The sequence below is a fragment of the Balaenoptera borealis genome (genome assembly GCF_965194805.1).
Source record: "Balaenoptera borealis genome assembly, chromosome: 13".
NCBI classification, from domain to species: domain Eukaryota; kingdom Metazoa; phylum Chordata; class Mammalia; order Artiodactyla; family Balaenopteridae; genus Balaenoptera; species Balaenoptera borealis.
Window position 1 is genome coordinate 84,999,268 of NC_138870.1, and position 144,179 is coordinate 85,143,446.

The window sequence follows — 144,179 nt, forward strand, 5'->3', positions numbered from 1 at the left end:
TTTTCACTTACCCCTTAAATGTCAGAAATCCATAATTTGGTATTCTCAGAATACCAAATTTAAGTTTATATTTATTTTTGCATGGATTAAAGACCCATATTTGAAAAGCAAAACTTCAAAATTATTGGAATAAGATATTAAAGAATATTTTTATGATTTCAGACAGGAAAGGATTTCTTAATCAGAAGACAAAAGCACAATTCATAGAGAAAAACAATTGACATTAAGATGTTTAAATTCTGTGTATCAAAATTAAAAGGTAGCCCATAAACTGGGAGAAGATATTTCCAATGCATATAACGAGAAAGGTTTAAGATCCCAAATATATAAAGAATAGCTACAAATCAGCAAAAAATCGAGACAACCAGTGCTAAAATGGGCAAAGAATATAAAGAGACAAGTTACAGAACTGGAAAGCTGAATGGCAAATAAACCTAACCAGTAATCAGAGAAATGCAAAAAAATGAGTTACCATTGCACACTCATCATATTGGCAAAAAGTAAAAAACATCTGACTATATCATATACTAGTGAAGATACAGGGGAATAAGTATAAATTGATAGAGTAAGTTTGTAGAGCAACTCAGCAGTCTATTAAAGTTGAAACACTGCAACACTACAATTTTATTTCTAGGTACCTATCCTAGAAAACATTTGAACCTGTGTACTTGGAGTTAGATATAAGAATGCTCATTGCAGCACTGATTGAAATAGTGAAAAATTTAAAGCACCCTTCATGTCTATCTATGGGAGAATGAAGACACTGCAGAATAATTATAAGATAGAATTAAAACAAATGAGTTAGAGCCTAGTGTTGAATGAAAAAGCAAGTTGCAGAATGATGTGCATAAAATTTATTTCAAGTCTGAAAGCACACAGAAGAGTACTGTGTACCATTTGTGATTTGGTATATTATAAAAATGTAAAAATATGCATAGGAATGATAACACACAAAGCTCATTATAGTGGCAAACTTTAGAGAAGAAGGAAGGAGAATGGGATTGGGGGTTGACAGGGCCTTCAACTACATGTAAGGTTTTATTTCTTTCAAATAAAAAAATGAACCAAATATGACAAAATCTAAAGATCTCTTGACTTTGATTGATTAGTGATTCCTAGGGGTTTTAAAAAAGATATTCTGTTTTTCTGTATGGTTGAAGACTTCATACTAAAAACATTTATAAAAGATAAAAATCTAAAAGAAATTAAAGTTGTAAACTTATGAAATTTAAACAGAAAACTTTAATTTAAATGTAAACTAAATTTATATTCAGAAGCATTCATTGGAAATGGTTGGAAAAAATCTTACCCCATATAAAATGCTAAAATTTTTATTTATAACCCAAAACAATAGAGATCCATCAACTTGATAAGAGTCTGCAGAATGATTCTACATGAAAAAGGAAAACAAAAAAGCAATAGAAAGGAAATGAGCAGGGCTTACTCTAATGGATAATCTGATTAGAATGCCTGTCACAGTGTTTATTGATGCTGCTGATGTTTGCCAATATCTGTGTAAAGAGGAGTATTAGGATACTGATACTAGTGGCTGACACAAAGAACCAAAATAAAAGTAGCTTAAACAAGGGAAAAGTCTGTTTCTCTCTCATATATAGTCTGGGTGTAAGTAGTTCAGGACCGAAACAGTAGCACGACAGTGTCAGGGACTTGGACCCCTTCTATCTTGTTGCTCTGTCATTCTCAACACACAGCCTCCTCTTATGGTCCAAGATGGATGCTCCAACTTTCACCATCATGCCCACAGTTCTCCAATAGGAAGAAGGTACAAAGAAAGTGGAGGGCATGCTCCTTCCTTGTAAGGACGTGACTAATAAGTTACTCCATCAGTTCTGCTCTTATTCCATGGCTACACCTGGCAGCAAGGGAGGCTGAGAAAGATAGTCTTTTTCTGGGTGTCGTGTACACAGCTAAAAGTCAGGAGTTCTCATTCGTAGCACATAAAGGGAGAATGGATAGTAGTAAATAATTAGGAATCTCAGATCAAGTGGCAAAAATCATTCCTTAACAGCTGGTACAAAATTCTTCTTAGGGTGGGAAATGCCTTGTTTAGGGAAATATCTTTGAGTTGTTTGGGTGTGAAAATATACGCAGGGCAGAGACTAGAAAGAGAAGATAGAATAAAAGGAGCTTGGCTGTTTCTCTGCATAGGTAAATTTGGATTTTTTTCCTACAGAGAGAAGAGAGGGAGGGGTACCAAGTTACTTGACAGAAGTCTGGACTTCCCAGACTTTTATCAAGTCTGCCACTTAAAGAAAGGCTCTGTGAAGTTGGGTTTTATATATGGGTATGTGTGGACATCCAGGAAGGAGCTGAGTTTCTGTATGAGCAAATATCGTGCATGACAGGGAGACCACTTGAGAAAGTAAACAGTTCACGAACAGAAGTATTCGGAATCACCCCTCAGCTTTCCATTGACTTGTTGTCCTTGAACCCAATTTTGGAAGAGTTATTTCCCAAGAGCCTTCTAGGTTTTCATAGTGAATGAAGCCCTGGCAGTTCTCTTTCATGTCTCCAGATATGCCCGAGTTCTAGGAAGAGCACAGCACAGGCTCCAGCTGCAGGCTTTGCTAATCTCAGTCTGATCCTGGAGGAGTCCATTCACCCCCTGCCCAAACTTCTCCTGTCACTGGGAGACAACATGCAACATCAAGACTCTACATCAGGGCTTCCCTGGTGGTGCACTGGTTGAGAATCCGCCTGCCAATGCAGGGGACACGGGTTTGAGCCCTGGTCTGGGAAGACACCACATGTCGCAGAGCAACTAGGCCCGTGAGCCACAACTACTGAGCCTGCGCGTCTGGAGCTTGTGCTCCGCAACAAGAGAGGCCGCGACAGTGAGAGACCCGCGCACCGCGATGAAGAGTGGCCCCCGCTTGCCGCAACTAGAGAAAGCCCTCGCACAGAAACGAAGACCCAACACAGCCATAAATAAATAAATAAGCTTTCATTTAAAAAAAAAAAAAAAAGACTCTATATCAGAACTCTGTATGAACTCATTAAGAATTTTTTTTTTTTACTTTCAACATATCCCCATTATTATTATTATTTTTTTAAATTTATTTATTTATTTATGGCTGTGTTGGGTCTTCGTTTCTGTGCGAGGGCGTTCCCCAGTTGCGGCAAGTGGGGGCCACTCTTCATCGCGGTGCGCGGGTCTCTCACTGTCGCGGCCTCTCTTGTTGCGGAGCACAGGCTCCAGACGTGCAGGCTCAGTAATTGTGGCTCACGGACCCAGTCGCTCCGCGGCATGTGGAATCTTCCCAGACCAGGGCTCGAACCCGTGTCCCCTGCATTGGCAGGCAGACTGTCAACCACTGCGCCACCAGGGAAGCCCTATTATTATTTTTTAACATCTTTATTCGAGTATAATTGCTTTACAATTGTGTGTTAGTTTCTGCTTTATAACAAAGTGAATCAGCTATATATATACATATATCACCATATCTCCTCCCTCTTGTGTCTCCCTCCCACCCTCACTATCCCACCCCTCTAGGTGGTCACAAAGCACCAAGCTGATCTCCCTGTGCTATGCGGCTGCTTCCCACTAGCTATCTATTTTACATTTTGAACTCATTAAGTTTTGTTTGCGCATTTTGGTGAACATAGTCACAAAGAAGTCCAAACTCTTAAGTGCTGGCCGTGACTTTGAAAGTTCTCTAAAAATTGACTCTGGTATTTTAAAAAGTCAATATTTTGTGGTATAAAGTTAAAACTTGTATTTAAATTGTTATTATTTAAAAAGTTATTTGTATTCTAAGACTCAGCTAAACGATATTCATTCATTCATTCACGGTGACAGGTGTTGTGGAAGATAACACAATGTATTAAATATGGTCCTTGCCCTCATGTAGCCTTTCATGAATTGATTGATTCATCAAATATTTATGGAGCATCTGCTATATGCCTGCCACTGGGTAAAAAGTCCAACGGGGAATGAGATATACGGCCAGTCCTCAAAGAGTTTCCTATGAGTGAGGCAGACAAGGAAGTAAATAATTACATGATAGTAGGATGTATGCTATCAAAGAGGAAAGCTTAAGGTGCTGTGCTTGTCAATAGCAAATATACAACTTTTAAAGCTAGTAATTTGTGGGATCTTTAAGATGAAAAAAGCCTGCAGACTGGGAGAGCCTTCCCAGTTTTCAAAGCATCTGTGATTTCTCTGATATTGTTTACAGAACATAGCCTGAGAAAATCTTTCCTGCTAACAAGCCAGAATTTAGTTTATAATTAGACAAGAGGGCTCAACAACCAGGGGTGATGGAACATTGCCGAGAATCTTGGAGAGGACCAAGGGAAACAGCTTAAAATTATTTTAAATTTTGATGTTTCAAAAATGTCCATTTATTTTCCATGGAAACCAAGGTGAACCCACCTCAGAGTGGAATTATTAAGGGTGGAATTATTTGTTGTGTCATCTACCTGCTTTAATCACAAGTAGTGATTATTAAACACTTACTATGTGCCAGGCAGTGCTGGATGCTTTATATACATTATCTTATTTTTTTTCTAAGGAGGATAGAGGGAAAGAGGATGCAAGTGTGGGATTCAAGATTTTGCCTGAATCAGTCTCTGAGTAACCATCTCATCAAAAGGATTTGTGGTAACTTAAATGTATTGATTCGTAGCCCCACTGAGAAATAGCACTAACTGGCATCATTTCCCTTATGTAGTTAAGAATGCATTTGAACCAAACCTTCTTGCTGACCATCTATCTATGTAGAATGGAAACAACAGATAACTGGGGGAGAGAAATTGGCTCTATAGGTATTTTTAAATCTAATCTGGGCTTTGTGAACTGTAGTCAAACAATTCATTAAAGAAACTGTTTTACCTTGCTGTTCTTTCTTGTCAATCAAAAAATGGGAAAAAAGGTAGAAAAAATAGAAAGTAGCTTCTGGACTTAGAAGGGGATAAGAAAAAATATTTGTAGCTTTATTAAGGCTGTTGGAGCTATTTCCTCTGCCACATTGTGTATTTTTTTGTAAATTCCCTCATCTTGCTCTCTTAGCTCATGAGACACAGTTATACTGCTGTCCTTGAGTCAACATTTCCTGAGGAAATCCTTCTTTTATTTATTTTTAATTTCAGTTTATTTCAACTAAAACCAAAAAAAAAAAAAAAAACCAAACTACAATTCACCCTTTTCTCCTACTCCCCACCCTCTGCCTCTGGCAAATACCAATATGTTCTATGTGTCTATGAACTTGTGACCCACCCCCCAAGGTATATATATATATATATATATATATATATATATATATATATATATTTAATTTTTTATTGACTTATGTTTGATTTACAATATTTACAATATTATATTGGTTTCACAACATAGTGATTCAAAAATTTTGTAGATTATACTCCTCTGAATGTTACTATAAAATATTTGCTATATCCCCTGTGCTATACAATATATCCTTGTATCTTATTTATTTTACAGACAGTGGTTTGTACCTCCTAATGACCTACTCCTATCTTGTCCCTCCCCACTTCCCTCTCCCCATTGGTAACCACTAGTATGTTCTCCATCTCTGTCTGTTTCATTTTTGTTACAGTCACTAGTTTGTTTTATTTTTAGATTCCACATATAAGTGATAACATATATTGTCTTTCTCTTTCTGACTTACTACCCTTAGCCTAACACCCTCCATCCATGTTGTCACAAATGGCAAAATTTCATTCTTTTTTATGGCAGAGTAATATTCCATTGTATATGTATACCACATATTCTTAATCCATTCATCCATTGATAAACACTTAGGTTGCCTCCATATCTTGGCTGTTGTAAAAAAAAATGCTGCTATGAACATTGGGGTGCATATATCTTTTTGAATTAGTATTTTCGTTTTCTTCAGACATATACCTATGAGTGGAAGTGCTGGATCATATAATAGTTCTATTTTTAGTTTTTTTGAGGAACCTCCATACTATTTTCCACAGTGGTTGGACCCATTTACGTTCCCACCAACAGTGTGTGAGTGTTCCCTTTTCTCCACATCCTTGCCAACACTTGTTATTTCTAGTCTTTTTGATAATAGCTATTCTAACACATGTAAGGTAATATCTCATTGTGGTTTTCATTTGCCTTTCCCTGATGATTAATGATGTAGAACATTTTTTTATGTACCGGTTGGTCATCTGTATGTCTTCTTTGGAAAAATATCTATTCAGATCTCCTATTTATTTTTTAATCAAATTATAGTTGATATAGTTGCACTTATTTATTTTTGCTTTTATTGCTTTTGTGTTTCATGTCAGATTCAAAAAAATCATTGCCAAGACCTATGTCAAGGAGCTTACCACCTATGTTTTCTTCTAGGACTTTTATAGTTTCAGGTTTTACACTCAAGTCTTTAATCCATTTTGAGTTAATTTTTGTGTGTGCTTTAAGAAAGTAGTCCAGTTTTGTTCTTTTGAATGTGGCTGTCCAATTTTCCCAACACCATTTATTGAAGAGACTGTCCTTTCCCCATTGTGTATTCTTGGCTCCTTTGTCAATATATTATTTGACCATATATGCATGGGTTTATTTCTGGGCTCTTTTTTCTGTTTCATTGATGTATGTGTCTGTTTTAATGCTGACATCACACTATTTTAATTACTATAGCTTTGTAATATGGTTTGAAGTCAGGGAGTGTAATGCCTCGAGTTTTGTTCTTCTTTCTCAAGATTGTTTTGGCTGTTCAGGATGTTTTATGGTTTCATACAAATTTTAGGACTGTTTGTTCTATTTCTGTGAAAAATTCCATTGGAATTTTGATACGGATTTCATTGAATTTGTATATTGCTTTGGGTAAATGTACATTTTAACAATATTAATCTTCTAATCCATTAGCATAGAATATCCTTCCATTTATTTGTGTCTTCTTCAATTTCTTTCATTAACATCTTGTAGTTTTCAATATACAGGTCTTTTACCTCCTTGGTTAAATCTATTCCTAGGTATTTTATTCTTTTTGATGCAATTATAAGTGATATTGTTTTCTTAGCTTCTCTTTCTGATAGTTCATTATTAGTGTATAGAAACATAACAGATTTTTGTATATTGATTTTGTATCCTGCAACTTTACTGAATTCATTTATTAGTTCTAACAATTTCCTGATGGATTTTTGGGGTTTTCTATGTATAATATCATGTCATCTGCAAATAATGACAGTTTTACCTCTTCCTTTCCTATTTTGATGCCTTTTATTTATTTTTTTTCTTGCCTAATTGCTCCGGTTAGGACTTCCAATACTATGTTAAATAAAAGTGGCAAGAGTGGACATCCTTGTCTTGTTTCTGATCAAGCTTTCAGCTTTCCATTGATGAGTATTATGTTAGCTTTATGTTTGTCATATATGGCCTTTGCTATGTTGGATATGTTCTCACTATACTCACTCTGTTGAGAGTTTTCTTAGATTATAAATGAATATCGAGTTTTGTCAAATGCTTTTTCTGCATGTATTGAGATGATCATATGATTTTTATCCTTCATTTTGTTAAAGTGGTGTATCTTATTTAATATTTATGAACATATTGTGTGGGAATTCTTAGGTCCTATTTTACAAATGGATAATCTGAGGCTCAAAGTATAAATTGTCTCCATTTACACTGTGAGTGGGTAAAGCTGAGATTTAAACCCAGCATCTGTGATATTCCAAGCCCTGTTCTCTTAGTCCCTAAGCTGCAGTGTGTCCCAGATGCTATCAGTTTTTACAATAAAACATTTTCGTTGTCTCTCATTTATAGTTTATACTCTCCTACTTTTGAAAAACATAAAATAAAAAATATAACAATAAACATATAATAGAAAAGCAGTTACAATAAACATAAAAAAGAAATCAAAAGCCCTTTGAGGCAGGGACAATATTACACTAAAATAATCACACTAAAGTAATCATTTTCCATAAATGTTTGTTGAATAAGCAAATAAATGAATTGAACTAAAATCAGAGATTTTAAGCTTAGAAATTCCTAGAAGCTAGAGCACGAGGAGAAACATGATGAGTTATATGTCTAATATAAGAAAGCATATAACTTTAGTGAAACAAGTTATTGTGTGGACATTAATAACAGGGTGACATAAATGATGATATTGTTTACTGCAGTATTTCAGAAGAAACAGAAATGATCTATATATTAAAGTTATTTTTCTAATGGTCGTTAAAAAAACAGATGATTAATCCTTACGAAGCATTTCTATGAGGAGCTAAGCTAATATACTCTAGATAGGTCTCCTTCTGTTAGCTAATGGGATGATTCTGATTCTTAGTTGGAAGGAAAAGCCCTCTTCCCAGAGATGTTCCAGTACATAGAAAGAGTGTGGTGCTGGAAGGCTGATTAGTCTTGGTTCAAACCCCACTGCTTGAACTTTCTAGCCTTTGGCCTTAGGCAAGCCTCTTAACCAGCTTCAGCTTCCTCAGCTGTAAAAAGGAGAACAGGATCTACTTTGGAAAGTTTTTGTAAACATATTAGAGTAATTATATGCAAAATGGCAGGTCACAATATAACAAGAATGATGATGATTATCTAATTTTCTTTGATTCCTCTCTTTGCAGTCATGGAGGTCTAAATTAAGATTTACTTCAATTCTCTTCAGTTGCTTTTTACTTTTGTACATTTTTTTCCCATTTTGTCTCATTTATGTGAGGTAGATTTGGAGTTTACTACATAATATGCTTCATAAAGATAGGAAATGCATCAATCTTGCACACTGTTGTTCACCCAGTAACTGGCCCAGAGCAGGGGCTCAATAAATATGCATTAAGTGAAAGATTGAATGAATGAATGAATTAGGGTAAAGTGGGAGGGCTGTTGCTTATAACTACACTCTCCCTCATCATACCATGTACCAAATATTAGAAATATTTGGAAATATTAGGAGTACATTGTACCCAAGGATACAATGTCATATTACATTGTAATATATTCTTCTAATATTATATTGCATCTGATTATGAGGTCTTCTATTTTTGAAGAGGCCGAGGGGTCTGGACCCTCCCCACACCCTCACTGGTCTGATTGATATTCACAGGCTCTGTTTTCTGCAACTGCTGAAAATCTGTTTGATTTTCAGAATCTCCTTCTCCAGCTTACTTTCTTTTATATTTCAGGGGAAGAAGATAAACTCCAGATATGATTATAACTTTACACTTTATATGTTGTTGCTATAGACACATTTTGCTCATTTTACCACATAGATAGTAGCTTTGCTTTTTCAGTATAGTTCACTCAGCAGTTAAGCCCAGAGAAGCCCACATTTGCAGATAGATGGTTTAATATTATGCTAAAGAGCAATATTTTAACAAACTATCCATTAATGGATAAGCCCACAGTTAGGTGTATTTAATCATTGGTGATGGATTCACAGAGACAATACTACCAAAGTGATTCATAGAGACTGGTGTTTAGAACTTCATTTTTTTAATCAATTGAGAAAAAATGTTAACAAAACAGGTATTCAGTACTCATAGACAGGGAATAATAAAATCACAAAGAATGGGAGAAATTTCCAAAATTTTTCTTCAGAGGAAGAGAATGGAAGGAGGTGGCATTGATGAAATTAAGCCCAGTAGTTAAAACCTAATGAGTAGGGAGTCAAGATGGCATACTAGGAGGCTGGAGAATTTATGTCTCCTCACAACTAGGGTACCCACCAGGTACCGGTGGGGGACCACAGACACCTAAGGGGATGGGAGGAACCCCAAGTGACTGGGTAGGACATGGGACATGGGGGGAGTGAAGGGGGAGGAGAAGTGGAGGTGGGATGGGACTGGCGCCCCTGAGGGGTGGCTGGGGGAGGGGAAGGGATCCCATGCCTGAAGGGGGAAATTGGGGAACCACTGGGAGGACAGAGGATCAAAAGGGAGCGTGGCCAGGTTTCCCCTGCCCACTTGGACCCCCAGGAACCTGCTGAGATCCTGGGCCTGATCCTCTGCCCACCTAGGCCTCCTCCAGCCACGTGGGTCCTGAGGGAGAGGGAGGGAGGGAAGGGGGAGCAAAAGTAAAGGCCCGACCTATGGGACCGGCACCCTTGAGGGGTGGCTTTGGGAGGAGAGGAGTTCCTACACCCAGGGGGACCCACCCATGGTTAGGGGTCCAGCGTCATCGGGGGAGACCCTGGGGGAGATGGTGGGGGAAGAGCATGAAGGAATGGAAGGGAACGGAGCCAGTGCTTTCCCTGTCCACTTAGGCACCGGGAAGCCTGTTGGGTGCCCGGGCCTAATCCTCTGCCCTTGGAGCCTCCCTCCTGCCATGCAGAACCCAAGCCCCACCCTTACACCCCCACCCAGGGCCCCACCTCTACACTCGGAGACCCCCTCCAATGCGCTGGGCCTAAACCGCACCCGCACACCCTCACTCAGGGCCTTACCTCCGAACTCCAGAACTCCACACTCCAGAGGCCCTCCTTTCATGTGCTGCCTCTCCCCTACCATGCAGGTCCTAAGCAGAGGCCTCGCCCCATGCTTGAACGTTGCCCCGCCTAGGTCCTGCCCTACCCTAAACCCCACCCCTGCCTAAGTTTCACCCCGCCTAAACTCCGCACCCATAGCCAAGACTTTTTTCCTTTTATTATTTTCTTTTCTTTTTTCCTCTTTTAGATTGGGGTTCTGTTCTAACTTGTTGATTCTTTATATTTTTATTTTTCTTATTCTTTTATTTTTCTAATTTTTTTTATTCTTTATACTTTGCTAGTGATTTCTCCTTTTGCCTTGTTGCCTCCCCACCCCCCACCTTTTTTTTTCTTTTTTTCTGCTGTGGTTTTTTTTTTTTTTTAACATCTTTATTGGAGTATAATTGCTTTACAATGTTAGTTTCTGCATTATAACAAAGTGAATCAGTTATACATATATGTATATCCCCATATCTCTTCCCTCTTGCATCTCCCTCCCTCCCACCCTCCCTATCCCACCCCTCTAGGTGGTCCCAAAGCACCAAGCTGATCTCCCTGTGCTAAGCGGCTGCTTCCCACTAGCTATTGATTTTACATTTGGTAGTGTATATATGTCCATGCCACTCTCTCATTTTGTCCCAGCTTACCCTTCCCCCTCCTCATATCCTCAAGTCCATTCTCTAGTAGGTCTGTGTCTTTATTCCTGTCCTGCCCCTAGGTTCTTCATGACCATTTTTTTGTTTGTTTTTTAGATTCCATATGTATGTGTTAGCATATGGTATTTGTTTTTCTCTTTCTGACTTACTTCACTCTGTATGACAGACTCTAGGTCCATCCACCTCACTACAAATAACTCAATTTCGTTTCTTTTTATGGCTGAGTAATATTCCATTGTATATATGTGCCACATCTTCTTTATCCATTCATCTGTTGATGGACACTTAGGTTGTTTCCATGTCCTGGCTATTGTAAATAGAGCTGCAATGAACATTTTGGTACATGACTCTTTTTGAATTATGGTTTTCTCAGGGTATATGCCCAGTAGTGGGATTGCTGGGTCGTATGGTAGTTCTATTTTTAGTTTTTTAAGGAACCTCCATACTGTTCTCCATAGTGGCTGTATCAATTTACATTCCCACCAACAGTGGAAGGGAGTTCCCTTTTCTCCACACCCTCTCCAGGATTTATTGTTTGTAGATTTTTTGATGATGGCCATTCTGACCGGTGTGAGATGATATCTCATTGTAGTTTTGATTTGCATTTCTCTAATGATTAATGATGTTGAGCATTCTTTCATGTGTTTGTTGGCAATCTGTATATCTTCTTTGGAGAAATGTCTATTTAGGTCTTCTGCCCATTTATGGATTGGGTTGTTTGTTTTTTTGATATTGAGCTGCATGAGCTGCTTGTAAATTTTGGAGATTAATCCTTCGTCAGTTGTTTCATTTTACCTTGTTGCAATTGTTTCAATTATAGTTTTATTTTTCATAATATATTTTTTATGTTTCTAATTTTATTTTGTTTTTTATTCTTTGATACTGTACTGCTCCTTTTTTTCTTTCTTTCTTCCTTTTTTTTTCTTCTTACCATGACACAAAGCTTGCGGGATCTTGGTTCCCAGGCCAGAGGTTGGGCCTGAGGTCCTGTGGTGGGAGTTCTGAATCCAAACTGCTGGACTAACAGAGAACCTCAGTCCCCAGGGAATATCAATTGGAGTGAGGCCTCCCAGAGGTCCTCGTCTCAGCACAAAGACACAGCTCTATCTAACTGCCTGCAAACTCCAGTGCTGGATGTCTCAGGCCAAACAACCAGTAAGACAGGAATACAGCACCACCCATCAAAAAAAAGAAATGACAAAAAAAATGTTACAGATGAAGGAACAAGGTAAAAACCTACAAGACCAAACAAATGAAGATGAAATAGGCAACCTACCTGAAAAAGAATTCAGAGTAATGATAGTAAAAAAATCTTGGAAACAGAATGGAGAAAATACAAGAAACATTTAACAAGGATCTAGAAGAACTAAAGTGCAAACAAACAGTGATGAACAACACAATTACTGAAATTAAAAATACTCTAGAAGGAATCAATAACAGAATAACTGAGGCAGAAGAATGGATAAATGAGCTGGAAGATAAAATGGTGGAAATAACTTTCAGGGAGCAGAATAAAGAAAAAAGAATGAAAAGAATTGAGGACAGTCTCAGAGACCTCTGGGACAACATTAGATGCACCAACATTCAAATTATAGGGGTCCCATAAGAAGAAGAGAAAAAGAAAGGGTCTGAGAAAATATTTGAAGAGATTGTAGTAAAAAACTTCCCTAACATGGGAAAGGAAATAATCAGTCAAGTCCAGGAGGCACAGAGAGTACAATACAGGATAAACCCAAAGACAAACATGCTGACACACATATTAATCAAACTATCAAAAATTAAATACAAAGAAAAAATATTAAAAGCAGCAAGGGAAAAGCAACAAATAACATAAAAGGGAATCCACATAAGGTTAACAGCTGATCTTTCAGCAGAAACTCTGCAAGCCAGAAGGGAGTGGCAGGACATACTTAAAGTGATGAAAGGCAAAAACCTACAAACAAGATTACTCTACCCGACAAGGATCTCATTCAGATTTGATGGAGAAATTAAAACCTTTACAGACAAGCAAAAGTTAAGAGAATTCAGCACCACCAAACCAGCTTTACAACTAAAGCTAAAGGAACTTCTCTAGGCAGGAAACACAAGAGCAGGAAAACACCTACAATAACCAACCTAAAACAGTTAAGAAAATGGTAATAGGAACATATATATCGATAATTACCTTAAATGTAAATGGATTAAATGCTCCAACCAAAAGACATAGACTGGTTGAATGGATCCAAAAACAAGACTCATATATACGCTGTCTACAAGAGACCCACTTCAGACCTAGGGACACATACAGACGGAAAGTGAGGGGATGGAAAAAGATATTCCATGCAAATGGAAATCAAAGTTGGAGTAGCAATTCTCATATCAGACAAAATAGACTTTAAAATAAAGACTATTACAAGAGACAAAGAAGGACACTACATAATGATCAAGGGATATAACAATTGTAAATATTTATGCACCCAACATAGGAGCACCTCAATACATAAGGCAAATGCTAACAGCCATAAAAGGGGAAATTGACAGTAACACAATCTTAGTAGGGGACTTTAACACCCCACTTTCACCAATGGACACATCTTCCAAAATGAAAATATATAAGGAAACACAAGCTTTAAATGATACATTAAACAAGATGGACTTAATTGATATTTATAGGGCATTCCATCCAAAAACAAAAGAATACACTTTCTTCTCAAGTGCTCGTAGAACATTCTCCAGAATGGATCATATCTTGGGTCACAAATCAAGCCTTGGTAAAGTTAAGAAAACTGATAGGGGCTTCCCTGGTGGCACAGTGGTTGAGAGTCTGCCTGCCAATGCAGGGGATACGGGTTCGAGCCCTGGTCTGGGAAGATCCCACATGCCGCGGAGCAACTGGGTCCGTGAGCCACAATTACTGAGCCTGCACGTCTGGAGCCTGTGCTTCACAACAAGAGAGGCCGCGATAGTGAGAGGCCCGCGCACCACGATGAAGAGTGGCCCCCACTTGCCACAGCTAGAGAAAGCCCTCGCACAGAAACGAAGACCCAATACAGCCATAAATAAATAAATAAATAAATTTGATACTTGCTACTCTAACTAGCTCCTCTGACATCTCTCTGTATTCACTATTAAAAAAAAAAAAAAGTTAAGAAAACTGAAATTTTATCAAGTGTCTTTTCCGACCACAACGCTATGAGACTAGATATCAATTACAGGAAAAATTCTGTAAAAAATACAAACACATGGAGGCTAAACAATACACTACTAAATAACCAAGAGATCACTGAAGAATCCAAAGAGGAAATCAAAAAATACCTAGAAACAAACGACAATGAAAACACGACCCAAAACCTATGGGATGCAGCAAAAGCAATTCTAAGAGGGAAGTTTATAGCAATAGAATCCTACCTCAAGAAACAAGAAACATCTCAAATAAACAACCTAACCTTACACCTAAAGCAATTAGAGAAAGAAGAACAAAAAAACCCCAAAGTTAGCAGGAGGAAAGAAATCATAAAGTTCAGATCAGAAATAAATGAAAAAGAAATGAAGGAAACGATAGCAAAGATCAATAAGCCTAAAGCTGGTTCTTTGAGAAGATAAACAAAATTGATAAACCATTACCCAGACTCATCAAGAAAAAAGGAAGAAGACTCAAATCAACAGAATTAGAATGAAAAAGGAGAAGTAACAACTGACACTGCAGAAATACAAAGGATCATGAGAGATTACTACAAGCAACTATATGCCAATAAAATGGACAACCTGGAAGAAATGGACAAATTCTTACAAAAGCACAACCTTTTGTTGTGAAGAAATAGAAAATATAAACAGACCAATCACAAGCACTGAAATTGAAACTGTGATTAAAAATCTTTCAACAAACAAAAGCCCAGGACCAGATGGCTTCACAGGCAAATTCTATCAAACATTTAGAGAAGAGCTAACACCTATCCTTCTCAAACTCTTCCAACATATAACGGAGGGAGGAACACTCCCAAACTCATCCTATGAGGCCACCATCACCCTGATACCAAAACCAGACAAAGATGTCACAAAAAAAGAAAACTACAGGCCAATATCTCTGATGAACATAGATGCAAAAACCCTCAACAAAATACTAGCAAACAGAATCCAACAGCATGTTAAAAGGATCATACACCATGATCAAGTAGGGTTTATCCCAGGAATGCAAGGCTTCTTCAATATATGCAAATCAATCAACATGATACACCATGTTAACAAATTGAAGGAGAAAAACCATATGATCATCTCAATAGATGCAGAAAAAGCTTTTGACAAAATTCAACACCCATTTATGATAAAAACCCTCAGAAAGTAGGCATAGAGGAACCTACCTCAACATAATAAAGGCCATATATGACAAACCCACAGCCAACATCGTTCTCAATGGTGAAAAACTGAAACCATTTCCTCTAAGATCAGGAACAAGACAAGGTTGCCCACTCTCACCACTATTATTCAACATAGTTTTGGAAGTTTTAGCCACAGCAATCAGAGAAGAAAAATAAATAAAAGGAATCCAAATCAGAAAAGAAGAAGTAAAACTGTCACTGTTTGCAGATGACATGATACCTTACACAGAGAATCCTAAAGATGCTACCAGAAATCTACGAGAGCTAATCAATGAATTTGGTAAAGTAGCATGATACAAAGTTAATGCACAGAAATCCCTGCCATTCCTATACACTAATGTTGAAAAATCTGAAAGAAAAATTAAGGAAACACTCCCATTTACCACTGCAACAAAAAGAATAAAATATCTAGGAATAAACCTACCTAAGGAGACAAAAGACCTGTATGCAGAAAACTATAAGACACTGATGAAAGAAATTAAAGGTGATACAAACAGATGGAGAGATATACCATGTTCTTGGATTGGAAGAATCAACATTGTGAAAATGACTATACTACCCAAAGCAATCTACAGATTCAATGCAATCCCTCTCAAACTACCACTGGCATTTTTCACAGAACTAGAACAAAAAATTCCACAATTTGTATGGAAACACAAAAGACCCCGAAGAGCCACAGCAATCTTGAGAAAGAAAAACAGAGCTGGAGGAATCAGGCTCCTGGACTTCAGACTATGCTACAAAGCTACAGTAATCAAGACAGTATGGTACTGGTCCAAAAATAGAAATATAGATCAATGGAACAGGATAGAAAGCCCAGAGACAAAGCCACGCAATGTGGTCAACTAATCTATGACAAAGGAGGCAAGAATATACAATGGAGAAAAGACAGCCTCTTCAATAAGTGGTGCTGGGAAAACTGGACAGCACATGTAAAAGAATGAAATTAGAACACTTCCTAACACCATACACAAAAATAAACTCAAAATGGATTAAAGACCTAAATGTAAGGCCAAAGAGTATAAAACTCTTAGAGGAAAACATAGGCAGAACACTCCATGACATAAATCACAGCAAGATCCTTTTTGACCCACCTCCTAGAGAAATGGAAATAAAAAGAAAAACAAACAAATGGGACCTAATGAAACTTAAAAGGTTTTGCACAACAAAGGAAACCATAAACAAGATGAAAAGGCAATCTTCAGAATAGGAGAAAATATTTGCAAACGAAGCAACTGACAAAGGATTAATCTCCAAAATATACAAGCAGCTCATGCAGCTCAATATCAAAAAAACAAACAACTCAATCCATAAACAGGCAGAAGACCTAAATGGACATTTCTCCAAAGAAGATCTACAGATTGCCAACCAACATATGAAAAGATGCTCAACGTCACTAATCATTAGAGAAGTGCAAGTCAAAACTACAGTGAGGTATCACCTCACACCAGTCAGAACGGCCTTCATCAAAAATATCTACAGACTATAAATGCTGGAGAGTGTGTGGAGAAAAGGGAACCCTCTTGCGCTGTTGGTGAGAATGTAAATTAATACAGACACTATGGAGAACAGTATGGAGGTTCCTTAAAAAACTAAAACTAGAAGTACCATATGACCCAGCAATCCCACTACTGGGCATATACCCTGAGTAAACCATAATTCAAAAAGTGTCATGTACCACAATGTTCATTGCAGCTCTATTTACAATAGCCAGGACATACAAGCAACCTAAGTATCCATCAACAGATGAATGGATAAAGAAGATGTGGCACATATATACAATGGAATATTACTCAGCCATAAAAAGAAACGAAATTGGACTATTTGTAGTGAGGTGGATAGACATAGAGTCTGTCATACAGAGTGAAACTAGTTAGAAAGAGAAAAAGAAAGGTTCTTACGAACCTAGGGGCAGGACTGAATAAAGACACAGACGTAGAGAATGGACTTGAGGACATGGGGAGGGGGAAGGGTAAGCTGGGACGAAGTGAGAGAGTAGCACTGACATACATACACTACCAAATGTAAAATAGATAGCTAGTGGGAAGCAGCTGCATGGCACAGGGAGAGCAGCTCAGTGCTTTGTGACCACCTAGCGGGGTGGGTTAAGGAGGGTGGGAGAGAGACGCAAGGAGGAGATATGGGGATATATGTATGCATATAGCTGATTCACTTTGTTATACAGCAGAAACTAACACAACACTGTAAAGCAATTGTACTCCGATAAAGATGTTAAAAAAAAAAAAAAAACCTAGTGAATAATGATCTAGCTTTCTCTTTAAAATAATACTGGACCTTGTTCTGATGATAATCTGGTCTCTTTGATTAGCATAGGAGCAGAAAGGGATAACGCTTTGAAAATGGGCTTTGTTGAATAACAAAGCATTCACTGTTTTCAGCTTCATCTGTGATACCTGATCCCCAAATCTGATACAGACACACTCCCTTTGCCTGGAGACAGGAAAGAGGGGGCTGGGCTGACAACATCTTAAGTCTAAAGTAATTCATCATTCTGCAGTGAGATGCGTCTCCTCAGAGTGTCACCTTGTCTTACATCCTCCCAATATAATAGATGATGATGAATCATTGTAGTAGGAGTATGAGTTTATTTGTGAAACGTAAACTCCAGAGATCAGTATAGCGAGTTAGCTCATCTTTTGCATATTGCCCCAGTCTTGCTTTTAAGACACCAACCTGAGGGCTTATATCCAAGGGGTAGAGTCTGATTAGTTGGGCTGGACCAGGGGAGAAATTTGCCAGACATGTTAAAAGCAACGCTCTCAAAAGCTATAGGCTGCATGGTCCAGGAAGGAAGATTTCAGCCACACCTGCAGACATACCGTGGAGGTTTCATATCCAGAAATGCGCAGGGTTAAATCTCAGGCCAGAAACTCAAGTGTGTGAAAAATAGTTCTGTTTTCCATTCTGCCCAATTGCCAAGAAGTTAAGTTTTGGTCATTATTGGGACTCTACCCCGGTGTTGTGTCAAGATCTCACACACAGTCCAAGCTTCACCCACCACGGAACATCACCCGCAGTGTTCACCGTTGCGCTGCCCTTTGCTCCAGCCTGCAGGGAGCCTACAGCTCAGTCGCTTCTGTGCCATATTCAGGGTACCTGAATCTCTGGCAAGGTTTGCACTGCTGGGCCCAGAGCCCAAACTTTCTAGAAACCCCTTGAAGCTATTACCTCAGAAGTCCTCCCCGCTACCCAAGACCAAGTGGGGTGTGAGTTCTCACTAATCTTCTCCCACTTTCCAGTCTCGGGAATAGCTTCCCTTGCAAGCACTAAGCACTAGAAGAACCCACAGGCGGGACAGCAGTCAACCAGGGCACTAGCAGTGCAGGGGTGCACATGTGCACACCCCTCCACACACACACACACGCACACACACAGAAACCTTGAAAACAATTGATATTATTAAAAATCATTAATCAAAAGGAAAAATCCAAATTTAATTGGATTTCTTTGTTTTTGATGTTATGGATCAGTATTATTTCTATTTTGAATTATTTTCAGAGGATGGTGGTATTGGCACCATATTCCTCTCACTGCGGGTCTCTAAAAGTCTTAATCTTATCTAGAAGGCACTTCTCTTCTTTCTCCATTCTCAGATTACCTTTATTTATTTATTTATTTATTTATTTATTTTTGGCTGTGTTGGGTGTTCGTTTCTGTGCGAGGGCTTTCTCTAGTTGCGGCGAGCGGGGGCTACTCTTCATCGCAGTGCGCGGGCCTCTCACTATCGCGGCCTCTTTTGTTGCAGAGCACAGGCTCCAGACGCGCAGGCTCAGTAGTTGTGGCTCACGGGCCCAGTTGCTCCGCGGCATGTGGGATCCTCCCAGACCAGGGCTCGAACCCGTGTCCCCTGCATTGGCAGGTGGATTCTCAACCACTGCGCCACCAGGGAAGCCCCAGATTACCTTTAAAATCCCCTTGAAGAGGGCTATCCTCCAGCAGCTTCTGCTTTCTTCTCAGTTGGATGACGTGTGTGCGGCAAAGAAAGGAAACACACAAGATCTACCTGATGCTTAGAGTGGTGGCCTTTTTGGAGGGAAACTGGAGAGCAGGGGGACGACACATGCAAATCATCATTCCATTAATATCCTGTTGCCTTGGTCGTGATTAGAAGTGATAAACATGATAGAAGTCAAATTTGAAAACCATTTGTACTTAGTTCGTTCGGGACCAAGGGAAGGAATTATAACTGCCAGGTTAAAGGGGGCCTGTGGGATACATGTTTATGGGTGAAATGCCCAACTATTTTTTCTGCCAGTTTATTTCAAACAACAGTGATATTTCTTTCGTTTGCCTTAATTATATAAAGAGCTCTGTCACATTAACTTTTCAACAGCTAAGATGTATTCCTTTAAGAAACAAAATATTTAGTTAATTTTTGTATTTTTGCCACTTGGACCAGGTTTTTTTTTTTCCTATAGATATATTCTGTTCTACCCTGCCTTTTAAATGGAGACTGCAAGACATAATTTACCTCTCTTTGCAGCTCTTGAACACAATTTCTTACCTGGGCTGTAATACTAATGCACTTTTCTCGTATTTTAAGGAGTGCTTTGGTCTCGTGCATTGATGCTGCCTTTTACTTTGCTCTTACGTTCTTTTCTGGTTTGCTGGTGAGCAGATGCTCTTAGTGGGAAAACCAAGTGACCACAACTGGTGAGGATACCTACCTAATAATAGCGAATAAAGCTCTGGCCTGGGACCTGTGCCCAGCTTTAGTGCAGGGGCTTTGTGGCAGCCATTTTAATGACATAATCAACTTTTACTGAGGACGAGCTATTAAATAAATCCCAGGCACAATGTACTTGTCCTAACTAAAACTTCTTGAGACACTAAGAGATAGATACTCTAATCCCGTTTTTCTTGATGAACAAGTAGACCCCAGAGTAGTTAAGAAAGTTGCCCAGTGATGCCCAATGTAGTCAGGAGTCACAGATCTAAGACTTTACACAAGCTTTACAAACTATGGGTCACAATCCACTGGTGGGTCATGAAATCAATCTAGTGGATCAAAACCAGTATTTTTAAAAATTAGAGCAAAATAAGATAGAAGATATCAAAATAGATGACACATAGAAAGCCTAAGAATTTTCCCACAAACTTCATTTCAGCTACACATCGAGAGTGTGTGTGTGAGTACTGTGCTGTGATACGAAATGTATTTACTACTGTGGGTCACAGTCCAAAAGATCTGAAAAACTCTGTTCTGTACAGCCCCCCTCCAGAGGAGAGGCTGTTAGAAATGTGATTTTGGGGAACATGGCTGACAGTAGAACTCTTCACAGTCGAAGCAGATAGGATGAATAGTCTAATATTTATTCCAGAAAAGTTAGAATTTCATTATAAAACTGTGTACATAAAACTACCGATGAAGCATCTGGGATGTTTGCTTGAATCAAAGAGACCTTCAGGGACCATCCCAAGTAACCATCTAAATCACTTAAGACCCTCATGTTTAATAAACACCGTTTTACCGTAAAGGACAAGAGCTGCAATTTATTCAGAATTTACCATATGTTAGGCCCTGTTCTAACTTTTTTTATACACAGGATCCCTTTTAATCTTTATAACAACTTTGTGAGGTTGGTATTATTACCCACAGCTTAAGATGAAGACACTGGGATGCAGAAAACATGACTGATTTGAACCCAAGTTGATTTCTGCAGCGTCAAGTCTAATTTAGAGGGAGGGCTAGCGATACCCTATCTTCCCTCAGAATCTTTTAACAACTTAATTTTTTCCTGATGGAAGTTTTTCTCTGAATCTAATTTAAATTGCTCATGCTGCAGTTGAAGCCCTTTTTCTCTTTGTCTCCTTTGTGGCTGCAGAGAACAGCTGGTCACCATCCCACTGACAACGATGCGTCGTCAAGGAGGGGACAGTAATTGTCCTCCTTCAGAACTGACAATCTCAGCTCCTTGAACTGTTTTCCCTTGGCCCTATTTTCCCCCAACCCTTCAATTACATCTTTGTTTCTTGCCCGTCCTTTGTGGACGGCTCCACAGCTTAACTCCTTACCCGCACTAGATGTGTGACAGGGCGAGGTTCAGGCACTTTGAGTTTATGTTCCTCAAATTTCCTTAAAATGAGCACCACTGGGCTGACTTCTAATCTGCAGTCAGCCTCAGGGGCCCCTTACAGCCCCTCCCAGGTCCCTCCACACCCAAATCTTAGCTTCCTCCCAACTGCAGCCATGCGTCTGCTCCCAACTGCAGAGGGCCCAGAGACCTCCAGTGAAACTTCCCCTCATTTTGTGTTGTCAAAGTCTCAGTCACAGTCTCCATATCTCTGCCTCTCCCCTTGGAATGCCCTTCCCCTACTCTCCAAATATCATCACAACTTCCCCATCTTCAGAGGCTCTGCTCAGAGGCTCAGCACTCCCTGATGACCAGGAGGATGGATTCTCTCCCACCTCCAGCCAGCTGCAGACCTTCTCTATTTCTCTCTAAGCTCTTTTGACTTTCTGCCTCAGAATCTTTGTGTACATATCGTTCATTTAAAAAATTAATTTGCAGTTTAATTTCTAAAATAGGCAGTATGTACACATAGTATTCAATCCAGAAGGTACAAAAAGCACACATAGCAAACATTTTTCCTAATACCTTGTCCCCCTAGAGACTGGCAACCAATGTTATCAGTCTCATATGTATAATTCCAGACATAGCCTGTGTATCCAATTTGTGATTTTATATATATATATATGTATACATTTAACAACTACACACATCTTTCTGTACTTTCTTTTCAATTAGTAATATAGCTTGGATACTATTCCATTGTGAGCTCATAAAGAGCTTCCTCAACTTCATGGCTGTATAATATTCCATTCCATGCCTATACCCTAATTGATTTCACCAATCCCTGCTAAAGGACATTTTGTTTTAAGAGGAGAGGCCTTAGAATCAGATTACCTTGATAGAATTCCTCTCATCACTTATTAGCTATATGACCTTGGGCAAATTACTTAACTTCTTGGTGCCTCTATTTTTGCATCTGTAAAATGGGAATTACAATAGTACCTCCTTCCTAGGGTTGTTGTGAGGATTAAATATGTTAATCAATGTAAAGTACTTAGAGTAATGTATGGCACATAGTAAGCTTTTAATAAATGTTAGTTTTTGCTCGGGTTGTTTCCCAAGTTTTGCTATTGCATTCTATGCTACAGTGCATAACCTTGAACACAGGAGTGATATCCAAATATTTAAGAACACTAACAGCACAAGAACCCACCAATCAGAATTAGGCTGGCCATAGTGCTGAGTATGATCTTGGGGCCCCTGCAATATCATGCATTACCTCTTGAGTTGCCAGGTTGCAACAAGGTCTGGGGATTTTGGGGTAGGGGCTGGATGACAGGGCACCAGTAGGATGCCAGGTGGACTCAGGTCAGCAGTATTTACCAATGAGCAAGTAACAATTTCAATATTTTAACAATCGGTGCAGCAGTTCTGGAGCATACAGGTGAATTTAGCTGTGTTCACACATCATTTCACACATCTGTGCACATATCTTTTCAGTGTGCTTTTAATTTGCATTTCTTTTATTATGATTGAGTTTGAACGTCTTTTTAGATGTTTATTGGTCATTTGTATTTCCTTTTTTGTGTTTCATCTTTTTGTGTGCTTTACCCATTTTTCTTTGTGTTGTTGATCCTTTTCTTATTGATTTGTAGGAGCTCTTCATATATCATATGACATTCATTCTTTTACTTGACTATAGAGATTCATTGGTCACCTACAGCAGGCTTGGTGCTGTGCTAGGACTAGGGATACAGAGATTAAAAACAATCACAGAACTTACCTTCAAAGAGCTTACAGACTAGTGAAGGAAACAGATAAGGAAATAAACCATTGCAATAAAGAATAAAAAGTGTTTTGAGAGGGGTGAGCCTCGGATGCTTTGAGAGTACAGAGGAGAGAGAACATTTATGTTGACCATGTCTGATTAGGAATTGCAAAGGATGTACAAAGCCTCTGAGTAACAAATGCTTAAATGCTTGTCCTATGTGTAAACACTGATGTTTTAAATACCTGGTTGACTCCTCTGTTTCAGACCCATTTCTAAGAAAACCAGCATTATGATTTCATCGTATCTGATTCTACTTCATGGTCATGACCTATATCCAGCCCCTGAAACACAAAAGGAATAGTGTAGCTACATCCCCACTGTAGAGCTCTAAAAACATACTTTCCTGATGGTAAGTAGCTTTGTCTCCATTGAAGACAGACAGCTTACCATAGAACTATCATCTAAATATCCTAAACAGGTAGAGGCATTTCCAAATATAAAATGGGCCATGTCCCCAAATGTGGTTCTTTGTTCTATCTATTAATAATCTTTTTAGCAACCTTTGGGTTTTAAATGCAAGTTGGACATAATATAGCACTCAGGCCCAGCACTGACCTTCATCTTTCTATTACATCTTTTATTTCCTTTATTGTGAACCTGCTGCGAATGTTTCACATCTAATTAACCCGTATAACAGCACATGGCATTAAATGGGTCATCCTATTTTAAGACCTTTTTTTTTTTTAATGAGTTGAATGCAGTTTGGGCAATCTACTCCAGCTGGGGCTGGAACAATGGAACGCAAGCCTTGGGCATAACAAAAGTTCTAAACAGCTTCTCTTATGTGTTGTTCTAGTGCAGAGCAGAATTTTGAGATGCCGTGTGTCATAAACCCTCTAAGCAGCTTGTCCTTCATCCACTGAGGTGGAGAGTCACTGTTTCAGCTCTCAGCAGTGCCAAAGAAAAGAATTCCACTGTCTTATCAGGAGGACTTCATGTTTTCTGAATTAATACACTGGACCAACTATATATTGTGTGGGACTCAGTGGAAGATGAAACTATGGGGACCTTTGTTGAAAAATTAAGAATTTCAAAAGAATGACAGCAGGGTGTTAAATCAAACATAGGGTCTTCTAAGTGAGGGACCCTGTGTGACTGAACAGGTCACTTGCTCATGAAGCAGCCCCGTGAATGGGATGCAGGAAACTACAATGGACCAGCATAGCACAGCTGATCCCTGCATCAGACCCTTGGCACCACAGATGGAAGGAACCTTGGCTATCATCTGGTTGAATAACCTCATCTTCCAGGTAGGGAAAGTGAGGCATAGAGTGATTGGGTTGATAAGTTCCAAACACAGCTGGGCAGAGGCAGAGTCAGAGCTATAACCATAGACATAATGTGACTAAAATATATGGAGAAGAGAGCTCCAGACTACCTGTCACATCCTGAAATTGATCATTTCTCCTATTATATAACCATGACTTAGGTTATGTGTACCTTTGAGAGTTTTATCACATTTCTATCAACATTTTTCTACCGGAGAAAGTAAATGGGATTTGTGCCCTTTCTCTTTGCCCTTGGCTTCCTTCTCCACATAATTATGTCCAGAATCCAAGTCCATGGGCACTGATTCAATGATCTTTTGACTGATCCCATGCTTTTCAAACTTTGTAAACTTTGACCTTACAACTGTGTTATACTGAAATCTAGGTCGCATCAACACACACATATATAAGCGAAACAGCTCCATTAAGCAGTACTTACCTTTCTACTTGCAAAGGAAATATTTGCTATGCTATTTAAAAATACTATTTCATTGAAAACAAACAAATGCTGGTCATGACCCCCTAAATTGATTTCGGGAACAACAATGGGTTATATCACACAGTTCAAAAACCCTGCTTGAATGTCCATGTTGATTCTCTACTGGGAGGGGTAGGTGAGGACTGGAGGCATCTCACAAGAAAGCTCTTCTGGAAAAAAGAATCACCAAGGCCCCCACGTGCTGGCAAAGGGGCAAGAAATAGACACATTTGGATCCTACGGGGGGGATATAAATTGGCACCACCTTTCTAAAGGCAGTTTACTATAGCATCTTAGAAACGTGTTCACTCTGACCAAGTAATTCTACCTCTAGAAAACAAGGCCAAGGTCATGATCACCGACGTAGCCAAAGATTTAGCTACAAAGGATGACCAATGCAATATCATTTATAATAGAGGGAAATTAGAAACAATTCGAAGCTTCAACAGTAGGGAATTGGTCAAATGAGGGCATATCCCTATGAATTCAATAGTATACCTCCATTAAATTATTTTGTATATGTAGTGAAATATTTAGTAATATCAAAATATTTATGATACATTAAATGAGAAAAGCAGATTCAGAGCCGTATATACCATATGATCCTATTTTCTTATGAAAAGAGAAAACTTGGGTGTATCTATTTTTCATTAAAAGTCTGGAAGAAAATATATCACAGTTTTGATAGTGTATTCTATGAATATGTGGGTTGTAGGAATATAGGTGAATTTTATTTTAAGGTTATCTATATTTTCTAATTTTTCTACATGACCATAACCACTTGTGTAATTAACAACACAACAACAACAAAGGACTCCTCCAAAAAATAGAGGGGCAGGGAAGATACAGAAAGCAAAGTGCATTTGATCTAGGATGAGTGGAGAAACTCATTTGAATCTTCCTAAGTAAAATATAGTAATGTTTTCTCTTATGGGTTACATATTCCACAAAACAGGTTGTAAATATTTTCTTTTTAAAAAGTTTGAGCATTAGGACTGGCCATCCAGGTTCAGATGAAGGTTCAGCTGCATTCTTCAACATTTACAGGAGGGTTCTCTCTCCAGTGTAGACCCAGTGATTTCAATGAGTCACTTAGAAGTTTTTTTTTTTTTTTCTGATGTGCCATGTGGCATGTGGGATCTTAGTTCCCCAACCAGGGATCAAACCCATTCCCCCTGCAGTGGAAGCACGGAATCCTAACCACTGGACTGCCAGGGAATCCCCCAGTGAGTCACTTAGAATAGCTGAATACAGAAGTGAGTGGAGTCCCTATAGGGCTTCCAGTTTCTGGAAAATTTCACGTCTAATGGGGCCTGCCAGATGCTTCCCTTTGATTTTTGTACCACATATTTTCATGTGACATTTCATGTTGATCTTCACAATAACCCTATGAGATAGGCTTTCTTTTCTTGTTATTATTAGGGGTGGGGGAGAAAATTAATACCCAGAGACTGACTTGCTCAAGGTCATACGGCAAGACCAGTCAAGGTCATATGGCAGGACCAGTCAGGACTCAAACCCAGGCCCCTGACACTAACACCCATGCTTTCGGCACTGCCCCTACCTCGTTGCCCTACGTCTTGAAAACGTTTTCTGTTTCTGAAAGCACAGCTTCTTGAAGGTTGTGGTGCCTTACCAGGGAAAAGCCGTTACTCAAAGCTATAGTGTAAGGACCACTGCAGACACACGGATAGATTCAGTGTGGCGCAGAGATTTATGCTCACAGCCAGGTCTGAGCCAGTAGGAAAAGAGGCCAGCTTGATAATCCAAGCTCTCCCTCCTTTCCTTCCTCTGTGCATTTCAGTGTCCCCCTGTGGTCACCACCCTGTGAAGCTGAGTGGCCTGGCTCTGTTCTCTGTCTCTGGTGATTACTCAGACTTCCTAGGCGGGGTTGCACCCTTGCTACACCAATATCCAAAGTTCACCCATTCTACTTCCCTTTCGCTTCAGGACCTTTTACAGTCCCTGATCTGGGGTGAACTCATTCATTAAGGTTGGGGGGAGAAATTTTCGAAAAAAGGAGGGATCCTGGAGAAGATAAGGAAGCCAACATATTAACCAAGAAATAACATCTATGAACAGAGATCTTTTTTTTTGGCAGAATGACTTTTCTACTATATACTCAATACCATTCCAGAGTTGGTCACTAACAATATGTTAATGACTTCCTTCACCTGTATTCTATTAAGCAATTAATTAAAATAAGCCAGTATTGAGAAGCATTTCATAGAATAAATATTTTGATCTCACTTTGCCTAGGTTGATAGTGGAAGAAAATATAGAAGAAAATTTAGCAGCTTTGGAGAAAACAAACTTAAATTTAAAGCCCAGCTTTCTTGCTTTGATGAGTCGTTGAATGTCTGAGTCTTACTTTCCTCATTTGAAAAATGGAGATAATACTTCGTAGCTCCTCACTTGTAAGGACAACACATAAGAAACCCTCATTCCCCCAATGGTGTGCTGAGTCAGCTTGCCCTGGCTCAGAGAGCCAATGGTTAATATAAATTTTCAGGTTTTTCTGAACTGGTTGTTAAACATAGTCAATATTAAAGGTTAAATTACATAAACTTATAATTAAATACATTTTAAATCAAAGGTAATAAATACTTAAAACTCATCACATTCTAATTATTTTACTGTATTTCACAACTGTCTATGCTCTCATAGCTATTCACATCTATTGTATCTGAACAGTGGAAATCCTAAGTAACAGTGTGCCTCTGTACATCTCTTCCCAAGTCTGTTCAGTGACATCACACTAATAGTTTGAAATTGGCCACAATGAGAATATTTACACGATGGATATGAGCAAATTCCACAAGTCAGTACTCCATTTACTGCTTTGGTGAACGTCTAACACAGTGTTTCTCAACCTCAGCACTATCGACATTTGGGGCACAATAATTCCTTGCTCTAGAGGGATGTGCTGTACGTTGTAGGATGTTTAGCAGCAGCTGTGGTCTCTACCTACGAGTTGCCACTAGCATTCCCTCCAAGTTGTGACAATCACAAGTGTCTCCAGGTATTGCTAAATATCCCCTGGTGGGCAAGATTGCCCCCTCTTTTCCCCATTGAGAGCCACTGGTCTAAAGGGTTGGCAACCTAAGGCCGGTGGACAAAATTTGGCCTGTGGATGTTTTTGTACAGTCTGTAGGCTGTACAAAAGAGGTTTTACATTTTTAAAAGGTTGAAAAATATGACAGAGACCAGATGAGGCCACAAAGCCTATAATATTTACTTTTGGCCCTTTAGAGAAAAAGTTTGCTGACCTCTGGTCTAAGTTGTGGAGATGTTAATAATACAGATTATTTACGTTGTGAAGAGCACACACAAAAAACTGAAGAAATGTTCTTCCAGTATTTGAAAACTGTTATTTAATTCAGCAAAGAAGCTGTTTATGTTTCTGATAAATGAGTGAATTTCCAACCTATGTAGTATTGGAGCTGAAAGAGGGTCCGGTTTAATGAATGTAATTTGTGTAAGACTAAGAGTTTAACAGTACATCACATGTGTGATTTCAGAAAAATAAGTGTTTTGGGAAGGAATTAGTGGAATGGAATGCAGTTCCATTTGTCAAATCATGCTTGAACTGCAGCCAAAAATTGGCTACCGATACAAGAGTTCAGCAAAACTCAATGAAAGCATTCTGTGAGAATCAGTTAGCCACCTGGAATTTATAATTCACAAAACTGTATATTTTACTATTATTTGTAAAACGTGTTATACATCTGTTATATCAGAAAATTTTAAAATAAGTGAGTGTATATATATATATGTGAGTGTGTGTGTGTGTGTGTGTGTGTGTGTGTGTATCCCCAACTCTGAGAGCTCGTTGTTAAACACTTCCCAACACATCACTGCCCCTACCTATCCTACCCCTATTTCTTCAAGGCTCCTCCACACTCTTAGTTGAGAAACATTGGCCTTCTCTTTGCTTCATGGGATCCTCTAAGCTACCTCCTGCCTCAGACCCTTTCCTTAGCCTGAAATGCTCCCTTTTCTCCTCCTCAATACCTTTCACTCTAGATCTTTCAGATCTAGTCCAATCATGCAAATATAATTGTGTGAAATGCTCAGAGAAAACAATAACAATTAATGCTTATATAGCATTTCTGTGTATCAGATACTCTATATGTACCAGCACTTTGCATATATTCATTCATTTAATACTTACAGTAACACCACGAAATGGGTAGTATTTATATTACCATTTCACAGATGAGAAAATTGAGAGATGGAAATGCTAAGTAAAAGGTCTAAGGTCACAGAGCTCATAAGTGACAGAGCTGGGATTTGAACCCAGGTGGTAGGCTCCAGAGTCCATGTCCTCAACCCTCACCTTCCACTGCAGATGAAGAGAATGAGATCATAACACAGGCTCTCGCCATCCAAGAAGAATTTATCTGGGAGTCTTGCAGGAGCCTCTCGGGCAGCCCAGAGCTGCAGAGCCCAGTGAATGTCATGGCAAAGACTCTTCAAATGGGCAAGGGAGAGTTTACAAGGGCTGGGTTCCCCCTCTTCCTTGTGAGAAAGGGTGTGGGTGGTGTGTTCAGTATAGAGGGAGCCCACGGGGGTAGGGAGTCTGAGCCTGCAGGACCTATACATGCTATTTAATAAGAGAAGGAAAAAACAGCTTTCCTAACAAATTTGACTGTAGGCCTTCCACTAACCTTACAATGGGGAACATTGGCGCACACACACACACACCCCATGTGTGTGCACAGGCTCACTACTTTGGAAAGTTATCATTTTCTCAGCTCACTCATTGATTCAATTAAAAAATAGTTATACAATACTTTGTCCACGAGAAGCACTGTGCGAAGACCAGGGATTGATACAGAGGCAAGTCTGCTACTGTGCTTGTCCTCCAGAAATTTTGTTCTTGTCAAAGAGCTAAGTAGGTAACTATAATGTACAAAGCCAGAGGAATTCAGGAACAATGAGAGAATTATAAATAAAGGATGAGGGGCGTTTGGTGGGCACCATAGGGACAGATGAGAAACAGGGTTGGCTTCAGGGGGGACTCAGCATTTGAGATGGGTCTGTGGATATGAAAGGAAGGCTATTCAGGTAAAGGGAAGAGCATATGCAAAGGCTTGGAGGGAGGAGAGCTTGGCACAGGTGGGCAAGAGGTTGGGGGGGTCTCTGAAGAGACAGGATGTGAGAAAATGCTAGATAGATAGACTAGGGCTATCGGGGTGGAGGGGGCTCTATACGCCAGGCCATAGCATTTAGAGTATATTTTTTAGACCACAGGAATCCATTGGAGATTTTTGATTAGGAGACCGTCTACCAAGGTGCTGTGTACCTAGTGTGCAGATAACCAGTATTTGTTCAATTGATAAACAATAGTGCCTAAAATTTATTGGGCGCTCGCTGTATGCCAGGCACTTTTCTAAACATGTTATGTATTTTAAACTATGCATGTAACTTTCACCACGGCATGTAAGATACTTACACTATTCCCATCTTATAGACAAAGAAACCAAGACTCAGGGAGGCTGAGTGTCTTTCCCGAGGTTGCAACAAATGGGTAGGTATCTGACCAGAGCCCTATGCTTTACACTGCTGTGTAGTTTGGAAAACAGAAAAAGAAAAGGAGAGATGAGTTACGGGGCCAACCAACAGTGTTCTTTAGAAGGGAAGCTGCAGTAGGCCCAAATTAGCAGAGGAACACAGTGGGTTGGAAATAAGAGACAGTCCAAAGATAGAATCCACACGAATCTGTTACTACTTTTTATAGAAAGCCCGGGAGAGGGAAGGGTCAAGAAGGCTCAGAGTTGCTAACTTCAGTCCCTGGGAGGTGGTAGAGCTATTAAAAGCAATTGGAGAGAGGGAGGGAAGATGATGACAATTCAGTTTTAGATGATGTGTGCAGAAATCTGGGTACTCAGGACCCTGAAAAGCAGCCTACGGAGAAGTGTTTTAAAAGGCGAGCTTCAGGGCTCCCCTGCTCTGTCACAATCCCTACCCAGGGGCTCTGGGAGTTCATCCTGGGAATCTCGAGGCTGTCCCAAGGTTCCTTTCTATGTTTATATCATTTAGCAGGGGAAGGATTGTTAATGACTAATCTCTGTCCATGAGGAACAGAGCCAAGGCAGAGATGCGGCTGCTGGGTGGGAAGGCCGCCTGTGATCGGCCACAGCTCCTGCTGGAACTCCCTCCTCCTCACCCCACTGTCTCCTGGACGCGCCCCAATGCAAAATCAGATTCTGAGCATTTGTAGCGAAATCAGTGGGTTTTGGAGAGGAAGACTGGACTCAGAATCCTCCCAGGGCTTTGAAGGTTCATCGCCAACCTAAGACAATCCGAGTGAGTATCTAATTCCTCTGGGAGCGTGGTATCCATCTCAAGGCAGCAGAGGAGAAGTTGTCATTGGAAGTTTCTCTTTAGCATCAGGAAGTTTGGTCGATGAATGAATTCTAAGTTGGTAGAGTTTGATGCAAATCCTGATAATTTTTTTAAAAGCAAAAGAAACTCTTAAAAACAAAGAAGCAGAAGTTAATGGGTCAAAATTAATTGAAAAATAAGTTGGTTTCCTTATTGAAAAATTACTTAGGAATATCTTTTTAACACTGTGGTTGCCCAGGAGAATCACTGGAGACCGTAAATTTCGGAAATGTCTCTGTTCTGATTCCATAGGCAATTTCACCTGTATAGCGTGCTGTGATTTATCAAATCCTGATGTGAGTTGGGAAATATTACTAATGTCAGATGACTTCAGATCTAGGACTAGGATGACATTTAAGCTATGCTTGATTGAAATGAAATTTTTTCCTAGGAGAAGAGTAGGTTTAAAAAGCTGTCTCTTTTGACTTCTACTGTAAATGTTTCTATTGTTTTCCATTTCTCATATTAATATCAGATGGAAATATTAAAATAAGATGGAAAATGTTAGGAAGAACTTTATTATTAAAATTGTCCACGGTCGGAATGTCAGATTCAGATAAGGCATCCCTTTGTCTGCTTACTGCCAAGGAAGTAGACAACTCTTAGGGAAGCCTGGGTCATTTCTCTTAACTGAGTTTTATTTAGAAGGGAGGGGCTGGGAAAGGGGATGCAAATGACTCATGCTGGATTTTTTGTCTGAGAAACTCACCTGAGCTTTAAAGAAATCTGATGATACCACTGATGCTGCCTTAGAACCACCTCAGCGGTATCGACAAGAGAGATAGAGAAAGCCAACGCTGGGTTTTTAGCTGTGATTTTATAAAATGATAGACATCTTTATCTCTGAGTCACCCCCCCCACCCTCCAAATAGTGGACCTCTGCCATTTGCACCGTGAACTTATCTGTTTTGCTGAGAATGTTGCAATATGGCTGATGCAACTCCGAGTTAGCTGATAAAGTACTGGCCAGACTCTCTTGTCCTGAGACCCTTCGTCAGGATTTGCAGCATTGTTTTCCACCACACACCTCTGCCCTCTCGCCCAAGCTGGGGAAGGAAAGTAATGTAATCCCTGTCCTTCCTCTTATTTCCACACCTCCAAAATCTGGCCACATGTTCATGGAATACTCAATAGTTGTGCTTGGAAGGAAAAGAAGAGAACTGTGTATGTGCAAGAGTGTGTACCAACATGTCACAGGCTTTGCCCAAATTGCCTGTTTCCTTCTCACAATAACCCTGAATGGAAGTTCTTATACTCATTTTACAGATGAGGAAACTGAGGCTCAAAGAGAACAAGTAACCTGTCTGCGGTCACACAGTTAGGAAGTAGCAGGACCTGAATATGAGGGCAGGTCTTTCTGACTCCAAAGTCTTCTCCTTGCTACCCCAATATTGTTGGAGGCTAGGAGAACTTGAAATCTAGAATGATGGGAGAGCAGGTGAACCAGTCCACAAATGTCTCAGCTTGACAGGGGCGATATGTTAAGACCCAGCACAATTGTGAAGATTCCTAAAAGCTCTTAGGGTATTGTCTAATAACTATACCGGGAGAGAGGGAGTGGAAAGTTTTCAGCACTAACCCAAAGGTCAGTCTAGGAGACCTGATTGGAGACTTCAGTTATCAGCATCCTAAAGACTTGGTGAACCCTCCCTGGTTGTTGTGATCGGCTGCTTGTATTTCCCTTTTGGTGAATTTCCTCTTTATATCCTTTGCCAGTTTCTCCCTTGGATCGTTTATCTTTTCTGCTTTTATTTATAGGAGTTATTTATATATTGTTTGTACTAATTTTTGGCTGTTATTTATGTTGTAAACAGTTTCTCCCAGTTTGTTTCATATATTTAGTTTTGTTTATGGTGTCTTGATTTCTGTCTTCTTGATTTTAGTGTAGTCAAATTGATTCTTTTCCTATTTGTTTCTTGTTTAGTGAGTCTTTCTCAATCTCTAAATTCATAGAGATCATAAAGGTGTTTTCCTATATTTTCTCCCAATAATTTTTATCATTTTAAAAATCTTTAATCCACTTGAGACTTATTTTTCAAGAATGATACAAGATAGGACCCTTTAATGTTTTTCCCCCAAAGGAATAGTCATTTTTCTTGACATTGTTTCTTGAATAGGCCATCCTTCCTCCACTGATTTGAGCTGAATCCACTCACTACAGCACAGAGGACAATGTATGGCCGCTCAGAACACAGCATATTATTTTCCTCCTATAACCGTCCCCACTGCATGCATTTTGCTTAGTCTAATGCCTACTCCTTTGAGATTAAATTCAAGAACCAGCCCTCCACCCTCAGGAAGACTTCCCTTATTCTCCTAGTCACATCCATGTTTAACACCCACCAGTGATTCCCACTGAGAACACACCAGAACTCCTTGCCATAGTTGACAGGCCCTAGAGAGCCGCTTACTCTCATACCTCATCTCCTACGCTGCCTCTTTGCTCGCTCAGCTCCAGCCTCATTGGAGTTTGGCTGTACCTCCCGTGCCCCAAGGCCAGGCCCTTAGCACTTGCTGACCACTCTGCCTGGACTTATTTCCCCCTTGTATGGCTCACTCCTCCTTCTCCTCCACATCTCCGGTCAAATGTCCACTCTTTGGAGAGGTCTTCTAGGATCACCCTCTCTGAAATGTCCAGCCACATCACTTTATCCCTTATCTCCTTCATTTTCTTATTAGCACCACTGGAAGTCGTATTACTTGTTTACTTGCAAATTATCCATCTCATTAGAATGTAATCCTCATGAAGACAAGATCTTTTTTTTTTCTGCCTCATCCATCACTCTATTTCCAAGACCTAGATCAAAGCCTGATACATAGTGAAGAATTAATGCGTGTTCAATGAATGAATGCCCTCGCTCGTGCTCCTGAAGGGACTTGTGCTTACCTCTATCATAGCAATCCCCATACCATTTTTTTTGGAGTATAATTGCTTTACATTATTGTGTTAGTTCTGCCAGTGTGAATCAGCTATATGTATAATTATATCCCCATATCCCCTCCCTCTTGCATCTCCCTCCCACCCTCCCTATCCCACCCCTCTAGGTGGTCACAAAGCACCGAGCTGATCTCCCTGTGCTATGTGGCTGCTTCCCACTAGCTACCTATTTTACATTTGGTAGTGTATATATGTCCATGACACTCTCTCACCCCGTCACATCTCACCCCTCCCCCTCCCCATATCCTCAAGTCCATTCTCTAGTAGGTCTGTGTCTTTATTCCCGTCTTGCCACTAGGTTCTTCATGGCCTTTTTTTTTTTTTCCCCCTAAATGTGTTATTTTAATAAATATCTCATGAATGAGTTTGAAGTTTCAAAAAAAAAAAAAAATGCTGCCCTGAGACTGTCATTGTAGCGTGACAGTCTCAGGGCAGCATTCCTAGACTGAGAGAACAGAAGCTGCAAGGCCTCTTAAGGCCTAGCTCAGAAGTCTCACAACATCACTTCCACCATTCTATTGGTCAAGGAAGTCACCAGACCAGTTCAAGGACTGGGGAAATAGCCTTCACCTATCAATGGGTAGTGGCAAACTCTCATTGCAAAAGGGCACGTGGAATGGAAGAAGTTGTGGTGGCCGCTTTTGCAGATAACAAATAATTTATGTAAATAATAGTCATAAAATTTCAGAAGATCTAATGAATTATTTGACAAAAGATAACAGGTCAGTCATGGAGAAAGTATAACTTTTTCCAAATTCTTGACCATTTTGACTACAGCAGATAATGGGGAAAAACTTTCCTGACTACAAAGAGTGAATGTTAAGAAGATAAAAAAACTATTCCAGGTAGTTCTCAAGGAAGAGAAATTAACAAAAGGAGATTTGGGAGGATTATTAAAACTATTTTCTGGGTGGTCAATTCACATATAAAATGTGCAGGGCTCACTGCTTAAGAGATTTCCAACAAGAATAAATTCAGTTCACTAATTAGGGCTACATTGTGGGGAAGCAGCCTTAGTTGTCAGGTTTTTTGTATGATTAAAAAAAATAATAAGTCCTACTTCAGCTCTTATGTGTGCTGTCCTTCTACATCTCTATTTACTATTGATCCTATGGCTAAACAAGACTGATTCTAAAAATGGGTATCTAGTAAGGTATGTTATCCATTCCTTCATTCATTTATGTATTTAGTTATTCATTCATCCATTTGTTCATTCAATCAATAAGTATTAACTCTGTATCTAATATGTACTTGGCAGTGGGCTAGGAACTGGAGATCCAGAGTGAGCTCTCCTGGAGCTGATGGTCCAATGGGGAGATAGACAGCCAAATCACCAAAAAACAAAGGTAGAATTACAACCGGACACACACTCAAAGAGGTGCCCAGTGCTATGAAAGTCTTGCTGGAGTCTTGACCGCTAGTGCTAGTCAAGAAGGCTGAGAAGCTAGGGGACTTGAGTGAGACAAATGAGTTGCCTAGTGTACGAAATGTAAGGAGCCCTTACTCTCAGGTTCACGGCCCTGGGGGCCTCTACTGCAAGTGCTTCTTTTACATCTAGTTAAAAATAAAGGTCAGCCACTCTTTGTGCCCCATTGTGTAACCTCCAGAACACAGAAGCTCAAAAAGCTGTAGAGGTCTGTTGGGTTAAAAGCATTTTTATTGTACATCACCTGAAGGAAGTATACCTTTAAATGGAGACTTCAGAAACAGCAAAAGAAGTTTGAAAAGAAACAAAATAATATAACAGGAAAACCCTGGAGAGTCTTACTTAATTTTGCATGCGATCAGCTGATGTTGAAATGCTTTAGGCAGATGTGACCTTGCAGAAATGCCAATTCACCCTCACTAGGCATTGGTGAGCAGTCAGTGACAGTCTCAGTGGGAGCATTGTGTGAGAAAGCATGAATTTAGAGTTAGATGGTGGGTTTACATCCCTACTCTGCTTCTTACTAGTGGCGTGACCTTGGAAAAGTTGCTTAATCTCTTTGAGCCTCAGTTTTCTCATTTATAATGTGTGTATATTAATACCTGCTTAGTTTATTATAGATTAAATGAGATAACATAGCATGAAAGCTGCCACATAGTAAGCACTCATAAAATGGTAGATATTATTTTAATCTATCTCCACAAAAAATGTAAAGTTTACTATGTTTTTTTTTTAATAAATTTATTTTATTTATTGTTTATTTTTGGCTGCTTTGGGTCTTCGTTGCTGTGCGCAGGCTTTCTCTAGTTGCAGTGAGCGGGGGCTACTCTTCGTTGCGGTGTGCGGGCTTCTCATTGCGGTGGCTTCTCCTGTTGCAGAGCTCGGGCTCTAGGCTCACAGGCTTCGGTAGTTGTGGCGTATGGGCTTCAGTAGTTGTGGTGTGCGGGCTTCAGTAGTTGTGGCACAAAGGGTTGGTAGTTGTGGCTCACAGGCTCTAGAGCACAGGCTCAGGCACACAGCACAGTTGTGGCACACAGGCTTAGTTGTTCCACGGCATGTGGGATCTTCCCGGACCAGGGCTCGAACCCGTGTCCCCTGCATTGGCAGGCGGATTCTTAACCACTGCGCCACCAGGGAAGCCCTAAAGTTTACTATGATAGCAGTAAAGGCCATCTAGTTCCTATAGGGCACCCCCCTCAGAATAATGTGATCACAATGACCATATTGTTTGGAGGACATCATGTCTGACATGTGGTCACTACTGGCCACACGTTGTCCCTTAAATCTCTCTGCACTTCGGAAAGGATCTATTTTCTTAAATCTGTATTTTTGCCCTGTAAAGAATTATTGGGTTGGCCAAAAATTTCATAACATCGTACAGAAAACCCGAGTGAACTTTTTGGCCAGCCTGATACTTCAGTTTGATTGCTTCTGGGAAGACCAAATCCCTGGAAAGAGAAAACCTTTTTTTCTAGAGCTCCTTTCTCTTTTCCCTTAGGAACATTCTTCCAGCCTTGGGCTGGATCCAGGGCTTCCCCTGGGCATGAAATTATGATGGCTAGAAAAAGTTTACTTCTTTCCTTCCCTTTATGAATGGACTACATAGATATCCAACAAAATGTATGCTTTGTCACCAACAACTGGGTTCATCTGAGAAAAATGTCACCAAGAATGGTGACTTTGGGCGTGGAGAGTTCATAGGGTACCAGCGCAAGTAACTGGTTTTTATCTTCGTCTTCTGAGAGCTGAGATTCTTCAAAATCAGAGTCAAGGCTATTTAATTGGAGCAGGGTCTTTCCAAGGTCTCTTGCAAATGGTTTGTGCTAAATCAGAGGAACTCTATACACCGTGAACTCCCTGTGACACACAGTATCTAAACAAGTACAAATTGATAACCAGAGAGTAGGACTCCAAGCTACCAGTCACTCTGTGTCTTATCACATTAAAAACAAACAGTGCTTACCACTTCTGAAATTAATCCTGGGTCTTAAGTTAAGGCTTACATTACACCATAGTACAAATAAACATAAAGTAAAATAAACATTTTGTCCCTGCTTCCACCCATACTCAAGGTTTAAACTTCGTATCATCAGTCTGCTTTCTCTCCTTCCTCCTCCTCTCTGTATACTGTACTCAGGTCTCTTCCTTTCCATCTCTACAGAAACCACCCTGCTATGCACCTAATCATCTCACCTCCTGAATGAGAATTTCCTGAATCTTCCTCCTCTTTCACTGCTTGCCCTCCTCATCCTGCCTTCTCGTAAGAGTAATCTTCTTGAACATCGATTTCATTGTGCCACTCAAAATCTCCAACAGCACCTCACTGGCCACAGTCTGAGTCCCCAGACATTTTATGGGAAGGAATTACTTCCTCTTCAAAGCCTCAAGAGTGTGTGTGTGTGTGTGTGTTTGTGTGTGTGTGTAAGGGTATGGAAGAAACAGAGGATCCCTGTAGGAGTTTGCGTATCTTTATAGATGGGGAACATTTTCACATATAGAATTTCATTCAATCTTTTTTATTATGAAATATTTCCAACACGCAAAACTGAGTCATATCATCAGCTTCGTTGTAATTACCCCCTAGTTTAAGGAGAGCATTACAGAGGCTATGGAAATTCCCTGTGTACCTGCCCAGTCATTCTGGACCACTGTTCTGAATGTGGGTTCAACACTTCCATGCATGTCTCTATAGGTTACACAGGGATCACAAGCTTTTTTTTTTTTTTTTAAATTATTATTTATTTATTTATTTAATTTATCTTGGGCTGTGTCGGGATTTAGTTGCTGCACGCGGGATCTAGGTTGAGGCATGCGGTATCTCTCGTTTCGGTGCACGGGCTTCTCTCTAGTTGTGGCCCGTAGGTTTTCTCTAGTTGTGGTGCACAGGCTCCAGGGCGTGTGTGTTCTGTAGCTGTGGTGCGCGGGCTTAGGTGCCCCACGGCATGTGGGATCTTAGTTCCCTGGCCAGGGACCGAACCCCCGTCCTCTGCATTGGAAGGCAGATCCTTTACCACTGGACCACCAGGGAAGTCCCACAAGCTTTTTCTATAACGGCCAGAGAGTGAACATCTTAGGCTTTGCAGACCACGTGGACTGTGTTGCAGCTACCTAACTCTGCCATTGTTGTGTGAAAACAGCCATAGTCAATATGTAAACAAAAGGGCAAATTTGGTCCTGGGTGGGCTGGATTTGGCCTGTGGATCATAGTTTGCTGACCCTTGCATTAGGGTATCAGTAGTAATATGTAGCATTGTTTTGCTTATCTTTAAATTTATATACATTTTATCAAACTGTCTGTATTATTCTGCAACCTGATTCTTTTGCTCAATATGAAGTTTCTCAGTTTATCCATGTGAATACTTAGTTCATTCATTTTAAGTGCTGTATAGCACTTACGAATATAGTATACTTACAGCATAATGCATATATTATTTCTTTATTGTACCCAACCTCTTGTTGATTGACATTTATGATGTTTCCAGCTTTTTACTATTGGAAACAATGCAGTAAAAATTTTGTACATGTCACCCTATATATATGAACACTTATGAAGTGTTACCTTTTGATCTTTACAGCAGTCCTATTATTTAGATTTTTAAACATGCAGCTGAGGCTCAGGGTGTTAAGTGAATAGTTGCAGGTCATACGTGAAACTATGAAAGGTCAGCACTGGTTCTCCATTCTAATGTTCCTTTTTTTTAAAAAATTTTATTGAAGTATAGTTGATTTACAATGTTGTGTTAATTTCTTCTGTACAGCAAAGTGACTCAATTACACACACACACACACATATTCTTTTTCATATTCTTTCCCTTTATGGTTTGTCACAGGATATTGAATATAGTTCCCTGTGCTGTACAGTAGGACCTTGTTGTTAATCCATTCTATATAAATAGTTTGCCTCTGCTAATCTCAAATTCCCATTCCTTCCCTCTCCTTTCTAATCTTCTCATGCTTCATTGCCCCCCTGCCCCGAATTTTTTTTTGGCTGCCCCATGTGACATGTGGGATCTTACTTCCCCGATCAGGGATTGAACCTGCACCTCCTGCATTGGAAACGCAGAGTCTTAACCACTGGACCACCAGGGAAGTCCCATGCTTCATCCCCCTTGACATCTGTACTAGATCACAGCTATTATTTCTGTGTATGCATAACACTGTTAGCTGTGGTGGGGGGTACAAAAGTAATGTAAGCTATGATTCCTGCCTTCTAGGAGTTTACAATATAGTGGAGAAGACAACAGATGAAGTTAAATCATTAAGGACCACATGAGGAGGGGGAAGATAAATGACAGGGGATGCATCCATGGAGAAGTTGGGACATAAATGGAAAAAAATCTACAAAATTGAGAGTTATAAAAATACATTTGAATAAATGGAGACATACCTTGCCCCTGAAAGGCAAAACTGAATGTTATAAAGATATAAATCTTCCTACCTAAATATATAGGGGTTTGGTACCATATCAAACTCCCAAAGAAACTTGTTTTTTTTTAAATGTGATACAAGATGTGATAGTTTATCACAGAGAATGAGAAGGTGAGAATACCTTAGAAAATGTTGAAAAAGAATGAACAATAACAGGAAAACATGATGTTGGAACAGATGTAACTGTATGATCAATGGAAAACTAAATTCAGTCTCAATAAAAGAAAAATTATAAATCAATGGGAAAGGGGAAAAGTATTCAACAAGCAATTCTGACAAAATTTACCCTGTACTAAAAACAAAAAATAAAAAGCAATAAAAGTAAGCTTTAAAAAAATCTAATATATTTAACTACATACAATGCAAATCTTTTCAAGTAAAGATAATTAAAAGACAAATGAAAATGTTTGTAGTAAATATACCAGAATGCTAATACATTCAATATACAAAGAACTCCTCTAAGTCAATTAAAAAAAAGAACACTTCCATAGAAAAATGGCAAAGGACATAAAAAATGGAAAGAAACTATCACATATAGACAATATAAAATTTTTTTTTCAATTTCACGCATATTCGAGGAGATGCAATTTAATACAGCGAGATAAGATTTGTCACTGGCAAATTAGAAAAGATTGTTGAAAGTGGGAGTAGGTAATGCCAATGAAGTTGTGGTGAGGCAGGCACTCTTATCCACTGCTGGTGGGAGTGTAAATTGGAACAAAATTACAGAATGCCACCTGGCATTTTGTAAATGCTTTTCTGTATTGTCTGAATTTTCTGCAATGACCCTTTTATTTTAAAAATACTTTCACTTGGACAATAAATTTTAACAAATTTTCAGGAAAACAGTGCATGAAGTTAGAGAAGGTATTTTTCTTTATCTGCTCTGATTCCAAACTAATACTTTGTGTGTTAACACATACATGAATTCACCTGAATAGAAATGATGGCTTCCTGCTAGCTGGGCTTTTATTACTAACTCCAGAGAATTCTTAGGCTCTCTGTCTGCAGTTGCTCAAAGTTCGTTATTTAATCAGAACCTTTACCTGTATTTCTAAGAAGGTGTTCTTCCCCTAGTGCATGTGCTCTGCCAGTAGTGGCTAGGGCTGTTGCCCAACAATCCTGTCTCCTGTCTGCACGCTCTTTCCTCCATATCAAACTGCTTTCTCCACTCGTGCTGTGGCATGGGAGAGAGTGAACCACCCTATTTGTAGAGAAAGTCTAATAAGCATTAATAATAATAGTTAGTAATAAACTTAATCCAGAAAAGTTTTTATCTAAATACTTAAAATCTTAAAGTCATTGGAAATTTTTAAAATCCAAATTTATATACAAAATTTAGTCATAGAAAAGTGTGATAGAATGATCAATAATAGACATTCAACCATTAAAATGTGCTACATTAGGGTAAAATTCTGCAGTGAAGTAGAATGAAATGAGAACTCAAAAAAAGACAGGAATGGTTAAAAATTTTTCCAAATTTTAAAGAACATTTTCTTGTACTTTTTAAAAGGATGAAGAAGGATATTAAGTTGCTGTGGTATTTAGATTTAATTGAGTAGATCTGAGTAATGTAATGACACGTAAAAATGCCAATTTTTGCAATATGTCAGAAATTACATTTTTTGCAACTATTTTATTTTTCAGTGAAAAACTCTAGATGTCAACTCAAAAATGTGTTGAGGGAGCATAGTGTTTTTTAAAACTTCGTTTAGGGGGGAAACAAAAAATATTCAAAGGCCACTAGACTAGAGAATACCCATTGCTTATTCTGAACCTATAAAATGACTCCTTATATGAAAGGGAGGATTCAAAGGGGGAAAAAAAGACTCCAGAGCTAAGATCTTCCTTAGAACTTGCAGGGAGTTATTCTCCTATTGCATTTCTTCCCCTAACAAGAGGGTGAAGAGTATTAGAGAAAGGACACAGAAGTAACCCTCATGAAAGAAAGAACATAAGTGGAAACACTTGCCAAATGCTTGGGACATAGTAGGTGCTCATTTAAATCACTTAAGGCAATTAAGGCTAAAGCTGCCAAACCCAGGAAGGAGCTGTTAAGAGGTAAAGAAGACCCTACTATCATGGGATGTATATAATTAAGTTGATTTACATCTCCAAGGTACTCATTACAGTTATTCATAGTTTACCTATGATGCTGCTTTGATTTTTTTTTTTTTTAATTTCTTCTGTTATTTGTTTAAGGCAGGAATTAAACTTTTTCTGCAAATGGCTAGATGGTAAATCTTGACTTTGTGGGTCATACAGTGTGCGTTGCAAATACTCAACTCTGCCATTGAGAAAGAAGCCATAGATAGTCCAGAAACAAATGGATGTGGCTGTGGGCCAATAAAACTTTATTTATAAACACTTAAATGTGAATTTCATGTAATTTTCACATGTCATGAAATATTTTTCTTCTGATTTTTTCCCAACTATTTGAAAACGTAAAACCATTCTTAGCTCACAGGCGTTACAAAACCAGGTGGCAGGCCAGCTTTGGCCTGCGGGCAATAGTGTGCCAGACACCAGTTTAAGGTATGGGGCCCTTTATGCTAAGAGAGGGCATAGTATCAGAAGGATACACAAGAAACCAGCCATGGCGGTTGGTAAGGGAAATGCATGACAGAGCTAAAAAGAAGACTTATTTTTCAGTTTACTGTTTGAATTGCTTACCATGTGCTTGTGTTACCATTTCAAAAATGAAAGAGTTTCCTTTCTATTAAACCCCTTCAGGAATCATAAACCAACAGACCTGATTTGAGCAGACTTGGTCAACTGTCTGGATTCTGGAGGGTTTTTTGTTATTGGCTAAGCAGGGGCACCCACGTAGTGGATCTCCAGCCAGGGGTAATAACCCAAATGATGCAGAATTAGGAGAATTGGACTTTCTTTCAGGCGAGAAACTAGTAAATTTTGTCCCTTTTGCCAATAAGAGAATGAAATCCTAGTCTTGTGCCATTTCTCCAGGAAGAGCATGCCGAGTGTCAGAGAGTTTGGCAGAACTAAGCAGTAGAAACAATTAATACAGATCATTTGATTGAGCCAGTATTTCTTAGGGGCCTATTGTGTGCCAGGTACTTGAATTAAAGATGCCAAGTTTATATGAATATATAGAGGAAAATATAAGAATCCAGAATGAAAATGAGCATACGTGGAAAATATTAGAGAGTTGTAATGTGCTGTGGAAGTATGGAGGAGCTTGGTGACCAGGATGGAAAGTTAAAAAAGACAAATGTGAGAAAAAGCACGGAGGGAAACCCAAAGCTAAGAGTCACAGAGCTGAAATCTCCTATTGTTTTTTAAAGACCAGAGCAAATGGGTCTTAAATGACAGAGGGTAACTTTGGATTCAATATTAGGAAAAATTCCTGACTTTGCTCATTTGTGGATTCCTGGAAATTATTATTATGGGAAACTGTTGAATTTTCTACTCCAAAGATAAGGGTAACTATTTAAAACAATAATTGCCTGAATTTGGGGGAGCTTTTCAACCTACTTATTATATGATATGCAGATACATATACACAATTGTTATACATAATTCATATATGTATTAAAATATACACATTGAATAGATACCTATACAATTCATATGCACATCGTGAAAGTTGAATTTCCCTAGTTCTCAGCTAGCGTATGAGTATGAATGAGGTCCCATCAATAGTGACAACTGACCTTTTACTGGCTTATTCCTCAGGACGTCCAGTTCCCTATCAGAGGCCTCCACCCCCTGCAGGTATTTCAGGAATGCCCTGGCGTCTCTTTATGTTTTTTCATAATCACGTCTACTCTGGCCACTTCTTCCACTACTTTTTGTGTCCATAGGGGAGAGCAGTGCCCAACCAGTAGTCATGGTTCCTCTGCTGGGCACATCTCCACTGGTTATGGTGATACCTGGCATGGTACTGCTGTTTCACAATTGCCCCAGAAAGGCCTGGAGTCCTGTTGGAGTCAAAGCTCCACTGTGATACATGGCAGAGTTGTTTGAGGGTGAGGGTGGAGTTGAAATGAGCCCTCTCCTACTTGTTGCATTCTTTTGGAAGACCTATCTTACACTTCAATACTTCCAGACTCATATTTATTTATAGCCCTTTCCCTTCTCACCTCAGGGTGGCAAGAAGGCCTCTTGAATCTAGTTTGGGTTGGTCAAACACTGTGCCACATTGAGAATTACACATTCCTCTAAGGACTGAGGCTTTACTTTGAGGTGAAGATCATGGTTCCTGGTTCCTTCTGACTTTAGGATGGGTTTTCTCCTAACAAGCCCCTTGGCTTACTGGACAGCAGACTTTGGTAGGGCCAGGCCATTGGTTCCCAGATGGACCCAGATATGTCTGCATTCCCACAGTGGACACAGCTTGTATCGTTTCACAGGAGCTGCTCTCTCTCTCATTTCTTCAACTTCTCTGGTGTATTCTAGATGTGACCTAGTATTGCCTACCTCTAAAAATTGCCCTCAAAACCACATTTTCCTCCAGCTACTTCTCTACCTCAACTTCTTTTCACACCCAGCCTCTCCCCATTAGAGTATCCTCATCTTTGCCTTCATCAACAGCTTTCAAGTTAATACGTAATCATCCAAGTATTCCTGTGATTGTTTTTTAATGTCTTTTTTCCTCATTAAGCTTGATGTCATAGATTTTGGATGATTTTTTTTTTCCTTTAACCATTTTGTTTCCAAAGATCCAACACAGAGGTTAGTTCAGAGTAAGTCCTCAATAAATATTTGTTGAAAACATGAATAAATGAATGAACGCAGAAAATGTAGTCTGGTGGACTACCTTACCATCAGCCAGATGTCTGCTTGAGCTCTCACTTCTGCTTGAGCTGGAACATTTTGCTGAGTGAGGGAGAAAGAAATAGAGACATGAATAGTAGGGAAGTTCTAATGAAATAAATATTTGTCCAACAAAAACCCTGTATTCTCTTTCTGAGTAGCAAGTATAAGTGAGTATTCGTAAACGAAATGATTTCTTGGTGGAGATAGGATGAAAGGTTTAAAAAATCATCCTCAGAAAACAGCCTTGGAAAAAAGTTCTGATAGCATACATTTTCATTATTCAACTTTTCTCATTACTTTTTCAGGGAGGTAGGAGACATTGGAAGGAAGGAAGAAAGGAAGGAAGGAAGGAAGAAAACAAGACCTAGAGATATAGCTAGAAGTGAACACTGCATCTCTTGGATTTTTGGATGCATTCTGGACATCTCCTCAGGATGAAACTTCAGACATTTTGGTGAGATTTACCACTGTTTTGTTTTGTTTTGTTTTTACCATAACTTCTTTTACCCTAGATAAATATATGATCAAGGTAGACCATGAGAGTGAAAATACAAGCCCCTTGAAATTTTCTCTAAAAGGTGAAAATAAAGATGATCTTGGGTGAACACTTTCTGAATTTTTTATCTGCTAATATGATGCCTACTCGACTTAAGAAAGAAGGAAGGAGGAAGTTGTCTTGAACCACTTTTGTATCTTTGCAAAGACCTGTTCAACTTTAGAATAAAATTTAAGATAATAAATCATCAATTCATCCCATTTTAATCAAGGCTTTTATATCTGTTTCTGTTTTTTCTACATGTAAAAGAAATAAGGACATAACAAAACATCATCATATCTTGCCCAAATCCCCCAAGTGCTGAAACAAATGAAAACATATGGTGTTTTCCCAGATAAATTAGAGAGTATCTATTCTGAAGGCATATATCTTAGATATTTATAAGTCCAAATGAGGTACAAAAATGGTAAATGTTGAGGAAAGATATGTACAGAAAAGCTATGATAAAATGTCTACAAAGGGAGCCACATGTGCTTTTTAAGATTAGCTTGCTCTCTCTCTCTCCCTCTCTTTCATAATCACCCCCCTACCCTCCCCAAACACTCTATGTATTTATTTACCTTTCAGGGGATTTTTTTGAAGACCACCATAACGAAGATACATTCTCAAACAGGAAAGTTTGGATGGGATCAAAAATGAATCTCATTGAACACTCCCACTTACCTGCCACAGATGAATTTTCTCTTTCTGACAATTTATTTGGTAAGTTGTCAAGTTCATTTGAATATTGTAAAAACAAACTGCAATTTGGACATACATATAAAAAAAACCTGACTAAGTCCAACAGAGAGTCCAGAAAATTTTTTTGTTCCCTCTAAGTACTCAATGGATGTTAGCTACTATGCAAGGTTAGAGGTAAATCGGACCTTGGATTCATTGAACCTAATGGTCTTCTTTTTTATAGATGAGGACTGCAAGACTCAGGGAGCTTTGTGACTTGTCCAAGGCCATGAGGCTAGATAATTAACAGAGCTGGGAGTAGAAATGCATTCCCGTTCTAGGGCTAATTCTAATATTATTATAGCCTGTACTAAGTTATGAAATCATGATTCTTATGGTTTAATATTACACCTATTAAAGTCTGAGGTTACTTAGGTTATAGCTCTGCGACAGGTTTCCTTTCCACCATTCTTCGGGTGCTGCAGGAAATATGGCACAGTGTCAGGATTAGTCATTTAAGCTGGATTGAGGACAAATTGTACTAAGTTGTTTTCAGTAGATCTGTAACTAGATGGTACCATAAAATGATCTATTGCTCCACTTTATGCATTTATAAAATAACATCTCATTATAAAGAGTCTGAATTGAGAACATCAGCAAAATGCCGGCAGGGGCAATATTTTGGGTGGGGCAGGGCAGCTTCCTGCCACTCTTAAAATAATTCCCTTCTGCATTATAACTCTGCTGGGAGGCTTGGATGCTCCCAGTTTTTCACTCTATATTAATATATCAACCATGATTGATGATGATAGTGAAAATGCAAACACTTGAAATTCACAAAATTCAATGTGTTAAGGCACAATCCCCTATTTGGTTGCAGAAATCCCTGGCAGACATTAATCAATAGCTTATACGATTACCTACCAGTCATTAGCCTTAGTGTGCAATGGTTTATCAGGTCATTTCCAAGGAGGGGTCATTATTTTATTATCTATTTACATATCTACCAGCCACCATTCAGTATAAGAGTATCTAAGGACAGTGACTGTATTTTATTAATCCTAGTATGTACTTGATAAATAAGAATCAAATAATAAATAATAGAGGGAAGGAGAAAAGAGGTTTAGGGGAAAAAGAGACGTTTATCAGTAACTCTCAGAGAGATCAAAGGCAGCAGTTATTATTTATGCAATGCTAGTTCTCAGACATACTTGCTACATCTATTCCGTCCAGTTGGCTTCTCTTCATCCTGTGGATACAGTCAAGGGCAGTGGGACACCTACCTCCATGTCTGGACACTTGACCATTTGCTTCTGGCCTACCTTTCTATGGTCCTTAAAAAAATCAATGTATGGACATCTTTATAATTTGTGATCTACCCATCAGAACTCATAGGATGATTAGGACTGTAGGTGCATATCACAGACTAAAGAAAATTACACTTGAGATGATTTTTTTCACATATAAACTCCATTTCCTGCTCTGAAATTTTACGACTGCATGTTAAGATCTCCAAATCTAAACTCTGGTGTCATCATTATTAAACAAATCCATTCAGCTCTAATTTGTATATACATCAAGAGGAAAGGGTAAGATCTTTCTTACAAACTAGCCCACTTTAAGCAAGCCCATCAGGTTGAAAGTTGACCTCAGTTGTCATGAGGTGAAAAACTGTAAGTAGATAGAGAAAAAGTTGTGAAGGAGCTGTCAAGTTAGAAGCATCTGAAAATGATTGCTAAGGAAGCACCGTGGTTCATGCTTTCTTCCAGTGGTGCTCTTCCCTCATCCCTCCTTTGCTGGACCACATTCTTTTACAGCTTCCTAACACTTCTTTTAAGGTTTCTTAGAATATATAGCACAAGATGCATAAGCTGCAATGCATAGCTGTTATTCCCAGCTGGAGCCGTTTCCTCAAATCTTCATCTGGTCCACCTCTCTTGGGAAACTAATCAGAGCCATGTGACCATTGGGACTCCTTTTCCTCTTCCCCATTAAGTTCTAGAGCCAGGTCTAAGCATTTTTTTCCCCACACCTCTTTCCCCCAGGGGAAAACATACCTGTGCTAAAGGTCCACCAAAGGGGAGGACAAAGAGCATTTTGACCCCTTTATTCCTCCTGCCCATCTTCTTTTATGTCCTGATGACACTGATGGATTCTATGGACCTCCCACCCTGAGCTTAGGGTACAGAGCGCCAGGGAAAGGACTGTGGCTCATGGATGAGTAGCCCACAGTGCCTAACTCACCACTCCTAGATCTTGAGATGTGCCCGAGATTCAGAAGTGTTAACTCATGGGCTCCATTAGCCAGAGAGCTGTACTCTTTTCCAGTGGTCTAACTGTAATCAAAAACAGCCATCATGTTGTTATAACAAGGGCAAGTGAAGTTTACTGGATTGCATATGGATGGCTATAATTTCTTCCAACCAAACATTGAACACTGACCATATGCTGGAGTTGGAATAAAGCAGGGAAGAAGATAGGAAAAGAAACAGGCAAAGGAATGAGTAAATGAAATAATATCAGGTAGTGGTAAGTGCTATGGAAACAACAAAACAGGGCGATGTCATGGTGACTGGAAGAATGAGCCTGCTCTAACTGGTGTGGTCAGGGGAGGCCTCTGGGGAGTTGACAACTGAGCTGAGAAAGACAGAGCCAAAGGGAACATTCTAGGTGGAAGAAATAGCAAATGCAAAGGCCCAAAGTCTAGAATGACTTGGAAGGGCCTTGTCTTCTCGTTTTTATTTAGGCAAGTCGAAAGAGTCTAGAGAACTGGCTCTGGACCCCATATTTCCATTAATCAGGGCTGGTAAAAGGAGATTATTAGGCTGGGAATTCTAGGACAACCTAGAATTAGCATTTGAGTCCACAAATTGCTACAGTTGTTGCGTCAGGAAGTGGTGACTTGGACTCAGTGGTACTCACCTGACATGACATGACTTTCAGGGTGGTCCTGGGCATGGTCCCCCTTCCTGCAGGTTACTCTAAAGGCCATAATTAATCCCAAGACACTGGGATTTAATTTAAGACATAGAGAAGGTGACATAAAGATTACTCAACAAATACTGATGGGCACTCACTAATGGGCAGTGGAGACACCAATGACCTCTTGAGTGAGACCTTTCAGCTGCTTCTAGAGAGGGCTGTGGACCCCTCACTCTAAAGGCTTTGCTCAAGAAGGGGACGCATCTCCACCCATATAAATGGTTACCCTGAAAAGCAGAGTCTGAGGCAACGACTTGTGTGCAGGCAGTTTATGTGAGAGGTCATCCATCCCAGGGAGCAGGAGCAAAGGACTGGGGTGATGAGACAGGGAAGGAGGGAAAACCAAGACGAGATGAATTATGAAGATCGCTGCTGTGGGCAAGGGGAGGTTGATTCCACTGGGAGAAGCAGAGAGAATTGTCCACTGAGGCACCGGGCATGGGGGCAGTTATTAACCGACCTCTGGCTCCCATTGGTTGAGGGTCGCCCTTGGGGGCATTAACTTCCCTGCACTTCTGGGCTGTGCTTCTGCTGCTCCCAATGGAATCAAGCCAAGTGGTCTCCTGTGGCATTGGAGAAGATCTGGGAAGAAAGCAAAGAGATGTGCTGCAGAGTGCCAACGTGAAGTGAGTCTGAGCTCGCGCGTGATTATCTGCTACAGCTGCAGCTGAAATGAGAGGTGGGTCCAAGGATGTGCATCCTCACCAGAGGGGCTGCCACACAGTATTGTGATTTCCCCCCAAAGTCAACTGGAGTGTTTAAAGGAAAGCTAAGATGGTGTGGGGCGTGGTAGGTGAGGGGAAAAGGTGGAGATTTGCTCTATAGCTCTGTTTCCTTAGGCTGGCCCTTGTAGAAAAGAAGGAAAGAAACTTAGAATAGAATTACAGAGATGGGGCTGGAGTCACCTTGTGAGGTCCTCTAACTTATTCTGCTGCCACACGTCCCTAACAAATCCAGATGGGAATCTAGCTCATTGGTAACTCAGTCCACATGCAGAACGCAGGATGGAAGGAGGTGGTGACCTAAGAGAGACAAGTCTGCTTTCCTTTGGGAGATCCTGAAAGCCAGGAAACTTGGTCAAAGATTAATTTAGTGGGTTAATAAAGGCTTCTCTGATGAATGAAGAAGGCAGGGTCTTATGCAATTAGTGCATAATAAAAGGTAATAATGACAAAGTCCACAGCTTCCCATGGTTTAACATAGTGAATAGGTAGAATGTGACATGTTAATTAAAATCTATGTATCCTTTTAGCAAATTGTGGTTTAAGAACTAAAGAAAAAAAAATCACAGAATTTTAAAGACTCAGTAAATAGAAAAGCATCCTAATAATAGCACAGAATAAGCAAGAAAAGGTACAATCTTATGTTCCCGTACTAAATGTTTCCAGTACAATGGGTCCCGTTCCTTTAGCTTGGTGATACTGGGAAACGTTCAATGAATGTGAGTGGAAATAAGCAATGAAATTGAAAGAAATAAAGTCTCAGAGGCAACTGAGACTCTCTGAACTTCAGTTTTCTCCCCTGTAAAATGGGAATAATAATGACATTCACTTCACAGTTTGTTGGAGGATTGAATAGCTGTGTGGAAAGTGTTCTGTAAATCTCAAGGCATCATAAAGCAGTATCGCTACTCCAGGGTTTGAAATGTAGTTATTATTTAAATTGTTAGAATGATAAACACCACTCTACTTATTAAAGGGAGGAAGTTCTGTTAATCTTATCATTGTTGAGTGCTAAGAATTTTCAAGGAGCCAACAAAAACCAACAATATGGAACTAAATTTCTGGGTGCTCTAAGAAAAAAACTCATGTTCTATCTCTCCTTGGCATTACAGCATTGCTAACAACAGCTATGGAATCCACGTATTTGTATAATTTTTATTATTGTTTCTAGTAGTCTTTCCAAAGCCCCATTCTGAATGAGGCCTAGCAAGGGGCAGGAGGGCAGATTCTATATAATCCTATTCACTCACACTTCATTTCCTTTAGCTACTTCTCATAACGTTATGCTTTTCTCAGCTGTTCATGCTCATTTTCTCTGGGTAGCTTTATTTTTATTGGAATCTGGTTCTTGCCTATGTCTTTTGCTTAAATTAAAACAATCTTTCAGATGTTACAGAATCAGCTGGATGTTTTAAAATACAATTAAAGGTCTTGAGATGCAGTGTTGTGTAATATTTCTGACATTTGATTTCAAGTCTTTTTCCATCTCACTGAGTTTAACACAAGTGAATGTAGTTCTGACTTGATGGGTCAATCAAAGCCAAAAGTTTCCAGAAGATGGAAAGATACCACTGTCTCAGACAAAATGGAACGTTGCTTTAGCATAATTTAAATATTTTGTCACTACCATTTCTTATCCATATCTCTTCCACAGATTGAAGCAGTCTCTAAGATTTTTTACTAATTCCCTGTGGCTTTGGTTTTTGCTCTCCCAGGATTCTCAGATCTGGTGCTCTTGTTAGTGAGGTTAAGAAATGGGAGAAGGAAAAGAAATATCAGAAGAGCCTTTCCTTATTACAACATAAGTTACTGCTTCTTTTAGATAGGGCATGCATAGTTTGGAAAATGCATGCGATGAGGTGCATGTTGGCCAGCTAGTGGGCAAATCCATTGCCATCCAGAGCCTGGCTCTCAATCTTGCAGGCTAAGAAACAGGTCTCAGGGGCTCTCAGAATAACCAAACTGAGAAAGGTTGACTATGAAAACAGACTGCAAATTTATACATTTACAGTGATAAAAAAAATTGTGATCATAACAGCTACCATTTCTTGAGTGCTTTCTATATGTCAGGCGTCATGCTAAGCACATTTTACATTTGTTAGTGGACTCTCATTCAGTCCCATCTCTGCCATTTACTGGTATGTGGTCTTAGGCAAATTCTTTAACTTTGTGCAAGTTACTTGTCTTATTTAATAGAATTCTCAGAAGAATGCCTGGCACATTGTAAGTACTCTGTAAGTATTTGCCATTAATATTAATTCTCATAACACTCCTATAAGGTAGATACCATTACTATTCCCCTTTTACTGCTGAGAAAATGGACATTTAAAGATGTCAAAGAATCTGCTGAATTTCCATAGATAGTAAGTAGACAACCAAAGTATAGTCAGGACAAGGAATCGGAATTGGATGATTACGGATTCAGGTTAAGAGAACACTCCTGTTCACCTTCTCAGTGGAGAAGGTCTTTCCAGTGAGATTATTTCACTCAAAGTGTGTTAGCCAAGTCTATTCTCAGGGATAGTTCTCAGAAAAGCATTGCCAGCACTTGCTCTGGGACTTCCCTATTTTTTATAGCATCATATCTAATGCCCCTCCTTGCCGTGACTGGCATTTTATTCACATTGCCCCAAGTACCGTCTACAACAGTGCTGTCCAATAGAACTTTCTGTGATGATAAAAATGCTGTAGATTTACTTTGTCTAATGCAGTAACCACTAACCACACGTGGCTACTGATCACTAGTGTGTAACTAGTGTAACTGAGGAACTGATTCTAATTTTACATAATTTAAATTAACTTAAATTTAAGTAGCCATATATGGTTAGTGGCTACTGTTTCAAACAGCACAGACCTGTAGGGGAAAAATGTACCTTGGGGAAAAAAAATAGCACGAAGCAGTTGGTCCTCACTGCAAAAGAAGCAAAGGGATTCAATCAGTCTTATTATGAGAACATCCTGTGTGAATTTCACTCAGCAACAAGGGTTTCCTGGGTCAGCTAAATTATCCTGCTCATTTCTTTTTTAGTATTGAAGTTTCTGAGGGCAACAGATAGGCTCATCTGTTTGACCAGTGAAAAACTCAGTAGAGAATTCTTGAAATATAAAATTCAAAGATAGTTTGTCCTGGTTCTTAGCCTTTGGGTAGCTCTTCCAGCTTAGAGTCCCTCAAGGCAAGTATAGCTCTTGGGTTGTGAGGGGGGGGAGAATGAGGTTAGAAGTAAACTGAGGATTGAGAACAGCTTTGCAAATGGTGATTCTTGGTTGAGCAATCCAAGCTGCAATAGACCTAGGAACCATCATTCTTTCCTTTTTCTTGGCAATTAGGGCAAGTGTGCTTTAGTTTTTTCACCACAAGGTTTTGAGCGAGAAGACCTTGGTTACAGCCTTTGCTTCATCCCTTAATAGCTGGGTGACTTTAGACAAATCATTTAACTTCACTGAGTTGACCTTCCATGTCTGTAAAATAGGGTAAAAGATAATGGGCATCATAAATTATACCTTCCTCAAAGGGTGCAAGTAAGGATCAGATGAGATAATGCATGTAGAACCACCTTGTAAACCTGTAAAGGCTGAGGAAATGGCTTAGCAGTGATTATCACGTTTATATAGATCACATTTGCCTTTTAAAACTGCTTTCACACTTATTATGTTATTTTATCTTCACAACGGGTCCATGAGGGAAGTAGAGCAGGAATTATTAGCTCTGTTTTACCATCTGTTGATGTAGACAAATGAGGTCCACAGAAGCTGAGAGACTGTCCTAAGGTGACACAGTGTGTCTGGTTGCATTATCCCTAAGCTCAACCCTGGACCTACTGAGTCCTATTCTGAAGCCCTCCCTTCCAAAAAATACCCAACAGTCACAAGCTTGGTATCCACAAGTTATGCTGCAGAAATTATTCCTGCTCAGGAAGCAAGCCGCCCTACAACAAGAGTCCAAGGCTAAATAATTATAATATCGGTATAATGATGCCACACACTTAGCCACACACTCTGCTAAGCATTTAATAAATATTATTTTATTTAATCCTCATAATAACTCTATGAGGTTGCATGATTATCAGTCCCATTTTACAGATGAGGAAATTGAGGCAGAAAATGGTTCAGCTAGGGGCAAGACAGGAATAAAGACGCAGACATAGAGAATGGACTTGAGGACACGGGGAGGGGGAAGGGTAAGCTGAGACGAAGTGAGAGAGTGGCACGGACATATATACACTACCAAATGTAAAATAGACAGCTTGCGGGAAGCAGCCGCATAGCACAGGGAGATCAGCTTGTGCTTTGTGACCACCTAGAGGGGTGGGATAAGGAGGGTGGGAGGGAGACGCAAGAGGGAGGGGTTATGCGGATATATGTATAGATATAGCTGATTCACTTTGTTATATAGCAGCAACTAACACAACAATGTAAAGCAATTATACTCCAATAAAGATGTTAAAAAAAGAAAAGAAAATGGTTCAGGAATTTGTCCATGGTCCACAGAGCTAGTGAGTGCCAAGGGAGCCTACATGTATTAGTTTGCTAAGGCTGCTGTAATAAAATACCACAGACTGGGTGGCTTAAATGACAGAAATGTATTGTTTTACCATTCTGGAGGCTAGAAGTCCAAAATCAAGGTGTTAGCTGGGTGGGTTCTTTCTGAAGGCTGAGAGGGAAGGTTCTGTTCCTGGCCTCTCTTCCTGGATTGTAGATGACATTTTCCTTGTGTATCTTCACATTGTCTTTTCTCTATGAGTTTCTGTCTCTGAAATACAAATTTCCCATTTGTATAAGGACACCAGTCCTATGGGATTAAGAGGGGACACACTTCCACCCATAACACTGGATATAAACCCAGATTAGTTTAGCTCACGCTGATAAGTATTATGCTTTAATGCTTCCTGACATTACAAAATTATACCAATCTGTATCCTTTTGAGAGGAATGAATGTCAAGACGTAGAAAATGGCATTTGACCCCCAAATCCACTTTTAGAGCCACTGAACAAAAATCTGTCCTGTAAAAATTCCTAAATTGGAACGTGCTCCCCAAAAATGTTTATCTAAGAGACTGGTTTCCAGCTTACTAGGCAATTTGGCATCGAGGACTTTTCTCATAAACATTTACAAATATTCTGCTCGGTAATGAAGTTAATCAGTAAACCCCACAACCTCTGGCCTCTGTCACTCCTTACCTAGTCTCATTTTCAGTTGCTGTGAGTAAGCTAAGAATGGTAATGCAGTTTCCGGAGTTAGAAAATCCAGGTCAAATTAGTCCTTGTCACAGCTGCACGTCGTTGGGATTTGCCATGGAAATCATGAGCATGAAGCCTGCTAAAGGTAGGCGGAGGTTCGCAGATGCTGGCGGTGGGGCTTCTGCCACTGGACTGAGGAAACATGGGGCACTTTTGCTTGAGATTCCAGTAACAGATCTCTGTCAAAGATGGCTCAGTCAGAACCAGAAGACTGGGGTGAGAAGCTGGGGTGGTGAGATTACTATAGGGTTCCAGGCAGGTGAGTATCTCATTGAGACTAAATCTAAGTGTGTTTTCCCTATAGTTCTTCACTGGATAGTGTGTAAAATTAGCACCATTCTTCCAAGTTAAACACTAGGCAGTTCTAGCATTAATGCCTTGGACACTTGAAAAAACATTTTAGAGTACATGATTTCATGCAGTGTTTTTAAAATGGCAAGTCTCAGATCCCAGTGGGTCATGATATCTATATTGTGACTTGTGACCAGCATTAAAAATTTAGAATAGACTAGAATAGGAATACAATAGAAATGTCAGAGTGCCCGTCAAGAGGTAAGGATAAGTGTTATTCCACGGAAATTTTGTTTCAGTTATTTATACATATGTATAAGTGTGTATGGGGTAATGATATAAGATTTATTTCAAACTATGCATTGTGATGAGAAAAATAAAAAGAGATCAAAAAACATTAATTTACTGAACTAGTTTCACAGTAGATTTCTCCCAATAGTCAATGGAAAATCAGATAAGTAAAGAGCATACCTTTAAGCCCGCTTTGTTTTCTCTGAAGTAAAATATAGATTATAATTAAAACATAAACAGTATAATATAATGTTGTCTGTTTTAATATTTTTTTCAGAATAGAATCTTACCTTTTGAATTTCCAGCTAAAAGAGAAGCTCGAATCATTTTTATAATAATTACAATTTTGAACATATTTCTGGTTGTAGACTTGGCAGCACGTTATTTTGTTTAAATGTATTGTTTAAAAATGACTGACACTGTATTTTTTTTAAAATAAATTTATTTATTTATTTATTGGCTGCATTGGGTCTTCGTTGCTGCATGCGGGCTTTCTCTAGCTGCGGTGAGCGGGGGCTACTCTTCCTTACGGTGCGCGGGCTTCTCATCGCGATGGCTTCTCCTGTTGCACAGCACGGGCTCTAGGCGAGCGGGCTTCAGTAGTTGTGGCATGCAGCCTCAGTAGTTGTGGCTCTCGGGCTCTAGAGTGCCGGCTCTGTAGTTGTGGTGTGCAGGCTTATTTGCTCCGCGGCATGTGGGATCTTCCCGGACCGGGGTTCGAACCCGTGTCCCTTGCATTGGCAGGTGGATTCTTAACCACTGAGCCACCAGGGAAGCCCCTGACACTGTATTTAGAGGTGGAAATTAGTTGGAAGGCGGGGGAAGTAAATTTTCCATCGTTTGAACTTAATAAACATTTATTAAAGATTTACACTGTGTCAGGCTTTGTGTAAGGTGCCAGGAATGAAGGAGAAAAGGGAATGTAACATATAGTAATCTAATGTATTTCCCAGGAGTTCACAGACTAACCACAACAACAAAAATGTATTGAATGTTTATGCTTAGGCACTATGCAGTTTACATTCTTTGTCTTAGTTTATCTTTATTGCAACCTTTAACGTAGATACTATATTTTGTTTCAATTACTATATTATCCCAGCTTTTTAAAAAAAAATTTTATTGAAGTATAGCTGCTTTACAACGTTGTGTTAGTTTCTGCTGTACAGCAGTGAATCAGCTATATGTATGCATATAGCCCCTCTTTTTTGGATTTCCTTCCCATTTAGGTCACCACAGAGCATTGAGTAGAGTTCCCTGCGCTGTACAGTAGGTTCTCATTAGTTATCTATTTTATACATAGTAGTGTATTATATTATCCCGGCTTTATAGAGGAAGGAACAGAAGCTTAAAGAAGTTCAATGTCTTTCCCAAGTTCATACATCTAGCAAGTTGCAGGTGAACTGAATCCAGATTTGTCTACACGGAAGCGCTTGTACCGAGTATGTCCTACCACCTCAAATGATATAGCATGAAAGATAAGCCTGTAAACCAACAAAAATGATGGTATATGCTTCTGAGTGCTGCAGTAGAAGTGTGTACAGAGGGTAGGAGAGATTAATTCTACCTAGGAAAACTGGGACAGGCCTCACAGAGGAGGTGATGGGTTGACAAACTGGGTGGGGAGAGGCACCAACATCACAAAGGCCTGGCACCAGGAATGGCACACAACTTCATAAACCAAGTCATATCATCTATTAAGAAACCATGGATTGGGAAATAAAGGAAGGCCGAGAAGGCAATTTTTCCATTCATGAAACATTTCAACAAACATTCATGAAACATTTACTAGAATCAGCGTTGTGCCAGGGATGAAAAACTGGATATAATCTGAACCCTTTATCGGGCTCATCAGAAACTAACTGTGGGTTTATGAAGAAGTGCCATCCTTTGTACATGAACCTGATTCTCCCATTTAGGTACACAGTGGTTCTGGTCACAAACTCCTTAGAGCTGCGCTGTCGGATATGGCAGTCGTTAGCCACATGCAGCTATTTAATTTTAAATTTAATTATTTAAAGTTACATAAAATGAAAAATTCATTTCCTCATTATTACTAGCCATGTTTCAAATGTTCAATATTCCATATGGTTAGCGGCTACCATGTTGAAAGGTATAGAATGCTTGCATCTCAGAAATTTCCCTTTGATGGTACTCCTTTAGAGAAACTATTAAATGCTGCCAAATGACTCTCTACCCAGAAAAATGTTGCTTCCCTTTACAGGGGGTCTCAGCCTCTCCTGGAGTCCATTCAAGTGTTCGCATTTAAGAACTCTTCCCTAAACTCCCATGGAGAGTTTCTGTTATAAACAAATCCAAATTCTCCTATTTCTTGATAAACTGATTCTTTAAAATATCACTCATAAATTGTATTAAAATAGAAATGAATTTACCTTTTCTGAAAGTACACTCTAAAGTTGACCTACCTTTGCCCTCTCCACATCTTATGCTCTGTCAGAAAATTCTATATTTGTTTACTTGGTTTTATCCCAGCCCTTGACATACCCCCACCCCTCCCCACCCCAAACACACAAACAAGAGAAAGTCTGGGACCTCTTCTATCTGTTTTCTATCTGTCTTGTTCACTATTGTATCCTCGGAACCTAGGACAGTGTCAGGCAAATTTTAAGTGTTCAATGTATTTATAAGTGAAAGAAGTATCCTATAACTTATAGCATCAAAACAGACTGATGTATATTAATATTTACTAACTAACTATCATTACAGTCAAGATTTTGCTAGGTTCTTTAGGAAACAAACATGTCTTTTTATGGTACTCAACTTATCAAAACTTTTTCTCAGAACCTGTATCTTATACTCAGAATTACCTTATGAGATAGCGAGGCTGGGTGTTAGTAGCCCCATTTTACAGAAGAAACAGAAAAATGTTAGGCAGTTGTTCAAGGTCTCACAGTCAGTTCATGGAAGTTATTCTTGTCCCACCATTTTGGATGATGTTGTCCATGCTGGGTTTTTTTAATTGTAAGTTGCCTGTATATTTATTGTCTCTACTCTGTGGAAATTTGGTGGGAACACTGTGAAATACTAGAAGTGGATGTGCTTTGGGAATAGAGGCATTATTTAATAATATTGTGTACTGATCTCATATTCTTACCCTGTTTTGTGTTGTTTTCATATAGTAGAATTGATGTCTTTGTGAAAGTGTTCCATTTTAATTGAGATGATTCCAGATATTGGTAACATGATTTGACTTGAGTTGGGACTCCATTGTGTCTCTTGATTATTAAAAGATTTGTTGAAATAATGCTCAGAGATCTTGGAATTGTCTTGTGAGGAGAAAACAACTACACATTTCCTTAGATACTACAGAATCCAGATTCTGTCATTAATTGATTATGTGACTTCAGGCAAGTTGCTTAACTTTACTAGACCTGTAGATGGAGAGAAACTGGGGCTGGGAGTGGGGATGGGAAGTTGAGTGAGGGTAAGATGGGTTGGAGGATAAAATCTAGATGAAACTAATGATTTTAACGCTTTTAGCTCTTTTCAATTGTATTCACTCTAGAAATTTTAACCATATTTAATTATTAAATAGATCAAGATTTTGCTCATATTTTAGCTTCTCTTTTTTCTGTAATAATTCCATATTTTTATATTTTTCCATTTTGCAGTCATAAGACAAAGCACCATTGCCAAAATTTTTTGACTGTCAGATATACTGACTCAGTGCTGGTTTTATATGGATAAGTTGGGCATGAAAGAAACAAAATTGATTTTGCACAGACATTGTATCCTTTGTGTTCCATCAGTGATTTCCTGTATCAATGCAGAAAGCATTTTTTTTTCAACAAACATTTAACATACATATTTTCCACTTTGCGTTGTAGAAAGGCCCTGAATTCTAATGCCCATAAACTGTTGGTCATACACTTATAGAGGTTTTAGACATAAAGAAGAACTGTATCATCATGCAGCATGGAGTCTTCTCTTTACAGATAAGTAAAGGGAGGCCCATGAAGGGTAGGTAAGTACTATACAACTGGGTTCAGACACCCAGGGACCTAGGTTTAGGGAAGACTTCCCAAGAGAAGCTATACTTAAAGGGAAATTTAGAGATAAGTGGAGAATAGTGAGATGACGTTCTTGGAGGGAATGGCTGTTGAGGAAAGTTCCAGGCTCAGGAAGCAGCATGTGGGAAAGGTCCTGAGTCTGGAAGCAGCAAGGCATATTTAAGGAATATGGAAGTCGGAACATGGGAAATGGCTGGAAAAGAAAGAAAAGGTAAGATCATGCAGAGTCTTGCAGGCCTAGCTATAGGTTACCTGCAAGTGGAGGCACTGAAGGGACTCACAAACTCAAGTACAGAGGGAGGAAGAGAAAAGCTTTAAAGCATCACACATTTGAAATTATCCCAGAGAGGAGCAATTCAGCACATGGGCTTTGAAGTCAGACTCAAAGCCCAAATCTCAGCTACTTAGGTGTGTAGGAATAAAGTTGCCTAATTACTCTGTGCCTCTGACTACTCAATTTTAAGTGGGGATAATACCGTTACCCACTTTATAGGATTTTGTAAGACAGAAATGACAAAAGATAGCATTTGTATATGCCTGTCCTTCATCTTTGTTTTCTGTGGATTGTTGAATGTTTTACATGTTGAATAGTTTTTTTAACTTTCCTTTTTTTCTTTTTCTTTTAAACATTCTTGTTTGTTTTCCTTTTCTCCATGTTGAATGTTTTCTTATTGGTTTGTAAAAGCTCTTTACATATGAATGATATGAGTGTTTTGTCTGTCCGCTATGTTACAGCTATCTTTCTGAGCTTTTAATTTTGTCATTTAATCTGTTAATAGTTCTTTTACTGTAAAAAAGTTAATTTTATATTAAAATTTTAATGTAAATATTTAAATATTTCAATCTTTCCTTAGAGCCTGTACTCCTAACCATATGCTAAACTGCCTCTCTTATTTATAGAATGATGACATTAATTCCAGTTTTGTTATCACTTTTGTTCAGGTGTACTAACAGAACAAGCAGCAGGTCCTCTGGGACAGAATCTAGAGGTGGAACCATACTCACAATACAACAACATTCAGTTTCCCCAAGTTCAACCACAGATTTCCTCATCTTCCTATTATTCCAACCTGGGTTTCTATCCCCAGCAGCCTGAAGAATGGTACTCTCCTGGAATATATGAACTCAGGCGAATGCCTGCTGAGACTCTCTACCAGGGAGAGACTGAGGTAGTGGAGATTCCTGTGACAAAGAAGCCCCGACTGGGTGCATCAGCAGGGAGAATAAAAGGGGATGAGCTATGTGTTGTTTGTGGAGACAGAGCATCCGGTTACCACTATAATGCACTGACCTGTGAGGGGTGCAAAGGTAAGCCTCTTTTGGTTGGCAATTTTCTCCTTATTAAAGTTTTTCTCTATTGGTTGTTGAAATCCCTCAAACTGGATTCTTCCCTTTTCCCAAATAACTTCCCATTTTCTCATCCTCTGCTCCTACTTCTTCCTACATCTTCTCCTTCATTGGGATGTCATAGATTTCTAGGGAAAGCTTACTAGAGTATTTAGCTTGGATATAAGTAAACTTTGTCCTATTCACAACCTCACACATAGTTAGAAGGAATTTATGATTGTGGGTTTTGTTTGTTTGTGTTGTTTTTTAAAAGAAAGAGAAATTGCTGAACTCATCTCTTTTAAAATTAAGGTCAAGGAGAATAAGATTTTATTCAATAAATATTTTAACATACATTTTCATGTACTCTAGTTAATTGAGAAAGAGACAGAGGAAGAAAAACAAACAAAAGAAAACAAAAAGGAAGTAATGATAGCCTATATTCAACAAATATTTCACTTAGCAGGAAAATAGATCTGTGAGCAATGCTGTAGGGGAAATCAATGAAATTGCAATCCATTTAGGATGGATAAAGTATAACACATGAAACATGAAAATGACTCAATATAAAGCCCTATGTGATCATTCTCCCGATAAGGACACAGATGATAAGTTTGTAAAATTTCAGAGGAAAGAACTTAACGGACTAGTAGATTCATGTATTTATTTTTGCATTTGTTCTTTCAACAAATATTTATGGGATGCCTACCATGTATTAGGCACTCTGTTAGCTCCCAGGACTTTGAAAGCTGATAAAGAACTGTCTCCGGAGTAGAATCTGTTGAATGGTGAGCCAGTTTGCCAGATGCCAATGGTGTTCCCAGATGCCAATGATTGCCATAAAAATAAACAGAGGACCCAGCCACATAAGAATGGCTCTAGGACATTTCAAACCTTTGAAAGTTCAAGTGATCAGATTGTCTAAAATTATATTAGTCAGCTCTTTAAAACTTGGTGTGATTTCATTAGATTTTTAAAAAACAAAGTAGTATTTATGCCCCAAATTTAAAAATTAAAACAGATCTATAAAGAAAATTTCAAAGATCTCGTTTATGGCCTTTAAAATACTCTTATCCTTTTTGTGGAGAGCCAAGTCTATATGGGTAAAAGTTACATATAAATTCTTTGAAGACATAGATTGTGTCTTCTTCAGCTCTGTTACTCCTCATAGCATCTAACACAGTGTCTGGTACATAGTAAATGTGTAAATAAATAAAAGCATAGTAAATTTGGAATGCCATAATGATAATCCATGCTCATCACTTCCTAGCTAAGAAGGGGTGTAGCTTCAAATCTCCTGCTTCTAAATCTAACCCCAGAGCCTCTATTATTAACCACCAAGTGATCATTCTGCTCTCTGAGCTATTTGTTCAAGGCTAATATTGACTAACTTGGTGGCCAAAGGAAGAGAATCAAGTGCTCCATTTAGGTGTCAAGGTATCGGTATTATCCAAACCAAGGGGATAAAACCCTAAAGTTAGTAACCTGGACCAGCTCACCTCCTTACAGGTGAATGCTGGAGTGAAACCTGGTTGTCCTGAGAATTCCGGGGCGTGGCAGGGTGAGTAGAGGGAGACCAGAGTGCCATGGACAACCCTACAAAATAGCGACTCAAAGACAGGCAGAGGATGAGAAGCCCATAAAGGATAGAAAATAGAAGTCAAAGCTAGGAAGCTACTAGGCAAGTGCAGGGTCAGGAGACCAGGGGACAGAAAACTGGTCTAAGGAGAACCAGTCCTCTGGGGAGCTCAGGGAGGAAAAGCTGGATCTGAACATAGGTATATTTTTAAGAGCAGAGTAAGGCAGAGCTTTTTCTTTGATTTTGATTTGAGACTTTGCCCCCATGATGACAGCAGAAGGACAAGAGTGCAAGAGCAGATGAGATAGAGCCAGGCAGGGCCCATGTTCTACATCAGGGTTTGGCAATTTTTTTCTGTAAAGAGACAGATAGTAAATATTGTAGGCTTTGCACCATAGCGGCCTTGTTGCGATTACGCAACTCTGCAAACTCAGCCACGTAAGAGTGGCTTTACTTAGCCTACAAAAATAGGCAGGACAATAAAAAACAGTCAGTGGGCCGAATTTGGCCCAGGGCCTAGCTGTAATTTGCTGACCCCTGTTCTAGACCCATAACTCTCAATGGTCAGTATCAGAATTAACTGGAAACTATGCAGTGAGAGAGCATAGCACTCAGGGTATATATGCAAGAAAAATAACCTTTTTTGTATAATTGGATTTAATCCAATTTCAAGCCCTGGTGGAAACTTTATTTCATCAATTCAGGATGAATCTCCTGAGTTTTTTGGGCCCTGGAGGTGGGGCTCTGGTTCTTGGTGCTGTTAACGTAGTCCAGCATTGTTGAGGGCTGTTCTCGATGGTCTTCGCTCACCAGTGGGAAAGGTCTCTGAAGTGCCATCCTGGCATCCTGAGCACGCTCCTGCTTCCCATCTGGCCCCACCTGCTTCCCTGCTGCTCAGATGGGTGGGTTCCTGATGCTTCTGCACCGTCACCTGGAATGCCTGGCTGCCCAGGGAAACCACATGGCCACGTCATCCGTTCCTGGGCCTTGTGGGGTGCAGGGAACCCCAAGGGCCTCCCCTGACTCTCCCCAGGAAAGAGCGCAAGAATCCCTCTGTTCTAGGATTTCCCAATGATGTGGAGTTCCCATAAGCTTTCTGCAAACCCAATCCCAGGGCTCAGTCTGAGGATTACGGGGTGGGAGGGACAGAGTTCAGGACCTTCTCATGTACTTAACATGTCTTAACTCTTTGGTTGTCTGCCTCTCCCAATTTGGGGAAATTTTGTTAGTGTCTGGGATCTTGGGGCTTAGGCTTTGGTGACTGAAAAGCCAATAATTGGCTCCTTTGTGCTTTTTAGATGTTCTCTCGAGAAAACAAATGAAAATCATTCTAGCTTAGTAAATGGGGAGGAAGTGCACAGAATAGGGTAGAGTTCAAGCCAAAGAACCAGTGCCTCTGGGCCGGGCAGGCCTAACAGCTTGGCCAACTTCATCCCCCTGCCCCACACCCCTTGGATATCTGCGCTTACCAGATACAAAATGAATTTCACACCATAACTTTCCATCAGAGGGAGTACGAGCTCTGGGATTTGACAGGCATGAATTGAATCTAGGCTCTATACCTCTTGGCTGACTAAGCAAGTTCCTTAATATATTGATTAGTCAAAGTTCAACAAAGTAAGCAGAAACCAAATTTCAAGCAAAGAAGAATCAGTACAGGAGAACTTGGAAGGGCAGAGGAACAGGTTCTATGCTGAGTCTCCAAGAGGATGCTCCAAGCCACACTGCAGAACTGGTTTGCCAGGGCAGTTGTTATTCAAGAAGATGGGGGGTCAGGAAGCTAACATAAGAATTATTGACTCCAGGAAGACGGCACCTTAGTTGACCTTTAGGGATCAGGAAGTTGTCTTCACTGCAATTACTGGCTCCAGAGCCATAGCAAAGATGCCATAGCCATAGCAAAGATTACTGGCAGCCATAGCAAAGATCACGGTTAAATTTCCTGATTTCACTGGTCTCTGTTTCTGTTAGAAATATTTCAATTTTTCTTAAGGTTTTATTTGTTATAGGTATTTATGACATCAATGAGATAAATTTTGATTTTTTAAAAAAATAACAACTGCAGAACACAAGCATAATGCCAAGTGACAATGATAGCCATTTGCTCGGCACTAGATTAAATCGAGAGCTGTCCCTCCCCCTCGGTTATCAGTGTGGAGCATATGGAAATATGCTAAGGTCTGGATGAATTTTGATTCAAACCTCAGACCTCAACTGACAAAACTGATCTGCATCTGACTGGATATTTCAAATGGCTGCATTCCCAAATAGGTCAATGTCAATGTCACTCACAACTGTCTCCATGCCAGGAAAGAATGGTAGAAAGCTTAAAAGGCATTTTATGAGTAAATGGGGGACTTTTCATCCTTTGGAACATATTTTTATATAATATAGTGAACCAGCATTAGACTTAGTGCTGAAGTTTTAGAAAAGATTCTAGAATTATTGAAACAATTGTGACATGTAGGATAGATGTAGAGAGTTTCCAATGGGCCTTTGGTTTATGGGTTAGAGCTGAGATGCCCTGACTTACTTATAAACTTACTGAAATCCTATTGGATTTTGAGGTCTGATTTTATAAAATTTAATAATGATCCCAATGAACTCTATAGGTCAAATTATCTTAGAGTGTGATTCAAGGGGTGGGGCTTAAATGATTTCACTGCATTGGAAGCCTTTTGTTATAAAAGTCTTGGGAAGAGAAGGACTCTGAAGGCAGATAACCTAGATTCCAACCCCAGCTGATTCTCTTCCAAGTTACTTAATGTCTCTGGGCTTCAGACTTCTTACCTGTAAAATGAGGATAATAATAAAGATGAGGAGGAGGAGGGTGAGATGATGGCAATGTGATGATGATAGACAGATAAATAGCATACATCAAGTGATTATTTTGTGCAGGCTTTATCAGGAGACTTTACATGTACTAACTCATTTCATCTTCAAGAAAACCCTTTGAGGTAGATTTAAATAAGGTAATGTATGTGAAGTGATTAACATAGTCTTTGCCAATAGGAAACCCTCAATAAATGTCCACTATTATTACTATTATCACTGGGTTGTCATGAAGAAAAATGAGACATTGGTGTTTTTTGTTTTGTTTTTTTTTGTTCTTTTATTTTATTTTATTTTTTTTAAGTTTCTTTTCTTTTTTCACAACTCACACACACACACACTGTATTTTATTTTTACAAGAGATAAATAAACTGATGCCAAGCATTGTAAATGGATGACCACAACAAAAACAACAATGATTGCAACTACCCAACACGAAACACACTCATACTATGTCATAATATTGACATTCAGTCCAGTAATCCTCCACTGTAACAGCTCCTTTACTCTGCAGTGAAAATTGATTTGTATATTTTTTGCCTCTGAGTCCTTGTGGGATTTTTTTTTTTATATTCAAACAGAAAGTCACAAAAATTATAATCATCCTCATCAGTTCACTCAGTCCCATGTAATTAATTTTTTTTCATCTTGATCTTTTGTTAGCACTTTTATGAATTCATCAGTTTTCCATTAGAGTTCTGAAAATGCTTATTCATTCAGTTCAGCAGTACAGTTACCAGAAACCTGTACTTGTCAGAGTCTTTTCCATGAATTCCTTGAAGATGAAACCCTTTTATAGGAATATTTTTGCGAAAGCATCAGAGTACACCCAGAACTGTCTGTAAATGACAAAAGACTTAAAAATGACCATGGTTAAAGATTTGATGAAAGTTCGTAATAATGCAATTGACAAGGAAATTTAGTTATTTCTGAGATATACATTTTAAAGAAATAACTAGAATTATGACTTATAACATTATACCAGAACATATAAGATTTTTAGAAATTTCATGTAATGTCTGAAACATTTATATTAACATATTTCCATACAAATAACCCAAAGAAAGTTTAGTATTAGTTGTTTTTTTGTTTGTTTTTTTATACTGCAGGTTCTTATTAGTCATCAATTTTATACACATCAGTGTATACATGTCAATCCCAATCGCCCAATTCAGCACACCACCATCCCTACCCCTCCATGGTTTTCCCCCCTTGGTGTCCATACGTTTGCTCTCTACATCTGTGTCTCAACTTCTGCCCTGCAAACCGGTTCATCTGAACCATTTTTCTAGGTTCCACATACATGCGTTAATATATGATATTTGTTTTTCTCTTTCTGACTTACTTCACTCTGTATGACAATCTCTAGATCCATCCACGTCTCAACAAATGACTCAATTTCATTCCTTTTTATGGCTGAGTAATATTCCATTGTATATATATACCACCTCTTCTTTATCCATTCATCTGTCGATGGGCATTTAGGTTGCTTCCATGACCTGGCTATTGTAAATAGTGCTGCAATGAACATTGGGGTGCATGTGTCTTTTTGAATTATGGTTTTCTCTGGGTATATGCCCAGTAGTGGGATTGCTGGATCATATGGTAATTCTATTTTTAGTTTTTTAAGGAACCTCCATACTGTTCTCCATAGTGGCTGTATCAATTTACATTCCCACCAACAGTGCAAGAGGGTTCCCTTTTCTCCACACCCTCTCCAGCATTTCTTGTCTGTACATTTTCTGATGACGCCCATTCTAACTGGTGTGAGGTGATACCTCATTGTAGTTTTGATTTGCATTTCTCTAATAATTAGTGATGTTGAGCAGCTTTTCATGTGCTTCTTGGCCATCTGTATGTCTTCTTTGGAGAAATGTCTATTTAGGTCTTCTGCCCATTTTTGGATTGGGTTGTTTGTTTCTTTAGTATTGAGCTGCATGAGCTGTTTATATATTTTGGAGATTAATCCTTTGTCCGTTGATTCATTTGCAAATAGAGACATTGTTTTTAAAACTTCCAGCTCTGTACCTGGCACAACTTGAGTGCTCATAAAGCATTTGCTATTGTTGTTTTGTTGATGAATTCCTATTATTTTATCATTGTTATTCTTCTCTTCATCCAGCCCCCCTAATTTGGATCATGCACTATTTTCAAAACTCTCTCTCTTCCTATTAGTTAACTAATTAAGCCTCTAGCTGCTGGGAGTTTGAATTAATTAATTCGATTTTTTTCAGTAAATATTATTAAGTATCAACTATATGCCAGGCGCTATTCTAAGCCTACATGATACAGTGGTGAACAAAACAAAATTCCTGCTCTCACTCTCACCATTTTAAAGCAAAGTAGGAAAACAGTTTACATAATTGAGCTAAAATAGACAAAAAGAGAAACCAGTAAAACAAGCAAACAAAAAAGATTAAAAATACAAAAGCAATAAAATGATATCTAAAAGAATGTACAGAAAAAGGAAATGATAGAAGGGTGATTTCCAATGAATAAAAGTTGATATTTCAAATAAATATAGAGCAATGATGTAAGACAAACTGAAGATAATAGAAATTAGATTCAAGTAAGAAAAAATGTTTAAACTAAATATATAAGCAATATATAAATAGGAAAGTAGTGACTAGAGGCCACTAGTCAGTATAAGCCTCCAGCTCCTGGGAGTTTGCCTACCCGGGAGTTTAAACAGCTGTTAAAGGCCTGAAAAGCCCAACCCCTGCAGATGTTACCCTTCCCCTCAATCTCCCAAGGATACCCAGTGGGGGTGAGGGTGTCCACAGATTTTTGCTTTCAACTCCTTTAGACAACTTCGTCACTTAAACATTTTGTCAAAGCAATGAGTACACGTCACTCAAAAGTCAAACGGTAGAAAAGCCCCTGCCCAACCATTTCTGCCCCAAGTCCTGTTCCCCAGAGGCAACCACTGATAACCACTAGTGGTTTTGTGTTTTTGTGTTTTGCATTTTGTTTTTTGATCATTTGGATAGGTTTTATTTCCACAGAAACATCTCCCCTCCTTACAAACACAGAATTAAAGATATAGAGAAGGCATACAATTTTTAAAATAATATTCCTTTATTATGCTTTTCATATCCATGGAATTAGTAGTAATGGCTCTCTTTTATTTCTGATACTAGTAATTTGTGTCTTCTCTCTTTTTCTTGGTTAGCCTTGCTAGATATTTTTCAATTTTATTGATCTTTTTGGAGAGCCAGCTTTGGTTTCATTGATTTTCTCTGTTGTATTCCTATTTTCAATTTCACTGATCCTGCTCTAACTTTTATTATTTCTCCTCTTCAGCTTACTTTGGATTTAATTTGCTCTCTTTTCTAGTTTCCTAAGGTGGAGGTTTAGATCATTGGATTTTATGTATTTCTTTTCTAATGTATTCAGTTAATGCTATGAATTTTTCCTCTGAGCACTGCTTTTGCTATACCCCACAAATTTTGATGAGTTGTATTTTCATTTTCATTTAGTTCATTTCTACTTTTTTCCTTTGATAGCCACCTCCGTATTTTAGATGTACTTTATGTGTAACATTTCAGAAATGCTTTGTTACTGAAACAGGTAGGACTAAGTGTAAGACATATCATATTCCTGTATTTCTGTAATCAAATTTAATCTTTCCCAGGCTCATAATTCCTCTGGCTGATGAGAAATTCCACTAAGGATATATTTGGGGATGCTCTTTTCCCCAGGAACAGGCACAAATCTCAGGGGTCTTACACAGGGTGGAATATGTTAGTATTAGTTGATACGCTCGTTGTTCACCTTTGAATTGATCCCTTGAGAGTGGACAACTCAGCCACCTTTTGACATGGGTATTTTATCTCAGGGTTTCCAAGGTCATGGTTATTAGTATCTTCCTGTCCTCATCTCAGAGCTATCCCATTAGAGATTTGTCACCTCTCTAGAGGCTCTTTATGGGTGTTGGTCCAATACTCAGGGAACCTGTGAGACTCATCCCATTCTCAGGCTCTGGTGAAGTTCCCCAAATCTCTTTACAGCTAAGCTGACTCTGCTCCCCCAACTCTAAAAGCATTGACCTCCACCTCCATCATCTTTGAGATGATGCAGTATAACCCTTTCAATGAGGGGTTGAAAACAAAAGCCCTATCCAAGAGTTATCTTTATCTAGAGGTAAATAACTTCAGCTTTTGTCTTAGCAAGTGAGCATAAAGAGATGGCTACCCTCTTGGGATGGGATAGAAAAGCAAAAGACAACAAAACAACACCCCCAGACCCCAAAACAATAGGACCAAGTATAAATCACACATGAATCACTTGATAAATCATCCTTCACATTAAAATTCCTAAAATTGTTGAAAAAATACACATTTATGGACTCAGACAAACTGGGGAAGATAGTGATTCTTGGTTATGGGCTGGACAGTTTCCACTGGAGACTCTTTATTTCATTTATCCTTATAGTGGCTCCTTGAGATAGTATTATCATCTCCTTTATCCAAATAAAAATACCAACACTCAGAAATTTGCCCAGATCTCACAGCTATGAAAGAATGGAGTAGAACTGTTACTCAAATCTGCAGGACTCTTGAACTACACTTTTTCCTCTGTACCATCCTGCCCTTCATCCTGCTGTCAGTGGCTTTCCAAAGACAGCCAGCACTAAAGTACATACAAGGAAAGTCAGTGTTTTAAAAGTCAGTTCTGTTGGCGAAAACACTAACACAGAAAAAACAAACAAAGCCTAGATGATGGCAAATCCAAACCCATTGGTTGTTTGACAGAGTGGTCTCCTGGTGTTTTCCACCAACATACTTTCCAAAAGCAGTCATAACTATAAATTAGTGAACAACATTCACCGTGTACAAAATAAAACATCATCTAATAACTAAGGTTATCAGTCCCTTCCATACATAGAAATGAGAAGCATCTGTCATATTTTTAAAAATAAAGAACAGCATCAAATATAGAAATTTATACATTTACAGACAAGATCTTGTTTGTTCATTATCACACATTTTAACAAAATATGAGTAAATATGGAAAAAATTTTAAACCTCAAATATGAAATAAAGTCAGTCTATTATACTGACTTTTTATTTTCTTTTTTATTTTTAATTAATTATTTTACTTTTGGCTGTCTTGGTTTCTGTGCGAGGGCTTTCTCTAGTTGTGGCGAGCAGGGGCCACTCTTCATCGCGGTGCACGGGCCTCTCAGTGTCGTGGCCTCTCTTTGTTGCGGAGCACAAGCTCCAGACGCGCAGGCTTAGTAGTTGTGGTTCACAGGCCTAGTTGCTCCACGGCATGTGGGATCTTCCCTGACCAGGGCTCGAACCCGTGTCCCCTGCATTGGCAGGCAGACTCTCAACCACTGCGCCACCAGGGAAGCCCCCGTATTATACTGACTTTTAATTTTGCTCAAGCTTAGATGAACTGTGTCTATAACCATTCTGGGAAATATAGGATACACATTGTCAACTAATATAATATTTTTTTTATTATAAAATGTCAGGTAAGTGTAAAGGAGAATGTAGGTTCTGGATTTTTATTTGCAAAATACAAACCATTAAATATTGGATACCTCAAATCATATAGTTAATCAGAGAGAAAAACAAGGCATCTAGATATCTTCATTTCTAATTGTGGTACATATGAGATTTAAAAGATATACTTTGAGAACCTCATTTGAAAGATGCAGGGAGAGGCTAAGAAGCAGAGGTATGTTTTTGTTTGTTTGTTTGTTTTTAACATCTTTATTGGAGTATAATTGCTTTATAATGGTGCATTCATTTCTGCTTTATAACAAAGTGAATCAGCTATACATATGCATATATCCCCATATCTCCTCCTTATCCCACCCCTCTAGGTGGCCACAAAGCACCGAGCTGATCTCCCTGTGCTATGCGGCTGCTTCCCACTAGCTATCGATTTTACATTTGGTAGTGTATATATGTCCATGCCACTCTCTCACTTCGTCCCAGCCAAAGGTATGTTGTGATTGGTGATCTATTTGAAGTTTATAAAACTGTTCACCTCAGAGGAACACCATACAATCATGTGTTATTATTGAACATTTAATTTTTAATCTACTTAAGCTAATGAGATAACTATTAATAGTGTGTAGACTCTCTCCCTTCATTCATTCAACAACTATTTATTGGGTGCCTGGTAGGTACAGACACCACTCTTGGCCTAAGGGTATAACAGTGAATAAAACAAAGTTTGACAGAAGAAAATAAAATGTGACTTGCTGATGGTTTGGAGGTAGAGTGGGAGAGAAAGAGAAGAGACAAAAATGACTCCAAGAATTTTGGTCCTAGCAACAGGGAGATGGGTGTGAGATCTACTGAAAGGGGAAAACTGGGGAGGAGCAGGATTGGGTATGTAAAAGCAGAAGATCCATTCTGGACAGGTTAAGCTTAAGGTGCCTGTGAGATATCCAAGCGGAGAAGATGAGTAGGTGGTTAGGTTTGTGCATCTAGGGTTCATTAAAGAGACCTGGGCTAGAGATATAAATTTGAGAGGTCTCAGTACATCAATGTGTTTAAGCTGCATTTAAAGCCAAAGGGGTGGATGAGATCACATAAGGATTCAATTTAGTTAGAGGACTGAGGACTTAGCCATGGAGTGCTGGAATATTTAGAGGTTGGGAAGATCAAGATGACCTAAAAAGGAGAATGAGAAAGAGGGACCAGTGAGGAAGAAGGAGAACCAAGAGAGTGGACTCGTGGAGGCCAGTGAAAGAAATTGACTCAAGAGGGAAGAAGCACATAACTGTGTCAAACACTGATGGTGGTTCAATGAAGGGGAGCACTGAGAATTGAAGCAAAGTGGAGGATCCTTTTCAGTGGCATGGTGGGGGTAAAGCCTGATCAGCATGGGTTTAAGAGAAAAGGGAGGAGATCAAGTAGAGACAGCCAATATGAACTACTCTTTCAAGAAGTCTTATCATAAAGAGGAGCAGAGAAGCAGGGCAATGGATGGAAGGGTGGGGGTCAAGGGAGAGTTTTATTTTAAGGTGAGGTTTGTTTAGAAGGGGACCAGTCCATCTTTAGTAAAAGGAAGGAAAGCAGATTATGTGGTGCAGATACAGATAGACTGATGGATTTCATGGTGGTGCACATGGGAATTCTCTTTTGATATGTTCGATTTTCTCAGTCAAATAAAAAGCTCAGTTGTTAGCTGAGAGTCAGAGGTGAAGTGGTGTTGAGAGGTTGAAACGGAAAAGTTGTAACAAAGTCTAGGACAGGAGCGGGTGCTGACTAGGGACATGACAGGATTGCCTGCAGTATGGAAACCCCACCCCAGATTTGCTCTCAGGAACACATAAAACTATTAGTATGGTTGTGTGTTTCTTCCTAGCACATTGAGGCTACTCAAGTGTAGGCATGGAATAGGTGAAGAGTTGGGTTTAATCAAATTCAACAGAATCAAAAGAATTAAAGGAGATAGATGTGGTACATATATACAACGGAATATTACTCAGTCATTAAAAGGAACAAAATTGTGCCATTTGCAGAGACATCAATGGACCTAGAGACTGTCATACAGAGTGAAGTAAGTCAGAAAGAGAAAAACAAATATCGTATAATATCGCTTATATGTGCAATCTAGAGAAATGATTCAGATGAACTTATTTTCAAAGCAGAAATAGAGACACAGATGTAGAGAACAAACATATGGATACCAAGGGGGGAAGTGGGGGTGGGATGAACTGGGAGATTGGGATTGACATATATACACTACTATGTATAAAATAGATAACTAATGAGAACCTACTGTATAGCACAGGGAACTCTACTCAATGCCCTATGGTGACCTAAATGGGAAGGAAATCCAAAAAAGAGGGGATATATGTATAGCTGATTCACTTTGCTGTACAGCAGAAACTAACACAACATTGTAAAGCAGCTATACTCCAATAAAAAGTAACAACAAAAAAAGAATTAAAGGAGATAATTTTAACATTAAAAAGCAAATAAGATTGGTTGTCAGTGGGAAGGACGACTGGGTGTCCTGGGGACAAATGTGGGAAGGAGATATTTTACTCTATATTCTTTTATATCTATTGAATTTTGATCCATAGAAAAGAATGAGCTCTTCAATAAGTTATGAGATAATTTTAGATACAGATAAGTGATGTGAAGAATGTAAAACAGAATGGAAAAAACATGGCTAGAGCACATGAAGGGTATGCTATAGATAAAGTGGTGATACTTGAGCTGACACAGAGGATGAGAGGGGTTCTGTCTTCTTTATTATTATCATCATCATTATGATTAATTACAGCTAACTACAATGCCTTTAATTCTGAGCTTGAGTGGGAGGTGATTTATTTTTGGGTTATTCAAAATCATTAGGCCAAATAATCTGACCTTTTAAAAATTGTTAAAAGTGATTATGTTTATTTATGTTGCTAAAATGAGGTAGATTTGTTTTTTTTCCCAGTTCAGTTATGTGGTTGAGCTGATAAATAATTTTTTATCTTTGTAAGAAAGATCTTAAAAACCATTAACCTGTAGCTTGTGCCAATCAACTTATCCACATGGTACCTGGCAACGTCTTACACCTTGATCCTGTACTTTCTGCTAATAGGTTAAGGCAAAAGGAGAAACAGACTCAGAGCTGCCTCCAGGGCACATGCCTGCAAAGGCAATTCTCAAATGAGTCTAGAAAGAGTAATCTCATTGAGTAGACAAGGAGATTCCTTGCCCACCTCTCTAAGGATGCTCTTTGTGTTTCTGCAGCCTGCTTTTACCCGTCAGGAGGGAGGACAAGATGTGCTGTTAGACAGAATGTTCTGGTCCATGTCTTCTGGGCTTGGGGACTCCCTGTTCCTCCTGGGCATTTCCCTCCCTCACTGGCTCATATTCATTGCTTGAGACTGCATGCAAATACTACTGCTATCCTTGGCTTAGCACAGGGGTTGGCAAACTTTTTCTGTAAAGGACCAGAGAGTCAATATTTCAGGCTTTGCAAGTATTAATGTCTCTGTCTCAGCTCTTTGACTCTGCCATTGTAGTGCAAAAGCAGATATGTAAATGAAGATCTTGGTTTTGTTCCAATAAAACTTTATTTATGGATGCTGACATTTAAATGTCATGTAATTTTTACATATCACAAATATTCTTCTTTTGATTTTTTGAACACATTAAAATATGTAAAACCCATTCTCAGGTTGTGGGCCATACAGAAATATGCAGGGAGCCAAATTTGTCCTTGGGCTGTGGTTAGCCAACTCCTGGCTTAACAGGATGCTCCCTATCAGCGCTTCAGGGCCACCTGCATCTCCTTGTATCTGAACTTGGAACTTCCCCATTGCTCCTACTCCTGCATTCTTCTGCACCTTTCTTGGGCCATGTTTCTTCATAAATTTACTCTGGTTTCTGTCTCTCTGAGATTCATCAACATTTTTGATACACTGACAGAGTAGTATTCAAACATTTTTATAGACTATGTTATTTTAATGAACTTTTATTTCACACTTTTTTTTTTTTTTCCGGAGGGAGTATAGAAGTTTGATGAATGCCCTTTGACTACTAAGTTGTTTGTTGATTTGCCTACTTTGGAGTGACATTAGGCAACTTCCAAAAATAATTCAAAGTCAGTTCTTTTTAAACTTATTTAAGAAAAAAAAATTCAAAATTATAGTGATAAAAGTAAGTGTTGGAAAGTCAGGTAGACATTTTTTGTGACTCCCTAACAGATAAAGGTGGAAAAAACCTTAAAAGCAACATTAACAAGAACTAAATAGTCAAGAATAATTTTTATCAACTGCATCTCAAAAGTTTGAGAGTTTGCTTTTTCAAAAACAATGATCTAAAACAGCTCCTATCAGGAGTCTCCTGATCAGGAGTCTATTACTGAGTTCTAAAAATTTCAGCAAGCAACTCAAAGAGAGGAATTGAGATCCTAAAGTCTAAGAAATTGTGTGATGGAGACCAAAGCTTACCTGGTTTAGTATTGGCAGCTGTTCTCTCTAGTTTGTGCTACTTTGCAGTTTTCTACCAGTGAGACAGAGGTGGAGCAGACATCTGGAGTGGGGAGGGAGAATAGGATGTTTCCGAAGAAGTTTTGGAGATAGGGATGAAACTGCGGAGCACTTCACATGCAAAATGGAATTTGGGGAGATTAATGTCAAAAGACAATTTTTAGAAATGTAATCTCCTTACTAGAAGGACAGCATAATATAGTGGTTAAGAGCATAGAGTATGGAACTGAGCCTATCAGCGTTCAAATCTGAGCTCTACCATTTACTATCTGTAGGACCTTGAGCAAATTACTTAATTTCTGTGTAACTCAGTCTCCTTATCTATAAGAGAGATAAAAATAGGTCTACCTCATAGGATTGTTATTAGTGTTAAGTGAAACACCATATGCAAAGTGTTTAAAAGTGCCTGCTACAAAATAAGTCCTGTAAAAGTGGACGGTGGAGTCCTTTTTATTCTATGGTCTGCTGAGGCAGAACTAAAGGCAGACTTTCTTTAGGCCGTATTGGATGTTAAGATAACTAATTCCTCAGTCCTATGTGTTTGTTGCTGTTTAAAAAGTCAGGAGACCCTTAGAGGTTTAAACATCAACCAACATTTTATTGATTTCAAAGTAATGTGTGGCCTACTGTCAGTCCCTGGAGTCCAGTATGTGCATGTGTGTCTGTGTGGGCACGTATGTATGTATGAGTTGGGAGTAGGGTATGGTATGGGTTCTATCTGTATAAAGAAGCAGAAAAGCAGGACGTCCAATATTCTGCATAACTGAGGGATCCATTTTACCATCCTATAGCTTATTCTCGTGCCACCCCAGGAAGCCCCCTAGCGCTACACACTCCCCCAAGGGCAATGCCAGCCCTGTCTATTCATCTTCGATTACCAGGGAGCCTCTGTTCCTCAGTGAATTTCCTTTCCATTCATTTGCAAATGACTTTTCTGATATGGGCTTTGTTGAATATGCACAAGATAGAGGCAGAGTTATGTGTATGGATTGATTTGCATAAGTATAAATACAGTATATGTAGCCTTATTTAAATGATAGAATGATAATATTGTGTTGCCACCTCAGAGTGAAAGCTAATTAATTCAGCTATTGAGATGATTACGATTCCTTTCTCAGTTAATACCAGAGCAAAAAAACCTGCAGAATTGTCCTAGCACTGTTCTTTTGACTCATCGTGGAATAAGGAATTTTATTTCAGTTCATTATTGAGCTATCAAGATCTATCATGGTTTTAAAGGGAATTGTTCCTGGGAGGGGCTGAAAATTGTGGGAAGATTGACTCAGGTAAGCTAACGTGGTCATTGAGATCAATCATTTGGTATCAGGAAAAAAGTTCTTTTTTCTTTTTTTCTTTTCTTGTCTTTCTTTCTTTTTTTGTCTGTAGTTTCTTTTGAATTGCATGATGTGGTGTTTGCACTCCCAATATCAACACTGATCTGAAGCACAGTCTATTTTTAGACTTTATGTGGTTGGATTTGACATTTAGGAAAATGGTAATACCTTTCCTACTGAAAGTTATACCAGCTCACAAACTCAAAAGCAAGTCTATGACTTTTTTAACCTTGACATCTCTAACTTTTTCTTCAGCCTGTTTTCATATTGAGTTAGTTATAAAGTCCTGAATGTTCCTCTGTTTCCTCCCCCCCACCACCACCCCATATAGGTCAGGCATCAGTCACCCTCTGGCCATAACAGCCTCTTGCCTCCAGTCTCCAGTCTCCCTGTCCCACCTTTCTTGACCTTGCCCCAAGGAGTCTTCCCAACATGCAGGTTAGGTTAGACCCTCCCCTGCCAAAACCCTCTAAAGGCTTCTCTCTCTCTCTCTCTACTTGATATAAAGATTCAACTTCTTTGCTTGGAGTTCAAGGGCATTTAACCATATTCTGTCCCACTACATGCCCTCATCCAGCTCCCACTAATTCTCCCCACACTCTACCTTCCCATCAAGATGGATTATCTACCCTTCCTTGGAATTTCCATAACTCCGTGCATTTGCTCATATCCCAGACTGTCCTTCCTCCCTCAAAGTCCATGTTTCAAAATCCTACTTATTCTCTGAGGTCCAGCTCAAATTCTACTTCCTTCATGAGTTCTTCTGTGATTGCCCCTACTTGGAATTAATCAGGGCCATTCCCAGCCCATATAATGCCTTTTCCTCAGACACTAGACTTTTAGCTGATGGGAAATTGTCATATTATACTTATTTTACTAGGACAATTTTTATTGCCTTCTGCTTGGAAAATTGTCATAACAAATGTGCAAATCACCAAGTCTATGATGGAATTGCTGTCTCCCTTTAATGTGGCACATCATTCACAAGCATTTAGTGTGGCCATGAAATGATCACTTTTTCATCTACATTCCAATAATTTATTACTTAATTAGCTATCCTATCACTCTACATTTTTATTGTGCTGTGATTTTACTTCTTTGTCTTCCCCCTAAGTTGGAAGCTCTGAGGGACAAGGAATGTTTTCTTCATCTTGGTATCTCCCTTGCATTCTCTGATGCAGCTTTCCGGTAGTAGATATTTAATATTAAGTTATTCTACTCTCTTGTGATGCAAGGGGGGCAATTATAGCATAGTGGTTAAGAGCATGGGCTTTGGTGCATGACTGCCTGGATTGGAATCTTTTTAGTCCAATTATTAACCATGTGATCATGGCCAAAATACTTAACCTCTCTGTACTTTTTTCTTCATCTGTAACATGGGGACACATAATATTATCTTCATCATAAAACTGATATGGAGATTAAATAACTAAATGCAGGTGAAGTGGTTAGAACAACAGAGAGTGGGTGCTTAGTAAATGTCAGCTGTTATTCCAACAGGCTGTTAAAATAGGAAGGACACTGCTGTCTCAATTTTGGCAAAGGCATGAAGACAATAGATGCTACATTCCAAAGTGAGTCCATCTTGCAGTGGGTAGTTAAGAACTAGTTAAATACCTCGCTTAATTTGAGGGTATGAAGTGAGCAGGAGTTGGAAATTAGAGAGTGATCTTTAAAGATTTTGGAACATGTGATTAGTGTGCTAGGAATCCCACATTCCCATTGCAAAGGGGTGGGTGGGGTGTGGCTGTCTGCCCCTGGGGGCCACCGCTGGAAAGTATGGGACTTTTGTGAGAATTAGAAAAAGGTGTCCCCCTTCCCCAGATAAAATCTGTACACTAAGGAGGCCCTGCTGCCTCAGGCCCAATGGAAGGGTCTTCAACAGGATCACTCAAGGAGATTGACATGTATTCCCTGCAGCTGAGGGACACTGAAGATGGGCGTCTGACTTTCACCTGAGAAGTTGAAAGGGCAAGAGGGTGGGTGGCTGACTGCTCATAGGTAGGTGGGAGCAATTTTCTCTGAGTTTGTTGGAGCAGAGAGAACTGGCATGGGGTTGAGTCCGTGGAGTGGAGGGACCTCAGAAGAAAGAGGACGCAGGTGAATTGCCAAATTCCTAGATGCTGAAGAAGGAGATGCAAACCAGGGGCTAGAAGAGAGACATATTTGCCCTCAACAAGGAACTGCAGAGGAAAGTATCCCAGTGATGGGAGGAGTTCTCAAAAGAACCCAAACCAAGGGAGAAAGAGTCAGTTTCCGAAGCTTGCTAGATACAAACCAGCTCCTAACAACACCAGGCAAGTAAGATCTTTCCTGTCACTTCTTCCCCTGCCTCCCCCAGCCCTCTCCTTATTCACCACTCCACCTCGACTCCGGAAGTGTCAGGAACCATGGTCATCCAGGTCTATGGGTGGAGGAGGAAGAGGAGAAGCAGAAAGGAGGCCAGTCAGTCCCCTCTCCACCTCCAGGAAGCTGAACTGTAGCAGCTGTAGCTGTGGCTGCATCCTCTCCGGGGAGATGTTTATTTTAAAGCACGGTTGGCATGTTTATTATTATACCAAGCTGCGTATATTAAGTACTGAATTGAAACCTCAATACTCACTTCCGAGTCTGACCTCTGCATCCAGAACTGATCATTCAGTCCGCCTCTCTGCCTCAGCACAGCCCAGGAACACGGAATTTCACTAGTTTGGTTGTTTGCCTCTCTTTGTTCTCAACCAACCTGTAAACCGTAAGAGGGCAGTGATACCTTATTCACCCCTGTACCACCAGCACCTAGAGCTCATTAGTACATAATGGTCTCCCAGTAAAGATACACTAATGAAAGTAATCTATCTTTTAAAACAAACCAAGATTTTTCCAAAGAGAGGCTATAATTCAAATGTGTCTTTATTTTTGAGAAATAAATCATTAACAACAGCAGCCATCTGGACCGTGCAGCACAGCCAAAAGTACATTTGTCGCCTATATGATCAAGGATGGCCTGGGTGCCCCGCAGGGGCTCATGAGAAAAATGCTCTGGCATCTCTCAATCCAAGTGTGTTGTTAGGAGCCTCTTACTTCTTTCTGTGTTTCTTCCCCAGGTTTCTTCAGGAGAAGCATTACCAAAAATGCCGTGTACAAGTGTAAAAACGGGGGCAACTGTGTGATGGACATGTACATGCGAAGGAAGTGCCAAGAGTGTCGACTAAGGAAATGCAAAGAGATGGGAATGTTGGCTGAATGTATGTATACAGGTATTCGCAACAAGCAATTAAATTCCACTAAAAATCTCTTAAGGAGGCAGATGTCAGGTAACTCACATGATTAGAATGGTACGTCACATATTAAAGAAAGAGACTTACTAAGCCATCTAAGTTCTTGGAAAGGGTAATGAACCATTGAAACTGTCGAAACTGTCAGCTAAAGAGCTTCTTATGCACCTGAAAGAAACAGCTGTGTTTTGGTGTCCATTGTTGCAATGAATTATATGTGAAGTGAAATGGCGTTAACATACAGTCAAAATAACATGTTTTAATAAGCTACAAAGAATGACAGTCTAAATGTTTCCTCCAAATAGGATTTAATATCCTTCTTATTTATTGTTTAATCAGCATAAAAATTCACAGTTGTGGGAAAAATTAAGAATGCTCTGTAAGGTGTAACTGCCTGTGAATTGTCTAAATAGAGTTTTAAAACTAGTCATTTTAAGACTCCTTCTTCTCTTAGTGCGGCTTTGAACCAATTTGTATAGGTTTACACAGGAAATTAACTACTCCGAGTTTTAATATAATTCGGTCCTTCAATCAGATAAAGAGACACTGTATTAACTGCTGGCTTTGTGAGAAACCATAATCTTCATCAAAATTTGGAATGCATGCTAGTACATAACATATTAATTTTTCATTCTGCAAATTCTACAGACCACTCAGATTCTGAGATATGTCCTATTCCTGCTCAAAACACAAATAATAGACAGACAAACGTCACCAAGGGGATGACAACATTCAGAGAGGGAATGCCACATGAAATAAAAGCCTTTGGAAGGTGACTCCAGTTCTATTGTTCCCCAACTGCAGGCAACTGGGATGGACCCAAAGAAATAACGCGTGCAGGAGGGGGGGAAAAATAGGTCAGTGTAAATAATCCAGCTCTGGATGGATGAAAATTTTATAGTGCCCGATCACAATCTCTTCTTAGCGTATATGAAACAAGAGACTGCGGTAGGGGCTGTGGCTGGAATCCAATCTTGCAGTGGAAACACTCACTTCGATCCTGGGTGGTTCATGTTCCTCATCACTTAAATATGAACCTGTTCCAACAAAGTCCTGAGGACATTTTTCATGACTCCACCTACAAGAGTCTATAATGTTATTTATGAAAACACAAACTTATCTAGTAACAGATATAAGAGCTTTTGTATGATACTATAAAATAAATGCCCTGGACAAAGAAACTCTTGGAACTTCGTTTCATTAACATTGAGAGAATAAGGAAGTTAAATAGGAACATGGGAGATTGTTCTTCATTATTGTAATAGTTCTGTTTAAGTGTAAATTTATGATAATTTATGATTATTCAAAAGAAAATTTCAAAGTCCCCTGGAGTTATTTTCATCTGTAACTATATTCTTAATCATTTATACAGTTCTGAAAATTAACAGGACTTTAAAATTTTTCCCTAAAGGATGTTGACATCATTTTACTCAACACGTTTACTTTTGTGTTTAATGTGAAATTGGATCTACTTCTTATAGTACAGTTATGTAAACATCGATGGAAAACAATATTAATCCTATGTTTTGAAACACTAGCTTTCAAGACCCCCTAGGCCAGGAAGAGGGTGAGTGTCATTCACCTTTTTTATTGAATACCTTACATTTGTACAGTGCTCTGGTGTTACAAATTCTTTGCAGAAAGCTCATTTTAAAAAATGACCTAATGAAATTTAATCTACAGAAAACTCTGTGGGGTAAATATTATTCTCATTTTACCAAGGAAGAAACTGAGGCTCACAGGAGATGCATTTCTTGTTCAAGGCCAAGTCTTAAAGTGTCAGTAGGGCTAGAATTAGCTCTGTGCTAAATGGCAAAGGAGACCTTTTGAGCCGACCACACCTCAGCCGCCTCGTGACCACACACCCAACAGGACTTTCCTTGGATGGCGAAGATTCTCTGTTTATGTTTTCAGGCTTGTTAACTGACATTCAGTGTAAATCTAAAAGACTGAGGAAAAACGTGAAGCAGCATGCGGATCAGACCATTAATGAAGACAGTGAAGGACGTGACTTGCGACAAGTGACCTCGACAACTAAGTCATGCAGGGTAATGACAGGCCAGCGCGTCCACCATAGCCGGCGGCCACTGAGCTTCTAGGATGTTGTGACTTGGGCGGGGGGCTTTCACACCAGGGCCACAGCCACAAGCAGAATTTCATTTCAAGTGTGCATCAAGTGCTTTTTAGTCAAGAGAGTAATACATGCTTCCATGTAAAGATTCAAAGGATAGCAGTTATGTAAACACGGATGAAGTAAGATAAGTTAAAGTTCTCCATCTCCCTGATCCCATTCTCCTCCTGCTTCCCAGAGGTAACCAGTGGGAATGGTTTGGGGTTTAAAACGAGTGTCGATGACATTTTTTTCCCTGTCAATGAGAAGGGAGGCTCAGACTGGAAAGGATGTGGACTCAATAGGGGTTTGTGGATTAGTCCTTATCAAGGGGTAAAACAGGGTGAATACACATCTGTGGGTCAATAGAGAAAGGCCCTTCTCCCTGAGGTCGCAAATTACTCAAGAAATCCTTTGAGTGACTCAGGACAAAATAGAGGAACAGCATCTTGGATGCTTAGCCAAACGCATTGTGATAATTCACAGAACATTTGGAGGAATTTTAATTTGCCATTAGTTGAAAAACCAATAATCCATGATTGATTAAGTCACACCCTTCTCAATATTTATTATACTACTGACAAAGAAAATTTCATCCATGTTTAGTTTTGCAAATATGTTATTTTGTGTTCATTTCAGAAAAAGTAATTTTACTTAAAAAGTACAGTTGACCTTTGAACAACTTGGTGGGGTAGTTAAGAATGTACACCCTCGGGCAGTCGAAAATCCACATATAATTTCACAGTCTGGCCCTCCCATAACCTCAGTTCTGCCCCTGTGAATTCAGCCAACCACAGATTCTGTAGTGCAGTAGAACATGTTTAGTAAAAGAAATCCGTGTATAAGTGGACCCACGCAGTTCAAACCCTGTGTTGTTCAAGGGTCAGCTGTATTACTTTGTCATAGTGCTTCATCAATAACACTTTGGTAAAGGAAGCAATGAGTCGACACTATTATTCACACTCATCAAAAGATGCTAATCAGGGGGAAAGAGGTGTTTGTGGTCTGAATTGTCCAGATTGATGACTCACTACTTCAGGGGTTGGCAACATTTCTGTAAAGGGCCAGATATTTTAGGCCTTGGCCACATGGTCTCTATGAGAACTACTCAACTCTGCTATGGTAGAAGGCCTGATAGGCTTTATATCCTGATTATTATTTATTCACAAGAAATACATGAAAGGAATATTTTGTTATCCCTGTTTTATAGATAGGAAAATTACCCACTTGGGACAAATTTAGTGAAATGTGATGTGGCTTGCCCAAGGAACTAGAGAAAGCAATTACACATTATAACAGAGTGCATGCACAGTTTCTGCCATATTTTGGGCTTTTTTCAACAATTTCTGCTAGTGGTTTACTCCAGATGAGAGTACACATGGGAAACATGCCTTATAACCAGCTTCCCTGACACCTTTCATTTTTTTGCCAGTGTAGGAGAAAACTGAACTCACCCCAGATCAACAGAATCTTCTTCATTATATTATGGATTCATACAGCAAGCAGAGGATGCCTCAGGAAATAACAAATAAAATTGTATGTACAATATCTGAAAATACATGGGTTTAAAGTTAATATTTTCTGGAGTTTTACTACTTTGGGGGTCAAATTTATATATGAATATGTTATTTTAAATGATTAGGGCTTAGAATTTAAGTTGTACATTTAAACTTTTTGCAGCATTAAACAAAGAGTAAGAAGTCTCATACTTAGCTTGGCAATAGTAATTGTTCTCCAAGGATCTGAAAATTTTGAGCTGGGTCTTAAAATTTATTATCTAAATATGGTTCTATAGTCTAACAATTTTATATTGATATCTCCTTCTATCTACTTATCGTTTACTTTTTTCTTGAAATTTAGTTAAAAGAAGAATTCAGTGCAGAAGAAAATTTTCTCATTTTAACTGAAATGGCTACCAGTCATGTACAGATTCTCGTAGAATTCACAAAAAAACTTCCAGGTATTTTTACATGTTGTTACTTTTGTACTACACTGTACAATATTCTTGTGACATTGAGAGGCAGTTCTGTTCATTGTAAAAAGGGAATAATGCCACATCTGCTTTATAGCTTTATTTATTTACTTATTTTTAAAATTTTATTTATTTATTTATTTATTTATTTATTTATTTATTTATTTTATTTTTGGCTGCGTTGGGTCTTCGTTACCGTGCGCGGGCTTCCTCTAGCTGTGGCGGTCCTGGGCTACTCTTCCGTGCGGTGCACGGGCTTCTCATTGCGGTGGCTTCTCTTGTTGCGGAGCACGGGCTCTAGGCGCGTGGGCTTCAGTAGTTGTGGTACGCAGGCTCAGTAGTTGTGGCACACAGGTTTAGTTGCTCCGTGGCATGTGAGATCTTCCCGGACCAGGGCTTGAACCCCTGTCCCCTGCATTGGCAGGCGGATTCTTTTTTTTTAATTTAATTAATTAATTAATTTATTTATTTATTTATGGCTGTGTTGGGTCTTCATTTCTGTGCGAGGGCTTTCTCTAGTTGCGGCAAGTGGGGGCCACTCTTCATCGCGGTGCACGGGCCTCTCACTATCGCGGCCTCTCTTGTTGCGGATGGCAGGCGGATTCTTAACCACTGCACCACCAGGGAAGTCCCCCACATCTGCTTTAAATTAATGTTTCTAATTACTGTAGACATGAAATATTAGAGCCAGATAGGATATTTTAAATTATTTATAATAATTCTCCAAATTGATAGATTAAAAAATTGAGACTTTCCAAAGTTGTCATTCATCCATTTATTCATTTAATTACCATTTTTTGAAATGTACTCTATGCTAAGTACCTAGCGATTACCATCAAGGAGAGTGATTAAAAGCTAAAATTAAAAAAAAAACAAAAAACCATGTATACAAAGTGCTGTTGAACAGAGAGAAAATGATTCCTAATTGTATCTGAGAAAGACCGGGAAGCTTCAGAAAGAATCATATATGAGTGTAAAAGAAAAAATGAGTTTTCCCGGTGGTATGAAAGAGAAAGGGCATTCCAAGTCGAGAGATCTGCTTGTGAAAAGGTAATGAAGCATGAACAAGAATAGGATTATGAGAAATGGAAGAGAAGATTCCGTGTGGCTATAGAATAATGTCTGTTGTGGGCTCCTTGGTTAGACATAAGGCAAGTTGGTACCAGACCGATAAGGATGCCCTGGATGGTAAGAAGTTTTTGGTGGCTTTTTTTTTTTTTTCTTTTTGAGAGGAACATAATGAGATTTATGTTATAGATATATGGCTTTATTGGGTTTGTATAAGATGGATTTGAATGGGGAGGGACTGCAGGCAGGGAGGGTCAGTTAGTATGCTACTGCACCAGTCCAGGTAGAGGGCTTGAAATAAAGCAATAGCAGTGGGAGAGAGAAGAGGAAACAAAATGAAGAGAGACTCAAAGATTGGTAGGGCTTGATGAACAAGTGTATGTATGGGATGAGGGAGAGGGACTTATCCATAGTCATTTAGATGGTGCCAGTACAGAAAGTGGAAGTCAAGGTTCTTGTCTCCCACTGCCACTCCTCCCTCATTCTTTCAGCCACATTATCAATGCTCTCTAAGCCAATAGGTTTAAGTTGTTTCAGTGTTTTTAAAATATTTTAGTACATTAGAATCCATGGTCTAGTAGAGTATAATAAGTATCTTGTATAGCAGCATAACACGGTAATATTAAATTACAGAAGGTGACTTCTGATGTAGGATTTTAATTAGACAGTTTAATTTGCTTTCTTTTGTCAGCATTATGCTATTATTTTATTAAACGTGTCATGGATAGACATAAGCTTATATAAAAGTCATAAGATGTGGGGAGAAAGTTCTTATTATCATTGAAACATTAATATTCTCTCATTTATTTATTAACAATGAAAGAGAAACTTAATTTGTTATATGCTAATTTGGCTGAAGGCAATCATGAATTAAAAAAAGATTGCGCAAGAGTGATAACTGTGGGGGGAGAACTGGGAAAGGGAGAATATGATGTTCTTGGTTGTTTATGGGAAAAGGTTTTTCAGTTCAAATGGTCAGTTGGTATTGAATCAGGAAATAATTGAAGGGGAAAAAGTATCTTATTCATAAGAAGGTAACTTATCTCAAAGCAATGGCAATATCTTACACACTTCTTCATTTCCAGTGCCTAACCTATTTCCTGAGGGAGAGAAAGAGTACAATTAATGCATGTTTAACGAGTAAAGTAGAAGGAAAAAACTTCAAATGCAGCAGGAAATAAAAGGCAAGAAAACCTTGAGAAAGAAAAAAATATATTTTAACAATAATTATAGAAATGACAACATTATTATATATAGTAATAATAGTGATATATAATACCAGTATGAAAGGGTGTTTTGTGAAAGACCCAGCTGAGTCACTCCTTTCAGCGGTTCATCCAGCATAACCTGTGCCAGGCACTGTCCAGGGTGCTGGAGACTCAGCATGGCTCCTGCCCTCAAAGGAGCTCTTAGGTTCTCTAAGGTAGTGACTTTTTGAAGAGTCATAATAAAAGACTCAAGTTCTCAGAACAGGGGAAGGTTATTAATTATCAACAGGAAAAGAGAGGGTCAATGCAGAGCTGCTACTTAGAGAAAATGTTCTGCTGCTCTCATTGATCAGGCATTTGTGACACTGAGGTGAAAATGAGACTTTAGGACTGATTTAAGTTTCTAGGTTATATTTTAGGAAGAGAAACAAAGGGGTGATTCAGAATCTTGGGAGAGGGAGACAGGGAGTATAGTTTGAAAAAGCCTGTTCTTTACTCTCACAATCTGATTTTATACTTGGGGAAAAATGCAAATTATCGAAAGGAACTTAAATATTTGCTTATCAACATAGGGGTTGAATTTAGAAGATCAATGGACTTTGATAAAAAGTCCTACCAGATACTGCTGAACTGAATGAATAAGCATTTTCAGAACTCTGATGGACAACTGATGAATTCATAAAAGTGCTAACAAAAGATCAAGATAAAAAAAAATTAATTACATGGGACTGAGTGAACTGATGAGGATGATTATAATTTTTGTAACTTTCTGTTTGAATAAAAAAAAAAAAAAGTCCTACCAGAGACCTTTCCAAACATCCTTAAAATCATGCCTCAGAGAGCTGGACCATCTCGGAAGGCAGGCTCAGCAGGCAGGAAAAGAAGGAAATTTTCACCCCATTTTTAAAGTTTTGTATACAAAAACTCCAAATAAATTGGTACCCATTGTAAGTAATTCAATCATGCAATTCAAACAATGCAGAAATTTATGGACCAGAAAGTTAAAGTCCCCTTCACAGCCATCTTTATCATCTTTATTATAGGCAACTATTGACAGAAGTCTGGTTTGATTTCTTTCATATATTTTAATCTATACACACATACACATAAATAGATTTTTTTTAAACATGTAAGTGAGATTATATAGTACATATTTGTTTTGGGGTATCTTTTTTTCTTTAACATCTTGCCATATATGTAAATCAGCCTCATGCTTTTAACAGTTACATAGTATTCCATTGTAATAATAATAGTTAACATTATTTAAGTATTTGCTGTATGTCAAGAACTGTACTAAGCATTTAATATGATTGCCTCATTAATACTTCTGCCAATCCTAAGGGGTGGGTGCTTTTATAATCCCTATTTTGGAGATGAGGAAACTGAGACACTAAGAGATTGAGTACGTTTCCCAAGACCACAAAGATAGTAAGTGTCAGAGACAGAATTTTATTCTAGGCGATCTGATTTTAGAGACCTTATTTTATACTGCCCTCCTATGGATCTACCATAATTTATTTAAGTAATCACCATTAATGGACTCTTGCTATGCTTTCAGTTCTTCAATTCATTCATTTATTCATTGAGCAAGTATTTTTGAATGCCTACCATCAAGGTAGTGACTTTTAATCCTTAGCATTACTCTCTTCTCTGAACTCCATTGTTATTTAATGTTTTTCTAGGGCATTTAGAACCTGATGGCATTAGTTTATCTCTATTTGTGTTTTGTGTGTCTATGTGTCTGTGTGTACATATATGCATGTAAATTTGTGTTTGTTTCCCATTCATTCATTTAGTCATTATTAACTTGCTGAATAGTCATTATTCAACAAATAATTCTTGGATACCTATTATATGCCAGGCACTTGGGGTACAAAAGTGAATAAAACAGGCAAAGTCTCTGTCCCCAAGAAGTTTATACTCCAGGAGAGGTGGCAGATAATTAACAAGTAAGCAAATAAACTTATAATATCATGTCAGGCAGTAGTAAGTTTTATGAATGAAAATAAAGCAGGTAGGGACTAGTGAGTGCCATTTTAGGTAGGGTCACCTTGAAGCAGAGGCCTGCATACACTGAGGGAGTGGGGCATGGGGATAGCTGGGGAAGAGCATACACCCTGAGGCAAAATCAGACTTGTGTGTTCACCACAGAGCCAGAGGTCTGTGTGACTGGAGCACAGTAACTGGGGAGGAGGTGATGAAGGAGAAAGTGAGGTCAGAGAGGCCGCTGGGGACTATAGCATATAAGCCTGCATAAGGACTTTGGATTTTCTGGGCAGTGTTATATTTCTTCAGGTCATCAGTTTTTTCCCATATGTCTCTGATTTTCCCTACCCCACATGCGCAGCGCTGAGCTCAGAGCAGATACCTCAGCATGGCCCTGATTGGTTTTTGGGCGGGCAGGGTGGAATGCTACCCATTCTTCACATTGGTTAAATACTCACGAGTTGGCCAAATATTCGTTTAAACCTCTGAATACATGTAAAATGTTTTCTGGCTTGTGGATGCTTCCATTCTGCAGAGTTGACCCTCTCTGACCCTCTCTGATGTGACAAGATATGACTAAAATAATGGCTCAAAGAGAATCTACTTTGTCTCCAATATTTCATCTGAATCAGCCTGTCTCTTCCATAGTATATAAGTATACATATTCGGTATGGACTTGATATCCTCTTTAGTCTGGACTTGTTAAATAAATCCTGCTCAATGAAGATAAAAGTCAGCTTCTATTTGGGGGAGTACAATAGATACTTATTGACTCAGTTTAACTGCTCAATCTTAAAACAATTACAAAATCACTTTATGGAAAGGTTTTATCAATGGGAATGATGGTGATGATGAAATATTGTTATACAACATTCACAATTTTTGATACTGATTTGATTATCATCTTCACTCAGGGTTTCAGACATTGGACCATGAAGATCAGATTGCTTTGCTGAAAGGGTCCGCAGTTGAAGCTATGTTTCTCCGTTCAGCTGAGATTTTCAGTAAGAAACTTCCAGCTGGACATGCTGACCTATTGGAAGAGAGAATTCGAAAGAGCGGTAAGTAATTTGGCTAATGGTAAAAAGTTTGTTCCTGCAAGTAAGAATTTGTACATCCCATGAAGGCGGGCCTCTTGCCTATCTTATGCAGTTATATGCCCACTGTGACTAGCAATGGCACTAAAAATGACACTATCTTATGCAGTTATATGCCCATTGTGACTAGCATAGAGAATGACACTATAAAGAATAGATGAGAATTTAGTGACTTGGTTCAAAAATTCTTGTTGTAATAGCAAAATACCAAAAATACTCTTTTCACTGCATTAAGATGAAGGACCAAAGGAGAAATTTTTTAAAGATTAGAATATTACTCTGATTTTTAAAATAGCATAAAGGAGCTGGGATTATTCAGTCTAGAAAAAGATTCATTTATTCAAAATCTTCAGGTGTGAATGACTATGTATCAAACTATTATCCATCTCGATGCAAAGCAAAATAAGAAATAATACTAATAGCAACATTTATACATCATTTATTAGGTTTCAGACACTGTTCTGAATACTTTATATGTATTAGTTCATCAAATCCTCACAAAAATCCTGTAAGTTCTGGTATTATTCCCATTTTATAGATGAGAAAACTGAGACAGAGAGTGGTTAAATAACTTTTCCAGAGACAGACATGAAGCCTGACTTCAGAAGCCATATATATTAACCACTATACTCTACTGCCTCACAAGAGATAAAAATGAAATAATGAATGAATAACACAATTTAACTTACTATGGAGGAATACTGTGACAGGGAGGGTATGGAGATGACAGTGTATGGTCTTTGTCCTCCAGGAACTCACAGACTAGTGGGGAAGGTGTACAAGCAAGTGATTCTAAATCAATGTGCAGTGTAATAGGGACTATAAGGAATGTTTGGAGGAATTGAGACAAGAGGCACGTCTCTATAAAGAGACCAATGCAATAACTAGGTGAGAAAACATGAGGGTCTTGCAGGTTAAAAATATGTAGTGATCAAAAAGAAAAAACCTTGCTTGAGAACATAAGTTTCAGAACTTGTGATACTGCAAGTTTCAGAAGAGTTCAAGAATGAAGTTTTCCAGAACACAATCTGTATGAATAAAATGCATGCCTCCAGCTCATAATAAGATACTTTACCCAAACATCAACCACATATTGTGACAATAAAAACCATCCAAACTCACATGCTGCTTCGTACTTCATTATCTATAATGATGCTTCCATTTATTAATATTTATGAATTTGCTTCTTCCAGTGGATTTTCAGAACATTGCCTCTTCCCCACACCACAGAAAAAGCTGATCTTGCAAGATGACCTTTCAGAATAACTTTTTATTTTTATATAAATATAACACATTCTTATTTCTACTGTACATTTAATTCCAGAATAACATTTCAAAGTTACCCTGTTTAAGCCTACAGAACTCTTTAAAGAACATCATGTGAAATTTCTTTTCTTGTTCTTCAAATTCATACTCTTTTGTTTGCTTTTATCAAATCCCATCATATATACAAAGATACTGTCTCCTGATACACATTTACTTAGTGAGGGTTACAGGGTTTATTTATATTAACTGAGGCTTCAGAACACATATCTGATACAACCTGTGGCTGAGTTGCCTCTACATAATTCTAGTGCATCCATTTTTTTATTCCTAATGTGGTATTATGCAAAATTCATTTATAAGCTGGAATTTTTAATAAATATAGGAATAATCATATGATACCATAAAATATGATAGAACTGAAAAGGGCTTGCTAACACTGAATGAGTTTACATTTTAGCATTAAGGAAATTAGCAATAACTTCTCACAGACTTAACAGAACAACTTGTTCTATGTTCACTTCAAATACAAATAACCTCTGAAATTTATAGTATTTTTCGGCCTTTTTTGATTCCCCGCAACAGACATAAATGAAATATTCAATTCAGTAAGTGTTTATCAGGATGAAAGTATACCTTGTGATTTTACAATGATTTGCTTTTACATGCATCATCTCCTTAGTATTTCCAATGGCCCCTAAATGTGAGTGCTATGCTCCCATTTTATAGATGGGGAAACAGGCTTAGATAGGCTAGGTGACCTGCCCAAGGTGATACAGCTAATCAGTAGACTGCCAGGAGGTGAACACAGGTGTTCTACTCAAAGCCCAGTACTATTTCTATACATTACACCTGTCACTCACTAAGATATAATATTTGCCCAACTGTCAGCTGGTAGGGAATATTAAGACCCAGTAAGACATGGTTCCTGCCTTTTGGTTGAGTGAGAAAGCATAAGCAGCAGCTAGCAATTTGAAATTGCTTTTAAGCAAATGATAAAATGAATAAAGACAATGAGGTCAGAGGAAGGAGAGATGCTTATTAGAGTGATGAAGTTGTAGTAGATAGTAAAATATACTGTACATAGTATATTGTGCTTAACTTTTCTGCTCTTTAAATATATATGATTTTGCTGCTTTAACCTTGGCAACTTGTGCAAAATGAAAACAATAAGAACTAAATTTTCTAATGAAGCCCATATAAGCTGATTATCAGTTCATAGACAGTCTTTGAAAGAAAGGTTGGAAATGTACAGAAACAACAATATTTATGAGAAAGTTTAATTTAAGAATTAGAATTCTTACCAACTCTCATGTTGCTTTTTAAAGTTGTCACACAGTAATTTTGGCATGGGCAAATTTGGGAGTCAAACTATAGGAAGAAACCTCTTCAAAGTAAAAGAGATTATTAAAGTAATAAAAGCGTCAGTATTTCCATTGCCCCTCAGCAGTATTCCCCAAGCCTTCTGTACTTGACCAGTTTAGGACATTATGTATTTATTTATGTATCTGCCTTCTCCATTAATCTGTAAACTGTTTGAGGACTTTTCCCAGCACCATCACAGTGCCTGGCACAGATGAGGCACACAAAAATTGGTGAATTTCGTTGAGATGAATCTGGAACTTGACAGTCCAAATCCTGGCAACTCTTAAGCATCATTATCCTAAGATAAATTTTAGCCAGTAGGACTACTGGAAAGTATGTTATTTATTAAATATCTTAAATATTTTACATTGAAAGCAGTTATTTTTTGAATTGCTAGTGTGATGGCAGCTTTTTACTCAAGGCCAACAGTATGGTACAAATGCCTCACTGAGTGGAGGTTAGCAGTTGAAACAGAGGCCAAGGTCCAATCTCTTAGCACCCAGAGAATGTTTCCATTGTCTGAATGGCAACCTTTCCCCTAGCACATCTCACAGCTATGTAACCTTCATCGCTAGAAACAAACAAAACATAACATTGCCTAATTTAACAAGCATTTATTAATCTCCTACTCTGTCTCCAGCAGGACACTAGTTACTAAGGATACAGAGAGGAATAAGAAACATCTTTACTGGTCAGGCAGTCTGCCAGGCATTGGGAATACCGCAGTTGACTCCTGCTCTCATAAACTGTATGTGGTATTTCACACTCTAATGGGAGGGAGAGATATGAATTGTGAGAGGTGCAATAGAATTGAACATAGAGAAGGGAGCAACTAATTCTGCTTCACCATGACAGGTAAAGCTCCACAGAGAAAGCAAAATTTGAACTTGGCCCTGAAACATGGGTAGGATGTCCTAGCCGAACAAGGATGCCTTGTATATGTGCACTTGTGTATAATACACACACATACACACCTTGGCTTTATTTTTGTCCCCAATTAAAATAACTTAAAAGAGCATAGTGTTAATTCTATCACATGGTTATTCTCTCAGAGAATATTTCTTATCACTGGACAATTAATTTATCAATCACAGACCTCTTTTTTTTTTTTTTTAAGGCAAACAAGAAACAGAGAAGCAGAAACAATGGTTTTTTACAACTGAACATTTCCATGGTAGTCTTTGTGATTAAGTTAGAAAATAGCCCCCTCTTGTGACCAAAAATCAACTAATTGGATTTAAGAGTAAGTTTCAGAAAGGAGTAAACAGGAAAACAGGAAAAGACTGCCCCTTCAGGACGATGCTATTGTTAAATTTCTTAGGTTAGAAATTGCTGGCTCATAAACACTTAAAACACCCCTTTGTTTATGTTGGTGTGATTAATTCTGATTATTGACTCTAATTCCAAAAGCAGGTTTATATTTTATCTATCCTGTAGGAAAATAATTTTTTTTAACTCTTCTATTATTTATTTTCTACGTTTTCTCTATATTCACTGTTGTTCTTTACAATGTACACAAGACAAACAGTTGTAATAAACATTATAATCTTTTTTTTTTTTTCCCAAAAATTATCAATTGCAATTAGATAGCTAATGGAGGTATCATCTTTGGAGGGTGAGAGAGGATTTAGAAAAACAAATAAAATAGAAAATTAGGTAGTCAAAGATGATTTCATAAATATTTTCAAATCTGTTGCCTTTAATCTTATCTCCAAACCCTTATATACTATTTAAAATAATGACACAGTCGTGAATTATTATTTTAGGTAACCACAATTAACGGGTGTAATACCCAACTTTTGAAGACTGCCATTTTTTGAAGATGAAAAAGAATAGCTTTATTAACAAATACAGATCTTAGCTTAGCTTTAATACCTAGAGAAAAATACTGAGGCAAATCACTGATCAGTCAATTTGTATTCATCCCTAGCAAACTGCAGAATGCAAAAACCAAACAAAAACAAAAATGTAGCTTTGTAAACACAAAAGTACATGAGCTTAATCGAAGGTTAAGATGGAACTAATGTGTTGACCCAATTCTCCTGAATAACAACATTAAGAGTTCTTTTTATGATTATTTGCTCTAACATTTATTGTGGGTTTACTATGAGCCAGGCATGGTGCTAAGAACTCTACATATATTATCTCATATAATACTATTGATATAACTCACATTTCACAGATGAGGAAACTGAGGCTTAAAGAATTGAAGTAATGTGCCCAAGATCAAGTCATAGGTCAGCTTTTAAACTCAGGCTTACTACCTCTTAACCACTATGTTTGTTGGAAACCAAGACTAGTAGTCCCAGCCTCACATACTCCTGCCCTCTGCATTTTAAGTTGTATCTAGTTTGGTCGTGGGTATTCAGTTCAGTCTGTAACAGCTGGATAGGGGCAATCTTCCACATGGTGTCATCCCCAAGTTGCTCAACAAAGACACTGTCGTTAAGAGAGCCAACTGGGGTCGATTAAAGGTCAAAGGAGAAAAAAGTGTGCTACTTTGACTAAAGAGAGAAAGGCCAAGGATTCTGTTTGAGAAGATTCTTTAGATTCATCTAAAGGTGAGGATTCAGGCTTTCTGATCCTGTGAAGTATAATATTAGATGATAATTATACTCTTTAGCATCTAGAATCCAACTTTATTCTGGTGTGTTTCAACTGAAGCTCTAAGGCTTTTAGGTCGGGTTTGGGATGGAATAGAGTAGTCTATTCTAGTGTGGACCAATTCTGGGAAACTCATTCTCATCTTAATTCATCCATAAGTCACAACACACCTTTTTTTTTCTTTTTTTCTTTTTTTTTTCTGTCTGTACAATTCCCCAGTCAAAGCTTTTCTGGAGTGGAGCCATGCACAGAACAGGCACCAAACTAATAAGTGTTGAATGATTGGGGGAAGTGGCACAAAGGAATCTTAAATTATGAAGAGGAGTAAGTTATAAAGGAGAAGGAAGATATTCCAAGTAGAGAGAACATGTACAAAACTGGGCAGTAAGAATTGTTTAGGGAACTCCAAGTGCCTGAACATGGCTGGAGTATAGGCTGTGTGATAGAAAGATAGTACCCCTTAGTCACAACTAAGAGCCAGGACTCTGGAGCCTACTAGCTTTGGTTTGAATCCTGGTTCCACTTCTCACCAGCTGTGTGCCTTTGGTCAAGTTACATAACCTCTCTGTACCTATCTCATGGGGTGTTAGAAAGATTAAATGAGTTCTAGCATAAGAAGTGCTTAGAACAGTGCCTAGTACATAATGAGTACTCAGTAAATGTGAACTCCTATTGCTATCATGTGGGTGAGTATTGGGTGGTGGCAGAGGCGGGGGACGGGTCCAGGAGTTTCCTATGTAAAAAGGAAGAACATTTATGCCAAAAGCCATGGAGAGTTTTTGAAGGTTTGTAAGAATTGGGGAGACAGGGTGTGGTTTGAATTTTAGAAAGGTGATTCTGGAATGGATTAAAGAGGACCACACTGAAGACAGGAAGACCAGTAAGGAGGCAACTGGAGTAATCCAGATGAAAAGAAAGAAAGACTTAAACTAGGTCAACCAGATGCAGTGAAGAGGGGAGGGAGCACCAAGTGAGAGTTAGCTGGTCAAATACACAGGACTTGACTCAATCCAGGCACTGGACTGAGTTAGAGGAAGGCTGAATCTTGGTTGTCAGGTGGCGACAATTGGATGGGTGAGGATACCAATCACTGGAAATGGGAACATCAGGAAAGGAGTGGATTTGGAGGAAGATGGGGAATTTAGTTCTATACATGGTGTCTTTGATTTTGGACACACTGAGTTTGAAGAGAAGGGCCAAGTACCATTGCCTAATAGGCAATGGATAAACAGGTTTGGTACTTCAGAGAGAGATCAGAACTCTGATACGAATTCTAGCCAGTGTATTAAGTAGAGTTTATATTTCTGGACTGAAGAACAATAATTTTTTGTTGGTTAAGATGCTGTCTATGTCTTGATTATAGATAATAATGTTAAAAAGATTAACTAAAGCCCATCTAGAACATGGTGAAGTTCAGAGATTCTTTTGGCAATTCGAGAACATTATCATTTATTGTTACACAGTAGTGACTAAAACAAAGGCACTGCCAAAATCAAAGACATACAAATCGCTGATTAGGTTATATTTTGAGGATTTTAACTGATCTTCTTTGCAATACCTCACCTTTGGCTGGGACATTTAATATATAGTCATTCTTTAAATGTGGCTGGGACGTTTATCAAATGTCTGCATATGGGTATAAGTATTAACATGTATGTATATATATAATATGTTTGTAATTTTACACTTTTCAGTCATTCAAAAATTTTACTATGCCTCTGCAATTTTTCAACTTTCCCCCATAGGTATCTCTGATGAATATATAACGCCTATGTTTAGTTTTTATAAAAGTGTTGCAGAATTGAAAATGACTCAAGAAGAGTATGCTCTGCTTACAGCAATTGTTATTCTCTCTCCAGGTAATTTCAATGTTACATTTTTATTTTTATGCCATTTGTTGGTTTTCCCCTCAAGTATAGTAGTAATATTAAAGAAAATCTTGGATAAAAAACATAAAGAGAAAGTAAAATGGCATATAATTCCACCAGTCAAATTGAACCATTGTTAACATTTCAATGTACTTGTTCTCAGCCTTTTTCTAAACATCATACTCATTCATTCAGTAATTTCATTTTGAACACCTTATATGCACTAAACATGTTTCTAGACATTGTGGGATATAGCAGCAAAGAAACAGGCAGGATACAGCTACACGGAGCTTACACACTAGTAGGGTGAGAAAGACAGTAAATAAAGAAATGAATACAAATAATTTTCAGGAGGTGGTAATACTACAAAAAATATAAAGATGTGGGTATAAGGAAAGAAAGTGGCAGCAAAATGCTGTTATAATCAGTGGTCAGGGAAGGCTTTTTTAAGGGGTTGAAGTTTGAGCAAGGACATAAATTATATACTTTTAACATAATAAAGAACATACTGTCTTTAAGTGTACTTTTACCATGTCATTAAATAATTATATTGGTAAAAGTTTGTTGTAATATGTACATCATATTCTATCGTATGATGTACAGTCATTTACTCAGTTGTTACCACGTTTTGATATTCAGGATGTTTCCAGATTTGTTGTTGCTGTTGTTTTAAACAATGTTGAAATGAATACCTTTGTACATAAAATTTGTCTATATTTTTGATTAATTATTTGGGAGTAAGTGATGCCATGTTCATGATTTGTAAAGCTTAATTACAACGATAGCCTTAAACCACTTTTATACATGATACTGAGGCAGAAGCTAGTTGTTAGTTTTACCATAAGAAATTATAATTTAAAAAAGAAAAACTTTTCAGCGGTACATACTAAAGTTACACACATTTATACCCTATAACCCAGCAATTCCAGAATATACCCACCAGAAATGATACTTATGCCCATCATAGAGTTTACCTTGAGTGTGTTTATTACCTACTCCAACCTCGTACTGCTCCCTGCATGATGGGCCAATAAATCAAGAGACAAGGTGTTGGGACAAGGAATAGCAACTTTATTTGGAAAGCCAGCAGACTAAGAAGATAGTGGACTAGCGTCCCAAAGAACCATCTCACCCGAGTTAGAATTCAGGCTTCTTTTATACTAAAAGGGGAGAGGGTATGGCTGGTTGCTGCAAACTTCTTGATGCTGGAATCCTTTGTTCTTGCAGCGTGGGTCTGGTCACAATGTTCCCATAAACCTCCAACAAGATAAATGTTATTCTCTGTTCTGCAACTTTTTATCTCTATATGAATGGAAAAGTGTTATACCTTTAAAGGTCAGAACCTTGAGAATGGGATATCTTATATATTTCAGGCTCTAGGCAACATTCTTTCACAAAAGGCACAGAGCCAGCATGACTAAGCACAAGCAACAGAGCACAAGGGTTAGAGCTGAAGGAATAGATTCAGTATGGAGTCTTTCTGGTACACATTGATTGGAAGGAGAATTTAGGGAGGCCTCTGGGGGGCAGTAAAGGTCTTATAGCTTGATCTAGTTGTGATTACACGAGTCTAAATACGTGTGTGTAAAAATTCATCAATTTGAACACTTAATTTGTACATTTTAAGTGTACATTTATAACTTACACTTCAAAAACGTTATTACTGTAATTATGCCAAATTATTACTTTTCCACTTTTTTGTCATTTTATTTTAAACTTCTAAACAGACAGACAATACATAAAGGACAGAGAGGCAGTAGAGAAGCTTCAGGAACCACTGCTTGATGTGCTACAAAAGTTGTGTAAGATTCATCAGCCTGAAAATCCTCAACATTTTGCCTGTCTTCTGGGTCGCCTGACTGAGTTGCGGACATTCAACCATCACCACGCAGAGATGCTTATGTCATGGAGAGTGAATGACCACAAGTTTACCCCGCTTCTCTGTGAAATCTGGGATGTGCAGTGATGGGCATTTCAGGGGCAGGGTCTAGCTCTTCATTTTCCTCATAATATAAATCCTATATATAACTTTCCTTTATTTCATTTGTACCTGGTTTTATGCAAGAATTCTCATCAATATTTATGTGGTAGTTATATAACCTCCACAATTGTAAATGTGGAGCTAGGTTGAAATACTTTCTCTACATTGTATTCTACAAGGCTTCAGGGAATCTTTCATTCAAATTGGTATGCCCTGTTTGCCTAATTAAATTAATCATTACTTCAAGTCTATCTGTTGAAATAGGGAAAATCTCATCTTGCTCTTCATCTTACCTTACTGCATATATTTTATTAAAAGGTTGTGTTCAATTTGGGCAATAAACTAAACATAATGGCAACAGGCTTTTCTTTGGGAACCAAATTTGAAAAATATACAACTTATTTCTTTAAATGACGAATGGCATCCTATTGAATCTGAGGGGGTAATTTCCACAAAGGTAAATTCTTAATACATAAATTGTGCTTTTCTCATCCCTGGAAGCCCTGGTGAATATTCATTCATTTTCCATAGCCCACTGATCATTTCATATTCTTTGAAGTTCAAAGAGAATAGCATACAGAAAAGTTAATTATTCTCACATAAAACATTCCCTCAAGCAATCTCTTTCCTTAGTTAGGGTCTTGAGGCAGCATTTACAAATTCAGAGTACGCAGATAACTCCAGTGATGGGACATTCCATTTAGTCTCTTAAAAGTGCTCACTATTGGCTTTAGTGCATATAATTAATCATTTTTTGTTTGTTTGTTTTGTTTTTGGAAAACACTCCTTCCGCTGGGTGCACAGCTGTTGTGTACTTCCCCCAAGGCAGGATTAGTTCATTTCCTTCCTTCATTGTTATACTGTTGCATTCTTCTCCCCATTATCCTTTGGTGAATACAATAAAACACCTATAAGTAATGGGCTTATATGTCCCTTTCTCCTGAAATCAGCCAAAATGGAGCTTGCTTAGCAAGCAAAGAGGTTTTCATATTAAAATATTAGGGCAACCCTGAAGTCCTAAAAATGGCTAGTCAGTAGAAAAGGGAGTGAGTTGGGGCTAACATTAGTTGGATTCCATTTGCTACAACAAAAAAGACTTGAGTCCCCACTAAGTAAGATATTGTTGCTAATTTCCATAGGAGATACAAAGATGATTAAGACACAGTAACTGCCTGGAGGGGCTCACAAAGAAGAGCAAAGTGCTGTGGGCTCACCTGAGAAAATCTCAAGGAGGAGGTGGCATTTCCCCTGGGCTTGGAAGGATAGTCAGGACTCCATGGGTCAGGGTAAGAGGGGAGGGGATTCAAGGTGAAAGGGGTGGCAGGAGCAAAAGAAGGGAGAAAAGGGAGTTGTGCAGATGTTAAAAGACCACAAGTAATCTGGGCAAGAGAGGGAGGGTGCACAGTACCTTTGTAAGCCACAGTTTCACCACTGCAAAATGAAGATCTCAGTACCCACCCACTAAAGGGATTTAGCTGATGAATGAAGAGCAAATGGGAAATTGCAGACCCACCAGGGAAGAGGGTGGTAAGGAAAGGACATTTAAGACAGAGAAGTAAATTTCTGAATGCCTGAGGGAGTAGGTCCAGTTTGGGGAACTGAGTGTAGTTTGGGGTTTCCAGATCATAAGGCATCTGTGGGGAAGGTGGTGGGAAATGAGCTGGGACTAAGGGGGCACTGTAGACAGAGCTAGGAGTTAATCCTGTAGGTCTGGATTTATGCAAGTGGTTAAGACCTTATAATAGCAAGTAATAATGCTCCTTATGTGGAAAATGAATTGTGATATAATGAGAAATATATATTTGGTCTTTGTCCCCAGTTTCTGACAGAGAGCTTCTAAAACGCTTGGCATTTCCTGAGCAATAGAAGCATCTTTCATTATTCATAACAAGACCCTTTCAACCATACCTGAGTTTATGCTAATAAGGTGACTCTTGGGAATTCCCTGGTGGTCCAGTGGTTAGGGCTTTGCGTTTCCACTGCAGGGGCATGGGTTTGATCCCTGGTTGGGGAACTAAGATACCACATGCCACTTAGCGCAGCCAAAAAAAAAAAAAAGTGACTCTTGGTGGGCCCCTAGATGCTTCAGGATGGGGGGTGGCTGCCAGAGGAACCAACCATGTGATTAGAGGGTTAGAACTCTCAGTCCCATTCCTCAACCTCCAGAGAGGGGAGAGGAACCCAGAGATCGAGGTCAATTAGCGATGGCCGATGATTTAATCATTCATGTCTGTGTAATGGAACTTCCAATTAAAAAAAAAAAAACCCTAAATGATGAGATTTGGAGAGCTTCTGGGTTGGTGAACACACCGAGGTACTAGGAGGGTGATGTGCCAGAGCATGGAAGCTCCATGCCCTCCTCCCTATGCCCTATGTCTCTTCCATTTGACTGTTCCTGAGATGTAATCTTTATAATAAACTGGTAATGGTAAGTGAACTGCTTTCCTGAGTTCTGTGAGCCATACTAGCAAATTAACAAACCTGAAGAGGGAATCATCTGCAAATATCTTATTTCCAAATAAGGGCACATTCTGAGGTTCCAGGTGGACATGAATCTTGGAGGGAACACTATTCAACTCACTATATAGATATAATATTATAGTATTAATCACAACTGTTGTTATCATACAATTTTATATCATTGAATTACTTACAGATATTTGTTAATGTAAATCAATAACATTCCTTTATAATAGAACTTTTAGTCTTGTTTTTAATGTAGTTGGCTCTCAGATCATCTGCTGAATGAGTAGCTTAATTGTGAACGAATCAAGATCTCTATTGTCCCAAAATTTCATCCAGCAGTTCATACAAGGCACAATCCATAGATTGACAGTCAATAATGTCAAAACATGAAAAACAACAGCAGAAACTACAAAATGCAGAAAAAACAACTAATAAACCAATCAAAAGAAAAAGAATTCTCCAACAACTACAGTAAACTTCAAGAAATAGAGCATTCTTGAAGAGCTGTGGGGAAAAAAAATCATATTTCAATATTCAAAGGTTATATAAGAGACTCTTCTGTATTCTGTAGAGATGTTTAGTCAGATGAACGAATATCCCTAATGTAATAACTTGAAAAATTTGATCTCCACACATGGTGCTTTCTTAAAGTGGGCACATAATCACAATCTCGGGAAAGTCAGAACTAAAATAGTTTATTATCTGATGGAAGCAAACTGGTGAATCTTGCTTTGCATGTTACAACCATGCCAATTTCAAGTGAGAACATCTAAAACATTGCTATTAACCTAACCACCAATTAGAAAATGTACACATGAAAGTAGATTGCAGCTCATTAGGTGAAACCCTCAATTACTAATTGCAGTGTTAAAATCAAGGTAGGTAAGATGGTGAGTGTGCTTAGGGGGCAGGGTACTAACTGGGAATTCATGTAAAAGTGAGGTTGAGGGAGCAACAAGGGGAACTTTTCTCTTTTTCACACATAAGGGAAAAGCAACAAGAATCAAAGAATCTAGAAGGGAACTCCTTACCCAATCCCCACATTTAACCAGTGAGGAAGATGGGCTTAGAGAAGAGAAGTGATTTGCACAGATTTCCTGACTTCGGATTCACTTTCCATCACAATATCCTGTATCTTTATAAGGTAGAGGAGTTACCAAGACAAACCGAACAGACAATGAAAATAAAAAGAAAGCAACCATAAAAATACCCTGCTGCCAAAGTTTCAGCAAATGGCTTAGAGAAATATCAAGTGGTGTGTGTGTGTGTGTATTTGAATGAGAATGTGTACATACTTCAAATAGCATAGTTTCCATTTTTAATAAGTGGTATTCAAATGTTTAGTTACATAGTATGCATGTAAGAAAAAATAAATGTTAACTACTGGCTCATCAAACAAGATCCGTGTAACACAATTTACTTATTCTTAAGGTTCTGTAGAGAAGTGTACATATTTTGATATTAGGGCTCAACAAATCCAATTTAAAACCAGAACTCCACTTGAAATTTGGCTAAATGAAATGGTATGGAAAATTGCCCTTTAGTTTTTTGTTTTTGTTTTTTTTTATAATTTTTGGCTGCGTTGGGTCTTTGTTGCTGCACGGGCTTTCTCTAGTTGCGGCGAGCGGGGGCTACTCTTCATTGCGGTGCATGGGCTTCTCATTGTGGTGGCTTCTCTTGTTGCGGAGCATGGGCTCTAGGCGTGCAGGCTCAGTAGTTGTGGCACGTGGGCTTAGTGGCTCCGCAGCATGTGGGATCTTCCCGGACCAGGGCTTGAACCCGTGTCCCCTGCATTGGCAGGCGGATTCTTTTTTTTTTTTTTAAATTAATTAATTAATTAATTTATTTTTGGCTGTGTTGGGTCTTCGTCTCTGTGCGAGGGCTTTCTCCAGTTGAGGCAAGCAGGGGCCACTCTTCATCGCGGTGCGCGGGCCTCTCACCATCGCGGCCTCTCTTGTTGCGGAGCACAGGCTCCAGAGGTACAGGCTCAGTAGTTGTGGCTCACGGGCCCAGCCGCTCCACGGCATGTGGGATCTTCCCAGACCAGGGCTCAAACCCGTGTCCCCTGCATTGGCAGGCAGACTCTCAACCACTGTGCCACCAGGGAAGCCCTGGCAGGCGGATTCTTAACCACTGCGCCACCAGGTAAGTCCTGCCCTTTAGTTTTAAATAGAAACACTATAAGACATAGGTTGATTTGAACAACAGGTCCTGTGAAAATGAATCTATAGCAGTCATGGGCAGCAAAGGGTTCTGGGATAGACATCAGTAAAAAAATGGAGCAACCACTCTTGGGCATCAGGTTCAATGACCACTTAAATGTCAACTTTTGGATGACCATCTTCACCTGCTTAACCCAGAAGGTAAGCTCTGTGAGAGCAGGACCCCAGTGCTTAGGATGGAGTCTGGTGCAGAGAAAGTGCTTAACAGTATTTATTGAATTGACTTCTCAAATCTGTATCTCTTTCACAAACTAATTTAACCAGCTTCAGACCTAACTTTCCAACCATCTTCTGAACACCTCAACCTGCACGTTCCTTTCACATTTCAAAGTGAACACAACCCCACACCAAAATGCATTATTCTTCCCCCACAGTTGTTTTCCCTGTGTTCCTTAGAGCGGCATCGCCGTCACATGATACCAAGTCCAGATAAATCAGCCTCTTGAATATCTCCAGACCCTCTTTCTCACCCTCCCTTCTCAGCTAGTTTATGTAATTATCATCTTTTCATTTTTAGAATTGCTGCCAGTCTTACTCCTTTCTTCAAAAATCCTCAAAAATGAATTTTTTTTCTTTTCCTGAAACACAAATCAATCACAATTGCCTGCAAGACAGAATCTAAATTCCTCAGTACCTATGAGGGTTTTCATCTGTACTTACTCCTCCAGCCTGATCTACCTCCGAATCCCCAAACTTTAATCATTCAGAACTACTATTCCCAGAACAACTGCTCTCATATCCCTGGAAGCTTGTTGTTCTCTCTGCCTAGAAAGCACTCCTTACTCCAAATTATACTCTCTCTTGACAGATTCTTATTCGTCCTTCAAAATTCAAGTCCTTTCAAACCTCTGACCATCACCCTCCAAGACTGTTAGGTGTTCCCTCTTTTCGCCGACTTCCACTGGTTTCCACTGAGTCTTTACCACGCTGCTGGGCACGTGAAGGCAGGGGCTGTCGTCTTCACTTTAGTCTCTTCAGCGAGCAACAGTACCTCCTCATTGTTTTTGATGGGTGAATGAAGGAATAAATGCTGGGGAACATCATTCCAGGCAATTCCACTCTTTACAGATGGGAAACTGAGGCCCAGAGAGGCAACATGATGTGACAAAATAAAACTAAGAAGACGGGAAAGGCCTGGCCTTCCAGGCTTTCGGCACCGGTTTTGCCCCCATAATAAGCCACAATTAGTGATCACAGACCTACCTCTTGTTACATTCAAGACCAGTCTCCATACTTCAACTCTGGGAGCTAGTAAGCAGCTCTCTTTGCGTTGAGGTTACCCCTTCTCCTCCCCTCCCCCAGACCCTGCTCCGGTGTTTCCTCAAGGAAAAGCCAACATCCTCTTTCGGCTTTCAGTTGTGGCCTGGAGCTACAGGATTTCTCTCCATCCCCCTCCCCACACCCCTCACAGGACTCCCATTCCTGCAAGGTGACAGTTTGTATCCGGAAACCGTAGCGTCCTCAGTACAGCCAGATCGCGGGTGGATTTAGAATTGGGAGGGGCTCTTAACAGAACAGGATAAAACTCAGAGCAACTCTACCGCGCACTATTCCGGGATGCTTGGAGAAGTTGATTCACCTCTCCTGCTAATCGGGACGAAAAGGGTTTGTTGCTGTCGCTCAGGGGCCAGATGAGAGGACGTACTCTGTGACCAAGCCATTTTCTGTGAGAAGAGGAGCTTGGCCCCCCCGAGTTGTGAGACGCCAGGCGGAGGAAGGCGAAGCGACCCTCGACCGAGAGGCGCGCGGGTCTCCTGCCCAACGGCGGCCTGGGGGCGGGGCCTCCAGGCCACGCCCCCTCTCCGCCTTCTGATTGGTTCCTTCGAAACAGGCGGCGGCGAACTGCTGCGAAGCTCGAGGCAGAGGCGGCGGCGGCGGCGGCGGTTGGGCAGAGGCGTGCCGGCCAGGCAAAGATTGAGCGCGATGTCGCCCCACAGGGAGCAGTGACCGTCCTATGCCTGGGCGGGTGAGTACTTCTCTGTTTGCCTTCTCTTTCCTCGCGAACTCTTACTTGCCTTCTCGGGGCTGCCGCGCCTCAGCTTGCGCTCGAAGAGCCCCCACCGCTCCGCGGAGAGGAAGCGGTGGTTCGGTTGGGCCCCGAGCTGCGGGATCCAAGACGCTGTGCGATTGGCCCGCTGCGGGAGTCTCGTGCTCTGATTGGTCCCCGGGGCCGTCAAGGTGAAGTTATGCCTGCCTTCCCATGCCCACCTGGGTGCGGTGCGAGGGGCCACAGGTGTGCTGGGGCGGGGGACGGCAGGTGTGGGTGTGCTAGGTTAGGGGAGAGGTAGCGACCCGCTGCCGCTCTGCTTTAGAATCCAAGGAGGGATCAGAGCCTGAAGCTAGTTTAGGCTCTCCAGGGGCACCTTCATTTCCAAGCACCTAGCACATATAGGGTCACTTGATTCCTTAGTGTCTCCCTCAGGAAGAAGTGGTGAAGTCACTGACCTTGGAAGGAGAATGACGCATAGTCATTTTGCACTCTGGCAGAGTTTACAGTTTCTTCCCTATATGTTCCCTCCAGTCGTTGCAAGGCCCGTGTCGCCGAATAACTGGAGGCTGTGCTCTATGCTTTCCCCACCCACACGTCTCGGTTTGAAAGGCTGCGTTGCGGGGAGGTTTGTAGGTTGCCTTGGAAGTCGGAGGAAAGTTTTGGAGGGAGTGCTTGACCATGCAGTCACTCCTGGTTCCGAACTAATCTTTTCGAACCACGGGATTGAGTCTTACGGATTTAGAGCGCTTTGTGGTACGTCTGGTGAAGTTGAGTCGTTATTAAGTGAAGAGATTTTTTTTTTCCAGGCCCAGTCTAGGTCAGAGTTTGGGTTTTGCTTCGTTTGTGTGGAGAGTGCTAATACCTACTCTCTCAGAAGATAAGCAGTTTGTGAACTGCTGTCTGATCACCTCACTTGGGACTTAAATAATTAGGAATTGGAATTCTCACCACCTCAGATTCCCTTTGGGAGGAGATTGGAATGGATTTGAATGAAAAAGTGGAAACTGGTGATAGCCATCTGGTGTAGAATCCTGATACATGTTGCCTGTCTGACTCATCTGTTTCAAAAGCTCATTAAAAACCAACAGATTTTGAATAGTGGGTGTCTCTGCTATTTTGATATTAAGGAATTATAAGTAATGTTTCTTTTAATGTAGCAGAGTTTCTAAACACGGGGGCTCTGAAGTCACACTTTACTATGTGTGTGACCTTAGGCAAGTTACTTAATCTTTCTAAGCCTAAATTTCATACTGTGCAAACGAAGGTTAATGATAAATAGTTCTTACCTTATTGATGTGAAGGTCGTTGTGAAGATCAAGTGAAATAATCCATAGTACAGTGCCTGACACATAGCTTGTATTATTTCTGTGCTGTTTAATTTGGATTAAAAGGTTCAAGCTGTCCCCAAAGGGCAGAGAGGAGCAGAAGGTGAAGGCAGTGCCAGAGGTCATGGTAGCTATCATTCATTGATTAAGTTAGTCCATGTAAAGCACTTAAAGTTATTTCTGGCACATACTAAGCACTCACTACTGTTTATCAAACGCATTATTACCTAGAATGTGTCAGGTACTGTTCTAGATGCTTTACTTATATTATTGTTAAACCTCTTAATAATCCTGCAGTGTCCTTGGTGTTTTCTCCATGTTATAGATTAAACTGAAGCTCAGAGAAAGGAATTAAACTACTAAGGTCCACCCAGAATTCAGTCTAGACTGTCTCCAGTGTCCAGCCTCTTTTTTTTTTTTTTTAATCACCCTACTCTTGCATTTATATTCCCAGCTATAAGCAACTTCTCTGCAGAGTTGTTTGTATGGCCCAGGTTCATTTCTGCTGTGGGTATCAGTTTATTTTGAATACTTCATTAAAAAATAGTGAGAAGTAACTTGTGATGGTAAATCAAAGTGTGTGATAAGGGAATAATGTCAACAGTATACCTGCTATTATATTAAAAAACTAAATGAGTCCAGTGATGTTTGGATGATTGGTCAGTTCAGAAGTAATGTTTCCTAATTTATATTTTCCCATTTAGCTTTTGCTCATTTACTGTACTTTTTACTAAGCAGCACTTTTTTTTTCTTTCCTGTCAATCTCAATTTAAGTTTGGAGATAAGAATGAAAGTTCAGTTATTTCAAAAAGTTTTTTCAATCTGGCTGTTGATGAGGAAAGTAGGAGATTAAGGTTAATGTGTATTGTTATGTTTTGCTTTCTTACAGTAACATGGCTGTGTATGTATGTCTATGTATGTCTATGTATGTGTGTTTTACTTTCTTCCTATTATTTGTTGCTTCCTATACTTTGATATCAGATATACCTTTACATCCTTAATGAACCATGCAGTGTACATAGAATTTGAGAGACTAGGAAACTTGAGGCTGTCAGTCTGTTGTCTCACTTTGAATTTCCCTATTTTAGTTGAAATGTAACTACCATAGAGAAGTGCCTAAGAAGTAATGTTTATAAGATGCAGGCAATAATTATAATTGTATCTCTTTAGTGTTTCTCCTTCTAAAAACTCATAAAGTTTTCTCATGTTATTACGTTGTTACAGAGTAGGTGGTTTTAACAGAATGTTGCCATGTATTTCATAAGTGAATTACTAATGTACAAAGACCTAGAATGTATGAAATGTAGCAGAGACATTAAATACAGTTTTGTTTTTGCTGCTGAAAGTGTCATGGGGATTTACAGTATTAAAACCATCAGTCATCTGTTAGATATTTCTGAAGTGCTGGTAGAGACTTCTGCCTGCTCTCACAAAACATAAACTTTTTTGTAAGAAAGTATAAGCTATGGTGAAGGACTCACTTTATATGGAATTTTAAACATTATGACTTTTGTTTTCCCTTGATGGATGACTTGTTAATATTTTTGATCCCCAGAATAAAATTGGCTCTTGAAAAAAATTATTTAACTTTGTTCAGGAGTTTTTCTTTTTCACACACACACACACACACACACACACAGTTTAGAAAACACTGTGATCCCAGTAACATACTTAAATACTGTACTGCAGATTGCTTTTGGTTGCATGACATATAATAGACATCTTTTCATATCAGTACATACAGTTCTTATTCTTTTAAGAAGCTGAATGAATCCACTGAGTGAATGTCCTATAAGTTATTTTAGAGGTTTCCTGTTAATAGACACTTAACGTTGTTTTTACATTTCTTTATGTTACTGTATATGTATGTTTTCCAGAGTCTTTTAGTCTATCATATATAAAGGCAAACGGATTTTAAGTTTTTAAAAAAATTTTTGTATCCCACAAAATTTTATGACAAACTAATAATTCTGTCTAATACAAAATTAAATTATTCAGGTTGGATCTCTGCCAAACAATGCAAAAGGAAATTTTCAAATAAAAAAGTAAAGACTCCCAACAAATGAAGAGCCTTTATATTTTGCAGATAACATGTGATGTTTTATTACATAGTAAGAATCTTATTTCTTTCTCATAAAAATCTTCATCTGCTTTGGAAGCTACCTTTACCTTTAAGGAATATACCACAGATTTATTTCATTATTGTTTCATATTTCCTTTAGTAATAAATACAACACTTATTGTTTAGGAGTAATTCCAGGGCTAAATTTAACACTGAGTTCTACATACAAGTGGAAGAGATGGAGAAGTTTACCCCCTTACGAATCTTATTTTTTTTTAAGTGTAGAGTACAGCAAAATAGAAGCCTATATTGCTACACAACCTAAACAGAGGAGGAGGTTCAGGGAGGCTTTTTAGAGCAGTTGAATCTGAAGGGCAGGCAGGAGTGAGTCTAAAAGGGAGGAGGAAGGGGAGCGTTCCATGGAGACGGATCACAGAGGTGAGAAAGCAGCGTGCTCCACGGGCCAAAAGAAGTTCAACATGGCTGGAGTGTAAGGGTCAGAGGTGAGGCCGAGGGGATCCTATAAGGCTTTGATGGCTTCCTTAAGGAGTTTAGGCTTTATCCTGAAGGCAGTGGAGAGCCATTAAGTGTTTTAAGCAGGGAAGTAGTAACATCCTTAGATGGGAGTTTGTGAAGGCTCACTCTGGCTGCAGTACACGAAGAACAGGTTGGAGGCATGAGAGGGTGGAGAGAGGGCGACTGGTTGGAGGCTGTTTCAGTAAACCTGGAAAAGGATGGTGGTGGCTTGAACTAAAGGAGTGGCTATAGGTATTGAAGAGAAAATGTAAAGGTAGAAACAACGAGATATGGCCATTGATGGTTTTGGCTGAGGTAGGGTAGGAGCCTGGGGCGGAGCTGTGAGAGAGGAAGGAGTCCGCATGACCTGGAACTTGGTGAGTGTGCGTGTTGTTCCCTGAGACAGTAAACGCTAGGAGCCTTTGTAAATATTTAAATGAATGAGTGAATGAATGATGTCAGATGTACAAAGGCAGGGTCATTGTTGATGATGATAGCACACACACAACACTCACAATGGCTTTTACCTGTAAACTTTGCATCTTTTTTTTTTTTTTAAGTTTACTGTATACAACTGGTGCCCTTTACTCGTTGCTTCAATGCATTGGCCTTCTAACCATGTTTGGATACATATCGCTTTCTCGAGGTCAAATGTCTTGACCCTTTGGGAATATCTTCCTTTCTTCGCTTAAGATGTGTATTAGTTTCCTATTACTGCTAGAACAAATAACCACAAACTTAGTCGTTTAAAACAACATAAATGTATTTTACAGTTGGGAGGTCAAAATTCTCAAATGAGCTAAAAAATAGAAAAAGACTTAGTAGGGCTGTGTTCATTTTAAGGGTTCGGGGTCGGGGTGGGGGGAGTTCTTTTCTTTCCCTTTTCCAGCCTCTAGCGGGCACCTGCGTTTCCTGGCTCCTTCCTCTCAAAGCTAGCAGTGTAACAGCTCCAGTCTCTCTCTTTCTCTGCCTCTTGTGTCATGACATCTCTTTCTCTCTCTCTGCTTCTCTTCTCACATCCCCTTCTCTGGCTGTGACCTTTCTGCCTCCCTCTTAATTAATTAATTAATTTATTTATTTATGGCTGTGTTGGGTCTTCGTTTCTGTGCGAGGGTTTTCTCTAGTTGTGGCGAGCGGGGGCCACTCTTCATCGAAGTGCGCGGGCCTCTCACTATCGCGGCCTCTCTTGTTGTGGAGCGCAGGCTCAGTAATTGTGGCTCATGGGGGGGGGACCCAGTTGCTCCACGGCATGTGGGATCTTCCCAGACCAGGACTCGAACCCGTGTCCCCTGCATTGGCAGGCAGATTCTCAACCACTGCGCCACCAGGGAAGCCCTGCCTCCCTGTTATAAGGACTCTGGTAATTACATTGGGCTCACCAGGATAATCTCCCATCTCCTTAGGCCCTTAATTTACTCAATCGGGGGGACCCATTTGCTCCACGGCATGTGGGATCTTCCCAGACCAGGACTCGAACCCGTGTCCCCTGCATTGGCAGGCAGATTCTCAACCACTGCGCCACCAGGGAAGCCCTGCCTCCCTGTTATAAGGACTCTGGTAATTACATTGGGCTCACCAGGATAATCTCCCATCTCCTTAGGCCCTTAATTTACTCAATCAGCAAGATCCATTTTGCCCACGAAGGCAGTATATTCACAGGTTTTGGGGTTTAGTACATAGACATCTTTGGGGACCATTATGTGATCTACCACAGTGGAATTTATTTAAAAGCCGTAATAAAAATGTACCTGTCCAGTAGGGCAACGGTATGAATTCCTGAGTAGCACATTGCTCCCAGAGTCCTCACGCACTGGCACAGCTGTTCTGTCCCGTTCATTTGGACCCTCTGCCAAATACACCAGTTTTAGTCATTTTTTTCTTAGTGATTCCTCTGGTATATCAGGCAGCTCACTTAACCTGCTGGTACCTTGACTAGTAACCACTCCACATATTTCACCTTGGACATGTTCGGTGAGAGGCAAATTTGTTTATCGGGTCACATAATAAATAAAAGTGAAAAGTAATAAATAATACCCAAAAAAAGTCTCCTGTCAGACACATGTCTGCTGTATGGCTATTTCCAAGCTTTGCTGTCACATTTCACCTACCTGGTTTTTCCTAGAGATGTTCACATATGTCCCACCGGAAGTGTTTCCTAAACTTTCAGCTTGAATACTTCTGTCAACACTACTTCCAACAGCAATCCAGGAACTTATAATATACTTGGTCAAGCAATGAACAGAAACAACGAAAAAATAGTATAAAGCACTGTTAGGACAGGTAGTTGGGAGAAATGCTCTGTGAATTCAAGAGCTACGGATATAGGCAGAATTAATTCAGGCCAATCAGGAAGGGCTCCTGGGAGGAGGTAAATCAGAAGCGTTGTAAACCTGGATTAGTCGAGGTGAGGACTCTGTCTCCTTTGCTGACTCTTTCTCTCGTGACTACATGTTGGTTTTTTCCAGGACTTGTTCCTAGATCCTTGTCACTGCTTTCTCCATTTCTTTCTCGGATGATCTCATTCTTTCTAGTGGTTTTATCTCCCAAGGATTGCTGGCAATTTCTATCTCCTCCTGAACTTTCTTCTTAGCTCTAGATTAGCATTTCCAACTGCCAACCTGACATTTCCGCTTGAATGTCTTTAAAGGCTTCTCAAATTAGACATGACCAAAACATAGCACTTTTGCCCTGTCTCTGCTGGGTTCCCCGCTTCAGTCTGTTCAGACTCCCATCATCTTCATCGCAGTAAACGCTGCCACTATCCATTCGCTCAACTGCTTAAACCAGAAACCCAAGAGTTGTTCCTGACACTTCACTCTGCCCTTACCTCCCTCGCCTTCACCCTCCATCCCTAACCATTATCAAGTCTTGATTCTAACTCCAAAATAGATGTCAAAGCCATCCACTTTCCTCCGGTGGGTACTTTTTCAGCATCCCTGCCCAGTCACCGTCATTGGTCACTGAACTGCTGCAGTGGATCCCCTCCCCTTCCCCTTCCAGGCTGCTCTCCATCTCATTTCCTGTGTGCTCAGTTTCCTTTGCTCTCGCTGTTTCTACCCCTCTGTGCTCTGCTTCTCTCAGTGTTTCCGCTAATTCTTTTTCCCACATCTCTACCCACCTCTCCTTCTGTTTTTTTCCCCCTTTCTCTGTTAAACCCATCACTATTGCACTCCCATGTTTCTCTCTCCCCCTCAGGGAGCTCTGTTAAACTATGAAATACATTATGTCTCTCCCTTGGTTAAAACTCTTCCATGGCTTCCCACTGCAATTAGAATAAAATCTGCTTTCCTCAGCATGGTGTCACGTGGTGGGGCTACTGCCTGACTTTCCAACCCTATCCACGCTTCAGCCATACTGGCTTCTTTCAGTTCTCGGAATGCGCCAAACTCTCTTGCTCTCTGTACAGAGTCTTTGCAAAAATTATTCTCTATGCATAGAACTCTTCCCCGTCTCTCTCCCTGACTAATTCCCACCATTCTTCAAGTTCATGTTTTTCCTACAGCAAAACCATTTCTAAATCCCTCAATCAAAGTCTTAAAGTAGGCCCCTACTGTCTCTCTCTCTGTTTTTTCTTTCAAAACAATTACCATGGTTTAACCTTGTGTATTCACTACCTACACAAATGAACGTAGTAGCTCCATGAGAGCGTCACGTCTGTTATGTTCATCACTGCGTCTGTTGCCTGCGGTGCCCAGTTTAATAAAGGGTGTGAATAAATGATTGTTTAATAAATGAAGGAGTGGACACCGCTTGGACAAACATATAGCTTGAACAGTGATAGAGCCACAGAAATGAGTGAAACCAATAAGAATGGACGGTGAGGGGACAGCCTGAATGGAGCAAAGGGCCTGTGTGTGATGCAATCCTTAAGACTTATTCTAGCAAGAGACTTCTATGTCACAAATTCATATTTGAGTATGGATATTGGTATTTTAAAGTTTTTATGTTCACTTATAACCGTATTTATTTTTATGTTAGTAAAAGAAGCTTTCCAAATTACATTTAATGATTTCTCAGTATTAGCTTTGTTTTCTTACCTCTTTAATTTGATGAATTATGTTAAATGAACTGTAATTATGTCCTATCATAGTATTATCATAACAACTCATTTGTTAAGTGCTAGCTATGTGTCAGGTACTTTATTTGTATCACCTCATTTAATCTTTACAACAAGCAGACAAGGGAGGTGGTGGTATCCCATTTTACAAATGAGAACACAGGAGGCTCAGAGAAGTGAACTATCCCAAGATCATCTGGAACTCAAAGCAGATGGGTCTGCTACTTTCTACTACCCCAGTGGTGCCTTTATGGTGATTTATTTTACTATACATTTAAAAATATGAAATATGTTTGGTATGGATACAGCATTTCTATTTTTTCTTCTAGGCAATTAGGAAATATTTAACTCAAAATTTTAAAGCTGAGAAAGTTGTTTTTTATTCCCCTGAACAAATCAGGATATCTTCTTTAACTATTTTTCTAAATGAAACATTAAAAATGATGAAATGTTTTTTTGACACACAGAAGGGCGTACAGACCAGTATAATAATACCTGTGTTCTCACTGCTTATCTTGAACTAAAATCTTACTGGTACAGTTGAAAGGCCTCTGTGCATTCCACCCTAATCTCATCTCCCTCCCCTCCTCAGCAGTAACCACTGCGCCAGCGTGGGCATTTATCATATCCCTGCAGCTTATGTGTCTTGGCAGTAATCTGTCGGCTGGCTGCTGAATGTATATGTGTTGCAGTGGCAGTTAATGTTATTATTTTTCTGAGGAAACTTACTTTATTTCTTTGCTTTTTTGCCATTCTTTTCCAAATCGGCCCCCAATTTGTACCAGGACTGAGACATACCACCTTGTGCTCTCCCCACCATATTTTATAATGTGAGTGAGGAATTAAAATATACTCAGTTTCAGAGCCTACAGCTGTGGAACAAAGGAGCAGCTCCACGGGCTGACATTTTTTTCCCATCATGATCTGAAGTCAGACTGGTATGAAGAGCCTTACCATAAATAATCTTGAGGGCCTCAGGGCTGAAACTGTTTCTAAGTGGGCTAGGCCCAAATTCTGTTTAAGATTCAGGTGGATAAGTGCACTCTGTGCTTCTAACATTTTCTCCAGATTTAAAAAATTAAGTATAGTATTCACTTGTGATCTCTGCATAAGCTGTTTGTCTTGTTAAATAAAGCAGGGTTAGCGAATAGTTTGGACTTGGTCATTTGAGAGCTCTTTTTTTTTTTTCCCAAATCCAAGGGAAGAGACTTCCTCAAGATGGCACAGAATTAAAGTAGTCTTCTCCAAAAAGACAGACAAAAACAGGAACCAAAAAAAAGCCAATAAATTGCTAATCAAGATGCAGATCCAGAAATGAAGAGTTGCTGATTCAGTATAATTGGTTTATGTGGAAAAAAAAAATGTAGAGACTGAGACGTTTAGGGAAAGATAGATAAGAGGAAAGCAGGTAATAAACTGAATAAGAAGCAAGAATTGGGATTGTGATGCAGATTGGGGACTGGGCTAACTGTAGACAAGAAGCTGCTTTTGGTATTCAACGCTTGAGACAAAAATGATTTGGAAAGAGAATAGTGAATGACTAGAAAGTAGGAATAACTGGCTCTTAGGATCTGGAACACAGTAAATACTCAGGAGTTAATGATGATTCACTGATACAATCTCATCAGTTTATGAAAGTTTTCCAATAAAAGCATATATTTGTGTACCTGATAGTTTTTCACATATGAAGATATATTATAACTTATCTGAGTACCATTTATTAAATAACTTCTTTTTAAAGGTAATCCAGATGGTTATCATTTTGTCATCTTTAAAGTAGTTCTTTCTATTACATAAGAATGATGTGGGGGAAGATATATATATATATATATATATATATATATATATATATATATATATATATATATATATATATATATAATAGACTCTGCTAAAGTTCAGTGATTGAAGGTTGTGCACAAATTCTTCATTTCTTTCATAAAACTAATTTTGTTGAATTTTCCATAAAAAGTGCAACTACTAAACATTCTTGTGATAGCTTCTTTGTGACTGTGTCACTGTTCTTGATTTGCACACGCCTTATAATTCAGGCCTTCTTTTGTTTGGGGTTGGCAGTTCCAGCTGTTCAAGCTCTTGTCTGATTATGTGGGACTCCTTATTTTAATGGGAGCAGCTTCTTTGCTGTATTTTTTAAAAATGGTCTTGGAAGCTTCTTACTGTGGATCTTTGTTGGGGACAAAGGATTATTTATGCTAAAGGAAAACGTATTCCCCACTGAGTTAGCTCGTGGGAAGCATAACAAACTCATTAGTAATGCTCAATTGTACTTTGGCCTTTTGCTAGGGTAGAGAGAAGGAAAAATGACATCAAGGACATTCTGCTGTACTTTGCCTTCTTGCGAAGACAACGTGATGTGTAACATCAGACTTTTCAGTTAGGTTTAGCTCCAGTTCAGCTTTGGTACTAGAAGAAATGTTCCTGAGAGGAAAGTGGGATGTGTAGTTGGCACTGTACCTGAGGTATGTTTGGTATAACTTAGGGGAGAAAGTAACTTTTCCTTGGAAATTGATAGCCTTATAAGCCATTTTCTATTTTTTCTTAGAATGTTTTAATGGTGGTTTACAATAAAAAATAGACTAGTATATTATGGTGCTATAAGCAATCTAAAATCCTAGGTTTTATATATTCTATTATTCTGAGTGTTTTCAAACTCTTCACTTTCTTTCCTCTGAATATACATTAAAGAATTGTATTAATCTAACTTAAAGTTGTGGGTTTTTTTTCTTGTATGTTTCAAGAATAGTCCTTTAGAGTTCAAATTGCTTTTTTTTTTTTTTGGTCTTTAGCACCTCATGGAGAAAATAACTTATGGAAAATTATTAAGGAAAGGCATTGAGTATTGTTTCATAGTTAAAATTGACATTTTTCTTTATTACCTTGTCATCTGGTGGAAGAAGCTTATGGTTAAACCTGAGAATTTATACAAAGTTCAGATGAACTTTATCTCTTTGTAAAGATCAGATGAGAGATACTTGACTTTCAGTATCAGTTGTGATATTTGTATTTACATTATATTTACAGTGTGTTTACAGGGGAAAATTCTGGAGCACTTTTAATGTAAGCTAAGTTTTATTGTTAGTTTTATTTTACTAGTCAGATGCTTCAAGAATTACTTTGATATTAGTGCCAGAAACTACATATTAAAGTGTGTTTCAGATTTTCCTCTTTCAAATGAGGAGTACTTTTATGAAGTAAGAAACTAGGAGTATGACTGCCTTCTCCTATGGTCAAATTATTCCAAATAGAAAAGTATTAGGTTTTCAGTCAGATAAGAGAATAAAGCAGATTCCTTGTAATTTGGGGGAGTAGGAAAGCTACCATTGTCTGCATATTAATGTTTTGTTTTATTTTCAGAGCAGCAATATCATTTCAGCATAGATGACCATGCTGCCTGCAATTCAAGTAAGTGGTTTTTTTGGGAAAATATATATTTAAGTTAATGAGATTAATATAATATTACAATAGTTAGAAAAAAACTAAAATGATCACAAAAATTTTCTATTTTACTGGTTTTTTTAAGCATCAAATTTAATAACAGGAATACTATATTTTCACTTTCTAGTTCTGAAAAGACTTTAATATTAAGCTTTCATTTATACTGCATATTTGTAAGAATCAAAAATATCTTAGGATTGGTGGGTTCATCGTATTTGTACTACCCTGGGAAAAGAATTGGAATAGTTTGTGATTTTCTTCTCATTACAATTTAGTATATGTTTGTAGTTAAAAGAGCTTTCAATGAAAACAAATATAAATTCTTAATTTTAGATAATTGTACACGTGCCCTGTAATGCCTGTAAATAATGTGGCATTAAAACTTAAAATTTAAAGAGTGTTTTTTTTTTGTTAGTTTTTTGGTGAGGGGAAGCAAAATGGAGGTAATAAGACAAACCAGAATAATCTTACATTTGAATGATTTCCAGAATTGGTATTTATTCTTAGATCCTTTAAAAGTTTTCTTTCTTTTGACATAAATAGAACATGACTGAATTTTAACTTATAGATAAAAATCACCTTGAAGGTCTACCTAGGAAGATGTAAGCAGCTGATAATAAAATTTGCCTTTGAAAGTGAGAATTTTAGAGTCAGTCAGATTTTGTGTCTGATTTTTGTTCTGCCACTCTGCTTGTGAGATCCTGGCAAGTTATTTTACCTCTCTGAGTCCCCGCTCCCTTGCCTCTGAGGTGAGGATAATAGCGCATATTTTTCAGGGTAGTTGTGAGGAATCAATGAGATAACATGAGCCAAGTGCCTCCTGGAATGTGTTGTTACATAGTAGGCACTTCAGAACTTTGGTTGTATCATTGGTACAACAAAATTATCCGGATGTAAAGCCGGAGATTATAACTATGTCGTGAAAGTTTTTTTTTTAATTTAGAAAGAAGGCTTATCAAGATAGCAGTGTGTGATAGCCTAGAGAAGATAACTTGTTTATAAAATGGTTAAGAACAATTCTGAATGGGATGCTGCTTTCTCCCTCCTATGCTGTGCAGCTATATCCTCCTACTCTACTAATAAAGAGTTCTTTTGTACTGTTTTCCTTTGGGGACTTGGGAGTTCATGGCAGTCTCCCAAAAGGTCTTATTCTTCCCCTTTGGGTCCTCTCTAATCCACATTGAGTATGCTCAGAACTCCTTATTTCTCAAAACCATTTTTTATCTGATTACTTCTATTCATCTCTTTGTATCCAAGTCTCAGAAATGTCATCAGTTTCATGGTGATTATATTTTCTCTATTCCTTATAAAGTGCTTTTTATCATTGCCACATTGACCATGTTTTTCTCATTTCTCTCCTAATGGTCATTAATACTTTCTTAAATTGGTGACTTTTTTTCATAGTGTTGTCTTATAGTTCCACGAATCCGTCTCTGACCTAGATTCCACAGATCTGTCCCTACTGATTCTTCTCCAAGAGTACCCTTGACATCCCTCATGGAAGTTTTTGCTTCTCTCCCTGGTGAATGTGAGAACTTCCTCGGATTTTCACCTCTTTGCTAATTAGGCTTCGTTTTTCATAAGTGCCTTGCAGAGAGGAGACACCCAGTAGATAGCTGGTTTCTTATTCATTTAATCCATGAAGGTCTTCCTTGCCCCTTTTTTATGTTCCTGATTCTGATTGGTAAATAAACTTACAGTCTAAAAATCAATGAACTAGATAGTTCCTAATCTCTTTTGGGTCACAAACCCTTTCCAGAATCTAACAGAAACTATGAACTCTCTCTCTCTGAGGAAAGGCCCATTAGTACGTAGGCCTAAATTTTTGCCTAAATGTAAGTTAAGTTTATATACTGATTCAAGTTCTTCTGTAGACTGCCTATGGTTAGGAATCTCTGCAATATGACAGCTTTCAGCATGATTGAGAACAATCTTTATACATGCAGGTTTTGTTATTAACATCTAGCTTTTAACAACATTAATATGCCACTGACTAACCCAGGTTTTTATAGTTTTCTGCTTGCAATAATAGGAAAATCCAAGTACTCTTCTCCCTAATGTGGCAAGAACTTAGAATGACTTTTGTTAATTTTAGCTTCTCCATTTTCATACATGATATTTTCAAAACCACTTTCCTAGCTAATGTACATCTTTCCTTGACAAACATTTGCATCTTCTCCGCCTTTTGTCAGCTCAGCCAAATGGTTAAAGGACAAATAACATTCTATTGACTGTAAAATACCATTTATTGTAAGATGCATCTTGATTTTGATGGTACAAAGAGTCATTTGCTAGTATCTGTTCCTCAAGTATTCAACTAATATTTTTGACTGCCTATCATGAGGTAGGTCTTATACTGAGTCCTGGGATTACAGAAGCAAGACATGCTTATGAAGGGAAGATTTAGATATTATATCTTTGCTATACTCCCTTTGAAGTAATTCTAAGAGAATTTGGGGAAATAACATCTTGTTTTTTTCCAAAAACTTTATGGGATCCTCATGTATTTAGGAGTTCATTCCCCAATCTCTACCCTCAATTTCTGAAATAATGCCCCTCGAATAACAATGTTTCTCCTAGTCTTTCGGTATTTTTTTTAAGTTTTGCTACTCCTGCTTGCCTCTTGTGGTATATATTCATTGTCTTTCTTTGCCTGTGAGATTTTTAAAAAACGTGTTTATTTCTCATCATAGGAGATTGGAAGCAGCTCTTTTTTTCCCCCCTCTATGTTTGTCTGGATTAACAATGGTGTTGTTATGGCTTTTGATTTGGTATAGTAACACTTGCCTCAAATAAACCTCAATAAGTTTAATATATTTCAGGGGGGGAAATTATCTACATTGAAAAATCAAGAAAGAACTAGATTCACTTGGTGTTACCTATACTTATGCCTCTTTTTTAAAAAACTTTTTAAAATTTTATTTTAAAGCAATCATAAACTTGCCAGGTGGTTGTTAAGTGTAGAGCAGAGATATTTGTTTGCTGAACATTTGAGAGTAGGTTGCAAATCTAATGTCCCGTTACCTCTGGTACTTTAGCGCATTTATCGCGTGCAAGGACTCCCTCCTATACAGCCACAATGAAATCATCAGAATCAGGATATTAGCGTTGGTACGGAACTACTATCTAATACTCAGACCACATTCAAATATTTGTCAGTTGTCCCAGTAATGTCCAGTTCAGAATCACCTGTTGCGTTTAGTTGTCGTGCCCCTTAGTCTTTATCAGTATTTGATTTCTTTAATGACCTTGACACTTTTGAGTATTACAGACCAGTTATTCTGTAGAATGTCCCTCAATTTAGATTTGCCTGATGTTTTCTCATGATTAGATTCAGGTTATGCATCTTGGCAGGACTATCACAGAGGGCTGTTGTGTTGTCTCGTTGTATCCTGTCAGGTGCATGTGATTTTGATTCATCCCGTTGTTGATCATGTTCACCTGTGTCACTCGGTTAAGTTGCTGCCTGATGAGTTTCTCTACTGTGAAATTACTCTTTTTTTCTCTTTGTAGTAGGTATTTCTGGGGACGTACTTTGAAAGTATATGGAAATCTCATTCCTCATCAAAATTCCAGTTTATTCATTTGTTTATATCTATGTGGACTCAGAGTTGTCCATTTTATTCATTGTGTTATAATCCACTTATATCATTATTTTCATGCTCAAATTCTTCTTGATTTAGCCAGCAGAAGTCCCTTCAAGCTGACTTCTGTGTCCTTTTGCATGTCCCCATCATTCTTTGAGCACTTCTTTGCTTTCTGGTAAAACTTACTTGATTCCAACACCATAGGGTTCATTCTAGTTTTCTCTCAGTCCGTAGTTGTACCTCTTTTCTTTGGCAGTGAGAAACCTGGCTCCCATTTGATGAATCCCCGTGTACGTAACCCGTCTCCCTTTGTTGCTGCCACCCCTCCCTGAGCTGATGCCCGTCTCAGCTCAGTTGGGCTCTGACACCCTGCACTGGGACGTTCCCCCGTTGTCCCCAGCAGACACCCTCTTTAGCCTGCTCAGGGTCTGATGCTGCACAGGGCCGTTGCCGTGCGCGGATGCCCTGTCACCTCACTCAAGCTCTGACCCTCCATTTCAAGCTGCCCTCCTGTGAGAGCCCCTTTGTCACTTCACTTGGGCTCTGATACCCCTTCCTGAGCTGAGATTTGACACAGTCTTTTCTCTAACTAATCTTATATTAAAAGTATATCTAATTGTATTTCAAAATTTTGCAAGTGTTGGTTTGATAGCATGTTTATGTCAGTTTTTATTCTAAACCAGGGATTGACCAGGTAGTAAACATTTTTAGCTTAGTGAGTCAGTAGGCAGAATCAAAGCTATTATGTAGGTACTTACATAACTGCCATTTTAAAATGTAAAAACCGTTCTTAGCTTGTGGGCCATGCAAAATCAAGTGACAGACCAGATTATTTAGAATTTTTTTTTTTAGATAACACTGTTATTATGATTTAAAGTTTATAAAATGCCAACTATGCGTTCATTCATTTATCCATCATTCAACAAATATTATGAGGCCCAATGCTAGATTCTACAAAGATATATCTTATAAGGCAGGTATTATTAATTCATTTTACAGCCAAGATGCTGATACTCTGGTCAAGTAACTTGTTAAACTTACGCAGCTAACAAGTGAAAGAAAAAAATTATTTGTTGACTTTCATCCCCTCGGTTTGATGGTAGAATCCATTCATTAATTAGGGATTCACTTACATTTATCACAGAATTGAATACGGAAAGCGTCTCAAGTATCTAGGCTAATAGTTTGCTTCTAGTTTATTAACTTTCTGTGAGCTGCTGCAGCTCTGTATGTGTGTATATTAAATATGGTCTGTAATTCATTATTTAAATATAAATGTTAGGCATGCTGACTTTTAACACGGTTGCATCCATTCAGTTGGTTGGTGTTTTCTCTAGGTGTGGTTTGGAGAAGACCTGCCTCTAAGTCCACGGAGTCCTCTGACCCCCAGGCATGGGCCAGGTTTGGCTGATGTTTGTCAGTATGATGAGTGGATAGCTGTGAGGCACGAAGCTACCCTGTTGCCTATGCAAGAAGATCTGTCAATCTGGTTATCTGGTTTATTAGGTAAGGCTTGCAAAGATGCTCAAAATTGTAATCTCTTATTCAGTAAATGTTTATTGAGAATCTTACTCTTTGTCAAGGAATGATAGTTCCAGAGGCTGGGGATCCTCTAGTAAAGGAAATATTTGCTGTCCTTTTTCTCACCAAGCTTACATTCTAGTTGGGAAGATACTCTGATTGACCCTGACCCTCGGGACTTGAACAGTAAGCAAGTTTGAGGCTTAATGGAAGAGGTCAGTAGTAAGAGCTGTGAATAATCAACATTTTAATTGTTAATGTTAAAAAAATTGTTTAAGTGTATAGGTCTAACTTGAGGGTCTGTATTTTATTGATTTTTTTTTTTTCTCCTTAAACTTGTGTAAGGCAGGAGATTCTGGGTGGAATATATGCTGTAGTTAAAATGATTCCTGTTTCTGAGGCTCCGAGGGGCAGAGGTATATGAAACCTAGGAGGAAATGTCGGCTTGGAGAATGCATGGCATCATATTTCTTTACTCAGAGGACATGAGTGCTCTGAACTTTCTCCCTAGAAAAAAATTCTTTTAAATAACAGAATTTCATGTAGCATTGTAAGGTTTTCGTGAAAAGGAATATATATATATATAAAGCTCATCTATGGTCTTTGAAGAGAATTAAAAACGCACTAAACACTCACTCTTATATCAGTTTGAAGATTTGGTTAATTTCTTAAAAGTTTATTATGTAATAATGCTTCCGCATAAGGGGTTTTAGAGGTGAAAAGTTGGTATTTCCTGAGTGCTTGTTACATTGTTATCTTTAATTTTTAAATTGCAACAAAGACCATCTTACTTATAGAGAATCTTTCTTGTGCAAGCAGTTGTAATGTGCAGTGAATCAGAACTTAACCTTAATAGTGGATGTTGAATTGTAAAACACTTTGGTGTTTTTAAATGAAATAAAGTAGATGTCATTTATTTTTTCTGTGCTTCTACACCACAGATATTTTTGTTTCAGTTGACTTTCTCTTAATTTGATATTACCTGCTGTTTTAACTGTACCTTCTAAGAGTGAATGCTCAGAGTCTGATCTAATATTTGTCTAGTGTTTCAGCTATAATCTGATTACATTTAATTAAACTTTAACCATATTGTTTGAATTTACTGTTTCTAGAAGACTCTTAGCTTTGAAATATGTTTTTAGGTATTGAAGTTAAGGCAGAAAGGTTATTGGAAGAACTTGATAATGGAGTACTGTTATGCCAACTGATTGATGTTCTTCAAAACATGGTGAAAACATGCAACTCTGAAGAACCAGTGGTAAGAAAATGTTTGACAGTAATGATTTAATACCTTGGTACATACTGATTTGCTTATGTACATTTCTTATCATCTCTACAAGGTTGTAAACTTCCAACGCAACTATATGTAAAATCTTGGATAATTTACTTAATCTTTTTGAGCATCTGAAAAAATATTCTCACTTGTAAAATGGAGATATTAACATTTACCTTGTAGGATATATTTCCGAGGATTCAGCAACATTAAATGAGATAATAGATAGATAGTGGTTAGCTTATATAGATAATGCCTGGTGCATAGTAAATATCTAAATAGCTATTTCTTCTTGAGAACAATAATAGTACCTTCCTTATAGGATTCCTGTGAGAGTTAAATGAAAAAAGAGGTTGTGATGGTTCCTGGCACACAGTTAAGAGCTATTATCATCATCTTTTTATTCTTTATATATTGTCTTCATGGTGAATTCATAAATATTGGTTGAATGAATAATACTTTTTTTAGACACTTTTCTACCATTGACCCTGAAGTTGGGATTTGAAGTAGGTAAGGTTTCCTCTCTTTTCATCAAATATGGGTATTTTCACTCATGGGATCTGGTGTCTGTGAGTGTGTATTCTAGACATTAACATAGTGCTGGTGGAAATATAAAGTAGTACCATCTTTTTTGGGGGACAATGGGTAACATATGTCACATTGAAAATAAAGCACATCCTTTGATACGTAACATAATTCTAATTCCAGGAATTTATTCTAAGAAAATAACCACAAATTCACAAAAACAACTGTGCAAAAAAAATTAAGAACAACCTAAATGCTCATCAGTAGAGAAGTTGTTTAAAATTAATTATGGTACCTAAACAGAGTAGAACATTATCTATTCATTAGAAATGACTATTTTAATGTTTTGTTTTGGGTTTTTTTACCCCAAAAGATGCCTGCAACCTATCATTAAGTGTGCATGCACACATACACAAATCAGATTGCGGAATAGCCTGTTTATGTAGCATTCTGTAGGTACAGATACACTTGTGTATGGAGAGGTCTTACTGAAATGTGGATGAGATGTGGATGAGAAGATTTCAGTTGGTACTAACCACCTTTGTATTTGGCTGTGTTGATTTTTTTTTCCCTATATACAGCTAGAGAAACTCACAAGGCTATTGTAATCCTAGAAAATAATAGCAACAGGAAGGAAACATAAGGAACTGGTAATAGTGTGGTTCCCTCCAGGGAGAGAAAGGAACTGAGGGGTAGTGGTAGGAGAAAGACTTATACTCTACTGTGCCCACTGCATTTTTAAAAATCATATGCTTGGGGCTTCCCTGGTGGCGCAGTGGTTGAGAGTCTGCCTGCCAATGCAGGGGACAGGGGTTCGGGCCCCGGTCTGGGAGGATCCCGCGTGCCGCAGAGCGGCTGGGCCTGTGAGCCACAGTTACTGAGCCTGCGCGTCTGGAGCCTGTGCTCTGCAGCAGGAGAGGCCGCGATGGTGAGAGGCCCACGCGCCGCGATGAAGAGTGGCCCCCGCTTGCCGCGGCTGGAGAAAGCCCTCGCACAGAAACTAGGACCCAACACAGCCAAAAATAAATAAATAAATAAATAATTTAAAAAAAATCATATGCTTGAATTCCTTATTCAAGTAAAAATTTAAAACAAAACTAAAAACCCCTCAGCCAGGCTTCCCTGGTGGTGCAGTGGTTAAGAATGTGCCTGCCAGTGCAGGGGACGCAGGTTCGAGCCCTGGTACAGGAAGATCCCACATGCCGCAGAGCAACTAAGCCTGTGTGCCACAACTACTGAGCCTGCGCTCTAGAGCCCGCAAGCCACAACTACTGAGCCCACGTGCCACAAGTACTGAAGCCTGCACGCCTAGGGCCCGTGCTCCGCAACAAGAGAAGCCACCGCAATGAGAAGTGTGCGCACCACAACGAAGAGGAGCCCCCACTCGCCACAGCTAGAGAAAGCCCACGCACAGCAATGAAGACCCAATGCAGCCAAAAAAAAAAAGATGAATAATTTCTTAAAAAAAAAAAAAAAAACCCTCAGCCTCAGCAGGATTATCTGAATACTCTTGGTCCAGGAAATAAAGAATTAGGATTCTGTAAAACTTAGCTTGTCAATTTTCAAAGAACTTTAATTACGAATGGGCTACTACTTCCTTGTTTGAAAGTCTCCTCAAGAAACTCAGAACCATATTTATGAATCTGCAAATAAGGAAGTAAGCAAAATTGAGACTGAGTAAACCTTTAACATAGCAATAATTTTGTGTTTGTATTGAACTGTGTTTGGAGAGATATAAAGATGTGCTTTGGAATTATTAGACTGTCATTTTTTATCTCAACTAAGACTCTCATGTCATTTTAAAAAGAAAGGGTAGAGATGCGTGATCCTACTGCTAATTTTGACCTGACTGTTTTCCTAGGAATCATTTTCTAGAATATGCTTAATGAAAAGCAAAATAAAATGATTTTTGAAGATGCCTTTTTCTTCTAGTGCTATGCACTTTTTAGTTACATTCACTGCACTGAACATTTATTTAGTAATATTAAAATGGATATTTAATGAAAATACCCTTGATGCATGTTTGAAATTATTCTTCTGTCTTTTCCAGAATTTTCCAATGAGAAAAGTGCCCTGTAAGAAAGATGCTGCATCAGGTTCGTTCTTTGCTAGAGACAATACTGCGAACTTCCTTCACTGGTGCAGGCACATCGGGGTTGATGAGACTTACCTCTTTGAATCGGAAGGTTTAGGTAAGTGTTGTTGTTGTGTTTAATGTTTATTAGGATATTTTTGTATGCCTCACTTCTAATTTTTCTTTCCAAATAAGGACTCAAAAGCCACATCTCATTTTACTAGAAACATTTATACTCTAAATATATGTAAACAATTGGAGAATCAGATTCCAGATCAAATGTATGATAAAAGCTTTTCATTTATGTTTTAGATCCTATATATCTAGAATGGCCTGGACATATTTTACTTGCTAAATGAGTTGGCTATGGGAAGGTTCTGGACTAATGCTTAACTAATTAATGTTTTCATCAAGAATTACTCTATCAAGTCTAAATTACTAGTAATTTCTCTTTAACTAGATAATTACAGAAATAACAGAAGGCCAAATGATGTATGTTCATGGTGTTTAGATTTATCTCGTAAACAGCAGCTGCCAATTTGGTTATCTAAATGGACTAATGCTTTTAAAAAGTCATGCTCTATTGAAGAATTATTGATGTATTTTCTCATTTCATTTAAGTCAACAGAAACATCTGTGCAGTGACCAAAGTGAAAGCTATCTAAGTTTTAGACTATCTGTATATTTCCTCAAAGTATTTATGTGTGCCTGCGTGCGCGTGTGTGCACACACACACACACACACACACAGAAGTTATAATGTTTTGATAAGAGCAGTAGCATACCAATGGCGGGGGTCATGGGAATAGTATTCGGCCCTGGTAGAGAGAAGTATTTTGTCACTGACATTGCTTAGAATTGCCGGTTCATGGTGATAATAAAAAGCAAACCAACTTTTAGTTGGTTTCATTATTGTTTTAGGTTATTAATATTGTAAATATTTCTATTGACCATGCACACCCTGTTGCCTGCAGACAGGTAGCTGTTCCCCACTGTTACCTGTTTAGTATGCCTCTGGATATTCTTATCCAGTGTAGAATTAAAACTAATGGATTGCTGTTTTACCCCCCAGTTTGCACCCTGCTTTAATCCAGGTGTGCTGATCATTAAGCATATTAGGTTTCTTTTTATTTATAGCATTTTAAAAAATTGAGGTATGTTCACATAACATAAAATTTATCATTTCAAAATGTAGACTTCAGTGGTTTTTAGTATACTCACGATTTGTGCAGATATCACCACTTATTAATTCCAGAACATTTCCATCACTCCAAAAAGAAAACCCATACCTATTAGCAGTTGGACCCAGTTACTCCCTATCTCCATCCTCTGGCAACCACCAGTCTACTTTCTTTGTCTATAGATTTGCATACTCTGGACTTTTCATATAAATTTCATATAAATAAAATCATGCAATATGTAGCTTTTGTGTCTGGCTATTTTCAATTAGCATTATGGGTCATTTATGTTGTAGCCTCTAACAGTACTTCATTCCTTTTTATGGCTGAACGATATTTCGTTGTATGGATATACCACATTTTTTAAATCTCCTATCAGCTGATGGACATTTTGATTGTTTCTATTTTGGGGTTATTATTAATAATGCTACTATGAACATTTGTGTGCAAGTTTTTGAGTGAACATATGTTTTAAATTCAGGGATATACCTAGGAGTGGAATTATTGGGTCATATGGTAATTCTGTGTTTATCTGTTTGAGGAACTACCAAACTGTTTTCACAGTGGCCACACCATTTTACATTCCCACTAGCAATGCACAAAGGTTCCAATTTCTTCACATAGTTGTCAACACTTGTTATTATTTTTTAAAATTACAGCTGACCCTTGAACAATCCAGGAGCTAGGGGCAGCGGTCCCCTAACCCTGCAGTCAAAAATCTGGATATAACTTTACAGTCAGCCCTTTGTATCCACGGTTCTGAATCCACAGATTCAACCAACCACAGATCTTATAGTACTGTAGTATGTATTTATTGAAAAAAATCCATGTGTAAGTGGACCCACACAGTTCAAACCATGTTGTTCAAGGGCCAACTGTATAACCATCCTAGTGGGTGTGAAGTGGTATCTCATTGTGGTTTTGATTTTCATTTCCCTAACGACTAATGATGTTGAGCATCTTTACATGGGCTTATTGGCCATTTGTATATCTTCTTTACAGAAATGTCCATTCATATCTTCTGCTCATTTTTGGAGGAGTCAGTTGTCTTTTTTTTGTAGACTTGTAAGAGTTCTTTCTTTATTCTGGATATTAGGCCCTTATTAGATATATGATTTGCAAATATGCTTTTCTGGTCTTTGGGTTGCCTTTTCACTTTCTTGATAGTGTCCTTTGATGCATAAAAGTTTTTACTTTTGATGAAGTTCAGTTTATCTTTTCTTTGATTGCTTGTGCTTTTGGTGTCATATCTAAAAAACCATTGCCTAATCCAAGGTCACACAGATTTTCACCTATATTTCCTTCTAGGATTTTTATAGGTTTAGCTTTTATGTTTAGGTCTTTAATGCATTTTGAGTTATTTTTTGTATACGGTGTGAAGAAGGAGTCTAAATTCATTCTTTTGCATGTAGATATCCAGTTGTCTTAGCACCATTTGTTGAAAAGACTGAAAGACTGTTTTTTCCCCTTTGAGTTGTCTTGGCACCCTTGTTGAAAATCAATTGAACGTAAACATATGAGTTTATTTCTGGACACTGTTTCATTCCACTGGTCTGTATGTCTATCCTTAAGCCAGTAAACACTGTCCTGATTACTGTAGTTTTGTAGTAAGTTTTGAAATGGAGTAGTATGAGTCTTCCAACTTGGTGCTTTTTAAAAGTTGTTTTGGCTATTTTATATTTCTTACAGTTCTTTATGAATTTTATCATCAGCTTGTCCATTTCTGGAAAAAAAAAAAAGGCTCTTGGAATTTTGATAGGGATTGCACTGAATCTGTAGGTCAGTTTGGAGAGTATTACAATAACGATATATGTCTTCCAATCCATGAACATAGGCTGTCTTTCAATTTATTTATATCTTATTTAATTTCTTTCAACAATATTTTATAGTTTTCAGTGTACAAGTCTTACAATTCTTTGGTTAAATTTATTCCTAAGTACTTTATTCTTCTTGAAGCTATTGTGAATGTAATCATTTCCTTAATTACATTTCAGATTGTTTATTGCTAATGTATAAAGTGCAATGACTTTTGTATATTGATCTCATATCCTGCAACTTTGCTGAACTTACTTATTAGCTCTATTAGTTTTTTTGTAGATTCTTTAGGGTTTTCTAAACAAAGGACCATATCACCTGTAAATATAGTTTTCCTTCTTCCTTTCCAATCTAGATGGCTTTTATTTATTTTTCTTGCCCAAATGCCCTGGCTAGAACCTCAAGTACAATGTTGAATAGAAGTGGGAAGAGTGGACATCCTTCTTTTCCCCGGTCTTAGCCTCGAGGAAGACATTCAGTCTTTCACCATTAATAATGATGTTAGCTATGGGTTTTCCAGAGATGTCTATTTTCATATTTATAAAGTTCTCTTCTGTTTCTAGTTTGTTGAGTCTTTTTTTGTCATGAAAGGGTGTTTGATTTTGTCAAAAGCGTTTTCTGTGTCTACTGAGATAATTGTATGTTTCTTTTCCTTTATTTTATCAATATGGTGAATTATATTGATTGATTTTCATACGTTGAACCAACCTTGCATTTCTGGGATAAATCTCACTTGCTGCTGGATCCAATTTGCCAGTATTTCATTGAGAATTTTTTACATCTGTGTTCATAAAGGATATTTGTCTTTAGTTTTCTTGTGATGTCTTTTTCTGACTTTGATATCAGGGTAATATAGGCCTCATAGAATGAGTAGAGAAGTGCTCTCTCCTCTTCTATTTTTGGAAGAGTTGAAGAAGGCTGTTAACACATAGTCCTGTGCTAAAGATAGTTTAGAATAAAATTGAAGTGATACGTTTCTTCAGTAATATCTCCTGTTAAGAGATCTGAAATATTAATAATTTAATGTTACTAAGCTCTTAGTTTTTTAGACTTAAAATACTACACAGGTAAGCATCCATGGTAAATTTTAATCTTCTTGTTAGCCATTTTCTTTTTAATTTAAGGAAGATGATAATATGTAGAAAAAATAAAAGTCTTTTCTAAGTCTCCAAATAAGTAATGCTACTGTTTTTTTTTTACTTTACTTTACTTTTCTTTTACTTTACTTCTTTTCTTTTACTCTACTTCTTTCTTGCCATAAATATATTTGCCTATTTAATTTGCCCTCTAAAATATGTGGTCTTATTTTTCACAGTTTTGCACAAAGATCCGAGACAGGTGTATCTTTGTCTTCTTGAAATTGGTCGAATTGTGTCAAGGTATGTATTCCACAATATTTCAGAATTTCAATGTCATAAACATTTTTTAAGCTGCTTTATTTTATCTAGAACACTTTTCTATAAATGAAAATAATTTTTGATTGGAATAAAGGTAACTTAATTTACTATTTTTTCTTTCTTTTTGTTTCTTTATTAACTTTGTTCTGTTCACGTGAGCCATGTCATGTGTCAACATCTGCTTGCTCATGTAGCTTGCCTTCATTTAGTATTAAACTGTAAAAGTGGGTACTTACATTTTTCAGATCAAAAGTAGAGTAAGAGCATGCAATCTTTAAGCAGTTCAAGGCGAGGCAAGTCCTTTGGACACAAAGAGGGTCTGATAAGAAGGCTGAGGCCTGGTATCCTCCATACCTGGCTCGACCCCATCTTCACTCACGAGATGACTTGTTTTTGTTTTCTGGTTTTTTTAACAAGCTGATTTTTAAAGGTACGTTTAGGATCCCTGATTGAATATTGGGAGCATCCAGTAACCCAAATATATATATACTATGATGTAAAGATGATAATCTGAATTTTTGGCAATCTGTGGGACATTATAAAGCATTTCCAGATGTCCCAGTGAAACAACTGGTAGAAGAGAGTCATACAGAAGATAGCCTATTGTGATATACATGGAAGTACTTGGCTCAGACTTCACTTGTTTGATGAGATCTCATGATTGGTTTTCAGATATGGGGTGGAGCCTCCAGTATTAGTAAAATTTGAGAAAGAAATTGAGCTAGAAGAGACCTTACTTAATACCTCTGGGCCTGAAGATTCCATCAGCATTCCAAAATCATGCTGTCAGCATGAAGAGCTTCACGAAGCTGTAAGTAATTGCACACTTTCTTTCAACTGTGATGCGTCAGAATCTCATAGTTCGCCAAAAGTGTTCCTCTTTCATTTTTATTATACTTGAAGAGGGAAAAAAAAGTAGCATGAATGAAAGTATTTATTGCAGTATTATTTATAAGGCTGAAAAATTGGAAGCAATGTAAATACTCTCAAATTGGGCAATGGCTAGGTAAATTAGGATTTACTATTTTAGCAGAATAATCATTTTTTGTAATCATTATAAAGACTATATAGCAACAAGAAAAATGTTTATTTTGTGAAAAGTATGTATCAGAACATGGAGAATGAAAATAATTGATATTAGGGTAGTACCTTTACAGATGATTTTAATTTCTTTAGCTATTTCCTTTAATGTTAAAATGTGAATTACACAATAGCTAAAACCAGAAGAGAACATTTTTTATTCACAACACTTACTCCTTTTAGGCTCACCAACTTATTTAGATTGTGGGTTAGTGCTGATTTGTACTGCTGAATATAAGTGGTATTTGGGTATTTTAAACAAAGAAAATAAGTGACCCTTCATGCCTGCAAGCTTGTTATGAAAACTAAAAGGAACACATTTCTTTAAATATATATGTGCTATATGAATATATTCAGAGTCCACCTATACATACGTGACCTGCTGAGATCTTATGGTCGTGTTTAAAATTAAGGAACAATTATTATCTGATTCATTATTTTGAGTGCTGTTAAGAAATATACAACTGCAATTCTGTGTACCTAAGAAACCTTAATGGATAGAAAATAATGACTGAAATAATTACCTCCTTTCAAATTACTTTGTTATCTAACTTGTAAATGGTTCAAATAATTGTAAATTCTTTACCCAAGTTCAGAATATTTTTTAGCCATCTTATGCATGTGGTATGTATGTGTGTGTATGCATGTGTGTACATATGTGCTCATATAACCAGACTGTGAACAAGATAAACTTCATTGAATGGCTTATGAAAATCAGTTCTATTTATGATCATGTTATTTTGTTAAATGAATGATGTAGGGAGATAAATCCGGACCCTTCTGATCAGGCCCGGGTGAATCCACATGTGTCCATTTTGTGTAGATAATTAAGACACTCATAAATTTCTGTTAGTGCTCAGGTAAGTTGGGTATATCTGAAGAGACTTTCTTTAACATCATGCCTAAATTCAATTAAGTGAATTTGTTTAGTTATACTCTGTGTGCCAAGTAGTTGAGAAAAATATACATGGCCTTGCTTTTTCAAAAATATAATTTTAGGAAAACAAAATGGTTTCCATAGTGGCTGATATGTGACTTTTTTTTCAAATCAAACATATCTCAGCAAATATTTTCATTTAATCAATTTATATTAATTTCCATGTTTTAAATAAAGAATTCTGAATTTTAATTTTTATTCCACTTTTTACCATTTTTAAGATATGTACTGCAGTTAAAAATTCTGTAAGCCCCTTGAGGAGTAGAGGTAGGATTTTCTCCTCAGTTCTCATCTCCTTAGCAGACTATTGAAACAAAGTGAGTGCTTTTAGAAAAATGCCTCTTGAGTTGAAATTTTTAGAATTTACCTAGTCTTGGGTAAATATTGGATAGGCCAAAAAGTTCGCTTGGGTTTTTCGTAAGATGTTACGGAAAGACCCGAATGAACTTTTTGCCCAGCCCAATAGCTATAAATGCATCTCTGCCTATTTTAACAGTAACTTTGGAACAAATCTGGATATTCCCCCATACATACAGTATTACTTTCACATGGTGTTAAGGGACAAGTGAAAATTCCTGGTTAAACTTTATCTGACTGGTCCATCTTTGATTTGACAGATATATTAATCCAAGTCTTAAAACAATTCAAGCTTAGTAATGAACTGTTTCCTATGACTGAATGAATGTGTTTTGAATTGACTTCACTGTGTACACATTCACAGACCTTCTCCGGTGATCAGTGAGTGCACGACGAGCCTGATTGCACTTGGGCAGAGAGAGAGAGAGAGACTCCAGACTTCCTCACTGTTAGGTTTTATTAGATTAGCTAATGTCTAATCTCAATATTTGTCAACAAGTAAAAGAGAAGAGATAATAAATAGTTGAACTGTCTTTAAATTTTTATCTTTGAGTTTGATTTTCCCAACTATCAAATAACCTTGCATTTTAACATTAAACAAAATAGTTTTTGTCACAAGCACTAAATCTTGTCATTTATTTTTAATCTTAGGTTAAACACATTGCTGAAGACCCTCCTTGTAGTTGTTCTCACCGATTTTCTATTGAGTACTTATCTGAAGGACGGTATCGACTAGGAGATAAAATACTTTTTATAAGAGTAAGTCCACCGTTTACATCCTGTTTAGATCTTGTTTTGAAATTGAATTTATTGCTTTACCAACCTTCTTTTGTTCCCCTTTTACTTTTTAAAAAATTGGAATAGAGAATGTTATTAATGGAAGAATTTCACTGTATAGGAGGAAATATATGGAGTATTTTCAAGAGTATATAATGTGTTTAGGTAAACACGCTTAACATAGCAAACAACTAATTAAGCTAAGACTATTTGGACATTGAATATAATTGGGGGGAAAAAATCTTTGAATACCTCAGGTAACTTGTTCCATTTTTTAGATTTCCTAAAGAGGAATAATTTTCTATCATAAGAAGAAGAAAAAAGCAAAACCAGAACATCTAATAAGATTAAATGTCAGTAAGAAGAAAAAGAAATAGAAACATTGCAGTTGATAATAATATAGACTTTGGGTCTTAAGTATGAAGCCTTTTTTTCACTGACACAGCATCAGCATCTATACTAATATGCTAATGTACATGCTTATGTTCTTCCTTTGTCCCATCTGTAATCTGCAATTGATTAATTGTCCCCTTTGCTGATAAGGAGATTGAAGTTTACCTGTTCATCATTCTGTCCACCTATTGATACAAGAGCTGTTCTATTCCCAATTTAGGAATGTAATATAAAAGTATGTAAAAAATATAATTTTACCACCTATATTTTCTTTTATTTCATATATTATCATTAGCTCCCCATACCCTGTTCAACTCATACAGAAACAGGTATATGCATTTTGTCTTTTAATTAGCTTTCTTTTTTTAAGCAGTATGATATAGTGATAGTGCACAGAGCACGGGATTTAGAGTTAAAATTTGCAGAGCAGTCTCATACAACCGTGCAGATTTGCCTGCTGAATGAATAGGGGTCTGAGTCCGTCCAGCTTGGGCTGCACTGGCAGACCCAGGATATATCTTATCAACACAAAAGCACCTTTTGGGTTGGGTAGCCTGGTACGTTTGAGGCCAGGCCAAGCTGTGTGGTTTGGGACAGTTTCCTTAATCTCTCAGAGCCATAATTTTCTCATCTGCAAAGAAAAACTAGTAATAAATTGTATCAAAGTTTTTGAAAGATTAAATTGACATGATACATATGAAAGTAATTTATTAAATTCTAACATACAAGTTTCGGTAGTTTTTATCTTCTGTAATTATGTTTTTCTTTAGTATGAGACTTTTTTTCTCTCCTCCCCTCCTTTACTCTCCCTTTTCCTTTCTTCCTTCAATATTCAGTCCTTGCAGTTTTGCGTATTAGTAATTTGGATTTTTAGGATGTGTAAATATCTTCCTTACAAACTGGAGGATTCTCTGTTGTTAGTTGCATGATTCAATATGAATTAAATTTATTACTTTAGTAATACAAGAAAGAGACTGGCAATTTATAGTGAAGCTGTTGGCAAATACACTGAATTTCATAGTCACAGACAACACAGACTATGACTGCTAATGAACCGTAACTGCACCTTACAGTTTTACAGCTTTATTTTTTACTTTCTTTTGGGGGAAAGATGCTTCACGGAAAACATGTCATGGTCCGTGTCGGTGGAGGCTGGGATACTCTTCAAGGATTTTTGCTTAAATATGACCCCTGTCGAATATTACAGTTTGCTACACTAGAACAGAAAATTCTAGCATTTCAAAAAGGAGTTTCTAATGAAAGTGTGCCTGATTCGTCCGCCAGAGCAGCTCAGCCTCCTGAAATGAATCCTTTGTCAGCAGTTAGCATGTTTCAGAAACAGAATTCAAAACCTGGCACACCAGTTGGTATTCCAAGGAGCAAAGAGAAGCAGGTACGTCTGCCAGGTGTGTTGCCACCAGCATCTTCCCTGAAAGGAGGCAGTCTGGCCTGTGGGTCAGTCCGTTCTAAATTTCCAAATTCTCCAGCAGCGTCCTCTCATCTCAACCTCACATCTTCAAAGGGCGTAGCAAAGAAACCGCAGTCTCCTTCAAACGATGCATCATCTTCATCTGCTTCTTTAAATCCAGCAGGTAAAAGCACTTTTTCACCAGCTTTATTAAGAACTGCACCTTGTGTATCTGAGTCGTTGAGAAAATGTATCTCATCACCCAGTACTCCAAAGGCCAAGCTTATTCCAGCCCAGAAGTCAAGAGATGTGCCTGAGTCTACACTTTTGCCAAATAAGTGTTCTGGAAAAATTGAACCAAAGCATTTGAAACACCATCATGTGTCTTCCAGGGATTATGCAGTCTCTCACTCAGCTACACATTTAAATTCATCATCAAAGTGTCCAAAGCCACCTAAGGCAAATCTGCACCTAAGGCCTAACCCTTCTCCTTCTTTCCAGTCTCCTGCAAAAGTGACAACATCCAGTTCCAAAACCATAACCACGGGTCTGAGAACACAGTCTCAGCCACGTGTTGGAGCTCTGCAAGCGGGGGCAATGCCAGCACAGAAACTTAAGTCAGCCTTGAATTTAAACCAGCCACTTTCTGTAACCTCAGTTGCTCCTGCAAAAGCTGCAGAGAAGTCGAAAGATAAGAATATGGTTTCAGTTGCCAAAAAGCAGCCTCAGAATAAAAGCACGTCCCAGAAGACAGGACCCAGCTCCTCTAGGTCCCCGGGCCGTACCCCGCTGTCCATTGTGAGTCTTCCCCAGTCTTCTGCCAAAGCACAACCTGAACCAAAGTCAGCACAGACTGCCACCAAGAGCCAATGCTTAGCCAAAGGGCCTTCCAAAAGTGGCAAAGCCCCGGCTGCAACCAGGAAACCACCCTCATCTGGCAAGGAGGCAGTTAGTGGAGATAAAAAACCTTCTGCAAAGAAGACGGAAGACGATGATCATTATTTTGTTATGACTGGAAGTAAGAAACCTAGAAAATAAACATAATGTGTCATTCTAAGAGAACAGAGGAAAGAAAGAGAGTGAATGTGTTAGCTGCACACCTTAAAAGTTTCTTCTATTTGTGTTTATCCAAATAGGTTCAGACATTAAGTACAATAAGATGGGGGTAGAGGTTGGGGCGAGGAGGGGACTCATCAGAATTCACATACCTGAATTCACCAGAAGGTACCCTTTTAACGTGAACAGTGGTAAAATCACCAGGAGATTCTTATTAGTCATAGACATTTATATGATTTTCAGTCCATGACATCTTTGTTAATGTCTGCCCATTAATGGAAATGTAAAGTTAAATAACACTACTAGGTTTATAACTGTAGTTGCTGTATTTTGAATATGTGTTAAATATGGAGGTTATTACCTGCTAATAGAAACAGAGGTGCTCTTAATATAAGTTATTGCATTTTAGTTTAAAAGCAACGGTTTGGCACTTGTCTTACAAAAGACATCTTATTTCGTTTCCTGATCAGGATTGCCTGATGGAACAATATTAAGTACCAATGGCTGCTGCTGATTAGCTTACTGTTACTCTGGGTTTGGTAGAATTGTTATTATTTAAAAATTTTTTAAGCTTTCCAAATCAGAAGGAACTGATTTTTTTAACTGACTTCTATTAACCTTGGTAATATTTTGTTACCAATATTTTTGGTAAAAAAATAAAATTAAGGTATTGAAATATAAATTGTAACTTGGAAAAAATTTTTTCACATATTATTTATAAGAACTTATACCTTATATTTTAGATGGACATTGTGCAATGTGAAAGGGGAAATGATTTAGTAGCTTTTAGCATATTAGAAATATTTTTTAATAATTAATTTTCTGTGAGTGCAGATATCAATTTTTACATTAAAATAATGTTGTTTAACATCAGAATTATGTTTTAACAATCTTAAAATTAAGGTGATAGTAAAGAATATTAAAGTGGTGCTACATAAAAATTCTGTCATGTGATTACTATTTTTCTTTAGCACAATAATACAAGTTTTAATTAGAGTTTTCCAGTTATGTTAATTTTCTTCAGTAAAGTCATGCTGCCTTCAGTTTTCCAGTGGCTAATGGACAGTATGTATGCAGCATTTTCTGTTCTGTAGGCAGATTCTCCAAGGAACTTACCCAGATCATGTAGTGACTATATAGACTCTATCGATCTAGGATGATATTTGTAAATAATATGTTTTTTAATAGATTGTGGCTATTTAAAAAATTGTTAATGTACTTTCAGAAGTTTTAGGGGTGTGTTTAATAACTTTACAGTGTTATCAGCTATCACAGGTTATTATATTCAGTATTGAGGTTTGTGTTTCCCTATTTTAAACTAAAATGTGTTTTCTAAAGAAAAATAATGGTTCACACAAATGTGCAATCATAGAATAAGCATCTTAAGCTGACTACTGATGTTTGTAGATTATAAAGCAAGAAACTTTTGTATAAAACTAAGCTATCTTTTGTCTGAGAAATACAGTTAAAATCAAAGCTGTATGCAGGCTAGTTTTTGAAATAATTGATGCTTCTCTCCTTAAAAGAGACAGTCACCAAATATTTAGTTGAGTTCCACTGTTGATCTGGGCATTGAGGGAGATAATATTTACATCTTTGGAAAGTGAAGTCAGTGTTCAAGAAGTACTAGAAGCTTTACATTTTTAGTGATGAGAAATATTTAATGCATCTTTCAAAGAGGAAGAATTTTACCTTTAAGAAGGAGTCTATTCCTTTGTAAGACCAAACAATTCTGTATCAGTAACTTCAGGAATAAAAGTGTCATCTGGCAGTTCCAAGAACTGGTTTTATTTTTTTGAAAAATTGTAAGTTAGTTCATAAATAGCCCTATCTTCATCGGGCTACTGATGGTAGGAATTTCCAACTCCTATAATTCTGTTATAATTTCACACTTTGATACAGTGAGAATATTCTTGAAATACACATTTTATCCAGTATTCATGATAAGGGAATTTCTCCAATTATATTCACATTGGATGAATTTTTATTTATATATAGCTTACTCTTCCAAAATAAATTTTTTTTTTAAAGTAAGCAGTGGCTGAAAGATCCTTTCTTCAAATATATTTTGAAATGCCCTTAAAGACCTAGTGTTTCTAATTGTTTTCACAATTTTAAAAGTACATTGTTGAAGTTAGAAAGAAATTATCATTTCTTCTTAATAGTAGTGCAAGATTTTAAAAGTTTCTTTTTGTTTAATATTTAGTAAAATGAATATTAAGCTTAAATTACTGAAGTACCTGGAAGAAGAAATAATGTGTACTTTCAAAAAAGAATGAAATATTTTTATTTTTCGTTTCTATAATTTGTTAATGTGACTAACATATCAAATTAATCTTCAGAGGAAAATGAAATGCTGATTATTTTTGCATTGTTTGAGCTTACAGTAGGTGTTTAAGGCTTATATCTTTAAAATGCTTAGATAAATTAGATGATCTCTAACTTTCCTCTCCACACTGAGTTAACAGTTCTTAATTGGTAAGGGAAATTTTTTGAGAAAAAAAATTACTGTTCCTTCTGCAATATACATCTGATACAAAAATCTGTTACTTCTTTAAAAGGCTTTACTAACAAGTTGTCATGGTACAGTCATATCCAGGTTTACGTACTGACTCCATCTGAATCCAAATTTGTGTATATTTTCTTGTGCTAGCAGTGTTTGTATCAGATTTTAACTTATATTTTCTCAGGTATTAAAGTTTAAACATATATACCAAGTCCTCAATTTACATTTTTGTGTGTTCTGAATACATTCTGATCACTTGGTTCATGTCAGAAATTGCATATATGAAGCATTAATAATTTGAGGATAGTTTTAATTTTATTGCTATTTAAAATGCCCTTCTGATACCTGTGGAATTTATTTCACTGCTCCTAGGAGATTATCAAGGTTTTGCCATTAAGTAACGGTATTTGTTCCGCAAGTTGTTGTATCTGCTAGAAGTTTGTCTCAGTAAGGCTAGACTCATATTTAATAATCTCTGATGACAGATCACACAAGTATTGTGTTCACAGAAGGCTACTGACAGTAGGAATTTCCAATTCCTGCAATTCTGTTTTAATTTCACACTTTGATACAGTGAGAATATTCTTGAAATATTCATTTTATCCTATATTCATGATCAGAGCAATTATAAAAAGCAGTTAATTAAATATGTATTTTCTGTGATGTTTCCAAATGAAAACAAAAACACCACTTAGACAAAATCAAAATTCTTCTTATATTTTCCTAATCATTTGTGAATGTAAAAATTTTAAACAAGTTCATGTTATGAAATTTTGGGGAATATTAGGAAAATATTAATGAAACACTTGCCAGTAAATCTGAAAATATAAAGACACATATTTTATTAAATTAGCTATTTTCCTATAAATATACTGTTTTGTTCTTGTAGAAAAACACAATATGACTCGATCTTGAAAAAATAATACATGCAAAGATTTAGCTATAAGGATGGTAATCATAACACATCATTAATATTGTTATGACCATAAAATAGAACACCATACAGACATTAAAAAATGATTTAGGTGTTGATTCTTTTTTTTTTCCTTTCCTTTTTTTTTTTTTTAAACTTTTGGTTTATTTATCTTCATGTAGCTTATGTAACAAAGTTTATTTCAGTAGTCACTTAAAACTAAATTCCTGAATTCTCACATTGTGTAGAAACATCACAGGAATCCTTTCTGGGTTGAGCAAGACTTTTGTATCAGTTCATGAGGTATAGTGATATATTCTTGAAGTTGGCTGTGGCTATAGCCAGTTTGCATATCTGAATATGATGACACTACTTTTGATTAGTCACAGCCACTGGTGAGGATAATTGACTAATTTAAAAAATGCTCGGCAAACACTTGGGATTTATCTTAAAAGATGTATGTATGGTGATGAAGTGATTTGTTTTGAGAGATGGCAATGATAAAACAATATATAATATTTCTGAATTGTCTGTGTTCTGCCAGGCGCAATACTTATTGCATGGTGTGTGAAAGGATTTTTTCCTGAGGAAATGTTGTGGTAGTGTTTGAAGGAGCCTGCAGATATGACCTGGTTATTTCTGGAGGGGAATGGACAGGAGAGGGGAAGAGGGCAGTAATAAGAGAGGCCTTGAAGTTACGGATTTCTTCCATTACATTAAATAACAGAGAATGATGCACTTTTACAGAAGAAAAATGTTAGGAACTTCCCAACTTACTATCCAGGTTTTTGTTTTAAAATATTTATTTTCAGGGTTTGAGAAGATACTCAGAGCATCATGTATAGACTTAGATTAGCAAGGGTCCTGCTACTGCCTTATTCAATCCTCACATTGAACAGATGAGGAAACTCAGCCCAGGAAGTTTGTTGATAGAGCATGTTAGCTACTGAAGTCACACCAACCTGTGAGCAGCAGAGTGAAGTCAAGGCAGTGGTCCCCGGGAGCTATGTGAGTTACCCCGATTGCTGGCCCCTTCAGTGGGTCCTAAATGCATTGGGTCTAGCCCAGCAGATTCCTTGTATTACCTGTATTGATGATTATTCCAAAACAATCTACTCAACCACAAGGCACTGAAACACCAACTCACTCATTTGCTCATTTAGCAAACAATTTTTCTGAGTGTCTGTGGCAGACACTAAGCTAGATGCTAGGGATACAGTAGTAAGACCGGTCACTGCTCTCCAGGAGAGGACAGTCTTCATTCAAGTGGTTAAAAAAAAAAAAAAAGTATGATGTTCTTTTTGACTGTAGCCCACTCAGTTCTTTCTGGGATAAGATACCTTGGTGAAAACCGCCTGTCTTTTCTCATATTGCTTCGGATCAGGAGCCCATAGGAAAAAGTGAAAAACTTGTATTTATTTGTATCTGAGCCTTAAGAACAAGAGTCATTCACCACCAACTGTTTCTCAGAAAATAGAGCAGAAAGAATCAAGTCCTAAACAAGGTATGGGAAACAGAAAGAAATGTGAGCTTTCTCTGGATAAGCCATCAAGAAGCACCCATCTCTAATACAAGGATGCTCTTCTAACTCTAGAATGTTTCCTGTGACAGTGGGGATTCATTCCCACCCTGACCCCGCCACAAACTCCACCTTGGTCTTAACAAGTGTGCCACAGACTGAGGTGGGATCTCAAACCAGCTGCCTGTGGGAAGACTGGTCTCCCTTCAGCCACCTCAGTTATGTTGGAGGAACACAGCTTCGAGCAGATGCTCCCTGTGATTTGACATCTCAGTGCCTCCTCCTACTGCCTCAGCAGGTGACAGGAAAATTGTCCTGTAAAATGCATTGCTATGACTCAAAGAACAGCACCTTCTGGGCCTTTGAAGCATCTTCCTGGCTGGCCTGTAGCCCCAAGGGACCCATAGGCATCCTGGGAAGACCTGGTGTGTTAGGGCAGCTCTTTTGGTTGCAAGAAACAGATTCACTTCAGTTTTCTTTAGTACTGTGTTGTTTTATTGATACATAGAACCTAAAGGACAATAGGAATCCGGCAGCAACCCAGAAATATCTGTACAGTGAGCCTCACAGAAATTGGAACTGGAGTCGTTGAGAAACATAGGGAGCTCTAGAGACAGGTAATCTCATCTCCCTTCTGCAGCTCGAGTACCCCCCTTCACTCTGGTGCTCTGCCAGGAACATACTCTAGCCAGCCTCCAAGCTTCTGATCCTCTTTGTGGGTTTTCTTGCATCTTTGAAAAAACCCAGCCAACCAACCAAACAAGCAAAAACTACCTGATACCATTTACCCCTTCAAAGTCTCAAGAGAGAATCTGATTGGTTTAGTTAATTACCATTGTTCTATTTTGGGCAGTTTTTTGCTCCAGGCCACTGCACAGGTCACTAGTCAACCAATGAGTTGGCTACCCTCCATATACCCATCCCCCTTGATGAACCAGCATGGTGAACAGATAGGTCACGTGGTCTAGAGCATGGCTACCTTGATGTAAGGAATAGCTTGGTTCACTTGTCTTAGCAGAAGCTGCAGCCAGTTTTCCTTAAAAGGCTAGGCATGACTGATTTGTCCAGTTCTCTTGGTAAAGAAGCCCAGAGTTGGGTTGAATTTGGCCTGAGCTACATAGGGAGGTCTCTTTGCATCAAGGAGCCTTCAATTTCCAGCACTGACCTTTTCTTTCAAGGTCATTGAGGCCAATATGACCTCCGAAATCCAAATCTGCACTTTTGATGGCTGGAAATGCTCAAGTACGTGGATGTTACTGAGGACAGGTATAAATAATGTTCAAATCAGCAGTGTTTGTTGTATCCCTGGATCTTGGAGACTCACCAGCTTTCCCTGAATTGGCCCACTCTGGGATATTTCAAAGCCTTTTTCTGAGTGGGAGAGAGAATGTTCTAGACCCTCGCTTCCCAACTTCTAAAGAAGCCTCTCCAACCCTTACACTACAGTGTCAAAACAATCAATTTATCAATTTGTTAAAACTATCAGTGAAACCAGTGCTTGGGAATCATGTTAAAAAACAACGGATCTTTTGACTTTTTCTCTTGGTGGTTTTGGTATTTTATAGACACCGTCTGAGATGCCCAGAATGTATTTTATCAGCCAGAATCATTTCTAACCCTGAAATTCTGTCCCAGTATGATTTTCAATGACTCCTTGAAAGTATTCAAGGGCTTTTACCTGTGCTGAGTCTTTGATTGTTTTTTCCCTAAGGAATTCCTATTAGCTGAAATGGCACAGCTGCATAAGATAAATTAAGATTGATTTTTATTTAATAACACTAGTTTTGAAGCTGGTAGAGATGTTAAATATATTCATCAATGCCTGTTTACCTCCTTGGAAACCAGAACTTTGCTGTTCCTTACAATTCTTCCTTGCTGTTTAAGTGATTGCAGGAAAAAAAAAAAAAGAAACTATTAGTAGATTTCACCACCATATTTAGAGCTTATCCTAAAACCTGAAGGGGTTCTGAAATCATACTTAAATAGAACTCACTTTGTGCCAGATGCTGTTCTAAATGCTTTATGTGTAGTAACTTATTTAATTTTTACAACTCTGTGAGGTAGACTCTATTACTATCCCCATTTTATAGATGAGGAAACTGAGGCACTGAGGAGATGTTTCTTCCATTCCTCTGGAAGTCACACCAACCTGTGAGCAGCAGGCCTGACACTTAATCATCTCAGCAAATACTTGATCATCAGCTCTTTAGCTTTCTCCAGAAGTGATTCACTGGGCAGAGAAGTGTGCTGGTCACAAATTGCCTGTCACAAGTGTCTCCTAGCTAGGTGTGTTGGCAATGTATCCAGTGTGTCCGATCTGTGGTATGCTGGTGTGCACAGCAGTAACACAGCCCTTGGCCTCCTCCAGAGCCAAGGCTAACCAGCTATACCTTCTCTTACATCCAATTTCTCTCTTTTCCCCAGCCTTTCCCCCTTAATCCTACAAACATGCTCAAGTCTCTAATCACACTTTCTCTCTTCTTTTTCTCCCACATCCCCAAGTGGCCACCACATGTTGGTCAGGATGGGCTAGGCTTTGCTGCAAAAATGAAAACACTCTTCATGGCTTATAGCAACAAAGGTTACTTCTCAGTCATGCTAGATGTCCATCAGGGACATCTAGGGCTCTGCTCATCTTAGTTGCTTGGGGACCCAGGTTGATGGAAGCTCCATCTTGACGAACACTTCAGGGATTACTGTGGCAGGGAGGAGGGTCATGGGAATGGCCAGCCCCTCCTTTTTGAAATTCCTCCCTTGGTCCTCGTGACGCGATTCTGATTTTTCTCATGATTCTCTGATCCCTCACTCCTGTGTTCTGACTTGTGTTCCCTCTCTGCCCTTTTCATGTAGCTACTCCCTGAGGACCATTTATTCCTTGGCCCTCTTCTAACAAAAAAATATTTCCCTTCTCTTCCTTCCTTCCTTCCTTCTTTCCTTCCTTCCTTTCTCTTTCTTCCTTCCTTCCTCCCTTCCTCCTTCCCTCCCTTCCCTTCCCTTCTCTCTTTCTCTTTCTTTCTTTCTCTTTCTCTCTCTCTTTCTCCTCCCTTCCTTCCTTCCTTTCTTTCTTCTTTCTTTCTTTCTTTCTTTCTTTCTTTCTTTCTTTCTTTCTTTCTTTCTTTCTCTTTCTCTCTTGCTTTCTCCTCCCTACCTTCCTTTTATTCTTCTTTCTTTCTTTCTTTTTCCTCCTTTCTTCCTTTCTTCTTCCCTTC

The 144,179-nt window shown here is 38.5% G+C and overlaps 2 protein-coding genes across 13 annotated transcripts; both read left to right on the forward strand.

The window, feature by feature from the left end:
• The first annotated feature begins 10,205 nt into the window (after positions 1-10,205).
• Positions 10,206-98,919, forward strand: NR1H4 (nuclear receptor subfamily 1 group H member 4). Of its 6 annotated transcripts, XM_082349653.1 has the most exons (11): positions 10,206-31,335; positions 45,290-45,438; positions 46,108-46,242; positions 60,696-61,061; positions 79,869-80,021; positions 81,954-82,087; positions 83,587-83,685; positions 84,010-84,109; positions 89,298-89,444; positions 96,458-96,571; positions 98,308-98,919. In XM_082349653.1, the coding sequence occupies exons 3-11, from the start codon at positions 46,164-46,166 to the stop codon at positions 98,544-98,546; spliced, it is 1,431 nt and encodes a 476-aa protein (XP_082205779.1). In that variant the 5' UTR covers positions 10,206-31,335; positions 45,290-45,438; positions 46,108-46,163; the 3' UTR covers positions 98,547-98,919. The 6 variants fall into 6 exon arrangements, with proteins under 6 accessions (XP_082205779.1, XP_082205780.1, XP_082205775.1 ...); XM_082349654.1 differs by having other exon boundaries at positions 10,207-31,335; positions 45,290-46,242; positions 79,869-80,009; XM_082349649.1 differs by lacking the exons at positions 10,206-31,335; positions 45,290-45,438; positions 46,108-46,242 and adding an exon at positions 51,061-55,402.
• Positions 98,920-103,032: 4,113 nt separating this feature from the next.
• On the forward strand, positions 103,033-138,749 carry GAS2L3 (growth arrest specific 2 like 3). 7 transcript variants are annotated; one of them, XM_082349621.1, is made up of 11 exons: positions 103,033-105,215; positions 113,320-113,452; positions 114,400-114,607; positions 116,575-116,622; positions 121,580-121,748; positions 122,906-123,021; positions 125,612-125,753; positions 129,943-130,006; positions 130,697-130,835; positions 133,050-133,157; positions 134,650-138,749. In XM_082349621.1, the coding sequence occupies exons 4-11, from the start codon at positions 116,599-116,601 to the stop codon at positions 136,012-136,014; spliced, it is 2,127 nt and encodes a 708-aa protein (XP_082205747.1). In that variant the 5' UTR covers positions 103,033-105,215; positions 113,320-113,452; positions 114,400-114,607; positions 116,575-116,598; the 3' UTR covers positions 136,015-138,749. The 7 variants fall into 7 exon arrangements, with proteins under 7 accessions (XP_082205747.1, XP_082205748.1, XP_082205746.1 ...); XM_082349622.1 differs by lacking the exon at positions 113,320-113,452; XM_082349620.1 differs by lacking the exons at positions 113,320-113,452; positions 114,400-114,607 and adding an exon at positions 115,504-115,679.
• The last annotated feature ends 5,430 nt before the right edge of the window (positions 138,750-144,179 follow it).

What these genes read in the sequence shown, in the direction of transcription:
- NR1H4 (XM_082349649.1), top strand. Translation starts at nt 55,120, where the DNA reads ATGGTAATGCAGTTTCCGGAGTTAGAAAATCCAGGTCAAATTAGTCCT. An exon ending in TACTATAGGGTTCCAGGCAG is followed by an intron (nt 55,403 to 60,695) that starts GTGAGTATCTCA and finishes ACTTTTGTTCAG; the next exon opens with GTGTACTAACAGAACAAGCA. An exon ending in AGGAAATAACAAATAAAATT is followed by an intron (nt 83,686 to 84,009) that starts GTATGTACAATA and finishes CTTGAAATTTAG; the next exon opens with TTAAAAGAAGAATTCAGTGC.
- GAS2L3 (XM_082349621.1), top strand. Translation starts at nt 116,599, where the DNA reads ATGACCATGCTGCCTGCAATTCAA. An exon ending in ATGAAGAGCTTCACGAAGCT is followed by an intron (nt 130,836 to 133,049) that starts GTAAGTAATTGC and finishes TTTTAATCTTAG; the next exon opens with GTTAAACACATTGCTGAAGA. An exon ending in ATAAAATACTTTTTATAAGA is followed by an intron (nt 133,158 to 134,649) that starts GTAAGTCCACCG and finishes ACAGTTTTACAG; the next exon opens with CTTTATTTTTTACTTTCTTT.